Source organism: Salarias fasciatus, chromosome 7 (assembly GCF_902148845.1).
Source record: "Salarias fasciatus chromosome 7, fSalaFa1.1, whole genome shotgun sequence".
In the NCBI taxonomy this organism is placed as follows: Eukaryota; Metazoa; Chordata; class Actinopteri; order Blenniiformes; family Blenniidae; genus Salarias; species Salarias fasciatus.
Genome location: NC_043751.1, coordinates 17117026 through 17261204, shown reverse-complemented (window position 1 = coordinate 17261204; position 144179 = coordinate 17117026). Strand labels below are relative to the sequence as shown.

General features: G+C 42.3%; 3 protein-coding genes across 11 annotated transcripts; all 3 read left to right on the top strand.

Annotated features, from left to right (window-relative positions):
- The first annotated feature begins 8647 nt into the window (after positions 1 to 8647).
- sema3d (sema domain, immunoglobulin domain (Ig), short basic domain, secreted, (semaphorin) 3D) lies at positions 8648 to 38319 on the top strand. Of its 5 annotated transcripts, XM_030097324.1 has the most exons (20): positions 8838 to 8875; positions 9325 to 9376; positions 10881 to 11040; positions 15135 to 15386; positions 19205 to 19365; positions 21009 to 21071; positions 21205 to 21333; positions 21442 to 21535; positions 22037 to 22165; positions 23887 to 24023; positions 26277 to 26391; positions 27671 to 27740; positions 27828 to 27972; positions 28581 to 28803; positions 29193 to 29281; positions 29477 to 29518; positions 30264 to 30421; positions 31399 to 31463; positions 32465 to 32604; positions 36785 to 38319. In XM_030097324.1, exons 4-20 carry the CDS (start codon positions 15179 to 15181, stop codon positions 37247 to 37249), a joined length of 2433 nt encoding a protein of 810 aa, XP_029953184.1. In that variant the 5' UTR covers positions 8838 to 8875; positions 9325 to 9376; positions 10881 to 11040; positions 15135 to 15178; the 3' UTR covers positions 37250 to 38319. The 5 variants fall into 5 exon arrangements, with proteins under 5 accessions (XP_029953181.1, XP_029953182.1, XP_029953180.1 ...); XM_030097321.1 differs by lacking the exon at positions 10881 to 11040 and having other exon boundaries at positions 8648 to 8875; positions 9328 to 9376; XM_030097322.1 differs by lacking the exon at positions 10881 to 11040 and having other exon boundaries at positions 8648 to 8875; positions 21205 to 21324.
- A 22189-nt stretch (positions 38320 to 60508) lies between these two features.
- sema3ab (sema domain, immunoglobulin domain (Ig), short basic domain, secreted, (semaphorin) 3Ab) lies at positions 60509 to 99057 on the top strand. 4 transcript variants are annotated; one of them, XM_030097331.1, is made up of 19 exons: positions 71839 to 71849; positions 72806 to 72810; positions 76342 to 76672; positions 83918 to 84078; positions 84488 to 84550; positions 87108 to 87227; positions 88582 to 88672; positions 89449 to 89568; positions 90390 to 90532; positions 92264 to 92378; positions 92473 to 92542; positions 92657 to 92801; positions 92904 to 93123; positions 93247 to 93338; positions 93431 to 93472; positions 94001 to 94158; positions 95133 to 95200; positions 96099 to 96244; positions 96425 to 96958. In XM_030097331.1, exons 3-19 carry the CDS (start codon positions 76555 to 76557, stop codon positions 96956 to 96958), a joined length of 2406 nt encoding a protein of 801 aa, XP_029953191.1. In that variant the 5' UTR covers positions 71839 to 71849; positions 72806 to 72810; positions 76342 to 76554. The 4 variants fall into 4 exon arrangements, with proteins under 4 accessions (XP_029953189.1, XP_029953191.1, XP_029953188.1 ...); XM_030097329.1 differs by lacking the exons at positions 71839 to 71849; positions 72806 to 72810 and adding an exon at positions 60509 to 60524 and having other exon boundaries at positions 76286 to 76672; XM_030097328.1 differs by lacking the exons at positions 71839 to 71849; positions 72806 to 72810 and adding an exon at positions 75929 to 76094 and having other exon boundaries at positions 76286 to 76672.
- A 13412-nt stretch (positions 99058 to 112469) lies between these two features.
- Positions 112470 to 133815, top strand: sema3e (sema domain, immunoglobulin domain (Ig), short basic domain, secreted, (semaphorin) 3E). Of its 2 annotated transcripts, none has more exons than XM_030097333.1 (17): positions 112470 to 113658; positions 123517 to 123677; positions 123949 to 124008; positions 124151 to 124270; positions 125897 to 125990; positions 126190 to 126306; positions 127163 to 127305; positions 127397 to 127511; positions 128367 to 128436; positions 128516 to 128660; positions 128976 to 129201; positions 129380 to 129471; positions 129879 to 129920; positions 130075 to 130241; positions 130558 to 130625; positions 130871 to 131004; positions 131810 to 133815. In XM_030097333.1, the coding sequence occupies exons 1-17, from the start codon at positions 113526 to 113528 to the stop codon at positions 132308 to 132310; spliced, it is 2388 nt and encodes a 795-aa protein (XP_029953193.1). In that variant the 5' UTR covers positions 112470 to 113525; the 3' UTR covers positions 132311 to 133815. The 2 variants fall into 2 exon arrangements, with proteins under 2 accessions (XP_029953193.1, XP_029953192.1); XM_030097332.1 differs by having other exon boundaries at positions 130555 to 130625.
- The last annotated feature ends 10364 nt before the right edge of the window (positions 133816 to 144179 follow it).

Here is a 144179-nt window from a genome sequence, read left to right as displayed (position 1 = left end):
TTTCAGATAAGATACTGTACATCAAATTACATCTTCTTTTCTACAGCCATAGCAAATGCATAAAAGTCCCAGTGGTTGTGTTACGTGTCACTATCCAATGCCAAACTGTTCACCGTGAGGCACAGTTACTCCATGCCCACATGATTTACCTATACATACGGGTAATGCATGTCCTTCATGTTTTCACCACTTCTTTCAAATGGAACCCTGCAGAGCAGCTGCTTCACACTCATTTGGTGTGTTTTCTAGACCCCGTCAATGGGGCAGTCTTCATCTGTATTGTCTCATTGTATTTTACAGCCTGTTCAGGGGTGAAACAAGACCCTCTGCCACCCTGTCCAGTTGTGGAAAAAATAAAACTGACTAAGATATAATATTGTATGAAATATACTTGCAAACTGCAAGTGGAATATTGCAATATTGTATGAAACATTACAGAATATATACAGTACTCCAGCTCCTGGTGTTGGATTACAGTCCTGCCCTGTTGACCAAAGGTCTGAACATGATACAAGCAGTTAATAATGCAGGAAACAGCAGAGAATGGCACACAATCATTTGCATGCATGTACCAACGCATTTGCAACATCAACATTCTGTGGTCATTTTATTAGTCCTGACTTGACCTGAATGTGGACCCGGATCCTTAATGTGAGGGGAGAAACAGATGATCAACCAGGAGGGCTTCTAATTAAAAGCACATTTTTGAGAATTCCCTTTTCCCTCAGTTTTTGAATAGCTTTAATCTTTTCCCGTAACTATTTTAATTCCACATATTTGTGCATTTCTGAGAAAAGATTCACGTACATCACAGAGTTTCAACCTGTAATGAATTAAATATAAATAAAGGTACCGTATTGGCCCGAATATAAGACGATATTTTTTTTCCAGAAATGGTATTCTCAAATAAGGGGTCGTGCGGGGTTATGTGGGATCGAGGACTAGATGGAGCCAAAGTACCGGTGACCTGTACTGCCTCTGCTTGCATGCAGTGGCTCAGCCGCCTCGTTAGGGGGAGCTAGTGAGTTGGACAGAGCGTAAGCCTACAACAGTGTGTGAAGAAGACTGAGCAAGTTCGGCAGGTGTTTGTTTTTCTAGGGTTCATTTCAAACAGTGCATCGAAAATATATGCCTGTAAGTACTCGAATATACTTATTGATGTTCAGGATAGAAGTGAAACTGATACTTGTGAGTTTGTCAGTTTGTTTTGAAGTTTCAACGTAGATGCTAATTCCGTTAGCATGTTAATGGCGGTTCTATTAATGGTTAGCATTGAGCTAGCAGCTTTGATTTTAAATACTGACTTTGTTTGTTTTTAGACAGTGATCTTGTTTGTTTCAGTTTTACAGTGCCTTCAGGAGAAAGTAATAAAGGCTCAGACCAGCTGAAATCTCATGCTTTCTTTCAGAAGAACTGTTCTCTACATGCCAAACTGAATGTTACATTATTCATGTTCAAATTATTCATGTTCATGAAGTTGAATCAAACTTGAATTTGATGGTTATAAAGTTATTTACATCATTAATGCAGTTATTGAGTTATTGTAGAAAACATTTTTCTTTGAGATAAAAAATGATTTAGATTCACAGTTTATACTTGTTTTTCCAATGGTAATACTGCTAAAGTTAGATTAATAAAAAACAAAAACAAATAAATGTAATATTATTTTTTTTTCCGAAATAGAAAGATGTATTCTAACAAAGTTATTCTGGGCACAATTAAAACTACAAGACATATATATATATGTGTGTCCATGCTGTGTACAGTTCTCAGGGGAATGGGCAGGATTGGAATCAATATTTTACAGTGTGTACTCTGTTGCATATTTCTTGTCATCGCTGCTGCTGCTCATCGGTCATTTTAATGCTGTATGGGTGTGCAAGGGTTAAAGAGTTATCCTAAGGAAGTGTACACCCTGACACCAAGCCTCCCGAAGGGGAGGGAGGATACAGTTTTAACCTGTTAACCTATAACCTAATCCGCTTAGCTAACGCGGATCCAAACACATCTGTGAAGACACACGCCCAGAAAAGGAATTGCATTAGGTTAATTACCGCCACTGTGAAAAAATAAACACATCCCATCGTGTTTCGTGAGGACATATTTGCTCTCTCCTTTTCTGAATCCTGCATAATGACTGTGATTTGCAGTGGATATGACCTGCGTGCATACTGACTTCCAACTTTTACACAACCTTTTGCCAAAGTAAGTGCACATTTTTTTGATGGATGCACATCTGTGTTTTCACCTATGAGTCCAGTGAAATCCATGGTTACCAAGGAATTTTGTCCATTTATCACATACTCCTCTATGCGGAAATGCAGCCAATGAATCATCCCACCCTGACTAGATTTCAAGTAAAAAAAAGAAAAAGGGAAAAAAGAGATCTGCATAAGCTTTAACGAGACATGCATGCCCACATGTCACATCTTTGACAGTTATAGGATTATCCCTGGGGCACAAGACACACACTGTCATGATCAAATCCATATGAACCACTCCCAGTCACAAGAAAATCCAGCGCACACTCTCAATCTCCAGGCCATGCTGTATTCAGATGTTCTTATTCCATTATTTATCCATCTTCTACACATCTTTGTTCAGGTTAGTGTTGCCCCAGAGCTGATCCCAGCTGGTTCGGGGTAAAAGCAGGGTACAGCTTGTCCAGCATTGTCCATACATTATCCCTTACGTATATAATGCTCGTTTTACATGAAATATATGTTCATATGGCAGTGTTTCCTGCAAGGAAAGAAGTTTGGCCGGGGGGGGGCGGGGGCGTGTGGTGTCGCTGCTAACGCTGCTAACGGCTAACGCTGCTAACACTGCCAACACTGCCGTGTTCGACTGTCGGAGAGTTTTTTTTTTTTTTCTCTCTCTGGTGGAAACCCTGATACGTCTTCTCTTCAACGTCCCCTGATATTATTTACTGTTGTGTGTTAAAGTAATATGAGGAGAGGACTCTATTGGCGCATTTCCACCTCCCCTACTCTACTTGGCTCAACTCGGCTCTACCCCGCTTGCGGGCGTTTCCACCAGCCTGCTTTCACACAACCCGGGTAGGTTTTCGGCCCTGCTCGACAGCAGGGTCTACTCGGGCTGAGTCGGGCTGGAAATGTGACGTCAACACATACTGGTCGCTGATTGGTCAATCACTGATCAATCGGCGGACTAGCTGTGGCTGAAGCGAAACCTAAACTCTGCCATGTTGCTTTGCTCTGATGCGGAGGAGAAACAGAAGAGCAATAAACGGTAAATGAACAAAACAACAGTAATTAAAACAATTTCAGCGCAGCGGACAGTAACTCCATGGCCTGTTGGGAGGATTCAGATGCTCGTTTGTTTAGTGGGGGATGAAAAGATCCAGCGGGAGCTTGGTACCGCCCGACGTTTTTTCAAGACCACCTGGAGTTGGTGGCGGACCACGGAGCCCACCGAACCGCAACCCAGTGTCAAGAAAAACTGAAACAAGGACCAGAACTCAAAGAGCGGGGCTGGAAAGACCTGGGAATGGTTCCAACAGATGGACAATCTACGGCCACCGACTTGTAAACACCGGGACGTGACCACGACTCTGCCACGGCGCTGCTGGAGTCGCTGATGGAGGATAATGGTGAGATTCTGGTGATCACAGTTTGTTATAAGGTAGAAAAATGAGTTATCTGGATTGACAGTTTGTGTAAGAATGTGTTCAGACGCTGCTACTCTTAGGAGTTTACAGTCATTGTCCTCGAAGTCACGTAATCACACTCACAAAGCCAGCAGTAAAGCTGCTGATAGCACGCTTGATATTTAATATAACCACTGGATAAAGTTTTATTTTCTGAGGCACTTTCAATTTCAGCATATGTATAAAGATTCTGTATCTTATTCTTTTCCTTCATGTAGTGAAATGAAACGTGTTTTTCCCTTCATTATAATGTAAAAAACGACTTGAGACAGTCAATATTAAAGCCCTCATGTCGACTGAAAGCTCACGCATTTTTTTGAACAGTTTTTTGACAGCATTGCTCTACTAAAGTTATCACACACATTTTAAAGCCCCTCCTAAGGAGGAAGGTGGACTTTCGAAATGAGTAGAACATGTTCGGGTTGAGTTTGAACCACACTGACTTGACTTTATTGTTCTTTGTGTGTGTGTGTATTCTATTTCATTCAGTGAGGACAGTTTGGTCTCCCCATCTGAACTCCCAGACTCCCTGCCATGACAGCAGCTCCATCTCCTCCTCCTGCACAGGGACCGTCTCCTCCACCAGCTGCTCTGCACCGTAGGTTTCATTCCAACTGGTTCTACATACAGCTTTATAAATACACGGACATATATTTTCTAAATTGCACAGGGGGGAAATCCAGTTGCTGTTCAGCAACAAACACTGATATCAAGACAAAAGCCTCAATCAAAATGTGAATGCTCATCTGAATCTCTCTTTATATTTATATATTTTCAAAGTCACACACTCGTATAAATGCAGTAATGGGATATGTAGAAGAGTGTGCAATTTTAAGTAGTTACACAAAACCATCACAACTAGAAGATGATGAGAGATTGAACAACATTTAATATCAGTTCCCATCACTCTGTTTGTTTAGGCCACAGAACCAGGACCCTGTTCCAGCCAGACGTCTCTGCTGTCCTGCCAGAAATCCTTTGAGGATCTGGAGCATCAGAGGCAGAACCGGATCCAGCGAGACGAACATCTGAACTGGTCCTCAGCAAGGCTGGAGAATCCAGGGAGCAGGAGTGAAGAGAGTGACACCATGCTGCTTTCAGTCAGGCCATTCTGGGTTCTGACAGGACCTGCTCAACACGGAGGAGGCCGGGAACCATGAGCTCCATTAATAACACAACTGGATTTGTTTTTGTTGTGGAGTTGTAACTGATATTAACTATCAATAAAGTTTTTATTTAAGCTCAGTTTACTCTCTGCTGTTGTAAACAATATGACAAAATTGTTATGTGAAACATTCTGAATCATGTATGGAAACAACAGATCTGCAGAAGCACAACAAATTTATTGAACGACAGGTTGTAAAAACACAAAGGGCAATATTGAATGAACTTAGATCAGCAATCATTATTTTCAACATACTTTTATGCTGCAGTAAAAAGCAGTTTTTACGTCTTTACAATCGATCAGCACTGGTTTAACTGATTACAGTAACAATCTCTTCAAAACTCAGTTGTCCTTAATAGTGATTGATCAGATGGAGCATCAGAACATCCTGGATCCCATTTCCTGCTTCTACATATTTACCACTCCACCTGTGGCCTCCAGCGCTGCTGAATCAGGAACATCCCTCCACCGCTCAGCTGAGAAGCTGGAACCGTTTCATCCACCACTGCAGCTCAGATGTGGGTCCAGAGACAGGCCTGCGTCCAGCCGGTCCTGATAGGACAGAACCTCTGAAAGAAACACAGTATATGCAATGAAATTACATAAAAATAAAGATGGCATTTTGACTTTTCAATAGATATTAATATGAGTTATCATGACTACTACTGGTACTATTAATAATACAACTAATTCCACAAAGATCATCTATAATAATTAAATTTAAAATTATAATCACCTTAACATCTTAAAACATCACCAGGCAAGACATGACCAGTCACCCCAGTGGTTAATTTTTCTCATTTCTTTTTAAATATCAATTGTTACAAAGCTTTGTTTGTTCCAGCCTGCTTATAGTTTCATGAGGACTTGATGTAGGGAGCGGTGTTGAGAACCTGGATCCTCTAATGTCACAGCAATGCTAATCATTGAGGAGGGGCTATTAATTTAATTGTTGAATTCATTACTTTTCCTGGGTTTGTTCAGTGCACTAAATGCATGTTCAACCGTGCCTCTGAAATTTCATCTTAGCATTTAAAAGACTCCTCTGAGCTGCTGACAACAGACAGAACAGAAATGCTCTTTAATTGCTGAAGCTACTGCTAATTGCTAATAAGCTAATGCTAAACGCGACCTGGTGTTAGAATATTGCAAATAATTTAAAGCACAAACTTCTCTTAATAACTGCAGTTACATTAGTAACTCACCCGTAGCTGTCGTCTCCTCACGTCTCATCTTGGGCTTGATTCGGCTGCAGGGCCTTCCAGACTCTTCCCTACTTATCTTTCACATTATTTCTTGCTGTTTGTAACATTTTATGACTCTCTCCTTACAACAAAAACGGAAGAAAAAAAACAGCAAAAAGAAACATGACGGCCTCTGTGTCCTGCGTTCAGTGTGTTTACATCCACTGAAGGGCGGAGTGTTCACCGTCTGATTTCCCCGCCCATTGACGGGTTTCCAGGGAGACAAACAGGGCCGGTGGAGACACAATCAGACTGAGTAGAGTCAAGTCGAGTAAAGTGGGGTGGAGTCCAGCCGAGTAGAGTAGGGGAGGTGGAAACGCGCCATATGTTAGCAACAGTAACTTACGTTAGCTGCCATGCTAAAACCACTTTCAACAGGCTATAACACTAGGAAGGACGATATAGTAAAGCAACATAACACGGTAAAACTTACAGCTTCCACGTTTGTAGCTTGGTCACGGACAGTTGGAACTGATCCAGGCTTTAGCTTCAGCTTCTTGACGAATCCTGATGTAAACTAGCCCTCCTCGTGAAAGCAGACCGGAGTGAAATGGTGAGCACACACATACAACTTTTTAGGTGTTCTTGCAGGTGCATCTCCCTCAAAAATGAAATTAATCCACTGGGCCCTCAAACCCTCAGACAAAGGAGGCAAAAACAGACTGCGGTGCTGGCTAGTGTCGCCGACGACAGAGCAGCTGCCAGGCTTCGCATGTTCCTTCGCCATGTTTCTTCTTCTTCTTCTTCTTCCTTGGGACAATGGCGGGTGGCGGCCAACAACTTAGGTGCATACCGCCACCGACTGTATCTCTGGGTAGATGTACTTCCGGTTACATTCTAATCACCGTATTCGCGAGAAAAAAAAAAACAAAAAAAAAACAAGGAAACCAGACCCTTATATCTTGTGGAACAGCCCTGTTCCTTTTATAAACCCCATCAATGCCCTAACGCCTCTTCGCCATGTTTACTGAACCAGCAGCGTTTTCCGGGGTGCTGAATAAACATTAGTGTGGGCGGTGTTACCAACCCCGAGGAGGAGCGGTTTGGGTTTATGACGTCATAAACCAGGGAATTTCAAAACGGAGCGTTTGAGCACACATTTTCAGAAAGGTGGAGCAAGCAAGAGAAAGAGAGAATAGATTTTTCTCATTTTGGGGGGGGTTTGTGCACAGGCTCAGGACGCATATTACTGTTACAAAACCATTGTAAAGTGGATTTTGCATAATATGGGACCTTTTTAAGTTCAGTCAGTCAATAAGGTGATCTCACAGTCACAATAAACTAATATAATTTGAATCACAGGGTATTGCACATTCTGAGGGGCATGTGCTCACAAAACCGGTGCAACAATTTAAAGGTTCAAGTTACAAAAGAGCACATCATGTTGTCAATGTGGCCCTTTTCGCAGCCAGTTTCCTGGCTTTTTGCGGTACATTAGTGGTGCTTCACATCATGTTTTGACTGACAAAAACAAAAAAAGAAGTCACACTATGTGATAATATATTCATGAAGAGTACTGCAAAAATAGCAATGACGATTTCAGTTCACTTCTATAGTCATCTTCAATGCATGCGCTCCAAAAATGGAGCAGTTAGACGAATCCTGTAAATCCTCATTGTGATCAGACCAGACAGTGTGACTGCAGAAGATGTCAGCTTCATCTTCACTGAACATAACAAAGCACAGCTTCAGTGAGGGCCTGCACTGAGGCCAGAACATCATTTTCTGGCAGTAAAGTGCATGTCCAGACTTTTGCTTTTGCTCCAGCACAATGTACAATGCAGTCCTCCCTTTGACATGTGATTGTGATTATTTTTCACAAGTATTCAAGAACAGTTCTCCCTTCTGTGAAATCCTAATATCAGATGTGACTGTGAACACTGTTGACATGCAAGCACAGAAATATCATTCAGGAAGACCTGATCCTGAAGACACAGAGCTCATTGGTCCAAAAGTCCCCCTGAAGACCAAAACATGACTGATCTAGTGACATACAACACATACAGGGACCAAAATGACCATTTATGCCTGTTGGCTTGTTGGTTGGCAGGTTTAATCAGTCACATCTGTGCCTGAGGTTGCAATAAACACGGTCACTTCCTGTCTGTCATCAGTGGAGGCAGGTCAGGACGTGATGCTGCTCAGTGGGGATGCTCTTTTTGAATTGAAATACCAGCTTCAGCTCAGGTTTCATGTCATAAATCCACTACGCAGTGACAAAGAACAGACACTTTATTCGTACAGCTAAAACTTTCTCTCTTACCGTTATATTGACACACACAACAATCAAAACAAAGAGGCCACTTCAAAGACTCTTTTTGTATACACAGGGAGAACATGCAAACTTCACGCATGTGTATCAGTCTTATTCAGACATCAAACATGAGTACATGTAAATAAAATAAAAAAATGCGCTTTTAAGACATAGTTTTTAGGGGGTAAAGTTGAAAATACGCAGTAACCATAATTAGTCTGCACTGTCTACAGATGCTGCGGGCCCCTCCCCTCCAGCAGCAGCGGCAGCAGCAGCAGGAGAAACGGGAGTTTGCTTTCTGTCCTTCCCGGGGCGAACAGCCGCACATGAACCAGCCACTTACCCCCCCACACACGCGCGCGCACACATTAACAGAGTTCAAGAGCGGAAGTTTCCGTTTAGGAAACATTAGGGAGAGTGGAATTGTCTGTGGAAAGTTTGTCCGTAACGTGTCTGGCTGTTTGTCGGCGCACTGGGGGAAACTTCTGAGTCCACAGCATGTGGTGCACGTGAGAGCGGACGGAGCTGAGCGCGCTGTGCAGGTGAGTTCAGACGCGCTCAATTCACTGTAAAGTTGAAACCTGTAAGCTAATTGTCCAAATGTTGCACTGGACGCTTGATTTGAAGGGTAAGGAAACCTGAAACCTGAAGGTTTTTCCGCTAGTTTACTTTTAATCTGCATCATGTTTGACACGCGTGCGCGCGATTTGCTTTGAAGATTGTTTTCGTTCGTTAATTTGGCTTGCGTGTGTGTGTGTGTTTGATATTTGAATGTCGTGTGCCGACTCTCCGAAGTCTGTCTGTTTATATAAAATTAGTTTATAGCAATAATTACTTAAGGTGCATGAAACGCACACGCACACACTCAATGCAACATCGATTTTGATTTATCTGACTGTCATTAAAGTGACAGCAGCACAGCCAAGTTGGTACTAAAGGTGTTTGGTGTGTGTGTGTGTGTGTGTGTGTGTGTTTTCACTGTTTTTTGCAGCAGTTTTCTACAAAGTACTTGGGATTCACTGTGCAGTCACAACAAAAAGCAGGTAAAAAAGTTTTGTAATGATTTTTTTAGATTTACGTGCTTTCAGTGACCCTCTCTAACACTTACTGCACTTCTTAAGTTTCTTTTTTGATATATTTAAAAAAAAAAATCTCACTCCCTACAAGGAGCTCTGGGCTGTCGGTGGGTGAGGGTGTTGTTAGAAGAAGCTAATGAAGAGAGGCAGGCTGAGGGTGAGATGTGTGTGTATTGATTTCTCAGGCAGCATGTCAGTGTTCCAGGGTTTTCGATCAACATGACTGGGTGAATAAATGATTTCTGCTTCAGGCCATAGGAAGAGGACTCTGAAAATCTAGTAAGATTTTCTCCTCTAAACAGTGTCCAAGTGTTGCGTCACAGAGATGGTGCCCAGCATACTTATTACAGACTGCTTGTATACACAGTCAATCCCAGGTTTATTTGGCTGAGGATGTAGGTTAAAGACTGCCGCTGAAACCTCAGCCTGCAGAGTCCTCTCTTTGAGAGATCTCTGCCGTGAGTGGTTTCTTAAAAAAAAGAAAAATGTTGAGACCAGTCTACTTTCAGTTGAATTTGTGCCACTGTTCATTATGTCAGTGATGTGAAACCCACATGGGTCTAACCCTGTGCCTCTCCTGTGCTTGATTTCACTCCTGATCTGTGTGACTTGTCTGGACTGATCCAACATTCATGGCATCAATCTGTGTTAATGGCTCGTCTCACCATTGCTGTTCTCCGTGACGGTGTCGTGCTGTTGATGCCAAGGCTCTTTCCACAGTGCTTATGAAGGGTCAAAGCTGAGTTAGAGCCGCTGTCTCTGACCTCAACAGGTTTTTGGTTGGAAGCGTTATTAAAACATACTTTTAGCCACTTTGCTCGCAAGCCTTGCCTAATATGGTCACGTTTCCAGTATCCTTCAGTGCAACTGGGGCACTTTTACTGCGGCGATGTTAGTATGTTTGGAGAGACTACAGCAGCTAGGTGCCAACGGCCTGCAGACAGACAGCCCGGCTGGGTACGCCTGCCCTGCAGCTCTCTCCTGAATAATCGCCGTGTAGATGAGCTGTCCTGGGGCTGACGTGAAGTGAAAATGCACGTCACCTGATGTTACCACCACTCACACTGAACAATGGAGCTGCTTCACAAGTTGGTAGACAGCCGTAATGCTCTTGAGAGGAGCTCTTGCGCAGCACATGCGGATGTACCCCTGTCTCCTCAGGCCATCAGGAGACAAGTGAGGGCACTTACAATTGTCAGTCATTCTTTTCATGCCCTATTGCTCCCATCTCCTACCTCAGGAAGGTATTAGCTTACATGCACACATACGTGCACATACTCATTCAGAATTGCGCAGCGGGGTCACGCCAAGTTCAGCAAGTGTATTAAAAGTTTGTGGTTTTGTTTGTCTGTTACCAGTGAACCAGCTTGCATTTCTCTGTCTCAGTTACATGGTTCTTGTCTCTTGTTTTGAATGTCGATCGACTTTGTTTCCACCCTGTGCTTTCCTGTTTCCATCTTCCCTATTGAAGACTTAAACAACAGATCAGGTATCACGGCCCAGCCCTCCCTCTCTCCCACCTTCCCATTAACCCCTGTGTGTGACAGCAGACCGAAGCTGGCACCGCTCCAGTTGCCTGTGGACTGCCATTGTTGATGCACGGAGGATTAAACAGAAACATTTAACGTAACGTAAGTCTTTATTAAAGTGTGCGTACGCACAGTAATGTCTGGCTTTGGTGTATTGTGGAGACCTTTCTAGCAGTTTTTCTGCTGTGTTTTGTTCCCAGTGTTTTGAGATAGCGGCACAGGGACGGACGCAAAGTGGACAGATGACCTCAGGGTTGGAATTTTATCCATCTCCTTTGGTTTTCCCCACAGACGTACTCTTCTCATCCAAAACGGAAGGAATTCCTGTGGAATGTCCCCCCGTCTGGGCATTGCCATTCACAGATTTCATACATAGTGGTTTCCAGCCAAGTGTAATTGCTATGCAATGTTTGTTATATCTTAAAGTTGGCCTTTGAAGTTGTTTACACGGAGCAAAGTGTGGCATTTATAGAAATCCTCATATAAACTCTGACTTGGGACGATGGATAGAACTGTCTGGAGCCTACTGCTGTAGTTGCTGTGTGGGAGAGACGTTCTTTAAGCCGACATGTAATGATTTATTGGATTTATTTGAAGGTAAATGGATACAGGAAACACGAGGAATGAAATAATCTCTACTAGTCCACGGAGAGGTATTGGATATCTTTAGCTAAAACGTTTTGCACTATGAGTTCATTCATTATTTACAGCTAATTTACTGCAGTGTTTTCAACTTCAAAGCCCATCTATGTCTCCATCGCCATGTTTCGGAGATTATACTTTGCGTGTGTAGATTTTCTAGCAATTCATTTTGCATTTTTGAAGTGGTATGTAATTTCCCAAGGGATACACATGCTGTGATGACAGATACAGTGTTTCAGGCAGATAAGGTGGTGTTATTGTTTGTGGGTGAAATCGAAATTGAACCACCGCTTGCAGCTTTGATATTTACTTTGTAACCAGATTCAACATGCAGAGAAAAATAAGCAGGTTCTACTTTTATTATGAGGAGTTTTGATCTTATTCCAGTTTCACAGGCTTGAGTGAAATTACACGTGATCCTTGTTTTAACGTGAGTCATATAATTTTTTGTTCTTTACCGAGCTCATTCCCAGGATACAGGTAAACGGAGTGAGAACTGCACCGAGTGTGTCTGGTGTTGATATTGTTAAGGAAAACAGTTTAACTGAAGTCAGAGGGTATAAAGTTCGAACCCCTCAGAAAGGGTTTATGAAGGCCTTCAGGACGCGGCGCTGACAGTGATAATTTATATTGTTCCTGAAGTCTCCTCGCTCGCTATTGAAAGCGAAATAAATGGCCCTTTCTTTAAAGTAAATGGTACATTATATTACAGAGCCGAGACATAAAAAGGAAGAGTGGTTGTCCGTACTGGAACAATGTTTTGTTTCTTCCTTCGCCATCTATGACTGAAGTTGTAACTACGCAGACCCCTGTTAAAATTTAATGCTATGCTTTATAGTTTGTATTTTGTGAAAACACAAACAGTGTGGCCTGTTGGCGCTGCAAGTATTTTCCTTTTGAGACATGAACTCACGCAGACTCACGGGGGACTCGCATGCTTGCTTAAATGCAGGGCTAAAAAAAAAAAAAAAGATGATTGACTCGCCAAAAATAACAACTAATGTCTCGAGAGCTAGAAACAATTACCTATGTTGTTCTGCCAGGTCAGTGCCTGTGGTCAGGGAATAAAGACAAATAGCTGTGCTAATGCACTCTGTCCTGTGGAGATGGAGGGGTTTGATAATGGTGTGCTCTACAGGGCACCTGGGTGTTTCTAAATGCCTCATTAGGGGTGGTCTCGATGCAAGAATGCCCATGGCAGGAGCACTTCTTCGCCATCTGCTTCTTTCTGCTGGGAATAATGCTCCTTGGTTTGAGCTTTAAAAGTTCAGCTACTTTAAGTGTGTTATATTGTCTCTTAATTCCGATGTTCAGCGTTTTAATTAATGGGTGCTGATGAGTTAATGTTTCATGCCTCATAAACTCCACTGCGGAGCCCAAACTGGAGGAGTCAGTAAATTTAAAGTGGCGACGCTTAATAGATGGTATATATTGGTGTGAGATCAAAGGCCAGCACCACTTGGCTGCTAGCTTTAAATCTGTCACCATCTCTATCAGGATTGTTTCCCATCACCCCCTGCGCTGTGCGCGGGCCACGCTGCCAAAGACAACAGGGACTGCAGCCGGCAGGAAACAGTGGTGTTAGCTTAACCCACATGGCACTAGCTGTCTGTTTCTCCTCTCTCTCACCTCGCACTTGCTCTTTTTTCCCATCTCTATTATTCTCACTTTCTAAAGTAATGACAGACCGATGGCGCACTGAATGCCTGCTAACCTTTCCCTGCTTCGGTGCATACGCTATTGTCATCGATAGACGGGGTGGGTTTTTTTTTTTTTTTTGGTGCGTTCCCCTTTGTTTCGTGGCATTTTCTTGAGGGATGCTGCACAAGCATTTACCGCTGAGAGATGTGAGCACTCATGCCGTGAAGAGAGGGGTGCATTACTCAACTGCTTCTCGCTCGGGTGAAATCGCGTCGCCTCTCCTCTGATGATACTGTAGGGAGGATAAGCCCCACCATCAGCACTATCACAGTTGCTCACCAAGTGCACAGGCCGCATGGATTAAACTCTTCTCACTCTCGCCGTTGATTGCCCATCCATCATACAGCGCTCCCTATCTGTATTTCTAACCCTGAAGGTGTGAAGGTGTCTCAATTTGTCATCTTAAATAAACAGCGGTCTGTTTATCTCGGTCTAATTTTCCTCAGTTTAAAGCTACGGGGTGTTTGGATGTGTGACAGTCTGCCTTGATTCTCCTCTGCAAAGTCAAGTTTCAAACAGCAGATGACTTCATTAGACAGAAAAAAAAAAAAAAAACAAATGAGCTGTAGTTTTACTGCCTGTCGGTTTGCATTTTAATCTCGCAGTGAAAATCTATGTGCATAGGTGTAACAGTGTCACCATACATAAGTTCTCACATGCATAAATAAACAGCGTCATTGTCCAAACTGTAATTGTTTCTCCTCTTGGTAATATGTCTTAACAGACCACCTGGACTCAGTGTGTTTGGTTTCTGGCATAGTGTGTGTGACACATCTACAGTTGATCTATTAATTTAACCTGACATTGTTTACGCTGCCAGTTGACAGGCTGATATGTGTTATCTGTAATGTGGGGAGTGCGGAGCGGGGGAAGGACAGAAACAAGTTTTGCAATAAAGCCTGAGAGGGAGGCCTGCCATTGATGTATTCATTAATTTTTTTTCTTTTCAATTAACTGGTTAATTAATAACTCAGAGGCTGAGGAATTTGCTGGAATGCAGTTTCCAAAGTACCAGTGACACTCAACAGAGTCACAGACAGAGCATCAGTGTTGTTTTACTTGGATTGATAGGCGTAACTTAAAAAGACCCATGTTGACTGATACCAATAAATCATTACTGAATTCCTGGTTCTAGTCATGGATTTCTGGATCCAATTGTAAAAACTGAAATGCCATAAAGGACGAATCTGCCGAATCTGAAAATGTATTATTACGGGGGTTGTTTTATCTCCCTAATTGTGTCCAGTATCTAGTTGCACCATGTTTAAACTGTGTTTAGCATTTTAGTTCAATTAAAGTTAATTTTGCATACATTTGATTGAAGTTGTTTTCATGATGCTTCATGAACCACGACTAATATCTCACTCTTCACAGTGCCAACCATTGTGTGTGCTTCCGCCCTCTTTTATTGTCGGTGAAGTACTAATCAAGGCATGGCCCATTTTTTTACAAGGTATAAAGAAGGAAGTGACAGGGTCATCAGCCAACTTTAAAACTATTGGCAAGAATCATTAAGTGAAGAATTAAATAAGTTATCCACATGAAAAGGTGATGGAGGAGAGAGAGAGAGGAGCTAAAAGGGGCACGGCCAGCTGAAAGGGAGTAGAATGCCACTGTTTTGTCAGTCTGACCTTTGTTTTGGGCAAACAGATTTAAGGGCGACACAAAAGGAAAGTCGGTGACAGGCAACAGCTGACGGAGGATATGCAAAGGAAGGGGACATGCCTGGAGGGCTCCATGGTGAAACAGCTGAATAGTCACAACAGATACATATGTCTGAGGTTAAATGAGACTCCGCGCACTCTTATGATTGCTCCTCCCTAACGTGACTCTTCATCCTGGTCTTCCTCCAGGGCTGCAGGGAAGTGAAAACAGAAGAACAGTTACTCCACACACCATGAAGAAACCGGACTCTACTAATCAGAGCCTGAAAAAGGTTAAGGCTCTGCTCTGCCTGTCTGGCAGTAATTATGGCCGCAGAGAGAAGAGGATTACTCCACTGTCCCATCCAGGGGTCCCATTAGTGGGGCTGCTTTTGTTGGCCGTCTTCCCTTTTGGAGCAAGCATCAAACAAAGTGTCCCCAGGGTCAAACTCAGCCACAGAGGTAAGACTTGAAAACCTATTGATTGATTCTGTTTTGAATTATCATTTCAGGATTTCATTTGTCCTTTTCATGTTGTTTATCATCTGGGGCAGTCTAAGCAACATAATATCTTATGGCAAATATGTAGTTAAATGAAACTAACTGTCTGCACCGCTGCTTTGCTGGAGTCATGTGTTGTGCACCTTCTAAGGCCATGAATGAAATGTTTTGTCTTGGTTCTGTAACATTTTGTTCCCACTTGTCCCACTTTCATTAATTTTGTGCAAACACACAGTGGAAAGAAACTTCAGAATTCTGTCTGCGGATTTTTGTTCTACATTTTTTTTTTTACCCTCTAGATACTTTAATTGGCTTAAATTCCATTTAAATCAAAGCATGTTTCAATTTTTGTGATTTTAATGACAAAATGAAAACGTTTGTTTCTGATAAATTACATTGTCGTTGCAGTCCTGACGTGTGTATCTTCGCCACATGCAGACCCTAAATTAAATGTTGATGTTGGTCGCCTTGGCCCACAGGAGAGGCCTTCCAGTCTGCTGTGTGTGTATATATTTGGCCTCAGCAACACGTTACTGTGTCCATGTGTTTAGATTGCATTTTGCCATCAGGGGGAACCTGAATTATTGCACCCTTAAAATCCCATTCTGAACGTCTGCACAGACTTCACTTCAAAGCCTCTGTCTCTCATGCATCACAGCAGCTACAAGAAACCACAGAGAAATGGACTTCAGCCGTGCTCCATAAAAGTGAATCCCCTCTGTGATCTAAAAGTAAACTCTTGACTTCAGACTCCAAAAGCAACCCTTTTGGTCAAGGCTTCCACTCTCTAGAATAGATACACATGTGTGTCTTGAGTGTCCAACATAAATACATGCAAGTAGCTGCAGGAATAATGATTGCTGAGGACAGTGTTTACTCAGCAGTTAGGATAGCATTTAGGTCCACGGTTTGTCTTTTTTTAATATTTTTTTTCCAAACCAACTAGTCGATAAAACAAGACTGTTCATCATGATTGCGTTTTAATGGTGTCGTATATCTGACACTGCTTTTTCATTCTCCGTCAGGGTGTGCCTTGGCCTTGACTGTGAGCACAGCTGACCAAACTTCATTCAGCAAATAGTTTTTTTTTTTTTTTTTTTTTCCTCTTTTCCTGTGAACCTTACAGTAACAACAATGGAACAATGTCCATCTTTGGCTTGCAGTGAGAATGCTCGAGACCTGTCAGAAGCAAAGCCATGACCTAGGGCACACATCATGCACGCATCTTGTCATCATATCAACAGTGCGCTCAGTGCAAAAGCACCGCCACCCAGCAGTGATCACTCTTCAAACATCACATCACATCACATCACCCCCCTCAACCCTGAGAAAGCACAGCTCCACTGAGTGAAGGCTGAAATGATCAAAGCGAAATCATCACTGATTGAGTGAACACCTCCAAAACAACTGTTTCAACTGCGAACTTGTGAACTTCACTCTGAAACTCACATTATGGAGTTTAGGTTTCATCCAGAGGCTCCACTTGGATAACGTGGCCTTCTGCCAGTGAGAAGTGAAATCTTCTCCCCATGACGTAAATCAAGTCTTTTTGGGGCTCCAAAGTCAGATTCTTGGTATGCCTTTGTTCCTGAAGTGAAGTTCCACCGTGTGCATCTCCTCCCACATCGTGAGGCCTTAATTACTCGAGTGACGGTTACAGTAAAGAGATGACTCATTCGGGTTTGCGCAAACAGTTTCCCATTACATTCATTTGCTTTGTAAAATTAAAATTTAACCCACATTTCACCGAGTTACCCGAGGCCGTTCCCGATCTCATCCTGATTAGCTGACAATCAGGTTTATTGTGTGACCTGAAGTTCAACATAGAACGTCATGGTCATCCTACACTACAAAAAGAAAAGAAGATTGTGCAACCTTAAAGAAAAATGATTTGAGCATTTTTGGATGCGGAGCACAAAAAAGCTTCTTCTGTCTTCTGTCAGATATTATTCCCACTTGGCGGGGCCTCGTCTTCGGTTCCATACAACCTGTTTTTTTGTTGTGTGCAACTATGCAGTGGCAACCACCATAGTTTCCAGCCTTGGCTTCAAACGGTCATGGCGATATCTTGCGTAAATAAGCGTGGCTCTGCAGCACCTCTGACATCCAGCAGAGGGGCTAATCAAGAGATTTTTCAGAGTGTTGAGGGCTCTTCTCCTTTGAGGGAGGTGTGACCGCTACACTAAGCAGCGGCCGCTAAGCAGACTGTTTCAATGGGCTTATAGTGCTGCGTGTTTACAGAACAGATTACTGTTAGCCAAGGGCTAGCGGGCCTAATCTCTCTGTAAGGTTTAGTCTTCCAGGGGCATGATGTATGTGTAGGAGTGAGAGATATGAGTGTGTGGGGGTCCTGGCGTGTGTGAGCCTGTGTATAGGAGGAGGCATTAAGCTGGGCTAGGTGGTGTGGCGGGGTCCCAGAAGTTCAAATATTAAAGGTTGGTAACCTCTCCAATCCTTCACACCAAGAGGGTAATCACAATGTCAATCCTTTCAGAGTGACTCCCACAGGACTCCCCCACACCGGGCCTGTGTTGATTCAAGGCATGTTGCTCGACTGTTGCACTGAAAAGAGCCGGCTGATGGAGATTTCCTCAAATCGAGAAGATCCTGCACCAAATTCTGAGCTGAGAAGAGAGTTCGTCTTGACTCTGATAATTCTTTATCATTTTATGAAGTCCAGAGCCAATGAATGAAAACGGCTTACAGTATATAGTTCAAATTTTCACATGCAGTTTATAATCCAGTGTAATCGTGGAGGAGCAGGTGACCCATGTGCTCTCACAATCATCTGATCCAGTAATAGATAGCTTCTAGGCATCACAGTTAAAATCATCTGGGGGGCTAGAGGGTTTATTTTTCCCTGTATCTTTTTTTTTCCCTTAAAAAGACATGAAAACTAATAACTCTCTTATCGAGAAAATTTATTTTTAGAATTGAGTTCACTATAAGTGCAATGGAGATTAATTTAGATGATAAAAAATACACTTTAAAGCAAGATGGTTCCAAACCATATATAGATATACCAGATTGTATCTAACTAGCTGGAGAAGAGGTGTGATCATGTGATGAACCGGGCTGGAGATGGGCTGCAGGCCTGCATGTTTTCAGTCTTCCTCTGCTCCAGCACACCTGAATTTAATGACTACATCATGAAGAAGCTCTGCAGAGAGCTTGACCATGACTATAAGGTGTGTTGAAGTGACGGAACATTGGAGGCGTGCAGGAATGCAGCCCCCCCACCCACCCCTCCAGGACCAGGATTGCCCCCCACGTATGTCGTTGTGTTTTTTTTTTTTTGGTTTTTTTTTCCCTTAAACCCAGAGCAGTGGGGTAGAAGAAATAAGTTAAGATGTTCATCCATTTAAAAATGAATTTACCTGCTTTTTGAGTGCGTGTGTAAAAAATAAACCTGTAAAAAATCTCATGACAAAGATATCTGATGGTTCATCTATTGAGGGATGACACCGTTCAAAATTTTGCTACTGTATATCCTCTCTATCAACACAACAGCTCAGGTGTTGAACCGCAGAGGATTAGACAGTTTTCAAACAAGTCAAGACAGTTGTTTCCCAGGAAGAGGCAACCTGGTGCTTGTCTCTGGGATTAAACTGCAAAGAGCTGGTTAAGCCTGACAGCATAATCCTTTTGAAATATGTTTTCAAGTTCTGTAATTTGATGCGAGATGGTGCATTCTGCAAAGTAAGCTGTTGATTTACATGGTACTGCAGAGATTTGTTAATCTCTCGGTTTCTCTCTCTCTCTCCCTCCCTTTTGGCCAGAACTCCTGCAGGCTGGCAGTGTGTCTCTTTTTTTGGGCCCCTCAGATGGCCTCCACTCCCACTCGCTGCTGCTGGATGAGGAAAGGGGTCGTCTTCTGCTCGGAGCCCGGGACCATATCTACCTGCTTGACCCTGACAATCTGTCAAAAGCTCCTAAAAAGGTACATTTAGGATAGGAAAGTGAAGTTGATTTAAAAAAAATTATATAGAATATGCAAGGATCAAAAAGACATGTCGCTATGAATGAACTGAGCATCATGAATAAATCACAGCTCTTGTTTGTTGTTGTTTTGGACATTTGGTACTGTTGAGATTCTTTAAGTAAACTTCAGAGTGTTTCCAGCAGTTCTCAGGCCCTGCACCCTCTGACAGGTGGGTAATGTGGAAAGAAACTAAAGTTTCAGTCCTCTGTAAACACTAACAGATCTAATCCGAAGACATAAAGTCCTGCCTGGAGTCGCTTGAGACGTCACAACCCATAACAGAATGAATAATGACTTTGCCTCAGTTCATGACGAGAACCTTAAGTGGGTTTTTTTGACAAAGCTTTTTTAACTTGAATGCACTCAACTGTGTATTGTTATACTGAGGATCATTGACCTTCGAGTAAAAACAGTTTGAAGATGTGTGTCTGCTGGGGTCAGGGTCGCCGTGCTCGGCTCACACACTCGCATTCAACTGCATCAGCTACGTATACGCTAATGTATCATGTTCAATGGCCTTTACACATTCAGACAAACACACAAATGCATTTGGATTAGTGCCACATGCTGGAGTTTGTAGATGTGAGTGTGTGTTTATGCAGCTGAGGTCGATCCGCAAGTGTGTTTATTTGATCTCTGTCTGGTTGTTTTAGCTCACTTCTGCTCTCAAAAGGTTGCCAGTCGGGTCATCGATAGCAATGCTGGAGAAATACGCACCTGAAGAGTGTCTCTCCGAGCCTCTTGGGCTCAAACCCTCGATGGTTCAGATTAGCTGTTCATGCATGCTTGGGATTTATCAGTCAGTAAACTGGCATAAAATAGATGGACCAGGTGTTGCTACCTTGATTTTAGCTGCAGATAGCTGCTGTGCTGTAAACCTAATATTTTTGTTTTTTTAACAACTCCATTTACTTGGTTAAAACTAGGTCACTCATAATTTGAAATTGTGCGTTTTAGAATGTGTTAAAGCCCTCACACAGGCTCAAGGCACTGTGTCAACACATCACGCTGCAGCATTGCTTTTCTGCGTGAATTCCTGGGCTCTGAATGCATTTGGCGATGGCTCTCCTTGGTGGGGTTTAGGGGAGGTAACACGCTAAGCACATAAGCCTGTTATAACACATGTATGAACATGGCGAGGTACATTGAAGGGACACTGCGCATTGTGCTTGAAATTACTCCTCGTACCAGCACGTGGAGATGGGATAAGTCTATAAAAGGCATCAGCTATTTAGATAAGGATAGAGGGGATTAGCTAGGTGAAGCCTATTGTTATTAGCGGTTTCATTAGGCTCTTATGCCCTTCCAAAGTACATGTGGAATAATGTTTGAATTTTTAAAGCTACAAACTGCATTAGATTGCAAAACTCAGCTTGGAATCTAATGAAGATGGCTGCAACACATGCCTCTTTATTCTAACTTTGGGGATGACTGGATCTTACTTCAGATTTGACCTGGACTCTAACCCTTACCCTATCAGTGTGTGCCGAACACAGGGGAATTCACTGTGAGAAGACTGCTTATTCTGAAAGCCAATGACCCATATTTTGACTATTATATGTATAATTTATATGTATTATTATGTTTTGGTCTGTTATTAGATTCACTGGCCTGCTCCAAGGGACAGAGTTGAAATGTGTGAACTGGCTGGCAAAAATGCAAATGTGAGTGTTTCTGAAGTCTCTTCTTCTCTTTCCTCTCCATCCACACCTTAAATGTTGAAATACTCACAAATCCCGTTCAATCAAGCGTTCCTTTGTACTTCATCCCTGTTCTTTCTGTCTCTGCTTGTTCCAGTTGGAATGTGCTAATTTTATTAGGGTCCTCCACAATTTCAACCGAACGCATGTCTACGCCTGTGGGACGGGAGCCTTCAGCCCCACCTGTGCTTTCATTGAGATCTCTGGACACAGAGAGGTAAAGGAGGTGACTCACAGCAGGATTCTTTTTTTTTTTTTTTTTTTTTTTGTGTCAAGAGTAAACTCATATGATTGAACTGTGGAAGATAAACATTCTCTCTCTTTCCTGTCTCAGAGCGGTGTGTTTCAGCTGCGGTCTAATACTGAGGAGTCTGGCAGGTTGAAATGTCCCTTTGACCCCATGCAGCCTTTCACCTCAGTCCTCGCAGGTAAAATGGTTTTGGGATGATAAAAACGCTAAAGTAATTTGTATTCTTGTATTCCTCCTCCCTGGAACTTTCTACTAATTATTTCAGTCAAGTAAGAGAGAAACTAACATTTGTCACAGGCAGCAATAAATTTGGTCGGCAGATAATTGTAAACAAGTGTTTAATGACACACTCTTTCATATACTGTTTATAGAAATGGAAAGGTCTGTGTGGCTTCAACCTTCAGGTCAATAGGAACCGTCAGATTTATTTTCTGTCACGCTCCTTTCTGTGTGTAGCATTTCAGATGTAGACGGCTAACACTGAATTTATTTCAACTTTATGGCTATATAATCATCAGAAATGTGCAGTGACCAAATGATTCTGCTGTTCCATGATGACATCAACTTTCAATGCCTCGAAGTTCTTCAGTTTTTGCTGTGTCTTGGAGTTGAGGAGGAGTTATGATGCACACTAAATCCTCAGTGTGTCGGTGACTGATTTGTTTTGCATTTGCTGTAGATCAATTCCTGTACGTGGGCACGTCGTCAGACTTCCTGGGCAAAGACACGGCGTTCACTCGCTCCCTCGGCCCTCCACCTGACCAGCACTACATCCGTACAGACATCTCCGAAGACTACTGGATCAATGGTACACACACAAGCACCCCGAGTGCTCTCAGAACTTGTTATTGCTTTTTTCACCAAACTTCCAGCCTCTCTGCTGATACAAAGAGCCTCCCTGTGCCCTCAGGATGGTTATTGGCATTCCAACGTGAAGGAAACAGCCCACTTATTCAGTTAGCTGGAACTTTTATATGAATGCCAGAGCCGAGCGGGGACCACACCTACGGGGGAATTTACAGTGCGCCGCAAAGTTCATAGTCTTAGTCACACGGCCGCAGAGCCGCACAAATACGTGCACAGTCGCCACCGAGGACGGAGGCCTGCATCTCAGGCCCAGAGTGTTTTACAGCCGCTGATGGGTTGTCGTGTGTCAACAGTTGTCACCGAGATCTAAATCCTCGCACACGGTCTCCACATTTCACAACTACATGGCCGGAGAGGTTTGGAGTAACGCTCCCCTCTCCTTCTCTCCCTCGCGCCTCCAGTATGTAAACAATGTATTTGCGCATGTGGGTGTGTGTGTGTGTGTTGGGACAGGCAGACAGAAAGAGCACCTCGCTCCTCTGTTTTTGTTCCTGCGAGCCTGTGGAACATCTTTCCAGTGCTGCATGACTAACAATGACCTTCTGTCGAGCGTGTTTGCAGCCGTACATTAAGCTGTTCCAGTCGGGGAATCACCCTCTGGTGGTTGGCTCGGTTTCTCGGGGTTGAGCTAATGTTGATGTAATGTCACTGCAACTTTTAAGCGTTTTGGATTTGTTCCCTCCTGAACTGGGACACTGATGGCGACATGCTGCTGCTGTTTTAATTTTATTCACTGCTGGTTTCCGACATTCCCCTTCGTCAATGTCATGGAGTCATAATTACAACTAATTTCTGTTTTTAAACTTAATTCTTCAGAATCTTTAGATAGTATAAATATTAAAGCCTATTTCTCAGCAAATATGCTTTTGCATGATTTTAATCTTGCTGTTCCAGAACACCGGAATTTAATCAATGTCATCATGAAGCCTGAAAATAAGTAAACCATGACATATTTATTAGCTGTTAAAGTTCACCTTTAACAAGCTGAGCATCAGGTGGAGAGATGTACAGTATGTGCTTGCACTCTTTAAAGAAAGTCTATTGTTCTTTTTATTTTCGACAAGATGCCAAAATAATGGAGGACAAAACTCCAAAAGATTAATAAATTAATAGTTTTGAATTCTTCAGATGTGTATAAAGTGGTTTTAAGTAGCTTAATAAAATAATCAGCAGTTCCACATCTTTTTAAAATGGATATATGTATATATATATAGGTTTACAAAAAAATAGGATAAGAAACACCTTCATAATTTCAAAGTGAGGTATTTTTCATAAAATGGTTCATGTTCAAATGCATGAGCTGGTGATACTCACATTGTGTTTACACCTTGTTCTGCTGCCCCCAGGAGGCCAAAACTGTTTTAACTGTTGGAGGATAATAACTGCTGCATTATAGATATTTCAGGCTTGAAATTGAAAGAAAGTAAATCTTCCAGCTATACCCCCTCTTGCTATCTGTAAAGGTTTAAGATCTGTGTGCAGCCCAGGAGAGCTTTAGTTTAGTGAAAAACTGCAGCGATAAATCAGAGCAGACGCAAGAGGTACACTGCAAATAAACATGTGGTAAGTGCAGTGTTAATGTCACCTCAAGATATGGCAAAGCAATTATCTCTAATGTTTTAATGCTCTTCCCTCTCTCTCTCTTCCTCTCTGTGCCTTCAGAGGCCAGGTTTATATCCGCTCATCCCATTGCAGACACCTACAATCCAGATGATGATAAGATATATTTTTTCTTCCGCGAGGTGTCGTGGGAGGGCAACGACAAGAGCATCCTCTCCCGAGTGGCTCGTGTGTGCAAGGTGAGATATTACAGGAGCGAGGTGTGGAAAGTGGGCAGCACTCAGGCACAAGGGGGGGCCGTTTGATGAATGGGTGAACAGATACGTGAGGTGGAAGAAACCGCAGTAATATACATGGATGTGGAGGTCCAGGTAGGAAGAACAGAAATGGTGCTTTGAAGACTGTATTAAAACCCTTTACAGGGCTGTCGTCTTTATTTTCAATGCAACACTATTTACTATATGAAATGCATTTTAAAGATACGTAAATATACATATATATGCAAAGACAACATGTTCCCCTTTTTATAGAATAGTGTGTAAAGCACTAAAAAAAGCCTTTGAAGTTTATTTTCGCTAGTCTCTATCAATTTTATGAATTGCCTGCATGGCATTAAGTGAAACTGCTCTACTGTATAATGTAGTTTTAGAAAATTATACTAAATATATATGTTTGAAAACCTGCATCAATCAGGTGGGAAAAACTGAAAAAAACTAACGGCTGCGCCACCTATTTCAATATCAGCGAGACAATTTAATGTTTTATATGATTGCTATCCATGTACAATTATTAGTTGTGAAGAAACGGAAGGGAATGCTTCAGTCGCCCGATAAAGGTTTAACATGCACTAGTCATCAGATGATCAGACTACATGTAGGAGTTGGAAACTTTTTGAAGGGATACTGTAGGATTATTTTATGACCCCCAGGAGGAAGCATTCCCAATATATTCTTCCTTTGTAGTCGTCAGAGTTTGTCTGTGCAGTAAATAATAGATTTAAATCCCGTGTGCCCTGCTGAAAGGCCATCCGTAGTTTTACAGCCTGGACTGTCGCTTCGATCAGTGTCATTAAAAGATATGTGTGCTCTATCAATGTGCTATTTTGTTTTTCTTAAAAAGATTTGAATTTGCTTTCAGTTAAAACAGTCATACATGGTAAGTCTTTGTGATATTGTATAAATCCGACATTGAAAGAGATTTAACTTCCCTGATAGAACTTGTGCATGCTGTCAGCTTCAATGACACTTTCACCCAATCAGACTTCCAGCCTCCTTTTGACTAAAGACGTCATTCAATCGCATTATTTTTTTGCCACAAATACCTTCACAGACTTCAGATGCATGACCGAACGTGAAGCCTTTCAGTGGTGCTTTCTCTCTGGTCAGTTGTTGGATTTCGCCGGAGCTTTGATGATCATGTTTCATTGGCTGTAAAGTTCTGTTTGACAGCGTGTCAAAACAACAGCGAGCGGTGACGGGCACCGCGCAGCTGACCGAAGACGGAGGCGAGGCAGATTCACGATCGGCGAGCCTTCTGTAAACCGCGCAGTCTGCTATTAGTCATTTCAAATGGAACGAGCCGACACAGCAAGTTTGCGAGCATTCGGAGATCTATTGCTACATTCTTAGAGAAAAGCTTTTGCTGTGTTTATGACTTGGGAGTAAGCTGTAAGGCAGACTGGAAGGAGATTCCTCTGCTTTACAGCCCCTTTTTTTTTGTCCTGCTTACTCTCCCTCCATTCTCTCTCTCACTCTTACGCTCTCACACTTTCTATTTCTCCTTCACTTTCATTATCTAGAAGTGCGTTTTTCTCTCCAAGTAAAAGGAATAAGGGCACTTCACATCAATCCTCTTTTGAAGATTGTGAAACATCCTCATTTAGTGCTTACATTTTTTTTTCTTAAACACAAGTGTTTTGTGTGTGTGTGTGTGTGTGTGTTGAGCCATAACCGTCTCCTCTATAGCGCCCAGTTAGCGCCGCGGTCCAAGGGGTTCTCATAAGTTTTCCATGTATCACAATGGGATGCACTCCAACGCTTTTATCAAAGCTCAGTCAAAGGTCGCAATTTAAAACAGCAATTCATATGCTAAGATGAAACCTGCATTATTAATCAGCAGCCTCACTTGATTTTAGTGCTCTCATTCAACATGCACTACTTACACTTGTTTCTTTTCTTCCTTTATCATTTCCCCTCTTCTCCGAGTCCTTTGTGCGCTCGCTCTCCCCCCCTCTCTGCCGCTCTATCACTCTCCACTATAATTATTTTAACAAGAAGCTCCCCTTTGTGCGAGTTAAATAAGCAGCTCCACCAGAGGCATGAGGTTCACCTATTTATTTTCTTAATTAGTGAAAGAAATCTGAGTCGGGCCGTGGTGCGGTTTTGAGCCTATTGGATAGATTACAGCCGGGCTGTGGTTAAGTACAACATGTGTATTATTAATTGTGGCCGTCTGCTGGTCCTGACTGTATTTTTCTGTGGTTTGTGTTTCAGAATGATGTGGGTGGGCTGAGAAGTCTGACTAATAAATGGACAACCTTCCTGAAAGCCAGGCTGGTGTGCTCCATCCCCGGACCCGACGGTGTCGACACTCACTTCGATGAGCTCCGTAAGTCACTGTCGCTTTAAAAAGCAAAGACTCCAGCCTTTTACAGACAATCCCAGGAGAGAACTTCTTAAAAATAAAGCTAGTGTGTGTAATACATGTGATATTAGAGCTGCACTTCCAGATAAATATATTTGTTGATGAAGAGGGCAGCTACAAGCATCAAAAAAATAAATGATGAAATCTTAAAAAATACATTTTCAGCCTTTTAGTTTAGAAAATGTTTATCTGAATGAATTAATTTTAATTTGTTTTTTATTTTAATATCATCTTAAACCTACACTAAGGAACTTTTCAACCTTAATAAAACATTTTAATGTCTTTTGTGATGATACATCGACTTACAACTAGTTGAATGACCCTCTGTCACGGGCTGAGGCCGTCAGTATTGCTTTCAGTTGGACTAAGCAGCTGTGAGGAGGGTGGTAGGAACCCTGCACACTAAAAAAACTCCAAATGTGCGGACTGCTTTACGGCATGTGTCACATCATGATATAACATTGTTTAGCCATCATTAGATTCATTACCTCGTCGCTATCCGTCCTTCACACAGCCACTGGAGACAGATGAAGGCGAGTTCAGTCCGACAGCATGCCCACCGGGAGCAGCATTTTACAACGTCACGCGCTAGTCCTCATGGGAACTGTAGTATTCCTTCAGGCAAAACAATACCGCTTTTGTCCACTGGCGCCGCCAAAATCAACGAAAACTGAAAGTTCCTTAGTGTCGCTTTAATATATATGATACAGTATTGGTAAAAATAAAAATGTATTCAAAAATAGGTTTTGATCACATTTATGGCTTTACGTAACATAAAATGAATGCACAGAAGAGGAATTAGTTTTGTTTAACCACGATCTGCATCCAGAATCTGCTCAGCACAGATCCCCTGTGGATGTGGGCTGGATCTTACTTTTCTGTTTCTTCCTGTAATCCCAACCAGACTCCATGATGTTGAGATCACGGCTCCATAGATAGCATCATATTACGTCCAGAACTCCAAATTCTTCTTCAGACCCTAAGATAGTTCTAATGGCTCCATGACAAAGATCATAGGTCCTTGTTGCAGAGTGAATCTGGAACCATCCAGATGGGCTGCATGATGGAATAGTAGCAGTTTTCTTTCAGACATGATCCAAACTTTCATACAATGAAATTTCTCTCTGTTGTATGTTGATATTGCCACACATCAATATTTAGTGTTAATATCTACCAATCTATTTGGGCTACTCCTGGATCAATGCTTTGCAGGTTTTCATTGTTGTTTTCCTCTTTTTTGCAGAGGACGTCTTTCTGCTTCCAACCAGAGATGAGAAAAACCCCATAGTGTACGCCATCTTCACAACTTCCAGGTAAGTTCCCCACCATCATCATCATCACCACCACCTGTGTTCTTTTCCTCTTCCTATCCTTAACCTGACCGGCTCTTTCTGCTCCAGCTCTATTTTCCGTGGCTCTGCAGTATGTGTGTACAGCATGGCGGACATCAGGGCCGTGTTTAATGGACCTTATGCCCACAAGGAGGGTCCAGACCACCGGTGGGTGGAATACGAAGGGAGGATCCCGTATCCTCGTCCGGGAACGGTGAGTTATCAAAAAATCCATTCCATTGCCCCAAGCGACAGATGTTTCTGTTTCCACACTTTAAAGGTAATGCTCAACTTCTGTCCTAATGACAAAATAATAAACATGACCTCATTTAAAAGTGTGTCTTTGTTGATTCAATGCTCAAGGTGCTGTAGGGCTTCACATCTGCACATACAGCCTCATTATGCGTGACATAACCTTGAGTTTGATGGTTACCGGCATGTTAATTAGATTCTCATTTCACTTTGTTTAGAAAGATACAATCAAGGGAGGGAACCGGATGCACGGGGAATTTGATGCAAAGCTCACGTGTACGGCTGAGAAAGCTCTCTGTTTAAGCTATACTGTTACAGAAAACAGGGGAGAGGCAGATGTTCCACATGTGCTTCTCCTGGAGTTTTCCAGTTGACCACCAGGAGGAGACACACACCAGGAAACTGTGAGGAAGAAAGCAGATGGAAGTATTTTACATATAAAGAAGTAAAAAAAAAAAAAAAAAAAAAATCAGCAAACCAGATTTTTTTTGGATCACAATTAAGGAGCAAGAGCGTCTCATAATTTCAGAATATTTAATTAAGATCAACCATTTCCCTCTTATCTCCTAGTGCCCCAGCAAAACCTATGACCCGAGGATCAAGACCACCAAAGACTTCCCAGATGAAGTTGTGGGCTTCATTCGAGTCCACCCTCTGATGCATCGCTCCGTCTACCCCCTGACCGGCCGGCCGGTGTTCACTCGGGTCCGAGTGGACTACACCCTCACACACATCGTGGTGGACAGAGTCATGGCAGACGACGGACAGTATGAGGTTATGTTCCTGGGGACAGGTGAGATGCTGTCGGGAAGCGCTTGAAGGTTTCCCTCTGACCAGCAGAGGGCACTTGTTCCCTTTGTATTGTTCTCGGCCTGTGCTGAGGGAACTAATGGCCTTTTGGTGTTGCTTGCTGTTGGGAAGCGTTCAGAGTTGTCCTTTAATCTCACATCTTATCCTCTCTCTCTCATAAATCTCTTATACGGCATCTCTTAAGTGTTTTGTGTGATTTTCAAACCACAGTCTAAAAATGTTCAGATGATAACTTTAATTGGTGTTTTACAACAAAACGCACCCGAAATATAATCAGTTTGACCAACAGAGGTGTTGTTTTCTTGATTTCTTCTGAGTGACAGTTCTCCAGTCCTCACTGTTGCCTTCTCCTGCTGTGTTGGCTTGTTGTAGACGTCGGCTCGGTTTTAAAGGTGGTGAGCATCACGCAGGAGAACTGGTCGACTGAGGAAGTGGTGCTTGAAGAGCTTCAAGTGTTTCAGGTTTGAGTCAACACACACTCACACACACTTGCGTGCATTGATAAACATTTTGCCGTGAAATATTTGTCGCCATTAAATAAACTTAGCAACATTGATGGATTTTCTCAGTAATGAATCACCAAAAAATTGCCATCTTTCAGCGCATGTGTTGATTGAGGGTTTTCAAGCTGACAGCGTTTCTGTTACTTGTTGCAGAGTCAAACTCCCATCCTCAGTATGAAGATGTCTTCCAAACAGGTTTGTTCTCATTCAGCTGAGCACGTTCTCAGATGATTGTTGCGTGCCTCCCATGCATTCTGCCTTCACTCAAGCCTAACGTAACACACCGCATACAGCTTTTATTTAGACAGTGTGTCCCTCTCTGTCTTTTCTCGTACCTTTTTCAGTCTGCTGCCTCATTATCTCGGGGTCAGGGGTGTCAGTAGACACTTCAACCCTAATCACAGCTTCCATTAATCTCCTGCAGAGTTTAACCTGTGTGTGTGTGTGTGCGTGTGCGTGTCTGCTTGCTGCTGTTTTCCAGACAAGTCAGTGCAGAGTCTCAAACCTGCAATTTTGAAAATAGTTGCATTGGAAAACCTTAGAACTAGTTTGTTTCAGGTGACATTCTTACATTGTAATCAAATATCATGAATTGGTGAAATACTCAATATTGGTGGAACGTTGTTTAAACCAAAGCTACACTGTGACATAACTTAAGGCAAACATTTTATCAATGAATAATACAAATATTTTCTTCAAAAAAAGTCTTTCTAGAGTGATATTTTAACTTTGTCCAATCAGAGACAGTTCTATCTCAGGATGTTTCACAGTTCGTCTCTGCCTGATCCTATTATGCTTCCTATATGAACGTAGGATACTTTTACACTGTATATATATTTCCTCCTCTGACTAAATAAATGCTCAGCGTGGATAATAAACCTGAACTTGGAAGGGATTTGTGTGTTTGTCTCTTCTGAAGCGGTGTTGTGTTTGACTGTAGCAACAGCTCTACGTGGGTTCAAGCGACGGGCTCGCCCAGGTCTCCCTCAGCAGATGTCATCTGTACGGTCAGGCCTGCGCCGAATGCTGCCTGGCACGAGATCCCTACTGCGCCTGGGACGGGCTCACGTGCTCTCGATACATCCCTGCATCGAAGCGGTATGTCGTACATCCGATACTTGTTTCTCAAATGTCAATGTAAAATTATGAGTCTAAAATAAATCTTCGATTGCGGTGTAGCTTGATTTAAAGCAATAAACCTAAAAAGTGGAAGAAATCCAATGGAAAAACAAAAGGAAATATGGAAGCAGAAGTGGATTCCTGGTGAAGCCCATATTTCTTGCATGTTTTTAAACTCCTTTCCCAGAGCTGTCAGGAGGTCGGGTTTTTCGCTAAATATATTTGTGTTTCGGATTGCTTCAGTTTCGCAGTTTTTTTTCTTTCCACGCCGGAGGGTTTTAGCTCCTTTCAGGTAATGATTAGCGATACTGTTCTTCAGCTTATTAATGCATCTGTCATTCCACACCAGAAGAGTGTTGTCCTTGAGGTGCAAAAGGATATCCATGTTGTTTTTCCTCTGTTTTTGTTGTGCGCCTGCTCGCACGAATCCAAGCTCTACAGCATCCATACCCTACAGTTAGGGGTCAAACGGTCACATTATTGGCCGGTGGGGATGCTGTTACACTTTGTGCTGCGGCGGAGGCCCCCGCTTTTCAAAGCAGCCCTTTGAAAGCAGAGCTTCACGGTGTCACTGGATGTAGGCTACAGATGTTTCACCACACAGAACGAGCAAGAAGTGGAGGAAGAAATCAATACAAACTGGTGGAGCCCAAGCGAGCGCCATCAAATCAGAGGCCAAAGAACCTCAATTCTTTCAGATTTAATATATCTGTAGAGGAAAACAAGGATGTTTCTTAGTTTTGCCTTTTATCTTCACAAATCTTCTTATCTGTTTCTTTTTAGTAAAGATATCAATGTCACAAATTATTACACACTGATTTTGATCTGATAAACTGATTTGAATATGAATGAAATAGTGAATTTTGCATTGAAGTATTGATTAATGTATACCTTGTGTGTTATAGTGAAAGTTCTGAATGACATTTATTCTCCAACTGTGTGCTTTTGTATTTCAGACGAGCCAGAAGACAAGATATCAAGAATGGAGATCCTGCCAACCAGTGCTGGGACACAGAGGACAGTATGTACTCTTGGGAGATTTTTCCTGTTTTTGTCTCTGCTTTGCGAGCTGGAAACACACACCCAGTGAACAGATGCAGTGCACAAGTTACTTAAGATTTTGTCTTCATCATGATTCCATTAGCAAGTCATCTGATCAGCTCCAGATTGATTTCACGGTGTGGAAATGAGCGCATTTACTCGTAAAGGAGAATTATTAAAGGCAAGAAAAACAACAACTTCTGCATTCAATAGAACGTCTTCTGTTAAACATAAAACAAAAAAAAACATCCTAGCTGGTTTGGGATTGCATAAGAGAAAGTAATTGAGTCAGATGATATTCATAGAAGAAATGCAAGCAGGTTTTCCAGTATGCTTGCAGTTTATCTGCCAAGTACCAACGACCGACAACAGTATGCAACAACCGATTGCATCTAGGAGAGATGCTGTTATAATCCCAATTCCTAAAACAGAATAAAATGTTAACTGTCATAAAAAAAAGGTTCAGTGATTGATCCCCAAAGGAGCATAAATGGAGACATAATGGAACATTTTTATAAATTTTAAATGCAATATAAGCAAATCTCCAAAACGTAGAAACGGTGGTAACAAAAGACTGAAAAAAATATTTGGCACAACTGTATCGAGCAGCTGGACTCCTGCGTCAGACAAGAGGTAGACAGCATTCCTCTACCAAAACTGGTCCTGTCATTGCCAGATTTTTACAGATAGTTGCTAAAAGGGATTGTCCACAATGTTAAGTAAGCATGATCTGATGTGCTGCTGCCATCAAATTCAAAGTATTTTTTCATATTTTTCATAAAATGTTTAAGCATCTCAGTTTTATACTCTGTTTTTTTTTTTTTTTTTTTTTTTTAGATTGGGAACAAATGTGGGTTTATGACTTTAGCAACATCAGTGCATTATCATGATTTATGCAATAACTAGTGGAAGTCAGGCTTTGAGAAACAACACCACTTATTTTATTTTATTTTTTTTTTTACTTTCCTGTGTTATTTCCAGGTTTCGGTGTGGGACGTGTGGAAGAAAAAGTTCTGTTCGGGGTGCAGAGCAACTCCACATTCCTTGAGTGTATCCCCAAATCTCAGCAGGCTCAGATCCGTTGGTACTTGCAGAGACCTGGATCTGAACGGCGGGAGGAGGTCAGAAAACAAACTCATCTGCATAAATTTCCAGCCAAAAACTGATTTATCTTTCTCTGATGTCTGGAAGTGTTTTGGGCTTTATTTGAATAGTACCTGAAGGGCTGCATTTTTTTTCAAGCTAAGTTATTAAAAAAAAAAAAAAAAAAAAAAAAAAGAAATTGCAGAGCCAAACACTGTTGTTCCTCTCTGCAACAATTCATTATGTAAGACTTTTAAGAAGCATCCAAAGAACTTCATGCTTGGCTTTTGTCTCGCTGGCTCTGAGATCTGACTTTTGAAGCCTCGAGCAACTGATTTTGCACCATCAGTTAATGTCTTCTTTATATTTGTGTGTGTCTGGGGCTTTATAAAAAAAATTATTAAAATATATAAAAAAAAAACTCTTTGTCTTTAAAGGCAGTGGGGAATGACTTAACCTTTACCAGATCCTCCCAGTGCGAAGGGGATGGTCCATCATCATTCAAGTCATTTTTGTTTTATAGAGTATCCAGGAATTCATACTGGAATAACTCTGCCATTTTTGTGGCCATTTATTGTTTTCTTATCAAACACTTGATTTCTGAACTCTACTGACAGCAGTGGCTAAGAGAAGTCGGATATGAAGAATATTCCCTTTATGTATAGGTTTCATGGTGATGCTATTCTTCTGGCAATCGAAAAAGCATTTTAATTTATTCAGCACATTTCAAAGACAATGCAATTCAAAGTGCTTTTCATCTCCAACCTGAACAACAAAGAATGCCAAAAACTATCGAGTAGATAGGAAAAAACATTATTGCAAACATTAAATTGGATAGAACTGAATCAACAGTAAATCCAGTGATCTGCTGAGATATGTGCCGTATAAAGAAACGAGTGGTTGTTTTACTGAAAGGCAGCAGCGAAGGTGTTCAGCCTTGTTTTAAAAGAGTTGAAGCTGTTCTGCAGGTTTCTGAGAGCTTGTTCCAAATATTTGGTGCATAAAAACTAGAAGCAGCTTCAACATGTTTTGTTCTGACTGTTGAAACAGAAAGCGTGTTTGATCCACGTGAGCTGAAGTGCATATGATTCAAAGCTGAGCAAAAGATCAGAAAGGTATACTTTGTTTCTGATAAGGGAAAAAAAAAGACATTGAAGTTCTGCCAAAAACCAGAGAAACCAGAAGCGTGGTCACGGGGACGGAGAGGTTTTACGTGTGGAAAGGAGCTCCTTGATGGTGGCACTTGTCTCCCGAATGAGACGACAGACGCGCTTACTCAGCGCCTCGGTGTCCGCCCCTCCCCTATCAAAACATCCACTCTCTCTCCCGGGTCCACAGCCAGTGTCCCTCTCAGCCCACTCACTCCTCCTTTCACACTCGGGTCGTTTACTCCCACCTCTGCGCTCCGTCCGCTCTCTTTCGGGGGGGAGTTTGAGCGCGGCGACAGGTGCAGAGGCCGCTAAAGACCCATGCGTTCCTTTATGGGCTCGCACAGCAGAAAGTTTTGTTTGTGTCTGTGTGTTTCTTCATTCACCCCCCCCACAGCGGAAATCATAACAGCGCACTCCCTACGGACAGCCATGTGTTTGGGGGTAATGAACACAATGGGGTATTTTCTGTGTTTGTGTGTCCAGGCACACAGTGATATGTGACCTATTGTACTGCAGACAAAGTGATGAAGGAGTGAACGCAGGAGTTCTTCCTCTCTCAGGTTTGTTATGCGTTAGACACAGAAGCAAAATGAAAACAACAAAACGTGTTTAATGTGACGGATCAGCAGCAGATTGGCGAGTTTTTATTAGAAGTGAAATGGGAGAAACGCCATCTGGACGTAATAATTCCTGGTAGTTATTGTGATGTTGGTGTTAATGCTGGTTCGTTCTTTGAATGGATGTAATTATGACCAAACCTTTAAGAAACCAGATGGTTCATTAAGATTCAAACAATATCTTGGAGGGAAACAGTACAACAGACATTATGTAAATAAACGCCATTCTTCTGCATGTAAACAAGTCAGATACTCAAAGCACAAATACCCCAGACGTCAAACTAGAGCACCAATGCTTAGACATGGGTACGAACTGAGTAAAATCATAACTGTTTCAGACATCGTTTTGATTTTTATAAATTCCAAGTTTAAATTAGAAAGACTTAAAAAAAAAAAAGCCTAAAAACTTTGTGTAATATGTCTAAGAAATAGTTTTACCGTCTAGTTTGTCAGACAAATAAAGTGTAATCTAAATTTTACCTTGTGCGCATTAATAGGGTGCAACATCGACTGAATGTTCAAGAATGACACAAACTTCTTCAATCTGAAAGTTCAGGATCTCGAACATCTCTACCTAGTAATGTGTTTGGACTCCTCTGGTCCATCTTTTGGTTTTTCTACTTGGTGAAGTTTAGCCCGTCTCACAGCTGTACTGCCGGTGATCTTTGACATGCAGGTCTCGGTTCAGCCTCTCATTCATCTTTCTCTGTTTCCTTTTGTCTGTCTGAGCTCTTTCTTACCTGTCCTTCAACCTGCCCCATCAGTCTCACCCTTATCTTTCCTCACTTCCTGCCTTCATGCCGTTCGTGTTTCTATTTTGTTTCACCTTTTGTGATATCTAGAACTTCTCAGTTTTTTTCTCCCTCCCCTGTGTTCCTGGTTTGGGGTTTAGAAATCCTCATCCAGCTGCAGCCAACACCAAAACTCCCTCTCCTCATATGCACCTCATATCTTCTAATAAAAGTCAACTATTAAAGATATGAGCAGGAATAAATGCTGCTGTGTTTCTTTGAACATGTGTTAATCTGCACACGCGTCTGCGTGTGAGTTTGTATTTACCTCCTCGGGCCTGGAACGCTTTCCCAATCGAAATGCGCTAATCAGAAAAGCATGGATGATGTTGAAAATTACCCACAGGACCCATTTGAACAAAGCTCAACCTTACTAAAATCGTGGGAAATTTGCAAATTCTTAACTTTAAATTGCAGTTGCAGAGAGAAAACAAAACAATTATTTTATTTGGTTCCTGTAAACACATCCAGATCTGATTCTACAGGCACAGAAAACTCATTGCAGTGTGCCTAAAATTTCCATTGTATTCTTTCTCTATTTTTGTACATTTAATCACATTCCCAGATACACAGACACATGCACGCAGGCCATCTGTGTGCCTTTAAGTGTGTGGCATGGCTGTTTAGCCTCAGATTCCTTTTTGGAGTGGGGTGGCTTAAAAGACAAATAAGCACATCAATAGTGACTGCATGGATTTGACGTGAGCAGAGACTTGGAGAAGTGAGATTTTTATGCGTTTAATACCGATCCCACATGTTCAGCCGAGCCAGAGGAGTGTGTCAGGAAACGAGTACGTGATAGCAGACAGGGCGGTGAGTCTAATGTGAGCAAGGGTCAATATCCAGATCGATTCTGAGGCTGGCGGGTCTGCCTCTGGCTGGACGACACATCATCAGTGTCAGAAAGGGCTCCACGTGGAACACACACACACACACACACACACACACACACACACACACACACACACACGTAGAGGCAAATTTATGGTAATATTCTGCCCCTCTTATCAGCTACACCTCAGGGGGGGTCAACACGGGGCTGTGGGAGGTATGCTTTTGAAGCAGACACACACACACACTCTCTCGTAGCTTTTTGACTTTCCTCTCAACACAGCTGTGTTGTTTTAGGTTCTGACGGCGGCCACACCACCTGACGAACTCTGCTGGTTGGTAAATAAAAAGAGCACCATAAAGAAAAAAAAAAAAAACTCTCAGAACTCAATGACAAGCACACACTCACACACACACTTTCCCACCAGCACTTACCACTTATGCACCTAAAGATCTCTCCACACCATACATTGACCTCTGCCCCCCCTCCACACACACACACACTGTGAGTGATTCTCACCACACCCAGTTCAATACGCTTCCTTTTTCAGGGATCATTACCTTGTTTAAAATACCTTGAAGACAAATCTTGCATGAAAATATATGGGTGCCCTCATGTCGGGGGGGGGGGGGTCATGTGCAGGCAGGCACTGATTCCCCGGGAGCTTGGACTTAACCCCAAACTGTGTAGTTTGCATGTTGACCCTCAGTTAAAAAAAACATTTCTGAAGTGAGACGTAAACGGTGAATGATGGCTGATTGGACACGCAGGACGGCTGCTCTTCCTTTGTGCTTCTCTTCTGATTCTTTTCTGTTTTTGTCTCCAAGGTTCAGCCGGACGACCGAGTCGTTCCCACCGAGCGCGGCCTGCTGATTCGCTCCCTCCAGCCCTCTGATGTCGGGGTGTACGTCTGCGTCGCTCAAGAGCACACGCACTTCACGCACACCCTCCTGCGTCTCACCCTGCAGCTCGTCACACACGGGCAGCTGGACAGGAAGCCGAAGCCCAGCGAAAGCCCGGCGGCGGAAACGCACCACGCCGCCGAGGCACGGCAGCGCTACAAGGACTACCTGAGAGTGATGAGCTCCCCGTTCAGGTCTCTGGAAGAGTACTGCGATTCTCTGTGGCTGGATAGAAAGCATTCGAGGGTCCGGGGGCGGGGCTTAGGAGCCGGCAAATGGAAGCACATCCAGGAAATGAAGAAAAACAGGAACAGGAGACACCATAGAGAGAAGGAGGAAAAGAGGGGGAGAGAGGAGCGAGGGAGGGTGGTGAGGACCGCACAGCAGTGAGGAGATGCAGAGAAAACATCAGATATTAGCTGTATATGTTCACTGGTTCTAAAATTAAGCTGAAATGACGCAGAACTGTAAAATGGAAGTGTCAGAAGTGAAGTTTTGCTCGGAGTTGATGTAGCATGAACAACCTGGACCGTTGAAGAATTCAAAAGTCATTGCGAGCCTTTGTTGGTGTTGCAATACACGAGTGCAGGTCAGAAAACAGAAAATTTAATTGACATGCTGAAACCTAAACATATCTTAGATTCAGTTAACTTCACAGGAAATTTGAAGTATTTTAAATATTTTATTCTCTGCCATAACTATACAAAATACATCCTCTCAAAACATTGTAGTATTTCATCACATCAGATGATTTTTTTTTCCCAGTTTCCCTTAATGAAAACCACAAATATTGCTACTTAAATATAAAGAAATGCTGGAAAAAAATTGAGTTTTGTGTATTAATGACAGACAAATCGATGATATTCATATTCTTTAAGATACAGCTGACTCCACAACTCTGAAAATATTTTTGAATTTCCCACATTTTTCTTAACAAATGGGAAATGTCAAATGTTTGAAGTACTTAATGAACTGAAGTAACAATTTAAGTTGAAAACTGAGAAATACGCATGGGAATAACTTCTTGGTGTGCATCATGTAATTTTTAGTAAAGCTTTTGTCAGAGGATGACGACGTGGTGAGAAACTCAGATTGAACTTTTATTGCTTTGCTGAAAGTACCTTCACAGCTAGAAGTAATAAATTGGTTGAAGTAAAGGTAATGGCTCAAAGACAGAACGGTTTGCTCCTGATAACGACACTGTATTCATGTTGAATGACTGTAAATATTTATATGAACATGTACAGGAGACACGGCATGCTCAAGTTAGTCCTATTATTGATAATGCGTATATCTAATGATAATCACGGTATGTTTGGTTGACAAAGTTACATATTTTTGTACAATTCTTTCACTTGTATGAACTGTGGGTTTGATCGATGTTTTCATTATTACTGTTTCTTTTTCTTCTTTTTGTTCTTTGCAGATATTTAAATAAATGTGTTTTTGTGTTCTCCGAATGGCTTGTCGTTCGTACATGTGCTCATACTGTGCAGGGTTAATATCGGTATGCAGAACATCTCCTGCTGCAGAGACGCTGTCGCCCATGCAGCAGGCATGTTTGGAATGGGTTAGGGTTAGTTCAACTGAGCGTCTCCTGATATAGCAACACAAGTCCCTGTACACTGTATGCAGATGTCAGAATGATTCAGGACCAGCTGGTGTGTTTGTGTGTGTGTCTGTGTGTGTGTGTGTGTGAGAGAGAGAGAAACCTTGCATCTTTTGGAGGCGCCACGCAAAATATGAGCTTGTGATCCAGCAACTTTCCTGGAATCGAGTGATAGAGCTGAGATGGCATCTGTGTCCAAGACATGAGCCTGAAATTTGAGTTTTATGTAACTCGCCGTCTGACCCGGGCTGCGTATTATTACCTCGGTAATAATAACACAGATAACATCATACATGATGCTTGTGTGGCGGATTTCTGTGAAAAGGCTTTAATGACGTTGAACAGATTTTGTGGAAGCAGACTGAATTGTGTGAGCTGCAGAATTCCCAGTATAATGGAGGACGGAGTGGCTCCTGCATTTGGATCAGGATGTAGCGTGAATAAATACCATGTGGATTAGTACTGTGTCTAGGATGCCTACTTCCAATTTTCTTGTTTTTTGTCTGCCCTCTATATACATATGTATAAATAAACTGCATTCTAGTCTCCCCGTTGTGTTTTCCACAGTGATTTTTTTCATGTTTCTTGTAACAAAGACAATGAATATTTTAGACACTTCCTGCTTGTCTATAGTTTATTTATCAGTGAGCTGCAAAGAACAAACCACATATCCCCCAAAAAGGAAACTGCAAAAGGGACTTCAGGAAAAGACTAGTCAGGCTTCAAGAGAGCACTATTCTCCAAAAATAGATTTGAATAGCTTATTTGCACAATACAGGCTTGAAAGAATTTGCTGGAGAAAATCAGCAACAAATGTGACAACAGGAGAGCGAGTCCACTTTGGAGGCATATTTGAGGGGAAAGAATTGTGCTGTGTCATGGCCTGTTATTCAAATGACGATGCACCTTAATCATCTGGACTCTCATGTCTCTTAAAGGATCTGACTATTTATGATCTTTAGTTTACACGTTTTTTGAAGAATGAAGAAAATAAAATCACTATTCCAAGATGTTTGAGGGATTATGAAAAGTCACAGAGCAGCACTAAAATGCGTGAGAGGCGTCACATGGAGTCCGTATCACTGACCGCAGTCTGCTGACGCCGCCATTCATCGGCGTAAAGATCATATCAGACTCTACGCTGATCTGAGAGCGTCCAGAATCACATTGTTGTCCGTGTTCACTCCTGCCGTAACCAATGTTTGCACAAAAGAGCATCAGTTTATTCTTAAAACGTGTTTTTTTTTAATGTTGAGAATATAAATCACAGCCCATTCACTTGGAGCTTGAACCATATTGTGTCGCTCTAGCCCCTCTAACTCTACTTCAAAACTTGTTTTTCAATCACCTCAAGTGTTTTCAGGACGTCCTTTAGCTTTTCCCTCTATCAGATATTATAATTAATGACTGTTAGGAAACATTGGTATTCGAATTTTTAAGTTTTTGCTTGATTTTATGATAAATCCCCATTATGAAACCACTGTTATTCTTATTCAATAGAAAAATCAATAAAAGACACCTCTTAATCCCGATGAGGAAAGTCCGCCCTCTGACCTCCTGATTGTTCCTCCTGCTTTGAACTTTCTGGCACCTTCCAGAGGAAGCCCACCCAACATTTTCAAAAACACTGGCCTAAATGCTTTTGATGTGTCGACTGAGCATCTCTTAGATGTTACTTCACAAAGAGCTTTTGCATGGAATCTCCTCAGGTGTTTCTGCTCTTAAGAGCTAACTTGACCTTCACATTCGGTTGGAGAAGAACCGTTGAACGAGGATGACAGGCAGACTGAAGCGGCAGGGGTTCAACGAGGAAGCCGAATTCATGGAAGGAAACCAAGCTCTCCAGAAGGAAGTGGGTAATTTGATGTCATTGACATAATGAGCAAGCGAGCCCGCTCAGAAACTCCCGCGGCGGAGCCTTCGTATAGTATCACACAGACGCAGGCACATGCACACACTACAGCTCTGTTTTCCACTGTAAACTGTGGCTTCTCTGTGTCCCGTGATCCACACGAGCAACTACCATTAGGATTAAGCGCTGTGCTCGCAGATGGGGCGCTCCCAGTGGGGGGTGGGGGGGGGGGTGTGCAAAGTTGTAGAAGCTTCAGTGGAATGTTTTCGGATTGCAAGCAGTTGTTTGAGAAGCTTCTTCAGATATTTCATTCAATCTGCATCAAAAATCCATGAAATTCTAGTACTTGTGAATGTATAATGTTTGAATATATTATAGAGATTTACTTTCTCACAGTGAGGATAAGTTCTGCCATTTCAAGACTGATATCAGTGTTACTTAGGTAAAAATGTGTGCTGGTCCAGGTATCAGAGCTGGATTCTAATGCCTGCTGCCCTGATTCTGTCAGTCTGCCGCTTTTCATTATCTTAACACCAAAGATCACATCCTTACATCCATTTTTTTTTTTTTTTTTTTTTTTGGAAGCTTCGTCCAGGTGCACGAAATGAAAGCCGGAGTGTTTTCTCATAAACAGCGTCCCTCAGCAAACTTCCACAGCGTCATACCAATATGAAGATATCAAACGGCGTGACGGGAAGACCAGAGGAGAGCCAAATTAAGATGTCAGTCCGTGCGGAGATGTTCCTGGTTTTATATTATAGGGTATTTACAGCTGCACAGATGTGTGTTTTGCAGGCGTTGACAGTGAACTTCTGGGGCCTGGGCGGAGACGGCCGAGAGTTGTACGGGAGCTGTCGGGCTGGGCGGTATTGATGGGCGCCTCGGGGTATTGGGAGGCAAGAGGTATGTGCATATGAGCGGTGAAACAGTTGTTCCCTCGGAGTAATGACTACCTGTGCTCCCTCCACCAGATTTAAAGACATACGTGATCTCTCCGCACTCCAGGATTTGTGGCGGGGCAGGCAGGATATTCTAAACACACCCTGTGATGGATGCTTTCATTAGGTGTGCAGCGACCTGCTTCAGAAATGTATGGAAATGAAACATCTCGGGGCCGCCGCTCGCCCTGGCAGATGGAAATGCTCTGCAGATTGGACGGGATTCACAGCCATAGCTTTTTCCTTTGCTATTTGCTGTTGTGTAGCCATGCATGTGTTCCTTCACAAAGCCTTTGATCTGGTCCGTGTTCTCCCTAGTAGAGGTCAGAGGTCGCAAAAGATGCTAAAAGCTAAGACATTTCTTATTTTCTTTGTGGATTTCAGAGACTTTGCCTAGCCAGAATACGAGGCGCATCCTTCCTAGTGCACTACTATCAACATTCAGACAAAATATTAGTAGAAATACGACATCGCAGATTTTATTTTAGTGACAGAGTCATGCAGTTTGTCTGGCGTGCAGTAACATGTTCCTTTGACCTCATTTGAGGAATTCTGTCATTCCATACAACATAAAACTGTCAGTCACATAAACCTTGTGAGGTATTTTCAACATGAAATCATTTGTAACATAATGACTCAATACTTTGGCCAGTTTTTGTGAAAAAACCAGTTCTTTCATCAGCGTGCATGTGCCAATGATAACTCTGAATTCTCTGTGGGGTAGAGAAAACGGCCCTGGTTTCTTCACAGGAATTAAATTCATGATACAAAAAGGAATGGCATTACCTAAGATTGGATCAGAATTGTTTTAATGAGAACGTTTTCCTCCATAAAGTTTTTGATTTGTTGGTGACACAGATATGAAATGATGCTAAAGTCAAGGAATGAGTGACGAAATAATCAACGGCAAGAATCATTTACAACTGGCAGGAACAAAAGCAATGAGAAAAGTGTTTAAAAAAGCTTTAAAAAATAAGGGCGGAAAAGTGCAGGAGTTGAGGCGCAGCTCAACAGAAAAGGATTTTTTGCTTTTCTGTTAACTTAAAGGCAGCAGCAAGCGGGAAGGTCTTCAGCCTCTTTCTAGAAGAAGTCACAGTCGAAGCCCTCCTGCAGTTCTCAGATTCAGATAAAAACTGAGAGCGGCTTCTGCACGTTTGGTTCTGATTCTGAGAACAGAGAGCAGATTTGATCCAGATGACTGGGGAGGTCCGTACGGCAACATCTAAGATGTATTTTGGGCGTAAACCGTTCAGAGCTCTGGAGACCAGTAGTAATAACTATTCTTTGTGTGACAGGAAACGCGAAACTGAAATGCAGTCGCGTAGCAATTTATGCTAGTCACATTTGCACACACACACACACACACACTAATGGCTGCCTTGCAAGGTGCTCGACCTCCAGGAGTCAGTGAAGACTATCTCTGCCTCACATGTAACGCATTAATGCGAAAACAAACCCAAAACGCCATCCTCTGAAAGTAACCCAACCAGCTATGTTGCTACACCTGAATGTGATTTGGGAAACACCGGTTTTATTTTTTGGGCCTGGTGCAGAGTTATTGCCATGCACGCAAGATTATACTTTGTTTTTACATCACCTTGTGTGGCTTTGTGTTCTTAAGACGTCTGGTTCGTATGACTTCTGTTTGCTACCAACATTACACAGATGAACTTTGACCTCTCCTCACTGACTCGCTCCCCTCCCGTGCTTTTTCTCATATCCATTCACTTTGCACTTTTGATTGTGCCTGTAAAGTTTATTCTGTTTAGGGGGTCAGTGTCATATTTGAAAGTGAGAAAAAAAGGGGCATAATTAGCAACAGCCTGCAATGCGATCCGATATCTGCTCTTTATTGTGGAAACCTAACTCCATCACAGAGTTCCTTCAGTCACGAAGGTTAAATAGCTCAATAAACGTGGAAATCCTCCAGAACATTGCAGTCCATGGAGGATTTTCAGTTATTTTACATTCCTAAATGTTAAGAAAGCGCTCAAATTTCACGTTCGATTTTGGATATCAGCAAAACAAATTGGACCGCTTCGTTTTCTTTGAAATGCCCCTTTTGAGCTGCTCCCAGGCTTCCAGGTATCCTGTCAAAGCAATAAATTCACTCTTCGTCAAAATACAGACAGCGCTGGTTTCTAGGTAGGCATGCCGGGGCTACCTTGTAGTGCAGGTCAGCACTGTGAGGATAAACCACTCTGCAATAAGCCCCGAGGGGGAAAACCAAACTGAGCGCTGATTTCATTTACCGTCCTCAAAATATTGTGTTGTAACTCATCTGTGATACACAGAACTCACACTGAGGTGTGAAAATACATAGAAACATAGAAGACCAATTCGTTATTTCATTTTCAGTTTAAAAATAATCCAAAGGATTGTGTTTCCATTATGTTGAAAGTCAGATAATTGTGAGGATGTGAAGGAGTTCCCGAGGGAGGAAAGTCCATTTTTGGAATGGCGGCGTTATTTATCAGCTGAGACTTTAAGAAAATAATGATTGCAGTGAAGAAAAACAAGTTTTTGTAAATTCTAGACACTCATGCCCATTTGTCCGTACTTCTTCCACCACTTCATCGAGTGACTTTTTCAAATGTATATGAGTGAAACCTCAACAACTGATTCACACCAGTTAGCCTTGATTACTTGTTTTTAGACTTTAGATCAACCTGAGAATAACCACAGAATGAACATGCAACTAACTCCACATAGAAACCTTTCTACACAAAGAAACTAGACTTGCTCAGAAAACATTTTCATTTAATAGCAAGAGCGCAAACCACAGCACTACTGTTACTCTTAGTCGCCATCTCACCTTAAAGGAATGATTTTAATGTTGTTGGAAGAAACTAGATTGGCCAATAAAAAAACAAACCCATGCAACACACAGAAAGCAAACAGACCCTGCACTCAAACCAGTCAGAGTGGAATGTGAGTCTCGACAACACCGAGACATCGACTTTATTTTAAATTATTATCATTATAAACAACCTATGGATTCATTTTGATATTTGCACAATTGCTAGTTTAAAGCTTGAAGCTATGTTGACAAATGAAGGCCTGATTAAAAAAATAAATAAATAATTGAAAGGGATCTTCTGACTCACACAAGACAATGTTGACGTGAAAAAGTAAAGAGAGGCAGAATGATTGATGTGATCTGTTGAAAACCGTTCAGCTTCAAACTGTTGATTTTACACGCCTAACAAATTGGCACATGAAGTCAAATAACTGCATCCACACGAGGCTAATTGCATTTGGAATGACTTTGTGTGTGTGTGTGTGTGTGTGTGTGTGTGTGTGTGTGTGTGTGTGTGTGTGTGTGTGTGTGTGTCTCATATTGCCGCAGGAATTCACAGATCCCAGGGGCGAACACAGCGTGCACGTCCATGAAACTGATACGTCTTTCAGTACAGTTTGATGCTGCACCTCATTGACCTTTAGCCTTTTAATCTGGTTTTCCAATTGGTCACATATCTTTACCTTATCCTTGTTTTGCTCTCCTGTCACACAGACCACCCTAATCTCATTTGGAAAATATTCCCCTTCATTTATGTAACACATATCAAGTGAGCGGAAAAGATGCGCAAACCGATGATCACAGCTTCAGCCGATTGATATGGGCACATATTTGAAATTTCAAATCTTATTTTCAGCGTATCATATCGACAGTTGGACGCCGTTCGGAGTCCTGATGTTCAGCTACTGGAGAGGGATTAAACCAACGGAGTGTCCATCTGTCCCTCTACTTTTTAATCCTTTCAAAACAATTTAAAATGATTAACAGGTATTAAGTCAGAGGCTCAGTCAAATAGAGATAACATTGAAAGATTTTTTTTTTTTTTAACACTTTGGACACTTGATTAAGCAGAAACTTAGATCCTTGATTGGAATGAATATTTCTCCCGGATGGCATTTCCTCCTTCATCAGTTGTGCCGCATCACTTCATACCAAGCAGGATTTGGAAGCTGAAACCAAACACCGAGCAAAGCCAGTCCCGGTCTCCACTGCCGCCGCTCAGCTCTGAGGTGAGAAATCTGTCACTTTTGTTATTCACAGTAACTGTCAGCTTAAATAGTATGGCTATTTTTTGTTTGTTTTTCCCTGTTATTGTCTCATAGCTTTATTAATAGTGTTCAGAGATGATAAAGGATAGCTACATGAGTCTTCTAGGTTACATACTCACATTGTAACACAATTCAAGACATTCATTGAAAGGCTAAGTCCAAATTTGAAATATTTTAAAGGGAGTGGGGAAAAGAAAAAATGCTTTGGAGCAAGAGAGCAATACAGCATCACCTATATTAAAGTTTAGCTCAACAGTTGGTTCAGTTGGTTGATTCAGAAATTGAATTATAATATTACATGTTTAAAGCAACTGATAACACTGGAGCTGGATTAGAGCTGTGAAATTTTGCACATATGCGTATTGGAAAATCCAAATTCTGAAATGCATCGTCTTAATAAGTTCTATTAAAGACCTCTCCACCCAAAAATAATTACAGGAAGGTGTTTATACCTGTATAGCAGATCAGTTTCCAACTCTGGATTTATTTGCGTTGCAATAGAAGTGGTTCTAATATGCAGATTGTTGCACTTAATAAGATGCAAGAAAATAAAACGATCATAAATGCTTGTCAGGCTCCAAATGTTAGTGGTTGGTGCAGAGAAAAAAAAGAGGACAGCGTGAACTAGGACAAGTTTGATAGTCGTGTTTAACACATTAAAGCAACGAGGTATGTGTGTGGCTGTGTGTGTGCGTGCTCGGTATGCCCTAAGTATTTTTCGGAGGTGTGAATGGTGATGAGCTGCCAGCGTCAGGAGATCAAAAGCTTAAATGAAATGTTTGTCACCGTAACAGCTGCAGCACAGTGGATTTCCACTCGACGCTGATAAGCATATCCGATACTCCCGGTGGCTCTGATTACAGATCTCTGCTGAGTGGATAAAAATTCATTCACTATATTCACAACATTTGGAGCAGAAGTTTCTCTTCTGCATGTTTTTTTCCGGTTCATCGAGTTAAAGCTGTTTCCCAAACAAACTGTTGCTCTTTTGCAATAACACACACAATGTTCCTCTCTGTTTGGCGGTGGACACGTTCCAAACAGCGCCGCTTTATTGAGACCAAGGGGTGTTGGATTAAAGTCTCCAGGTGCCCAGCCAAATTCACAATCACATTGCATAATCCGAAATGAGACCAAAGTTTACTTCCAGACGAAGCAATGAAATAAATAAGTGCTCGTTAAATAATACCAAAAGTCGCACCGTCAGGCTTGTTAGACAGCATTGCAGTGACTTTAAGAGCTGCTAGCTTAACTGCATGGAGGGCTCAATATCATCACCAGACTCAGATATATTTAGCCACACATGTGCGGCATACCAACGCAAAAGCATTGTGGGTACTAATCAGATTTGACTTGTAGGAAAAACAGAGGGCAGTAGTCATGGTGAGGGAAATTCTCCTTTCTGATTTGAGGCCATTCAGATGGTCCCCGAATGGAAGCCAGCGAGGGGCAAAGTGGTCCGGTCTGCAGGGCCCATTGTTCAAAGCTTTCAGAGAAAAATGACATGTGGCTCTTCAACCCCATACATTACTCCATCATTCACAAAAACTGGCCTGGTGATCACAGCAGGGCTTCCTGCTTTTTCAAACAGATTTGTATGACGGATGATTTAGTGCTTTCATAAAGGAGAAGCTGCTGGTGCGTCTTTGACTGTGATAAGCCTCCGTCTTCTTGCACGTCTCTTAATGAGCTCATTCTACATTCATCGCTCGCTAATTACTTTCCTTAATCATCGCCAGGCACATGGTCCGCTATTATGATTCTTATTTATAACGGACGGTTAAAAAAAGGAATGTATTTCATATATTTATGTACTTATTCTCACTACTTCCTCTCCTTGCTGGCTTCTTGTGTCCCGTGGATCTGGCAACCCCATCCATATGGCTCGGTCTTTGATGTCTTTCCGAAATCCTCGTGCATGTCGGTTTGTCATGTTGCTTCGTGGCAGGAGCACTCCTGTTTTCCAGCGTGAGGGCTTTCCAGCGCTGAAATACACACATTCAGTGTGAGTGTTTTGTGGTGACAAATCAAATAAAATCTCGCCATGAAAGTTTAGAGTTCTCTGCAAATCGACCGTATGAATCATGCAGTAGCTTCTAAACAGCAGGAGCCAACCTCTGTCCAAGCGCCCAGCTCATTGCAGCAGGACAATACGAGATGTGTGTGTGTGTGTGTGTGTGTGTGTGTGTGTGTGTGTGCATAATAATAAAAGGCACCTGGGCGCCAGATTTGGCAAGCATGAAGGGCAACGGGCTCATCAGTGCCGCGCAGGTTCGGTAGCCTTCTGCACGAGACAGATGACTGCGCTCGGTGCTTTCTTTATGGCTCCGTCAGCCATGCTCAAAGTTGAAATATGTGAAAGAATAGGCAGAGAATATATTTCAAGCGAGAAATGGAGGTCACACTCAGCCCGCCATGAATTTTATAGAGGTTGAGATTCCTGCTCATCATACATGTGTGCGCGCCTGCGTGTGTTGGAGTTCCACCGAGAAAGAGAAAAAGGGGGAAAAGAGATGAAATAAAAGTCACAATCAAGTTGATAAATGGTTTAGCATTCTCAGTGGAAAGTGTCATTTCCCATGATTCATGAGCCTCAGTCTTCTCCCTGGATTCGAGGCTCTGCTGTCAGCGGCATCTGCGTTTGGTCTCTGGACTGATAAACAGTAAGACTGAGAATTAAGCTTCATTCGGTGGCACTTTTTACTCATTAATAGAATGAAATTGATTACTGTCGATGCTGTGATTGTATCACAGTCCCCACCATAAATGGAGACAAAATCCAAATGGTATAATTTTTTTGTCGTCATTATGCTGTTGAAATACTGTTGGGTAATCGCCCATAATATTAATGTCCTGTGTGAAATTCAAAGCATTCAACACCAGAGGGATAAATACAAGAAAATGGTTATTTGGCTCGATCATAAATTATGCGTCCAAATGTCCTTAATACCCTTTAAACTGGCTTTGTGTATGCAAAGTGTATGCTAATGGTCATTTGTTCCTGTGTGCAAAGGATTGAGTGCATGAGTGTGAATACATGTGCCAGGAGGAGATAAAGAGTGCGAGATTGATCACGGGGAGATTTTATTCTGCTGTGAGTGTTGTAAGAGCAGCGATATTATGCAGACGAGCGGCTTGAATGTAGTTGGACAACACGCGGCATGTCATTAAATCTAAAATGATGATGGGGCCTTAATGTTACGCCGCTCCTGTAATGCGCCGTCTTTTGTACGCTGAGCAACCCCGAGGCCCCATTAACCACCTGGCAAAGCATCTCAGCTGCTTTTGTATTTATATATAGATTCATATTTCTCATTCTGTTCATTACTTTCAGTTTATTGTCTCCTTTTCTATTTTCCTCTTCTGAATCCTTTTTATTTTGCCTCGGTCTCCCTCTGCTCTCTTTTCTCTTTTACTGTGCGTCTGCTTTCCAAAGCTGGGAAATTAAAACAGAGTCGGATGCTCTTACTTCCAGCTCATCCTTTTATGCCGCTGGACAGCGAGTGTAGACGGCACAGATATAGCGGTCCGTACCTGTTTGCCTCGGGGAGCACAGTGGAACCCATTACCCCAATTACCCAATTATCTCAAATGACGGGTGATTATCAGGCATCATCGCTGATATTGCTGTAGCGCCGCCTTCAGAGTAGCTGTTTTCCTGGCCTGAATATAGGCATTCATGTCTCAATTTTCATAATATCAACACAGATACACGTTCTAACCTGCACACGCGTGTGTATTTAGTTCTTTGCCCGTTGAGATGTGTTTATTTTTACTGCTCATTCAGAGCAGTGTTTCCTTTTCTGAACCTTTCAGGTATCCTGGATGGAGCGCCCGTATTTAATGGGAAAGGAAACAGAGCTGTCGGTGCAGGGTCGCAACCTCACCTGACATGTGAGAAGGCTGTGTGTGTGTGTGTCTGTGTGACATGCGAGCAGCGCGGATCACACCATTTGCCATCCACTGATGTGTTGTTTTTGTAGCTCCTCTGTGATTCTCTGTCCATCCATCTGTCCTCAGACAGAGACCCTGAAAACAGCAGGTAAACAGAGCTCCGTCAGGCTGTAATAGAGGAAGAAATGCCAGTGAAATGACGGCGGCAGCAGCCAGGTAGTAATACAGCCTCCATCCTGGTCCTTTAATCAGCGATAATAGCCCGAGGTCCTCATGAATCTAAACTTAAGGATGTGCCCAAAGCGCTCCGGCTGTCCTGCTTCCTGATGATTATCAGTCTCCTCCCACACGGCTCCCTCCTCACCGATCTCCACCCTCTCCCTGTCCTCTGCCGCTTCGTCTTCTCCACAATTGACGACGGACGTCTTAAGCATAGTTCACCGTTCACTCAGTGTGAAAACAGGAATTGAGTTTTCAAACGGCGCGTCTCGTATATGTCAGAGCTGTGAGGTGCAGGAGGAACCTGCGTTTGAGTGCATGTGCATTCCTGCCTCTGAAAGGGCAGCGGGGTCACTGGTTAGGTCATGGGTATATATCTATCCCAGGTGAAAGAGATGTCCGACGGAGGACGGAGGCTCCTGTGTCTACTTGTCATCTCCCATGAGGCATAGTGTCACTTGCCCTCTTGCCTCTTTGCCTGTCCTCCCCACTAACCCCCCGATCTCCCACCCAACTGCTGCTAATGCAGCCAGGACTATTCTTAGGTTTGGTGTCAAGCCCTGTCTCTGGGGAGCAGTCAAGGCAGCTCTATTACACTGCACGCACACGCACGCACATACACACGCACGCGCAAACATACAGCGCACTTCTATCTGATTGATCTTTATTAAGCTCTCCTACCCTGAAACCAATTTGAAGAACAGCCCGGTAACCAGAGGATCATGTTCCACAATGTAAGACTCAATTAATTGAGTGGTATGCAGATTGGGTTTCTCCAGCAGGAGGCCTGTAATTGACATGTTGGTGGTGACAGCTTCATCCCTGATACAGTCCACAAAGGAAGAAACACTTTTTTTTTTTTTTTAGTGTCAGGCGGTGGTCAGGAGGTAAACAGCTGTGTTTACCTGCATTTAGAGGGATGTTGTTATCATTATCCCTGTCGTCTGCACCAATCAGCTGAACCTCGGTTTTACATTTATGCTGCTGGCTGTAATTTTCATTTGTTGCAAAGCAGCATTTTTCAGGAACACGTGTTTCTCATTTCAGGCAGGAATGCAGACTTATAGATCTACCAGGTGAAAGCAAAATATCTGATTACTCTGTTGGTTCAAGCTTAAAAGTTTAAAAATAGTACATGTTTGCTGTGGAAGATCCGTCATTATATAAGCCATTGTGGTGGATTTTTCTCATTGAGTGTTGTGGTTTTCTGTGCAAGACTAAAAGGGAATCATGTGTTGAGTATGTTATAAAGAAAGTGTGCAACAATGATTCTGCCCTCGCTGGTCTTTCTATTATGGACAGGATGAACGAATATGAGCCGATGAAAGCTCTGTTCCACATTCTGCTTTTACAAGGGCAACGTTGCTCAGTTTTGCCTGAAATAATCATAAAATTTTAGGTTGCATTGAGCAATTTATTCTCTTATAATGCAAGATGTTTCCAATATGTTTTCCACCCCATTAACTAACATGAAAGACATTATTGAATCATTAAAAAAATTGCAGCACAACTCACTGCAACTGCAAACCATCGCCTCAAAATGACAAACGTGAAGTTAGATTAAAAACCTCTGACGCGAAAAATCTGTATGAAGAATCACGGACGCCCCTCTCGTGTAAATCCTGAGGTAAGTGTCGTGAGCATGTCGCACTTCATAACAAGGGCATTGCCTTGCAGACCACACGCATCCAGCTGAAGCCATGTGTGTGTGTGTGTGTGTGTGTGGGGGGGGGGGGGGGGGGGGGGACGACCAGAAAATCCCGTCAGTGTGTCTGTGTGTGTGTGGCTGAGGTAGAGACAAGTGGACAAAGGTCTGGTTTAGTCCACACTGCAGCTGTCCATCCAGGAGATTTCACACATAGAAACGCTGCACACTGTCCAACAGGTTCTGAAGACAGAAAAAGAATAAGATAGAACGAACTTCAGCTTTTTACTATCATTGATATTTACTGATAAACAATGTTGAAAAGATTAATTGATAAATCAATCAATAAAGCAAAAGCAATCAATAAACGATGGCAAGGATTTACAGAAATCATATAAGAGGTCGTGCAGCTTAAAGAACTAAAGATGTCATTCAGTTAATTAATAATAGTGTTGACAGAATGCGAGGACTCTTCACTGTGTTTGGCTGCAGGGTCACAAGTCACATTTGTCACACGTTGCTGGTCGACCATATTTGGTCGAGTGGTTGTGTAAAAGAGTTTGCAGTCGTTTGCTCTGCAGCTAGGGCTGTAATGCAGCGTTTCTCGCGGTTAATGGTCTCCCATGAGTCTGCTCCTGTTTTACTGCCCAGCCTGTGGGAGGGAGGAGGGGAAAAAGTGATGGCGCCTGAGGGAAAAAAGGAGTAGTGAAGCCCACAGGGAGATTAAAAAGAAAAGAAAAAAAAAAACAGGAAAGGATAAGGTGAAACCAGCAGTATAAGAGCAGGTAGGAATGAGAATAAAAAAGGAATTGGATAAAAAAGATGGAAGCGGAGAGGGACTGTGGTCTGAAACGTGGTGTAAGCTGACCCTGAGCTGTGCAGCCAGTCTGACTCCTGCTGATGGATGGCCCCATCGTCAGGAGACGTCTGCCATTTGACCAAAACGACACTGACATTTATCCATCCAACACCGGAATCATGCAAGGTGCATTTCTCCTGTGCCAAACCGTAGGAAGAAGTCAATACCAGATACCGAAGATAAACTGAGCATCAGTAATTTTTCCAGTGACATGGTCTGAATTTCTTCCGGAACGACATGCGAGGAGAAGTGGCGCTGTACACACTCACCACCCTCACACACAAGCTATTTATTTCTCATGGTTTCTGTGGGGTGTGCGTGCTTTTTTTTTTTCTTCTGGTTTCTGTATGTGGCCTCCAGTGTACAAAGATCAGCCATCAAGTTCAGGGTCACATTCACACCCATTAATCACCAGCAGGGCTCCGGCTGATCTACTGCCTCCACTTCTTTGCCATTATATTTCATCCGGGCAAGCTGGAGATGTGGACAGAAACAATATATTTTTACTTGCTGTGCCTCTTCAAACCTATGGACCATTTTATAGGTCCAACACAAACATTATTCCAAAGTTTCAAATGTTTTACAATTTATACCGCTTAGAATAACAGCGGCTCTAAAATAAGAGAAACAAGTGAATATTTCAATCACGGTTATTAATGAAGTCTCTGAACAAACAGTGAATCTGGGCCAAATTTTTAAAGGGGAGAGATTGTGTTTAATGTCTGTTAAGTTGCTAATTGACAATTATGTGATTCATGATTGGGTTTGTGAAAGAAAAGAGAGAGAAAAAGAAAGCACAACTTTCTGTCTCTGCTTTAATGAAAGCTGACGGGAAACTGCGGTTGCACTTTAGTACCTCTGCAGTTTATGGAGTTGGAGTCAGTTATAGGGCAGAGAGATGAGCAGCCACACCAAAGCTCCCTCACTGCAGTTATATATAGAGCCGCTTCACCCCACCCTGTTTTGGAGGTGAATGGGCTGTAAGCAAACACATTCTCCAGCTGAACTGACCTGTTTTCACACACACCTTCTCGGTTCTGCTTCCTGTTTTTTCGTCTTTTTTCAGGTCATTTCCACATCTCTTGCGTCGATTGTGTTCAGTCAGTAGCTTGGCTGAGCTGCACACCGAGACGAAAAGAAAAATAAAGCATTCTTGTGGAATAACTATTAGCGTTAGATTTCATTCATTTCCTTCTGAGACTCATGTTTTTCTTTCCTTGATTTGCAAAGTAAATTATAGGTCTGACAAGCGATTCTAAACATAGGCGACAGTACCAAAAATAATACTGTATTGATTTGGTTTCCAGCTATCTGGACAACACCTCAACACCTCCTGCATCGCTGCAACAGTAGATTCAGAGAGAAGAGAGTGCAGCAGCCGTGAGTTTGCTCATGGTCCTCATTAAAAACTGCTATGATGTTGATGTATGATGTTACTATTGTTATATTTGGAGCTTGACTGAGACTTTTTTTTTTTTTTTTTTGTTACCTCTGTGGGAATCTGCAAAGTATTTTGTTTCAGTGCTGGTATTTACTTTATTTGTATTGTTGGTTGTATTACTATGAGGTGAAAGTAGAAAGTGACAACACAACAACACTGTTTTAAAGTAAAGATGAAGGTTATTTTCATGATTGCTTGCTGTTTTTGTTGTTATCTGCAATAAATTAAAGAAAAGTAAGGGAAAGACGGAAGAAGACATAAAAAAAGGCAAGAAATAAAGAGAGAGAGCACTGACAGCAACAGGATGCATGGACAGTGTCACGGAGGCCAGCGTGGTGGCGGAGGCCTCCCACGGCGCCGTGGATGTTTTCGCCATGCCGGCCAGCCGCGTGTGAGAGGTCAGAGCAGAACGGACACTGTGGCTATTGTCCTCAGATGGCTGACCACTCATTTGCTCTCGAGCTAGATGGATGACCTGCTTGGAGTCTTGCGTGACCTTTGGGTGTGGGCCGAGGTTTAACCACAGTCCTGCAGCAGGAACGGTGTTAATACGGCATTAACAGACCGCCGGGGCTCAAATTACTCAGCGGGTCCCAATTTTAGTGGTTTTGCTTTTCACTGAATAGGAAAAAAAACAACACAGTTAAATGATAATATTCAAGTTCATATTGTAATAACTTTACACCAGCAGCTTAAACATAATATGATATGTGAGGAGCAGTATTGTGTGTGTGTGTGTTAAGTGTTCTCCTTCCCACTGAGTCCAAACCACCTCAAGTCCCGAGAAAATGTTTGCGCTAACTTTCTATCTTTATTGAGTTCACGGCTCTCCCTTTTCTCCTTCTTTTGCTTTCTGCTACAAGTTAACTCACGGGGTGTTATTTTTATTGCCCTTTTCTTGCGTGGTCCAAGCCGCCATGTGCTGCGCCTGCTGTGTGTATAAATCAACACCTTGTCAGACACACACCGTAGCCACCTGTGACAAACGCCCTCAGGAAAAGAAACCGGCGGAGTTAAAGAGAAAACCAGAAAGAAGGAGAGACGGAGTGAGACAACGAGAAGGAGATGCCAGGATTTATTCCTCTTGATCTTTCTTGTGATCGTTTACTCATCGTGTGACTCGCCGGTCACACACGCACACACTTGCCAGTCACACACCTTTGACAGCCTTGAGATGTGCTGACAAACGCAGTCCGTAACGCCACGAACAGCTGCTGCCCCACCGCCCCACACACAGGAGGAAGGCTGGGAAGTTAAAGAAACTTGAAGGAACACTCAGCTGCGCTCTGAGTTAAACTCGCTTATTCAAAATGCATGGCCACCAATTTCTGGGAGATTATTTTGATCACACAAATATAGCGACTCTAAATCATAATAAAATGAAATGAATATTGGTTTTCGTAAGTATAGTCGAAGAGTGGTCAACATCAGTAGTACGAGCTGCAGAGGTGTCGAAGGAACTCATTATTCCCAACGCTGACGGACCCAGACTTCACAGCTTCGGTGAAACACCTGCACGGCGGCCGGAGCGAGTACCTCTCAATGGGTCCATAATTGCTGCCAGCTCTCCTGGACACACCTACCCGAAGCATCTCGTCTTCTGCAGAGACATACAGTCAACACAGTTGCCAGTCCGGCGCAGATTTAGTTACCAAACATTTCCGTCTCGGGTTGAAATAATAAATAGTGAGGCCGGGCAGGTCAGATTCGAGGAACCGGTGTGTGTTTTCATACAGCTGAGGACAAGGACTGCATACTGAAGCTGTAATGCCCCACAGATGGTTCCACTCACTTTAGACAACTACAGGACGTACCCCCTCTATTCTGGCCATTCGATATGCTGAAGCCAGACCAGACCTCTGATTTAACTTGGTAGACAGGGCGGGCGGACACACTCCATACAAGAATTTGTGAGGGATTTACTCTAACAGATAATAATCTGCCTGTCATAGTTTGCAGAACACAGTCAGCATTTCACACCGATTCAGTCTGCTGGAAATTAAACAAGACAAAACTGGATGCGTACCATTTCAGGGAAAGTTGAAACAAAGTGTTTATATATACAGAATCTGATTTTAGGATATTTAAAACCAGCAGAAGTTACTTAAATAAACTTATTAAACAATTTCCAGACTGTAACAGTTGATTTCAGACACTAATGAATTCCATATTTGGCCTCTGAATCCAACTATAGGAAGGAATTGTTAAAGATGTTGAAAGTCATTTCAGAACCACAGCAAACAAATATATGGACAACATAACAAATAGAAGGTATTTAGACTAATCTTGAACTACTGGTTGAATATCTGTGGTTTTGTTTTTATTTGAACATGACGACCTGGAAAAGACTCCTGTTTCACTTTCTACTTCATCCCTGCCATCTGATACGCTGAGGCTGAGCCAGACTTGTGATAATGCCTGTGTAGACATTCCTGGAGGAGACACTTTATACAGCAATTTGTCAGGGATTTACTGTGTATGGCACACATCTCGTCACAGTGTTCGGTGTGCAAACACAAGAGGCCCCACCGGTTGAAACTGCTGCAAATAAATAAGTTAAAAAACTCACTAAATTTTAAATATATTTTCATTGTTTCAAAATTTTTCGATTGTTACTGTTTTTAATCATTTACTGTTATTGTTTGCATTTTTATCACTGCTCTCTGCTGCTACAACAATGAAAATGCCTGTGCTGTGGGACAAAAAGGGATAATCTTCTCCTATCTCATCTGATCTCATCTTATCTCCATCATTAATCCCAATTCAGCAACAGAAGAAATGACTGCAATGAACATGGTCATTAACCTGTATCTGCATTACCTGCATTGTATGAGCAGTTTCCAACAAATATGACCTTACTGTCATGAAATTTGTCAGCTTGTTGAGTAGAATTGTTTCTCCTGTTGATTTACTATAAGAATAGTAAATATTAAAGACTATACGATATATTCAAACTTAATACACTTTAACAGAACCCAGAACATAATCAGTTTGTTTGACTGAAATATTTCTTTGAGTTGTATATATGATTGTAATTCAAGAAACTTCAATTACTTGAATGTTTTATTCATATACAGTAGGTTTTATTACAATAACGCAATGATCAGAACCGGGTAAAACATGTAAACATAATTCGGTTGTATTTACCTACAGACTGTGTTTTTAAAGGACACATTTTGTGTATATTAATCTGATTCAGCCTGATGCCATTTTCTCTCTTTCCGTTTAAAGGGCAGCCTTTGTTTAAAGCCTACGTTTAGAATTTATGTCATCACAATTTTATTCCCTCATTTTCAGTGTCTGGTCACCTTCATTTCTCTCCTCACTTTCACATTACGACGGCAGTTAAAGGGCATCTGCAGCATCTCCATTGTGCCTGCGCTCTTCACAATGGAGGTCAAACTAATGGCACATGTCTGGAATGGCTGAACGTTAATATTTATGATTACTGATGAAAGCTCAGTTACGGGGAATGAATGCACAGACCTCAAAGTACAGAAAATGTTCACATCTATGCGATCACAGCGGACTCCACTCATCCTTTATTAAAAGTACTTATAGCTTTGATTGGTCAACAGTGTCCAATTTAGGTTACTATGTTTGATTTTATCCTCTCTTGTTGTTAAACTCATCACACTGGAGCCTTAAATAACTGTTGTTTATCAGGTTTATCAACAGCATGCTAATCTATTCACACACATCATTATCTGAGATGACTTACAGCATTCTTGGTGCTTTCTTTCTTCAATTTACTTCAACTCTTTAGGGGTCAGTCTGAATTGTCTGGTCATTTGGATTAATTTGATTTAAATGGGATTTTGCTGATGGAATGGGTCATGCTTTGCTTCATTCATTCATTCATTCATTCATCAAGGGTTTATTGTATTTTGATTAAAAAAAAAAGAGAGATGAATAATCACGCCATGTGTAATGTTCAGAGACAGGAGCAGTCTGCCTGGCTCTGTTCCCACTGCAGGAACACAGTAGAGACGGCCGAATACTTCATACAGAGGGGCTTTGTAAAGATAACCAGGAACACACGCATGCATGTGTTCTCTCTCACACACACACACGGTTCCCAGCACCATGTGCGAGCAGTCCTACTCCGTTAGGGGTAAAAACACTGAAATTAAACGCTGCGTGCTTGCGGTTTTTAATTTAGCACGCTGACAGCCATCCAATAGTCCTGCGGTGACACTGGATAACTTTATGACCCTGGCGAGCGCAGCCCGGGACAGGGACCAGGACAGACACCCAATTCACCTTCTTACCCCACTGTGCACACACACTTCATTGAAAATTTAATCAGAAAGGAGCGAGTTGCTTCCACGCGGTCAATCATTTCAATCTCTCATTGTGGAGACATAATAGAGCCATTGATCACACTGAGAAAACATTTTTGCGGTGGGATAATGATAACACTGTCAAAAATGGAAATTTAAACAGTAACTCACACGCGATATGCCAAGTCCGTATTGGCCGCTGTGGCCTTTGTAATTGCCTGTTTTAAGAGCAAATATCCAGTTTACTGAACAATATTAATACCAACCACGCATGAGTGCATGGCTGTGTACACACACTGGATTTCTCCATTGTGCTGACCGCCAGTCGGTAGTGCTGACAGAAACAGTAATGCTGTGTTCCACCACTTTTGATTCAAAGCCATATCTAGATATTGTAACTTTTCTACGTGTGAGAAAAGTGTAGGTGAAGAGGTCTTTTTTCATGAAAACATCTCGTGTACCGGATTAATCTGCTTCTGATGCTCTCTGTTGATAGCTGTAAACAGATCCCACTCTCTGTCTGCTTAATGGAAATTTTTGGCTTGTTTTTGTTAATTACCTCAGCTGTTAAAAGGTCTTTGCATTTTAAATGTACTTCACTGATATCACCTTGAATGACCTTTAATTTTGTGACCCTCACAAATTTATGCGCAAGATTAACTACAGAAATACACACACCAAAAAAATAATGTTTCCTTTTTATCTGTGATACGTACTGCAAGTGCAAACAGCTTCTAATAGTCAGTGCTGTACAGATACTTATTGCTGTTAGTAATTGCTTTAAAAAAAGGATTTATATCCCCACTTAAATGATTTCAACTAAAAAAATAAATCAACTCAAGTCAAGGCAATGTGTCCTTCATGAAGAGTCCCAGAGAGCGTGAAGTCAAAATATTCCATATCAGCTGATATTGATCATCTTTTATGCTTAAATTTCAGCACTTCCAATGTCCTGCTCATGAGGTTGTAAATATTTCTGTTACGCAAAGACTGCTTTACTACACACCTAATAGATTTTTATAGTTTACTTTGATGGAGATCAGCGAATTCCTTACAATGTTTGGAGTAGTTGTTGGGGACTTTAAAAACATGACATGGACCATTGGCTGCCATGTTTTTACTGTAACTCATTGAAACTATTTTCAAGTAATACGCTCCAACTTCAAAATATTATTGCATCGTCAGAGAGTGAAGTTTATGTCTACTTCATCAACCGGTAAGTGCAGCGAGGGTCATAACATGGTCAACAATTCAACAATTTGTGCTGATCACTTAAAAAAAAAAAAAAAAAACAATGATCATCATGTTTCACAAAACATTCCAATACCTCTCAGACAACAGAGCAGGTAACCAGGCTGGTTTTATCACCTCAGTCATTAAACATGTTCCTTTATACCTACAGTATTCTACAAATAAAATCCCAAAACATACCGACGTGTGTGTGTAAATGAGATTGTAAAGATTTGACCAATATTTTCTGATTCCATTTGATGTTGCTGAGATTTGTATCAGTTCATTTGGAAGTGCTTTGCTTTTTAGGTGTGGATGTGGGGCTATGCGGCTGCTCATTTGCCACACGGCGGCATGGAAGTGACAGTTTGTTGATGGAAACCACATGCAACACTGCAATTACACGGCTACGCTTCTTTGTTTATGCCTGTGTGTGTGTGTGTGTGTGTGTGCGCGAGTGTGTGTGGATAAATGGATTTCACTTTTTGCCACTGTTTCAGCAGTCCCTGAAGTGCTTTACACTGTTAATCACACTCACTTGCTCATGGACCCTTCAACATTGAGGAGATGGGAGATCAAACCTGCAACCTTCTGATTGAGAGACGATCAACTCAACCGAGTGAGCCGCAGCTGTGTCATTGTCCATCATGTAAATAATCTCTAAAGAGTGAACTGAGATAATTAGCAGTGATGACATGTTTCCAAATGAATACTCATTGATGCACTCATTGTACGTGTGTGTGTGTATGTGTGTGTGTGTTTCTGAATGAAGACTCTCAGGAAACGGGTCATATGAAGTCATGTGTTGGACTGTCGAAAAGGAAACATTTGCCGCTCTGCTGGAATATGCTGAATGGCTACCAGGCGTGCAGCAGTTTGGAAAGTTGTAAATCTTTGTCATTTGGGAACTGTAAGCCGAGCAGACTGCAGCCATCGACGTGTCTGTGGCATCTGGAACTCGCAGTTACTCACTGAGACTCCCATCAGTGATTCACGGATGAGTCTCTCTCCATTGGCTGGATCTCTGCGGCACCATGTTTGTATCCCAGCACATCTCTTTTCTCCTTCGGGAGGACATTTGCATCTGTGATCCCCTGCCTACGCTTCTCATTCACTCTCTCTCTCGCTCTCTCTCTCTCTCCCTCCTGCCAAATACTATAAACTCCCAGCTTCCCCACAGTGGCAGGCAGAGGCAGACATGCCCAATACCAGTCATGTCCTCCCCCGAGAGGGGCTGATGTCAGCTCTCCTCCCAGGTGTGTGAGACGCGTCGGCACTTTCACACACCGATATGCTTTCTCACATCAGATCAGTAACCAAGGCGGGAGCTGCGAGCGCACAAACAAAACCGTGTTTACGTTTGCCAGACAGACTGAGAGCGGCGGCGTGAGAGGGCTCGTCGTGATTAGTCGCTGGCAGATGGAGCGATGCTCCGAGGACCGATAACATTGCCCACTTGAACTCATCCGCCGTTACTCCAGCCTTTAACACAAGGCTGGGCTCAGTGTACACTCATCCACATGCTCTCTCGCTCACTCACCAACACGCCCGAAGGCAACTATTCACACTCACACTCTCTCAGATGACAGGACTTCATAAAAACGCCGGCCTTCCTGGATTTATAATTGTAAGTGAACACCCTTTTGTTTGCTTCTGCATTGTTCTCTCAGTGTGGCTAGAGACTTGATCGGTCTGTTTTGGGTAGCACAGGGGACAGTTGTTGGTTCTCCATGGAAAAGGTCTATTGTCGAGTCACTGCTGATATCATGCTGGCACAATAAGAGGTTCAGTGATCGCGTCTTTTGTCAGAGCAATAAAATAAGTGCCGTCCGCATATTGTAGGTGTTGTTCGGCTGAGTAACTGATATGAAAGCTGAGCTCGAGGGTTTCACCCTGGAGGGAAGAAAACATGACATGCGATCCCAAAACACAACCTGGTGTGTTTCTGATTGTGTGCATCACTTCCACCTGGTTACCTAGGAGACTCGCTCTGTTTGTGGTGGGAAATGGTTTGAAATACCACACTGCTGATGGGACCATGAAGTGTTTAACGTTCAGCAATAAACTAAAGGATATTACAAACATGAAACATCCCGTTTAAAATACCATAATAAATTGATTTTTAAATGAACTCAGAATGTTGGGACGTGCCTCAAAGGTGTTGAAATTGAAACTTTTTTCTCTGATTCTTGTTTTGAAAGGCAACTGGACTTGGACATCTGTGTTCTGAACTGATGAAATATAGCACTTGTTTGAGCCTTACTGAGCAGTAACAGCATGAATGATTGTGATCTACCATGCGTGAAGTGATCGACACTCAACTGTCCTCAAGACTCCATTAATATGAATCTCACAAAGTTTTTCCATATTTTTTTTAAATAGCAAATTTAGCTTTAATAATGACTCAGAAAAACATCTGGTTGAAGATACAGATAAATAGAGTTGATCAACTTGAGACAGCAGTTTGCTATGTTCAGTAGTGTGTCCACACAAGTGAGTGGCTGTACGGCATTAAGATTTATTTACTGCCACGCTGCACTCTGGGTAATAGTTAAACTTGCTGACAGCAGCTCAGGTTGGTCCAAATACCGTAACCCAAATGTATGTACTGTTCACGACTCACACAGCTGCCCTGTCCCAGGAGACAGCGAGAGGATGAGGAGAGGCAGGCTGCAGTCTCAACCAGACCACTAAGTATTACATGTTCACGCAGCTAAACGCAATTACAAACCGCAATGAAGAGTCGAAGATGAAAAGCAGAACCGAGACCTTGACAGATTTTCAGATTTCCTGTTACCTCACAAGACATAAGCAGGAATCGAACAAAGCAGACCATGTTTTGGAGTCCTCGCTCCTGCAGATTTCTGGGATCCACAAAGTGCTGAATCTCATAAAAAAAATTGGGCCAGCTTGAACTGGAAAAGCGTTGTCTCCTGGCATTTGGTCTAATTTTTTCCCTCTCACACGGTCAGCTGTTGCAAAGTCAGAACCGTGCGCATGGTTTGTGTTTCTTTGGGCAAACGGCAACGGAATACGTCTCTTTCGGTGTAGCTGACTGTTTCCACACGAGGTTAAGGGAGGTTAGGAAAACTTGTTTGCTGCTGCTCAGCAAGATCCCGTAAATTTACAATGTTTTCTAGAAAGGCGGAGACTGACATGATTAGGAAATCTGGAATAGATCCATCTGTTTTGAAGTTTTTGAACATAGAAAGTTCATCTGCAAACTGTCGCCGCCCTTTTGACAAACAGGAGGCATGGAGTCACTTATGCTATTTCCTCTCATTAAAGCCTCTTTACACACGGTGTGAGGGTCAGTGAGCAAAGGGCTAATTGAGCCTTAAGATAGCACAAACGAAAAGCGCTACTGGTTTACTCCCGCCACAGATTATCTCCAGCAGGAATGTCAAGTCCGAGGAGACTGCTGAGGTTTCATCATGAAGCAGGGAGTTTTTGAACGTCAGTTGGCAGTCTGACATTTTTTTTTTTCTTTTCAGCCGCAGCCTGTTTTGTTTTCCACTCAGAAATGTGTTAAATCTCCAGGATGTTTTGCCTTCAGAATGTAATGACACACGTTTGGAGACATGAGGCCTGTTTTCACATTCTTCTGCTGCAATGTGAAAAGCCGCTCAGCGCTCACCTCAAGTGTGAATCAGAGGCATTTATCTGCATGCAAAACTCATGACAAAGTCACTGTTTCTAGCCCAAATGTTATTTTATTCCATGAATATCTGATAAAACCAGTTTTAAAGTCTGAAACTGACCAAAGTCACATGTCAGTTGATGTCATTTTTCCTGTATGCTTGTGCTATTGAGTATCAATTTATATGTTTTATTTGGGCAAAAAAAATAATCCAGTGCTGATTTACAACGCATCTGGATTTCCTTCTCAATCCAAGTGCACCAAAGTAAATATTGTTTCATGTAACAGTGCTGAACAGAGACGCTTCAGGCAAAGAAAAGGAGGCAAAACACAGCAGTGTTTGTTTGATTATGAAAAATTCAAAGCAGAAGTACCATTTTCATAAATTCTCAAAACTCCTGAGTTGCATCCTGCTGTTTTTAATTTTGCAAGAAAGATGAAGGAATGAGGACGTTACCAAATATGGTCACTTTCCCAATTAAGGTATCAGGATAGTTCAGCTCAATCATACCTTTCTATTCACAGGTTACAATTTAATAAGTACGATGCATCATCTTGAAAATTCCCCAAATTTTATGATATAATATCGAGGCAAAGAAGTGTTTCTTTTTCTAATTAAAGCCATATAATTTTTTTTTTTAAATTGCTTGTTTTTTTCAGTCACAAACGAGACAAAGATCCATCCATCTCCAAAGTCTTAACACACTGGAAGCAATCTCAGCTGATCACACACTCACTCTCACTCTTCACGCCTCACATCTATGAGAAATTTCTGAGTCGCCAATTGAGGTCAAACACAATATCTTGGACTATGGGAGGAACAAGGAGTTCTCAGACAAAATCCATGCAGAGAAAGAGAGAACATGCAAACTCTGAACACAAAAACTTTAAAAAACAGAGAAAATCAGTCTCCTGGTTAGTTTTGAGAAGATGTGAATGGTGGACTGCTGAAATATTGTTTTGAAGCATCCCTTGCCGCCCATAGCTCGAGCTCAGCTCGACTCATATAATAGTTTTATTGTAACCGGAGAAGCACTTGAATGATTTCCAGGGAAATTAAAATCACCCAAAACGTGACCATATAATACCAGGGCTATGAAATATTTCTACAATAAATCACAGAGGATTAGTTACATGCTGTGTATTCAAATATTTAAAAATAAGTTTCATCAAACCATCAGATGAGAAAACTGCTCCATGAGTCGGTGCGGTGGGCAAAGACACAGGACGGATTTTGTTGTTGACAAGTTAATAGGAAAGGCTCCATTTTTGCATCACGATAATCCTGCATTTGACAGATGTAGCATGTGGCGATCCCGAAACATGAGCCTCCTTTTTAACGCAGATCATTGTAACAAATTATCCTAACTGTCGATGTCTCTGACCTACTGACAGTTAATATCTCCAAGGTCATCCTAAAAAAAGATCCTTAACCTCACAGCAGCTCAGATTTCCTTTAAGTCACTTCCCAACTAATGGATCTGCCACGAACTGTGTGCAACACAGCAGGGTTTTTTAAACTGCAGCCCTTTATCTTGAAGACAACCCCTGATTGATTTAGTAAAGACATACTTGTTCAATTTAGTGCTATGTATCTTCATGAAACCAGATTCCTCAGACTTCTCCTTTTTAACGTCAGCCTATTTCTCTTTTATGTCCCACATTAATTCAGCTCAACTCTGCCGTAAGATCGTTTTTTTTCGTCTTTTTTTTTCTTTTCCATCCCCTGGTTGTAAATTCCTTCATCCACCTCTTGGCCTCACTCTTTTTCGCCGTCGCCGTTCCCTCTCTCACCTCCACCATCCTCTCGGCGCTGACACAGACCCGAGCTCGCCGGCCCATTCGGTGAACTCCTCCGCTCCGCCGGATGCTTCTGTTTGCAAACTGTGACAAAAGTATCAGCTTTTGTGACCAGCACGGAGGAACATGGGATGCTTATTACCATATTACTGATTCCCCCTGCCCAAAGCAGCAGACCGTGCACGCACTGACTCCTGCAGACAGGCTCTGACATCCTATACATGCATTAAATAAACATCTCAGATTAAAAATCCATCCTGTTTTGACTGCTTGTCTAAATAAATGTAATGTCATCTTGAGATATTGAAGGACAAAGAGTTATTCAATTAACTTAAATTATTATTAGAAGTTGCTCTAAGGCACAGAATTCTGAGACAGAGTGTTCTTCAGTCGCACAAAGATCTCCTAATTAGCTAAATAAGGCATTAATTTTAGTGGAGCGTTATTAAGATAAAGTTAATGAAGTTTAGACTAATTAAGACGTGATGAATTGACATGTCGGTTACGCCCATTAACATGTTATCTACTGCTTCCGACTTATCTGCTTTTTACTGCAGAGCGCCGCCTGCAAATTAGACATTAAAGTGTCATCCAGCTGGTTTATCTCTGGAGATTGACATTAGCAGCCAGTCTGAGCGAAGTTAATTTTCTTTTGCGGAGCTCAGGAATTTCTGCAGATCGTAATCGGCAGAACTTTGAGTGACATTGCGTAACACGTTCCTGAGAGAGGAGGCGTGCCTGTAAAGCTTATTGCTTATCACAGTTTCAGAGCAATGACTAAGACCTCACGCAGGAAAAAGGCAGAAAGACAGAGAGTGGCACAGCTGATCTCTTTTTTGGGAGTGGGAGAAAATGAGCATCCGCTCGCGCAGAGGGAGAACATGCAAACTCCACGAAGAAACTCTCTGCAATCCCAACATTGAACTGTGGAGACCTCTGCTGTGATTCAACAATCCGACTGGATTAGATGTCAACCAGTGAAAAGACAGAAAGCGGCTTGCATAAAAGCAAGCTGCAATGAGAATGTTTTCATGCAAAACTTTATTACTGTCACATTACTGCATTTATAGTCTTTTATAAGCAACATCAGCAAGGAATTTACCCCATGCAGGTTTTTACCCTGGCTGGGACTCTTTCTTTGGCGTTTGCCTGCTCCCATGAGTTTTCAGTTAGTTGGATTAGGTTTTGAGCTATTTTTCAACAGTCTCTGTTGGCAGTTGAGGACTATTTTTCCTCCTTTCTGTCATACTGCGTCTAAATTTTCCAGCGGCAAGCTGAGCCCTCCTGCATCAGGTTTGATTTTTTACAATTCTAGTCAGTGTTAATAGAAGCAACAAATAAAGGTGACATCTGTCTTCTGACTGAGCAACACCGTGTGAAGAAATGCAGTTTCAGTGTCACTGTTGGCGCTATGTGGCTTAAATAAGAAAACACACATACCTCACTCAACTTGTCTCCCAAGTTAACGTGCTGTTACTTGGCAGTGCATCGTGTTGGCCAATGAAATGTGTACAAGCGCTTGAAGCCAACAGTTTGAACAGCAGCTATGGAATATATGATGGTGATTATTATTATTATTATTAAACCTTTATTTAGCTTGATAAGTGGAGGGAAACCCTGGCTAGGAGAGAAGCAGCACAGCACAACTACAAACAGAAAGAAATTTAAAAGGCTAAAACTTGATTTCATAAAAACTTCCGCTGAGTGTAACCACCTGAGAAACCTGACACCAAGGTAACAGTTATCAGCAAAGTGTGCAACAAAGCCAGAGGGAAGCCTTTCAAATCACAGGCTGCATGTCCTGAGGTGAGCATTTACTTTGTTTAGAAAACACTGCTTAAGTGAGCCCTTCGTTTTCTCTCCTCCTACTTATATTGTTCACCTGCTTCCTATTGAAGTGGAGAGTGGACGGGTGGGGACGACGGTGAGCGTGAGGGACAGCAGTCAAAGGTCAGCTGTGTCACGGAGAGCTCTGAAAATGACCGTTCAGTCAAACAGACTGGAATGGGCTCAATCGTCCGGCAATCGTGAGCTGGATAAAGGGACATATGAGGTGGATGGATGGACGTTCTCCAACTGTCTACGTAGCATTCTGAAGCTCATAACTCCAAATTCTATTTTGTACACAAGCTCTATTTAGGCTGATAATAGAACTTTTGTTTTTCTATAAATGTTGGTCTTATGTATCCCATAAGCTTCACTTTAGTTATTCTCATTGTTTTCTAGAGCAAATATACAACGCTGCAGCATGACACACACACACACACACACACACACACACACACACACACACACACACACACACACACACACACACACACACACACCACAGAGCCAAGGATTAAAACACACTGCTGTTGGTTAATTACACAGTTTAACAGTGTGGCTGACATTGTGCTCTCAGTTATGCTTTGTTGTGTATTCAGAATGTTTGCTGCGTCCTTTTCTCCACTCAACTCGAGTGTTTGAAACAAACAAAATCAAACGTTCAGCTGTGGGTCTTCCAAAAAAAAAAAAAAGAAAAAGAAAAAAGCACTTCATTCACACGCGAGATACATTCAGATTAACACAAAGTGGATTTTTTCCATGTACAATATCTACTCATATTCTTTACTGAAGTGGACATTTAAATTTATGGATGAGTCTAAATGCCGGAAGGTTTTTCATGCGTATCTTTAATTGAAATGTTTTAATGTGAATCAGGAAGTTCAAAATGCATCATTGCACACCAATTACAGAATAGCTGTAATACAACCATCAGCCAGCAGAGCAGAGCTACTCAGACCTCCAAGGGACCACCAAGCCTTCATTAGACAGTTGGACCCATGTTTACAACAAGAGAGCGGCTTCTAATCAACCGACCATGCTTGATCCCCTTGTACAACGTCTCCTCATTAGATGGACACATGAAAGATGTGGAACGCAGTCCTGATTGGAGACGGCAGCCAGGGCGCTGCCGCCCTGCGTGATCGGGGCCGGCGCTGCCGGGACACTGGATGTCAAGGCCCAGAGAGATAAAAGCAGGAGTTAGGAGTTTGCTGAGCGTGTTTGTTGGTGTCTGTATGCAGTCGGGATGTGTCTGCTCACTGTTGCAGTGGTTTCCCCCTCCTCTCTCCTCCCGTGGGTCACTTAAGATTGCACATCTATGTGAGCCACGATGAGGCACCCGAGCAGAACAACATGGGCCTTGGATGAGAATGAGATCAAGCGATTAGGGAAGGAAGGCAGGATAAATGAGATTTTTAGACTTGGAGAGTATACACTGTGTTGTGTTTGATGCTTTGGCGAACACTGGTGCCTGACTAATGTGGCGTGATTCACTGGGTACTGAAAGCAGGACCGAGGGTTTCTTCCTGGGCATACATATCTGGGTTGGAGCTTAATTGGACAGCTGAACCCTTTTCCTTGCTTATTTTCACTAAAGAGGATGCTGTACGCTTCACTCTCCTCCTCCATTGTCGGATCTAATGACTAGCAAATGCCTCTTTACTCCTCTCCGAGTATTGACTCTGCCTCGGTGTCGAGTGCTTGTTATCGGTGCTGTAATCAGAGATCAAGAGACGGATATGCGATGTTTCTCTGCTCCCTCCAGGTAACAGCGTTTCTCACTCAGCTGTGACAAGCTTCAGCAAAGGGGGTCAGACAATAATATCACTTTCTCTCCCTCTCTGAATGTTGTAGCGGCTCTCTAATGTGGAGCAGAAGCTCTCCACGCTCAGTGAGTGATTAACTTACTGGAATGCAGCCTGTCTAAGAAGTGAAACCACGCACAGTGCTCTTTCATGATGACTTGTTTTTTTTGTCTGCAGGGGGCTGGTTTCCATAAATGCTTTTCATCTGACATAAAATTTGATCTGCAGGAAACATGTTGCTGTGTATATGGTCATTAGAGATAAATCAAATGATGCGGTGTTTGAAGGTTTGATTGTGATACAGTATCATAGAATGGAATGCTATTTCGAAATGCCATCACACAAAACCTATTTATGAGGAGGATGTTTAAATATCTTGTTAAAATTTTACTGCTGCACCTGGAAGAGTGCAGTCAAAGCAGACATGTCCTGCAGGATACCTGTGGAGGCTTCCAGATAAAGACAAGAGCGGGTTAACCAACTCCACCAAAGGAGTTTTGGCCAATTCATTTGTTTTTATTCCCTTATTTGTGCATTTATTTCAATTACAAATGACAAATGCTGTTGAGAGGATTGTACGTGGGTTAATTTGGAGTCAACACCTGGACAGACGAAAGCCGTTCAGCAGCGGGCCGAAATGAGGCGTCATTTCCTCCCATGTAATTAGTGCAGAATTGGTGCTGTTTTATCGACCCGCCCGAGGCGTCACGGAAGTTCGCCACTGGTCTGAGTCGCAACAGGACCACAGACAGTCCGGGTGAAAGAATATAGAAAAGGTAGTGGAGGTAGAGGGATGGTGGCCTCGTAAACCAGCCCCGCCCACTCCTCATCCACATTCGGATTTTGGAGTTACTCCAAAATCCAAACGTGGATGAGGAGTGGGCGGGGCTGGTTTACGAGGCTAGAGGGATGGAGGACTGATGGAGAGAGTGCGAGGAAACAGATTGTTTTGTTGAAGAAGTGTAATAAGAGCCAGAGAAACGCTCACTGTGGAAACCCACTGCTGTTTTATAGTAACTCATTCAATGAAATGATTGAAAAGTCATGCTGGAGAATATAAGGGAGTCTTTTTGTGTTTATATTCCACCAAAAAGGCAGTTGACCCTGAAGCTACCATTTTTTTAAAATATTTTTTTGATTTCTTTTTTTCTTTTTTTTCCATTGATGAACTCTAGAAAGCATGATGTGATGTATTTCAGGACTTGCTCTGACAGCACAACTCTTCCCTCTGTTGTCTGTCCAACCTGAACCATCAGTGATTTAAAGCAAGTATATTTCACACCATAAAGCCAAACAAGTCCAAGGCTGGAGGAGAATCATGAGGTTTAAATCAGAGCCAAGGTTCTGATCGAAGGAATAAATCAGGCCAAAGCGACAGAGGCTCATGGATCCATTGAGTTTGACCTCCTCTCAACACTAAAAACCTCATTAGAAGAGACACCTGGGATGGATCTATCAAGGCCCTCCACGGCACAGACTCTATCGCTATTGACAAGGTCAGCTAATCTATTGCTAAATGTCACAACAGACAATGCTGATGATATCAAGCGATGCCGATGAAGCACAACTTCAGGGTTCAGTTGTTGAAAATAGTTGGACAACCGCAATGCACACAAGCATCAGCTGAAGGTAAGACATGTAAACCAAACAAGTCAATGCTTGCTGTAGAATACTTAGCATGGAAATGTATTAGAACACATTTTGGCGAAGAGATAATTCACTCACATCAGCAGATGCTGGTTTGTAATTACAATCAAGCTAATGTTTTAACATTTTTACTGAAGAACTGGCTCTGGGTTGATTTCCCACACTTTAATTTGCCAAAGCAACACATTTGATGATTGTAAAGTAGAGATTTAAGGGCTAATGGACCTTAATATGCATATTGAATTTGAAATGATCTCAGTGTAGAGAGAACTGACGGCACTTTCATGCAGCTGGGAACCCGGGATTTCACAAGATTTGGATAGGCAACAACACTTAAATAACTTGGCATGCACATAACATTCAGAAAATAAAAATGCTGTCAACACCCTTAATAGACAGCACATTGTTACATCGATCATTGTAAAGTTAATATTTTATGTTCTTTATGCATTTTGAATTGTTGCCATTTTCATAAGTGGACATATGAAGAGGGTTAGGAAAATTAATTCTCATAAAAGTTGGATTTTACAGAGGGCATAACTGTGTTGTTATGTCAAACATGTTTCTGAAAATTCTTCCCAACTCTCCGCTTTTCATGATGATCTTTTTTATTTCCATCAACAAAAGTTAAAACTCTGAAACTATCCAGTAATTCATTAATACATCAGTAAGAAAAACGCACTTTGGTGGATTACTGTAATAAGTTGTCAACATTTGATTTGAAATGATATAAGTTACACTGAATGCACATACACAGTACACATAAATACACATCTTCATTACTGCTTCATTCACGCAAGTATTCGAAGTTGCCTGCAGAAATAATTGCCTCGCAAGCTTAAACAATCAGTGTGTTTAGTACTGGATTAAAGAAATCAACCTTTCACCTCCCAAACCTCATTATTCTACGACAACAGAAGTGATAACTGAGCATGTCTTCGATTCATGTCCCTCATGGAGTCAAAAACCACGATGGAAACCTGAGTGTTGATTATTATTTCTACAGTGTATGATTTGGCTGAGCGGAGTGAATGGGGGAAGATGCCTCATTCCTACGAGTATCAGCAGGTTGGAACTTTCTGAAACCAGAGGAACAGAAGCTTCTGTGTGTTTCGCCAAGCACTTCGCTACTGGCACTACCCGCAATGAGGGGGGAAAAAGACGTTTGAGTCCACCAAATATTTGCCTAGAAGAAGTTATTGTTATGTCTACTTCCACAAGGTATACCATTACATGCTGGGCGACGGCTCAGTGCCTTATGCTGCTTTTTTTTCTGCCATTCTTTCCCAAATTTTTCCTATTCACACCTGGAGCGGCACAGAGTTTGCTGTGTTAACTACCACCGCTGTGACAGGAGACAAAAAAAAAAAACAAGAAAAAAAAAAGGGAAGCGTATGTTTCCGTCAGTTCAGTTTGAAGCGTGAAGGAAGTGAGTCCTGCGATGTCCAGACGGCTGTCAGTCTGAGAAAAATCAATAAACAGCATCGATGATGAGCATCAGCTCGTCTCTCTCCACCGTGCAAACACACACAGACACGCACACACATCATTAATCGCTCGTCAGTCTCTCGTCTCCATCTTTCTGTTTCATATTTGATGAAAAAACAGAAAGTGAGACTTTACTTTGACACATCAGCTTTGCTATCGTAGGTGTTATTATTCACAAGTGATTTATGGTGTTTGTTCAGTAAATCTGCAAAGTCAGTAGGTTTTCAAACCTTAATGTGTCATTTATCTGACAGAAGTTAACTTTACTGTTTCATTTAAACAGACCAGAAAACATCTGTCTTCGTTGCTGCAGGGTCACCAGGCGTCTTTCTTTTGTTCCTATTGGCTGAATATTGCATGTATGATTATTTAAATTCTGTTTGAAATGTCTACTGTGCGTGTTTTTCTTAGAAAGAGATTTTTGTGTTTGGATCAGTTCTGATAATCACCAGCCGGCTACTAAGTAAGCAGAAGAGTTTACAGTCTCCAAGCTGAGCGAAGCTAAATCTTACAGTAAAGTGATATTCTTTTCTTTTTTTTTTTCTGAAAAAGCAAATGCACTAATATTATTCTGTAGATAATGCAGTAATAGATGGCTGAGACAGAAATGGTGTGTTGCTTAAGCCACATTGTGCGTCTGGTTTGTATCTCCGAACCATCAGAGCTCATTTAGGGGTGAACGGGGTTGAGAACAGAAGCTGATTCTCAGTGATAGCACATTACGATACAGACGGGATCCCTGGAAGTCCAAGCACAGTAAAATCTGTCAAGGAAATGAAACGTGTCCGCCAAGCAGAGCTGCACAGTTTCAGCAAGTGTCTCGGTGAAAATGTTGTGGTGTTAAGCTCCTCTGCATGTCTTCGGTTCTAACATCTCTGTCAGAGAACGTTGTACTTCGAAGTAGTTTGGGATTTTTGTTCCTGCAATACTAGAAATTAATAAAATCCTCATAACTCTACGGTAAAGCCATCAAATGTTCTGCAAACAAAGTTAAGAGACTCACTACTAACTATACATCATCTGCTTTACTCTATTAGCCTATATTGCGTGCTATCGTACACACCATGTGGTGACATCCAGCAATGTGGTTTGTCAGAATTTTCTGCAGATCATATTTCCTGATGTGTTCATATATGTTTGAGCAGCGTGAGCAGTTTCTGCATCCTGAAGCCGTCTTCGCCCCAAACCTTCGTCATTCTTAATGTGAGCCGCGGGTATAGGTGCATGTAAGTCAACGGGAGGCCGTGTGTTTTTGTTTTACCCTCTGGACCCGAGATGCAGGTGGCCCGAAGGCTGAAATATTGATGGATGATGATAAATTTATGTTGCTGGTGAAGCAGTGAAGCCCATCCAAACAGACAGTGTATCTACTGATCCTAGTGTTAATGCCCAGCTGGCAAACCGCTATAACACTCTAGAAAAGCATTCTTGTGACTGAGCGGGAGTTTAAATTCTTATTATGTGATGGAATTCAGAAAAGAAAAAATGTTATTTGACTTTTGATCTTGACGAAACCTTTTTTCTTTTTTTTAAAATAGCAAAATTGGTTAAATGCACACGTTTAAATGCACCTTCTTCAACTGTGTTTGCTACATTTAAATTGTGGTTTCTTCAATTTTAAAGATGATACACTGCTACTAGTAATTTATTCATAGCCCAGAGTTTTTTTTCCCCTCAATTTTTCATCCATATTTCATCAAGAAAGAGTAAATCACCAACAGCATGTGGTTTATTCACTCATGAATAGTGCATTGCATGTCTATTTATGCCATGATGAGTCTGCTTACATGGGAGGGTTGAAGTGGAACGGAGCTATTCCACATTTTACATGCTGACTGACAAGTACGACCCAAGTGGCGATCTTAAAATCACCGCTGGTGATCAATATTGGTCAGATCGGACATGATGTTCCTGTATTTTGTCACCCAGATACTCCTCGGGTGAACTGGTGCAGGGCTTGAGCTGATCCCTCTCCCTCAGAAGCTCCTGCAATCAGACTTTCTTTTTCAGAACTAGACCGCCGGCTCACACAGCTGGCTTCCATCACGGCGTGTTTGCGTCTGTGTTTTATGCCTGTAATAACCACAACGTTAATACATCAGGCCCGTCAAACGGCGCAACCCAATATCCATGGCAGTGGGGCAAAGTGCGTCACCGTGTCTCCTCGTCTCATCTGGGGCATTAGCATATGAGGATATCACACCACATATCGTATTTCATAATTTGGGGAATTAAAATTAAATAGAATATTAATTAATTAATGAGTTTTTCTTTGGAGATGTAAGCATTTTTTTCCTGAACAGTACTTTTTCCATGTCCTTTTACCGTTCGCTGCCTGTTGTGAAGCTAATCTTAACTCCGGCATTGTGGGTGGAGACGGGGAGGACCGTGGCCGGCGTTGTAAAGAGGAGGTGGGTGGCGCATGTGGTTAATTTGCTTGTGTTGGACTTGTGGTTCATTTTGCTGAGCCAAATCCTTTCATTTGAGTGTCGGTTGGTGGCCAGAGGGACGAACCAGAAAAAGCAAAAAAAAAAAAAGAAAAAAAAAGTGGACCAACCATTGAGAAAAATGATGCGCAGATGTTTCTGTGGGCGTAGAGAGACAGGCGATGAGAAAGCAAATGGAGGTTAATGTATGTATTGAGGCAGAGTAGGGCGGGGGTCATCCTCCGAGGAAAGCAAAATAGGCTTCAGTGCGGTGAGATATGAGGGCTGGGGGTGTAATCTATCAGAGTGAGGTGTGCTGAGGCGGTGGGAGTATTATTTAAGTAAGTGAACATTGATGGGGGTGGGGGGGCTGTCCAGATTTTTGAGGGGGTATTGAGTGATCTCCTTTACTGCTGTCCCTACTTTACAGGCCTCATCAGTCCCACTTCCACACATACCATGCCTCTCCACAAGTTAAAGACACCCCCCCTCCCCTGCTCTGCTCACACACACATGTGAGTTGATGAGCTGAGAGATGGTCATAGCACTGTGGGCTCTCTGTCTCGGTGAATAGGAGAGTTTAGACCATGCTGAATTGGTGCTTCAGAGAGGGGCTTTCTCCTTGAACCCACAGCTCCTTTTGGCTTTGGAAAACGTATGCATAGTCAAGGACCGGACCCTCTTTCTGCTTTTTCAAAGATAGCCAGGTGGAGGGTAAACAATTTGACAGCCTAACTATCTAACTTACATAGATGTGACTGAATAAAATATTCAAATAAAAAAAAAAGATCAGAAAACACCTGAACATGTGATAAACAAACGCCCTCTTGACACTATCATCGCGCAAGAGAGCTGAATTGCCAAAAGAAGTGTGGAGTAACACTATTAAGGGGATCATTCACTCCTAATTCATCTCAAACAATCAGCCTTTCTAGTCTTAGATATGGCAGATTGGGTTACATGATCCTTGGAATAAAGAACTGGTACGTCAACATCGCCAATCCCTGCATGGCGAAGAAAAGGATCTTCCTGTTCCAGTTCCTAATCCTGTCTGTTTGTGAGGCACAGACTTTGGCGTGACACTTGTTCCCCATAGACTTCAGTGTTCTCACTGGAACGTCCAAGCGCCAGTTTACATTAGCATAACCGTGAGGCCCATCCCTCCACTACAGGATTAGTTCAGCTCTCCTCCCACTGTCTGATGGCTCTTTATCCAGATGGATACAGCCTGTTAGAGGTCTTAACCACACCATTGGCACTAAAGTCATTATCATTCACCACGAGAAGGAATCAGCTCACTGAGGGTCTGCTGTTTAGAGGGAGATTGACATCTCATTTGGGATGGCTAAAAGAGAAAAGACAGGGAACTCCCCTCCAGACTCCAGCCGAGCAAAATGCCCAATCAATCCATCATTGTGTTCAAGTGACTGTTAAAGACGGGCAACTCCATCTTTAACTTTGTAAATTACAAAATACTTTGTGAAAATGCACAAAGGTTTTCCTTTCTTTTTTTTCCCTCTTCAGTCTGGACACGGTGTGTGTTCTTAAATGTTCTCCGACATTCGGTACACTCTGCGTCTCATTCTGGGAATGATGATATCTACTGCTTATCACTAAAACTTTACACAGAATACGATTGGTCACACTTTTGCCTCGAATGCGGTTTCGCTTGGAAAATAAGCTTGAAAGTTAACTTCTAGGAAGATCTGTGTTCCCTCATGTGATTGATGAGGCCGAAGTGGCGCCATCACCCACTAGAATAGGCTGACCTGTGTCTGTCTGCCCATTGGAACCATGAGCTCCTGTGGCGGGATGACATCTTCATCCCTAATCACTTAGATCTGAGGAGAGATGAACTCCGGATGCTTTGCAGTTAAAGAATGTGCTGCAGTGTCGCAATGTGGGCTTTTTGGCCAATAAGACTGCGTCACTTTGCAGGGATATCGTTTACTTACAGTGAATTAAAAGAAGAGTATTTATCAGGAATCATCAACTAGTTTGTCCTCTGTGAAATAGGCAATAACAAACCATGGCAATAGAGATGTTTTTCTTTGTCTTTAAAAAAAAAAATTGAGAAAAAAAAATCAAGTGTAACTCAGAAAATCTCTTTGCCAACGGTTTTCCTTCAAACGCTCTGCTCTCATATTCGCTCATATTCAGCTGTGCTTTCCTGTTTCAACACTCTTCCTAACCTTTCGCCTTGCCCTAACCCTCTCTCCTATACAACTCACAGTTTTCTTTTCTCTCATGTTTTTTCTGCTCACTTTCACTTCTCCCGCCTACACTGCTCCCTCTCTCTCTCTCTCTCTCTCTCTCTCTCTCTCTCTTCCTCCCTCTCTCTCTCTCTCTCTCTGACTGTGCTGTCTGCCTCAGCTGTTCTCAGTTGCACTGTGTGCCTTGCGCTGTGGGGACAGGGCTGCGCTGAGTGGGGCTGAACTAGTTCCGAGGAGTGTTAAGTAGAGACAGAGAGGCAGATAGAGACACAGAGGGGAAGAGCGTGAGTGAAGGCAGTCTGGATTACCAGCTGAAACAAACTGGACCTGTTTTCCTTCTTTTAGCCAAAGGTAAAGATAATATAGAGCTGTTTACAAGCTGAATAGAAATTATGACAGCTCTACCAGGACTTTCTTAGACCTATTAGTATTTAGAGGCTCACTCTTCTATGTGCTTAGTTTGTTGAGTTTAGCACTGACTCACTGGTGTGGGAGGCTCTCTCGCAGTGACATTGACCCATAACCCCAACTCTGCTTTGCAGGTTCTGTCTCCCGTTGAGTTGGACTCTAATTTTGCCTTTTGACCCCCGGAGCTGAGAAGGGTTTTTTGATCTGACAGGAGACGGGACCTGCTGTGAACCACTTTGGACAGACCCAGCAGCATTTTCTTTTTCTTTTTCTTTTTTTATGAGCTTGGAAAACAGGAACATTTCTACTGCCAGTGTTTTTCTGTTGAACCAGATCTGAGACTATCCACACTGGAGTCGTATATTTAAAGGGATCTCTATAGCCCCCTTTTTGCTCCAGGACCATGGGCTTTCTTTGTGGTAGCGTTATGCTGCTGTGTGGGGTGGCTCTGCTCAGGACGGAGGGCAGCGGAGTTCAACAGACCAAGAACAACGTCCCCCGGCTAAAACTCTCCTATAAAGGTGCGTTTCTAAGTTTGAATTAAAGCTTTATCTCATTTTGAGTTTGCAGTGTTTGTCTAAGGATGCTCTTTCATTCACAAGCAGGATCAAGTGTCTCAACCATCATTTGTATACTGATGAAGTTATTGTTGGAAAAGCTGTTTATTTTGAAGTTTTAGTACTTGTGTGATTGTAAATGTTTCGGATGATCGTTTTGGTATGAGTATGTGGAAATCGCCACTGATGTGAATTGAGTTACAACAAGCAAATAAATTCTTTACAAGGCTGTTAAACTTTATGGCTTATCAAGTTTATATGGTGGAGGGCGCCAGGGAAATGCATCTTTGCGCTGTATGGTTTCTCTCAGGTTAGAACATAAATAGTCACTGATACCATACAGTTTCTTTCTTCAGAATATTCAGATTATTTTCATTTTGAATATTTACATAAACTTAATTCCTTTTCCAGAAAAAATAAAACTGGTATTGTAATATAATGGCAATATTAAAAGTATTTGTACATAAATTCATGAATCAGAAATTATTGGAAATAATTAATTTATGTGATAACAGCCTAAGAGGAATAGGGAACAGTTTAATGAAATTAGGTTAAACACTGTATTTTGGCCTCATGTTTTCAGTGCTGCAGTGTAATGTATCTCCGGGGCACAGCTGTAAAGATGTTTCTGATGTCTTTCCTCATCCTGTCACTTTCCTCCTTTTGTGAGGGACCGCTGTTGTCAGATTTGAATTTTAGAATCAGATACGGACTCCCAAGCAGCCTAAGCATCATTTATCCCTCTCTTGCTTTTTTTTTTTTTTTTTTTTTCCCCCCTTCTCCTCTGGATGTCATTTTTCCACTTGGTTCTCTCCTGCATGGTAATTATACTCAGGATGAATGGTGCAGGTCTGTTTCAGCAGATGGCTCTCCTAAAGAGAAATGCTTCCCGCTCAGCACTGGGGGATCCATAATTATACACACAAGTATGCACATATACACACACACACACACACACATAAATGCATGGCCATCTGTAGCAAATGATACCTGTGAGGATATCAGTCTTTTAAAACCTCATGCTGTCAGTTTTGGGAAACACGCCCATGCAGTGATATCTCCATCAGAAGTTCAGCCTCCAGGTAGCAGTTTAGACAGCCTGGTTATTTGGCTGCAATCACCACTTACAATATTTTCATTAGTTCTCATTTGGATAATGACTCATGGCAACATCGTTTGGAAATGTCAATTAATAAGTTATATCCCAAACATACAAGGGAGGTGTAATTTTTTTTATGCCTGCAGAGCGGTGGAAATATTATTCACATCATATTGCAGAATCTCAAACATTATCCACTGTAGGTCCCATTAGGCAATTGACAGGGGATTATTGCATTATGAATCATTTATATTGTCGTATAAATTATTTATTACCCCTGTGAAGGTGAAGCAGATTTAGTCATGAAGGAAATCAGATGATTAACTGTGGCGAGTTACGGAGCAACACCTGCACACTTCGAGGAGTCTTCCAGAGCCGATAAAACAATGTCTGATCAGTGACTCATGGGACGATGGGGTGAATGAACTATGACCAGTCGGGGTCACCGGAAATACTCAGACCTCACTGCTTGATGTGTCCACAGATTCCAGGACTCACGTTTTTTTTTTTTTTGTTTGTTTTTTTAACTCTCCTCCAGACTTCAATCCCATGAGCACAGCAGGGCAATGTTTATTTCAGAAGTGTTAACCTGTGCAGCAGCTTGCTCCAACACAGCGTGAACTCCCCAGAGAAAAGAGATAGACTCGTCACTGACCAACCCACACACACTGCAGGGGGACATTACATCGACTGACTAATTTCCTGCATATTTGCTTTTAAGTAGTTAGCCATTAATAATTGTTTGACCTTAAATCTAACCTTAGTTTGACCTTAAAACAAGGAATAATCTTGAAATGATCAAATTTTTGGTCCCCGTAATAATAAAATAGCACACACCCATGCACATGAACACACACACAGATTCTAACAGATCTTTGAAAGGTAATGCCAAGGAGCAATAGGGCAGTGGAGTAGGGGGAAAGACAACAGTGGAACCCCATGGCTACATAAACAACAGCTCAGTTCCAACTGTATCAACAACCGAGTGTCTGGCTGATGACGAGGAAAAAAAAGTGGACTTACAGCCTCACGGACGCTTTATATTTGTCATTTATTTGGTGTAAACTGGATGAGATCATCCCGCAATCGCTGAACAAATGGGTTCTCTCGGGAGTAAACACGGATCCATGTGGTTCTGGAGTTTATGGGCCTCAACAAGCAGAGCACGTGCTGTTGCTGACCAGAGGAGAAAAGAGAAGGTACTTGAGTTTTATAGGATGTGGATGTACTGCCAAAACTACTCCTTTTCTCTGACCTGTCCACCCCTTTCCTCAGCAAAGCCAAGACCTTACACAAAAGCACATACACATATTCCCAGAGACATACAGACATATTCACAGTGGCACAACCTAAACCAGACTTCTGAATACCAAGAAGGTAAAAGAAAAAAAAAAAAGTAAATTATAATATAAATCATTAGGTTTCACTGGCTACAAATTGCTTTTCAGCAATCATACTTCAAGCTTTGTTTTTCAGTTTCATTGTGGGGATGACTGGAGAGGTTCTCATGAAAACCTTCAATAATCCATGAGCACGTCAAGAATCTTCGGGGAGGAGTTGGGTTTCGGGGTGTGTGCAGTGTAAACTTTGAATGGTCACGGGAAGGTACCCTCTGCACTCGGGTAGATTTGACGGATTATCAAGTTCTGAATATTGTAGGCCTGTTCTTATTTTACATATTTCTCCAGAAACCTTCAAAATAATCACCGAGCCAGTGAACTTAAACATCATTATTGGCAGCAAAGCCAGTAGATAAATTTACATTGTTGTCTTTTAACATAACTATGTCTCGAGGCAGCCGGCCAACCATCACACACCTCATAATACAAAAAATGCCTCAACTAAACACACTTTATATAGAACTTTGAGCACCGATGGACTTCATTAAAAAACAGGGACCATTATCCATCCATTCATCATCAATCCAACATCAACATTTGGACCAAAGCATTAACTTTTCAATGATTCCACTCTTTGAGACGTACCTATATGTTTGACCATATATTTATCACATCCTGTCTGTTGATGTTTTTAAAGATTTTGACAAACTTTTTAATCTTAAATATGCAGACATATCTGGAGTGTCCCTGATATGAAGAGAAACACAAAACTCTGAGGTTGATTGGCGGCGCGGATGAGAGGTTAAGGAGGTGTGTTTGCTTCTATTTCTGCCTGACACCGAACAAATTACTTGACGGAGGCTTTGTGCTGTTTTCCCTCAGGCATGGCTGAATCAACAACTGCGCACCCTTTAAAAGATGCGGCGATATGTTCAGTTTTGTCAGTGTGCAATCACACACACAGCCCTGCGAACGGTGAAGGGCGGCTGAGCTATTGAACTGGAGCCAAACGTCAGCGTTCCCATATACTGTACCGCCACGCGTGGGTTATTATTACAAAGTGTATGTGCTTTTTCTCAGGAAGCACTTAGATAACACTCCCTGTGCCCTCCAGTTGAGAAAGAGAAAGAGAGAAAGATGGAGAAAATGTAGGGTAAAAGAGTTTATTTTTATCAGTCTCACATGGGACTGTTGATTCTTTGCATCCATTCCATCTGCCCCCTTATCGCTCTCCTCCTTCCTTTGTCTTTGTATGTTGCTTTCACTTCCTCTCTCTCTCTCGCTCGCTCTTCTCTCTACTGAGAACGACTGGTAAAATGTTCTTAGTCTGCATTTCCTGAACTGAGGCTCAGGAGGTTAGGGAATGTGAAGACGGTGTCGATAAAAAAAAAAAAGAGGCTGGTGGTTATAATCTGCTGATGAAATAAGAGGTTTGAGGGCTTTTTAGCAGGGTCAAGTCAACTGCAGGAGAGTGAAACTGAAAATTAATCAAAAATGACAGGGCAGCAGCTGAAACCTGTTACGGGCCACACATTTCCCCCTTACACCTGTTTCCCTGTCTGCCTCAGGAATCTATCTCCTGTTTGTTTGTCTGCAGGAAACAAATTCATCCGGCTTTAAATGGCTTGAAGGAAGTTCTCCACGCAGCTCACGATGTGTCAGAATCACAGTGGCTGTTTTGATTTCGAGTTGCATGATAAACAAGATTATGGCGTTACTTGACGTATGGATGCATCCAGCAGCTATATTTAGCCCGAGGGGACGCCAGTTCAGACATGTACAGGCCACTGCCTCTGGTGCTGTGTGGAAACATCCTGCTTCTTTCCAATAACACCAACACAGCCTGCTCCATAAATACACGCACGTACGCACGCACTCTTCCTGAAGGATCTACAAGGCAGTACTGTTGACCAATACATGTTTACTGGCCATATTTAGGAGATATCAGTGAGGGGATATGTGATATGAAAACACTGGTCACACAATGACTAGCTTTTACTCACTTAAATGTTAATAAAATAATATTTTCCACAACATTCAGCACCATACGTGTTTCTCTTTTATAATTTGGCTTTGTGAAAACAGGGCTTCTTTATTTTCATTGTTCACTCCCACACATACAAATCCAGCCTCGGTGCAGGTGAGAGGAGGTCAGGGGCGGCGGGCGCGTGCTATTGTACTGTCAGTGCTGAGCATGCCGTGGATCTACTCATGATTTATCACTGTAGTTACACAGGAAGCTCACCTTTACTTTACAAACTAAATTCTGATTCTCTTCCTGAAAGTGTATTATGAGACCTCCACTGCTCCAGTTATGAAATCAGTCCAGCAGACACTTAATACAATTTTAAGCTGAAAGACTCTGGAAGTATTTATTTTACCATTATTTTCAGTTGTGCCATTCATTCATGAATAAAACCACTCTGGTTAGCATGGCTGTTTTATGTCTTAGCCACCTTTCTGGTCTGGAAACAGTCCCATTATTCATATGAATGAATGTGTGAGCCCAGATCTGTTTTCTTCCTCAGTACATCAAGAATAACTCCACATCCTCGAGTCTTTAATGTTCCAGGTTTTCAGTTTTCAATAGACTTCTGATCTGGCCGAGGGATTCAGGATGGTGGACAGCTGGGTCACGCTGTGATCGTCGTTTTATATTTCAGGACCATTAAAATCTCTTTACATCCGCAATAAAGCTCAGGAAATCAACTAAATCACCGCGACAACAACAACGACAGAGCGTGCTTCCATTGTTTGTTTCCATCCTGTTTCTCCTGCATGTGCATCGATGACAAAAGAACATTTTCTGACTCAACATCAAATAACTTGGCCCTGCTTTTTTTTTTTCTCAGGAACTGCTGTTTCCACCACCACAATGAAATGAAATGATATATCACCATGTTTTTGTTTTGTTTTTTACTTCAGTTCATATTAACCAATCATGACAAGTGACTATATTTGACGACTGTTGCATATCATTATGTTTTCCTCTAAATTAGCTTTGGTAATGGTAGAAAATAATAGATTATAGAGCAAAATAATCCTGATAATTTAAGATAAGTGTTGCCCTAGTAGTATTTGCTGCTTTATGTCAATAACACATTATTTTGAGGATAGCAGGACTAAATAATGTGAGGGCTATTTTTCAGAAGGAATAGAAACCTATTTTGAAAGAACAAGAAATGGTGAAATACAATATTTGGTCAGTTTTCCTAAGATTCCATTGTATAACTGTCATGTTAGTGTGTTTTTATACTGACTTCAAGCCTTGAAGTATAGAAATATTATTCCAGAAGGTTGGATTTTCTGTGTTTCTATTTTTTTGAGTTACTTCCAAAGGTTAACATAATCTTCAATAAGCTGAAACAGTCCAAACAGTCCCTTTATTTAAATGCATGATTTACACCTATTATGCACTAAAATGAAACATGCAGAACTAGTAATTTTATTGAAAATAAACATTTGTGCAAAGTTAAAGTTAAATATTTCAAAAATATGATCCACTCATGACTTTCTTAGATGTTAAACTTTAGTATATGATATATTTGTGACAAAATACAACTTTTATAACAGCTCAAAACATGTTCTCACTTTAACTACCAAAGTTAAATTGCACATTGTTTGTGATTCAGAATGTAAACTGGATATTTTTTTAGAAAAATGGTAGAAGGTAGAAAGGCAGAAAAATGTTTTGTAAAAGTAACACACTGTCTTATTCTCTGCTGTTCTTTTCTCTTCATCCTCCTCTTGCTTGTGTCTTCTCACTCTCTCGGGTTCTGACATACTTGAGAGAGGGGCATTTTCCCTGCTAAAACATTCATGAGTGTTTTTTTTTTGTTGTTGTTTTTTTGTATTTTTTTTCCCTCACTGAGGAGGAAGAGAGAGAGAAAGAGAGAGAGAATCAAAGAAGCCGTTTCTCCTCCGTTCCACTGTTCCATAACTCTTGGCTCCTTTGTGTGGGTGGTCAATAGGAGGGGGTCATAGTGTGGTTAGACTTTGTTGGCGAGAACAAACTGTGAGAAGAGGAGAGAATTATTGTCCGTGCGTGTTTGTGTGTGTTTCCGCGCACGTTACACGAAAGGTGTTACGATGCCATGATGCCACCTTTAGAGGTCGTTACGGTAATTAGATCTCATTGTCTGTAACAAGTCGAGCTTTCTGCTGGGAAAGCAAATGTCACTCCGTTGCCAGACTTGGCAGCCATTTTATTAGGTTGCGTTGCGAGGACTGTAGCAGAAAAGTAACCTGATAGCTGATGTAGTTGAGAGTATTTCTGCAGTTTGGGATATGCAGTATTATCAGATTAGCAGATGTTCTAATCCCTTTCAAATTTCTACTTTAAAGTAAATTCTGCTTGATGTTTACTTCCAAGTAAGTGTTCTGATTGGTGACTTTCAGTTATGATTTTACTTTCCGATTGAAATTTCCAGAGATCAGCAATTTCAAGCTATAAGAGAAAGCAACAGTAAAATGGGAATTATTGCTTTTTATCCAGAAAAACAGTCATGTGGGCGATAAAAGTACATTTCGAGCCAAGATGTTATCCTTTATTCCATTTGGTGCGCTCCTCCAGGCACACAGCGGGATGTCTGACTCACTGCATGGATTGGAGAGGTGAACTCGTGGTCACAGAGGCGGTCCCTGAATATTTAATAAAACAATAGAAATTTTTTTTTTTACTTAATGGATGTTATTGAACTTGCATGCTGCATCTCTTCTGATAGGCGCACTGTGCTGATCGCTCTTCAACTTTCCGTCTTGCGTCTGCAGAAATGCTGGAGTCCAACAACCTGGTGACATTCGAAGGCCTTCCTAACAGCTCGGCTTACCACACCTTCCTGCTGGACGAGGAGAAAGGACGGCTGGTGGTGGGAGCGAAGGACCACATCTTCTCATTCAACCTCCTCAACATCAGCAAAGACTTTACACAGGTAAAGTAAGTGATCTGCAGCATGGATCCATCAAATTCAGACTCCAGGAGGTCCGTTTGCATGTTTGACCGACTTATCACCTGCCTCGTGTCTGTGCATCCCCTCCCAAACCGCCACGCGGCAGCTCAGGTATCTGGGGACTTTTCTTTCCGTTTCTTCAGAAAAGTGCCTCATGAATGTTTCAGACCAGGGCTGTCTCACATGATCACACGCTGTGCCAGGCATGTTAGACGCTCTCTGCACACCTGGATGAATTATGGAGTAAACTGAAACAAAGTGGAGAACAAATCGCAGTGTGAACCCTTCAACTCTCATGTATACGCGTCCAAACACACAAGCTGGAGTTCCATCGACGGAAAAATTCACTGATGCTTTTCTGACATCCGCCGGCCCTCTGACTGCGTTGCAGATCCCTTGGACAGCGTCTCCCACCAGAAGAGATGAATGCAAGTGGGCAGGAAAAGATATTTCGGTAAGAGCTAAAACCATAAACCTTTCAAGTGAATGTCACCATTTCACCCCTCTGCTCCAACATATAATGTTTTAAAATGTCTTTGTTCTCTTATGCAGTGAACAATCTGCAACTGCGCAGGTCTATGAACTAATCTCTCTTGTCGCTGCTCCAGGATTACACACGCTCTTCATATATAAGGCTTTTTAATCGTGGACAATACGAGTCTTTTTTCCCCCCATTTTCAGTTTGTTTATACTTTTGTGTTGAAAATGTGTCATATGGACAGCACATGGGTCTGATCATAATCTCAGGGCCATGATTGAGACCAACATTTGACCTTAATCACGTATGAAGCCTCCAGGCACTCTGCTTAATAGAGTGAAACCCAGAAAATCACGGGGCTTTCTTTCTGGCTTATTGCATTACATTACAGCATGAATAATAACTTATTCTACTGATTCAGCTGTATTATGATTTCTGCAGCAGTGCTTTGTCATTATCCTTCTGATTGCAGACCTTTTTTTTTTTTTTTTCACCAGACCTCTCAAATAAATTTTAAAGCTACTTGTTGTGAAGTGTGCAATGCTCTCAGTGGCTCTGCTGACTCCTACTTCCGTTTGGGATCCAAAGAAGAGTCTCTTAAGTTAATTGGATTTAAAATGGTAGTTTTCTGCATGAACTTCAGTCTGCACAAACCTATTCTGAATGGAAAGGCGTCTCAGTCAATGCAACGAAAGAGCGGTCACAATATTTGATAGGTTAAATTGATTCTTCAAAATAAAGGCGGCTACATTTGTCCTGATTCAGTTTTACCGTTTCAGCAGTCAAGGTGCTTCACATGGCCTCATTCACACATTTGATCACACACCCTGGGACACTTGGTCAGGGTGGAAGTGGTGATTGATCTGTTAACCTGGGATTGGAAGACAGCCAACTTTACAAACTGATCCAGAAGGACTGGCAAATGTACCTCTTTCAGATTAGACAGAATTGTACCTGTGAGGCTTGTGGCAGACTGCTGACTGCTTCACAGTTTAGAATGTGAACAGTTTTGTTCCATGCTGTATGGTTTAATGGTGTCACCAGGTCCTGGCACATTGCTGTGGTTTTAAAATCCTAATAGTTGAATAGTAGATGTTTTGAATTTAGTTCACCTGCAAAAGCTGAAATTTACCACACTTCATAAAAAAATGATTAACGTTCATGCCTAAAAGTACACCGTTTTAAATTGATATGAAAATGCAAGCAATTCATTATCGACTAATTTCAAACGTGCACCATATTAGTTTGCCTTGAATCAAACACATATTTGCATTTCAAAAGCTCTTTGTTATCTGAAACAAATGATGAATTGTGACACTGACATTTGCAGCTTTTTTCAGACTCCTTACCTCATTCAACCCTCGCATGACAAGCCAAGCGTCACTTCCCTCTGTCTCTGGCCAAGCGCACTTTTAAAGCATCTTGTGTGATGTCGTGAAATTGTGTAAACACACTGAGAGGTTGTCTCTGCTCCCTGAAAGCCGTGTTATGAATTCTAGCTTCAATGCGGCCTGAGGGCAAAGTGCTGGAATGTGAAGTCACAGTGATGCTCTTTGTGGCTCCAGCCACTGGCCAGAATGGGGCAAGCGTCCCGTGCCTTTAACCCCTCGGTGTACATGATTCCAACGAAGCCTTTCGCGTATTGTCTGTAAACATCATGGCGTGGAAGAGTGAGGTTCCCCGAGGGGCGGTCGTTCTGCTGCGGTTTTCAAGAGAGTGAGAATTAAAGGGAGGCCCTGAGATAAGGAGAGTCAGTTGACTGATGCCCCATGATGCACTTCAAGCAAGCAATTCTGAAGGATGAAATGAAAAACGAAAATAAAGACGTCGCTGAGCGTTAAAGGTGTGACAGAACACCCAAGAGAAAGGAAAAAAAGACTGAAAGCTGTGGCATAACTACACACACACCAGCCATATGGCTGTCACTGTACCAAACTCCCCCCTTAAGAGGTCCAGCAGACTCCATGCTTCACACGGCAGCTCAGATCAGTTTTGATCATGAAGGGGCGCCGACGGAACATTAGACAGGTGGGCATAACATTAACGCTGATTTGTGTATAACGCTCATAAAAATAACTCCCATATAAATCCACAGGATGACAACAAAAGCCTATAAAAACTGGGACCGCTGCCAGTAAAGCCAGATAAACTAAGTCATGCATAGTTTTATGGTCATAACACTTATTGGACTTTTTGTGTGTGTGTGTGTGTGTGTGTGTGTGTGTGTGTGTGTGTGTGTGTGTGTGTGTGTGTGTGTGTGTGTGTGTGTGTGTGTGTGTCTGAATGTGATGATACATGAAGTTATGTTTGAGGTCAATCTGGCTCAGGCACGTGCTGCTAAAACATGAGGAAACACGGCATATGGCCTCTTTCTCTGTGACCTGTCCTCTTTAGTGGTGACTGACCTGTTTACTTGTAAAGCAGTTTAACCAGGTTTTTCACTGATCCACCTCTCCGGGTGCGACTGTGACCGGCCTTAATATATATTCATCCTCTTCAGTGCTTAATGTCTTGTCCCTTTTCTCCACCCCAGAGAGAGTGCTCCAATTTCATAAAGGTGCTGCAGCCCTTCAACCAGACCCACATCTATGCGTGCGGGACGGGAGCCTTCCACCCGGTGTGCTCCTACCTGGAAGTTGGGAAGAAACTGGAGGTACGGAGACGTATGCTACATTTCCAGCACTGTCTACACTGGCTGTCAAAGGCAATAATGCATGTGTGGTTTGGGATTTAAATGCTACACCGGGCTCCATGAAAAATGAAGTTCGAGTATATAAAGTTTTGAATTGCCGTCTGAAGTAGAGGGGGAGCGAATTTTCTTCCTTATAAATGATTTGATAAGTGCATAAAACATGATTTCATTCAGCAAAGTGAGGTGGAAAATTAAACAGAGGGTTTCATAGTCTGCAGGATTTCCAATGCATCACCTTAATGTGGAACTGCTGGGTGTGTGTATGTGTGTGTGTGTACTATTTACACATTCACATTATGGAAGGTGTCCTCATTACAGGTACAATAAGCCAACCACACAACATTACCTGTGAAAACACGCTGTAAGGTTATGGCAAGGTTATGTTTAACAAGTCTCCAGGAAATGAAACCCATTGTAATGTCCTCTGCAGTCACAGAGACATTACTGCGTGTGTGTGTGTCCGTGTGTGTGCGTCTGGCATTTATTTGACTATAAGAGAGTGAAATTGCTCTCTTCTCCTCCAAATGTCACTGAGTCAGACTTATAAATGTGAGTTTCCTACTCATTAAACGGCTATTTGCAGATGGTTAGAGGCAGAATATATCTCTGAGAAAATCTATCGTCTATGTACAGATCATTACCGAGTGATGTCATTCATTTGATGGGTTTTCTATGAGTTCTAAGGTCAAAGAGTCACAGAGTGATACAATTTATTATCTTTTCCACTCTTCCATTACAATATATACTTGCCAGCTACTTCATTAGGCACATTTGTACAGTTTAGAGTGACCCAGAACAACAGCTCTGCCATAAAATCAGCCTTTTAAAGTTGTTTTTTTTTTTTTAAGTACCTTTTAAAAGGTACTACATTTGTTATTGTAAATAATGTGTTCACCAAGATACTTGTGTTCCTTCACACATTTCATGACCGGTTGAAGTAGTTTATTTACATTTGAATAAATGTCACTAAAATCATCCATGAGTTCATGGATTCTGCTCACTTTAACATGAATGGATTACACTTTTTTTTTTTTTTTTTGTAATCCATTGTGTGTTGTTAACAGCACACAGCATAGTAGTGGTTCACATTATTCCTGATTAGCTAATATTTTTGGAAACATCTTGATTCGGGCTGAAATTGCGATGTTATTCTATGGGCTGCTGCTGACAAGAATTAAAAAAACAGAGAAGGAAGAAAAAAAGCAAAGAAAAGGAGGAAAGATTTGTCCCCTGTCTCCCCCTCTTCACGCCAGAAAATAACATGATTTACTGTTTTCATAAAGTGTGTAAAAGTGTCTGTGTCTTTGCGTTACAGGATAATGTGTTCAGACTGGAGCCTCATGTAGAGAACGGCCGTGGGAAGAGTCCCTACGATCCCAAGCTGCTCACTGCGTCCATGCTAATTGGTGAGTTTAAGTCCGGATACGCTGCGCTGCTCTTCTGTGCGGTAGAGCGGCTTCATATAAATCTGTGTGAACCCAGAAACACCCTCTCACTCTGTCATTGCAGCAGATATATAGCATGTGAAGCCCGAGTGGATAACAGTGAGGGAGCCTTCCTGTCACTCATTAAATGTGGACCTGCTCTGGGAACCTTTAATTGGCAGGATTGTAAAACTCTATTTCAATCCGACTGCACCTAATCTAAGTGGTGGGTGTGCGCGGCCGTGTACGTTTATTTCTTTTTATTAAATCACAATATTTTGGGAAATAGAGTGGGTCTATATGAGCCAGTCTTTTCTCTCGACCCCCAATTATTGCCAGTCACATTGTGTTATATCACACCGTTTAACCCAGCAGATGGCCATTTTCCAGCCCGTCGCCCCTCATCTCCTCTCTCTTGTCTTTCTCCTTTCTCACAAGCATTATTATGTACTCCCCCCTGTCTCACACCTCTGCGCTGTCCCTCCTCATCTGATCCACCACCCGTTCATCTTTCCCGTGCCCCCCGGCCTAGCGGTGCCAACTATGCTAATGTCAATTTCACACTCCTGATGTTCATCGCATCTGCCGCTGTCTGCGTTCGCCCATGACTCCGGGTATACCTGCACTGTTAAGCCCCGGATCAAATCCCTCTGGCTTTCACACTTACGCTTCATCACCAAGAGAGAGAATAAACTGCCAACATGGCCTTCCCTTCTGGTGTTACTAAAGCTAACGCAATATATTCCCTGTATTCTCAGACGGTGAGCTGTACGCCGGGACGTCCGCTGACTTCATGGGGCGGGACTTTGCCATCTTCCGCACTCTGGGAAAGCATCATCCTATCAGAACGGAGCAGCATGACTCCAGGTGGCTGAATGGTAAGAGAGGAAATAGAAAGGCACTCTGTTCTGACCATGCAGTGATTTCTGGGAGCTTATCGTGTTGTGAAAGTTGTGCCTTAAACAATGAATATGTATTAATCATTCAGATTGGAGGAGTCTCACTCTGGACTGTCGGTTTATTTGTTATCTCCATGGGACTGTTTGCTCTTGCATCAGTTATTTTATTGCAGCCATCCATGTACACAGCTGTGTAAATCTGTCAGCTTTTCCTAACGCAAATGGTCCTACAGATCCAGCCACACTTTATGATAAATGCTGCAGATTCATTAAGGAAAAATCAGAGGTTATTAATCCAAATAGATTGTGTCAGTAATTTAGAGCTCAAATAAAGCAAAGTCCAGAAATTGATATTTTCAGGCAGTTTTAATGTGGTAATTTTTCCCAAAGATGAACCAACATTTTCTTGCCACTGTGTATTGTTGGAATTTATGAGACAGCTGCTTCAGCCAAACACCTGGAGCTTGACTGCACGTAGCTGGAAGTATTGCTGTCTAAACACTGTGCAAGAAACACATTATTCATTTGCTGACTTCCCTCCAGTGGAATTTAGAATTCAATATAAAACTTCTGTTATTACCTAAGAGGGTCCACGTAGTGAGGCCCCAGAGTGTGTCTGTGGTCTTGTTGTCTTTTTATGATAACTTCAAAGTTTCACAGATTTTGTGATATACTTTCAGCTGTTTCCAGTGCTTGGATGAACTAAGGAGTTGAAAATGCACATGTGCAAATGCTAACGCTAGAAAAGATCATTTGATTCACGTCAAATACGTGCGTCTGTGTTTGTGTGCATCTTGCAGATCCTAGATTTTTGGGTGTTCATCTGATCCCGGAGAGCGACAACCCGGAAGACGATAAGATCTACCTGTTCTTCCGAGAGAACGCCATTGACGGAGAGCACGCTGGAAAGGCCACGCATGCTCGCATCGGGCAGCTCTGCAAAGTATGCATGTGCACGTATGCAGGGACAAACCCTGTGTCGGCAGCCACAAAGGAAAATTCAGACGAGCACAATAGAAGAGGGACAGAGAAAGACACACACACACACACACACACACACACACACACATGCTCTCTCCCCAGCATTATGTGAAATAGCTTCTGTATCTGGAAAAACACTTGACGGGCGTCTGAGTGGCTTTCATAATGGCAGCTTTCAGGAGCTGTTATCTGCGATTATTTTTAGCCCGGAGAGGAGGGTGGGCTTTGTTGTGTGTGGCGGAATTGCCCCTAAAGACAGAAACCTGAGAGAAATGTTAAATGTCGTCGGAACCTGAGAGGCACAAACACTGTCAATGGCGGCTCTGTTATTCTAATGCCAGACTCTGGCACTTACTGGGCCTGCTGCACATGCAGCTCCGTGGGACGGTTCTGTTAAAATCGCTGTCAGTTTCACATTCCTGGTCCTGGTCATGTTCATTAGGTAGATATTCACTGAGCTGCGGCAGGTGAGGTGAGGATGTTCAGATTCAACCTGGAATTCTGCAGTGTTTGACTTCTACACAACACTGTAATAAAACAGCGTATCAGGAATCTGCTAGACATGAGCTCCCAGTTTGGACAATGTAGTATTGATTTGGGCCTGTGCGTATTTAGATATATTTTCATTTACTGTCATTTATCAACATTTATTGAAAGGCTTTCTTGTGAGCTAGCACTTTGTGCCTCTCTATTTGTGAGATGTGTTCTGGGGGAAAAAAAAAAAACACACAAAAAACCCACAATCCTTTGAGGCACAGAAACATGTGCTTTCACGATGTGTCCTGGAACTCACAGTACGTTCACACAGTTCTTTCAACAACATCTAAAAAAGCAACAATTAAAAGGTCTTTTTCACAGATGAATCTTCACATTGATTGGAAGTTGTGATAAACATGAAAATACACTTTCCAACACTAAATCATGAAATCAGGATAAAGCAAATGTGTTTTAAGAATAGTTAGTAGTTACAGTCCACACAGGGAGGGAGGTGAACTCTATCATTAATCATTTAAATGGGTAAGTTTCTAAAATGTTTAGTCTAAAGAAAACCTTTTAATACAGTTTGGATTTGACAGTTGAAATATTAACATAAATTATTTACCGCTGCACACTATTCAGCCATAACATTAGGACCGCCTGCCTGACATTGTGTGGATCCTCCCTTTGCTTCCCTGTATTTAACATACTGTGGTAACGCAGTGTAAACTGGAACCTTTCTGTCAGAACGAGCATGAATTCCTGCAGCAGTTAGAGCTTACTGAGCAGGTTTGGACAGCCTTCACTCCCCCTCATGTAGCGATGACGTTTGGCCACTGACCACTGCAGACCCCACAGCTGCAGTTTAACCAAACTCAAAAAGTCACTCTTGTCCATTGTTCCTGCTTCTAACGCTACAACTTTAAAGACAACATTTTACTTTATTTCCCACCACATATACTCACATGTGCAATGATAAATATATAATCGATGTTATTCATAACATCATGGCTCATTGGTTTATGTGTGAATCATCATTAGAGAGATATTATCTCCTGTTTGAATGCTTCATCTGTTTTCTTTTGATTGCAATTCACCTCCGCCTTTGTGAATGGAATAATGATCCATTTTAATGAAGGGATTTGCTCAGTGTTCAGGACATTTTCAAATGAATGACTGTCAGTGTGATGAACTCCGCATGTCTGCTGCTCAACAGAATGACATGGGAGGCCACAGGAGTCTGGTGAACAAGTGGACCACCTTCCTGAAAGCTCGACTCGTTTGCTCCGTGCCCGGCGGCAATGGAATAGACACACACTTTGATGAACTCCGTGAGTAACTAAAGACATTATTTCGTAACGTTGGCGTGCTACGTTCACCGTAGAGAAAGTCTTTAACATATCCCACCTTCCCTGTGGTTTTCAGAGGATGTTTTCCTCATGAGCACAAAGGATCCCAAGAGCCCGATTATCTACGCAGTTTTTACCACTTCCAGGTATTGTGACATTAGAAAAGTTTTTTTTTTTTTTTTTTACAACTACAGATTGTACAATTTGCAATTTAAACAACAACAAAGCATCTCACTCTGAATTTTTTTTTTCCTCATTAGCAACATCTTTAAAGGCTCAGCCGTGTGCATGTACAGCATGACGGACATCAGAAGAGTGTTCCTGGGTCCGTACGCTCACAGAGACGGTCCTAATTATCAGTGGGTGCCCTTCCAGGGCCGAGTCCCCTACCCAAGGCCTGGCACGGTGAGTAATATCCTCCCTTCACAGCAGTGTATGCTGGGAGCTTAGATATGCCTTAGGGATGGATCCTGGAAGTTTTTACAGTTACCTTTTTTCTGTGCACAGTGTCCAGGCAAGACGTTCGGTGGATTTGATACGACCAAAGATCTTCCAGACGAAGTTGTAACCTTTGCCAGAAGCCATCCGGCCATGTTCAACCCCGTCTACCCCATCAACAATCGGCCCATCATAGTGAAAACGGACGTGGACTACCAGTTCACACAGATAGTGGTGGACAAGGTGGAGGCAGAAGACGGCCAATATGATGTGATGTTCATCGGCACAGGTAATAAAAATAAAACACCGCATCAATTCTGTATATTGTTAACCAAAACACAGCCTCGGTAAATAATTGATTGAATTACTGAAAATAAGCTCAAAATGTGTGTTTTTTGTAATTGTGTCCTAGACATGGGGACGATTTTGAAAGTGGTGTCCATCCCCAGAGGCTCCTGGCACGACTTGGAAGAAGTTCTGTTGGAGGAAATGACCGTGTTCAGAGTGAGACATGATCCCATCATCTGCACGACTGGCTGGACACACCCGCAAAATCTGACCGCTTATCAGAATCTTTCCATGTTGTATTGTTTCAGGAGCCAACAGCCATTACTGCCATGGAACTTTCAACAAAACAGGTAATATAATATATTCAAATTTGCACCAAAGTGACCAGTTACAAGCAAAAAGAATAAAAAATTGCATTTAGTGTAATTTCAAAGTGAAACTAGAGGAGAAAAAAGGCTGATACATTTTCATGCAGAGAAACACGAGCGTTGATAACTGCATGATAAAAAAAAAAAAAAAAATCAGATGGCTCCTCTTCAAACACATGTCCCTGAGAAACCTGCCTGAAAAAAACTTTTCTCGACGGGTGACACACCTTCCTCGAGGGGAGAAAGACAGAACAAAAGCGCGTTTGTCTGCTCTACGTACACACCGGCGGCCCAACGTCTTATCGCACAAAGATCTTAATTGTTAGTGTTTCAGCAACAGTTCGCTTGTCAGCTCAAACGACAGGCGGAGACATAATGAGCCTGTTAAGTGACAGGTAGGAGGTTACCGAGCGCTCGGTCGGTCTACATACCGGACGTACACGACTCTCTGAAGCACAGACACCCCTCCAGATTCAAACCTCAAGGAAACTTTTTTTTTTTCTTTTACAGCAACAACTGTACCTCGGCTCAGACATGGGCGTTTCCCAGATGCCCCTGCATCGCTGTGAGGTTTATGGGAAGGCCTGTGCTGAATGTTGCCTGGCAAGGGACCCGTACTGTGCGTGGGATGGCACCGAGTGCTCCAGATACTTCCCCATGGCTAAAAGGTAGTGAATATAGTAAATGAATGCACCTAAATCAAGCTTGTAAGTTTATTTAACACACTGTCAACAGCAAAGTGATACCTTATGATACTATAAAGGATGCTTTATACATACATGTGCTGTCAGGCTACAATTCAAGACACGCTCATAGAGCAGGCTTTGTATGTTTGGCAACCTCCCCTAAAGGTACAGTATCCTATTTCTACCAGAAAACGTAGCTGGCCTCGTGTGTTTATTGTAAATGAGAAGCACTGTCAGTGAAGTCTGGAGGCTGCCTGGGTGAACCGCGGGTGAGGGAGGTGCTACAGGTTCAGCGGTAGCGTGTTTATAGTAGTGGATGGATTTCTATGTGTTTGTGTGTGTGTGTGTGTGTGTGTGTGTGTGTGTGCTTTGTTTTCTTTGAGTTGCAGCCTCCCACTCAGAGCTTCATGGGACTTATTGATTGAAATGTGAGAAACGCGGCACCCTGTTCTCACTAGTAGTTGAACTCCCGATTCCCGCGTTCCAAACTCAGCCAGCCTGAGCAAACTCTCACCTCCTGCTCGTAACGCGCAAGGTCTGCGGTTCCAACAATGAAAAGCAAAAGGGGACAAATTATCTGTTTGCTTTCGTGTCTCCATAGCTGCTTCGAATACTGTTGCTTCAAAATATCCTGAGGGAAGTGCTTGATACCAAGCATGAAACCATCTCCTCTGCAGGTGGTGTTACTGTTAGAATAACCCAGACAGATAACAGGCTGGAGTGAATGATTAATTCTCAGGGATTTTTTTTTTTTTTTTTATTATTATTCATTTGCACACCCTATAATTAAAATGTTTCTGCCGGATTTGAAATGGTTGACTGCAACTCGTCTGTTTGTGTTGGATTCCGGTATTTCTGAACATCATTCCAACACACACACCTACACATCTATCTTTCTCCTGTCACCTCTCTTCCCTTGTAGACTCCTGAATGTGTTTATCTTTGTTTCTCTGCAGGCGAACGAGGAGGCAAGATATCAGGAACGGAGACCCGCTCACACAGTGCTCGGACCTGCAACAGCACGGTACACGAGCCATTAAACAAAACACAACATATAACACACAAATGCAGACGGCACATGTGCAAAAGTGCGGTATCATCATAGTGAAAGGATCTTTGTTCTGAGAATTTAATTAAAACAGAATTGCCCAAAAGCAGTTGCTGGCCTTTCCTGATGCGATCAAAAGAGTGAAGAAGTGTGTGTTCACTGTGTGTGGTGTTGTTTCTGTGTGTTTTATGTGTTTTCTGGTGGTGTTAAGATTAGGGTCGGTCCATGTGAAGCTTATAATTAACATGGTCAGAATTCCTCCGAGCCTCCTCTCTGTCGCCAAGCCCTCCGGTCTGAAACTCTGCTAGTGCCCTCAGACCAAAAACAGGAATCCCGTTGTGGTTTAATGCAATCCCTTTTTTCATTTACATTTGCAATATAAAGTAGTAAACAACACTTTTATATACAGATCAGGGAAAAATACCTCAGATAAATGTAACCAAAAATATTTAAAGATTTTTTAATCTAGTATGAGTATCTTACAGGCTTTCTGGAGTTTAGATTTAGGAGATAAGTGTCACAGTGCAAAATCAGATAAAACAGTGATCACATGGAAAATCCAGATTTCAGCTCGGATCCAGTTTTGCATATTACTACCGCTGGATTCTGCCAATTCAGTACACAATTGAGTGTGATGAAGAGGAAGGCATGGTGTTTTTGACAGAATAATGTAAAATACAGTCCCAAAACGCAGGCAGTAAGTTTTGTTGTCGCAGAGAAAAGTACTTAAACAGAGAGGGCTGTAAAAGTCGGAGAAGCTGGTTCTCATATGATGCCTGGAAAACTATTCACTCCATGTTCAGAAAATACAGAAAACATTTGCTTTGATAAGCTGGAGTCATGAGATTTTTTTTTGTCGTATTTTTGGTTTCAGATGAACTGAATGGACAAGCAACACTCCAGGACAAAACGGTGTATGGTGTGGAGAACAGCAGCACTTTCCTGGAGTGTAGTCCCAAATCCCAGAGAGCCCTGACTTACTGGCAGTACCAGCGATCCACTGACGACCGCAAGCAAGAGGTTGGCTTTATTTCCACACACTCAATCTGATTTGCTGACATAAACTGAATTATGTTCTGTCTTAAAAAAATAAACACAACAAACTTACTAAAAACATGCTGCACTTGTAAATCCTGTGTCATCGTAAGAATACTTTTCTCAGTTTTTAACTGAATCTCTTCTGATTTCCTCATTCCCCAGATCAAGTCAGAAGACCGTTTCATCCGTACGGAGCAAGGCCTCCTGATCCGAACTCTCAGCCAGAAGGACTCAGGCATCTATCTGTGCCACGCGGTGGAGCACGGCTTCATGCAGACCGTTCTGAAGGTTAACTTAGAGGTCATTGACACGGAGCGGCTGGAGGATCTCCTGCACCGCGATGAAAACGCTGCAGCCGGTATTCCCTCCCAGGATGTTTCCCCAGCCAGGGAATCTCCCAATCAAAAACTCTGGTACAGAGACTTCCTGTCTTTGGTCAATCACCCGACGCTGAACAGCGTGGACGAGTTCTGCGAGCAGGTCTGGAAGAGGGAGCGGAAGCACCGGAAGCAGAAAGCTCAGCTGGTGCAGCAAGTACAATTACACCAGCAGCAGCAGCAGCAGAAGGTTGTGATCAACCCTCACAATCACATGCATGCGCAGGGGCTGGCGGCCAAGTGGAAACACCTGCAAGAGCGGCAGAAGGGACGCAACCGCAGGACCCATGAACTGGAGAGGGCCCCCCGCAGCGTCTGAGCTATAAACCCTGACTTTTTAGCACTGAGACTTGAAAACCGCAGCCAGTTCTCATAATGTAAACCTGATTAACTTATCGTGCTTCTCTCCTTCATTCTGAGATTTCTTCCACAGAGACTGGACCGAAAAGTGGAACTTCATTAAAAAAAACAAAACAAAATGTAACCCTGACTTAACCAGCTGGTGCGTTCTGCGCGTGGGCAGCCATGTTTACCGTACGGAGGACTGCAGGAACCAGGATGTTGTATCACGCCAGACCAATGGGGCATATTATCTCAGCTGGCCTCTGTGGCCTGAACTCTGCAGAGGGACGGCGTCCGCCGGCACTCAGACTGGACGCACAAACCCACCCCGAAGACACGAGTGACTCTGAAGGGCGAGACGGCGACGGCGACGGCGTTCTGTCACTCTAGACTAGTTCAGCGTCTTTGTCAATGTGAAACTGAGTAGATGATTATCTGATAAGTTGTTTTTCTACTACATATATATGAATGAAAACTATAGTGAGGTTGTATTAAAACAATAAAGAGGACTTACTGTGGAACGACAGGGACAAAATGGATAAAGTTCATCTTAAGGATTACATGAAATATTTGGTAATTTAAGGAGATAAGTGAGTCCGCATGAGAACAGAAAGTTGCCCAAGCACTGCAAGAAGGACAGACTGTCACCATATGTTCAATAAATCTAATATTGTAACTAAGATGTGTAAATAATGTACTCTATGAAGTCTGTTCATACTAAAGGGAATGGCTCACAGTCATCTATTTGCTTCATGCTGTTTTTTTCCAGATCAAAATTTATTTAAGAGTCTGCCAGAAACTGTTGGAAACAGGGAGCGTTTGTACTAATCTGTGTGTGTCTATGCCCTAGATAAGCTTCCCAAACTGTCTTTTTTAAAACTTCTGTTCAATATTTTTAATCATCAGACTATTTTTTACTCATCTATGAAAATTAATTTCTCTTTATAAGGATGCGAATCAGTGCGCGACTTGTTATTCTGCGTTCTTCCAAGTTTATTTAATGACATTTTGTATCCACCTTGTTTCTACCACTAGTGTATTTATTGATATACAGTTGTGTGCATTGTTAAAGAAAATAATTTACAATTTTCTTGAGTTTATCAATGAGTGTGATTGATTGATTTTTCAGGACCAATCTCATAAAAAAAAAGACAAAACAAAACAATTATATAATCACAAATACTATACGGAGACTTCTTGGTCAATAACACATTATATTTCAAATGCACTGAGGAATAAGCCAGTATCTAGACTGTATTTTCTTCCACATTCGTTGCCTCATGTCATTGCTTCTGGTGGTGCGGTGAGAGACTGAATTTCACTGCATGTAACATAACAGCACAAAATCTGAGAACATGAAACAACACACAAACACAACCCTGGAATGTAGCTGTGAACATTGTGTAAATAAGAATACTGCGGTCTGTGTTCGACAAATATGACACTACGTACTAGTGCATGTGAATACTAGTGTTGTGTTTTTGCAATAGCAATGATATACTACTCCAATGTTGTCACTGTTGAGTTGTTTGTGTATTCCGTACACAATAGGTCTTTTTCAGAGATGTATATACGTCTGTTAGAATATCGTCTACTTGATATAAACAAGAGCTGTACAGGAATTCTCCACCAAGCAGTTATCAGCAATGAACACTTGAGCTTTGCGACGTTACAGGATGCTCGATAACCTCGTGTAATGACTGTTTCCAGGCTTCATCTGCATTGAGAATAATGACAGAGGAGGATGAGAAACAGCTGCGGTCGACCTCATGAGAATTCAGGCTCAAAAGACAAGCTCAGCTCTGGAGCTGGATGTCAATATAAGATCACCACGGATAAGAATAAACGTATGGGACCTGTCTTGGACATGGACTGGAAGTTAGGAAATGAAGTGCTGCTGTTGCTGCTTTTTGCATAAAGATGATGATGATGATGATGATGATGATGATGGTGATGTATTCTACTGATCTAATAAATGTCTCTTCATAAAGTGCTGGTTTTATTAAATCTTTTCCAGTCCTGCCGGCATCATGGTAAAACGTGATTTCCTGTTGCGTACATTATGAGATTAGATTCTGGATTTGTGTTTCCACGAGTTAATGATGAAGGTTACTTATTCACCGCTATAACTTTTCTTTAACTTTGGTCTTTTCTGGGTTCAGATGAGAGCTGTAATCCCATGTAGGAAAGTGGCTCATTAAATATTTAATTGACTGAGGTGAATAAATTAACCAATGACATATTAAAAAAACTGAGTGATTGGAAAGGACTTCATCCAAGTGACTGTTATATTGGATCCTGATGTGCTTCAGGCAGGAGAGGAATTACTGTAAGGTGATATTAAGACCTTGATGCATGATGTGACGTGAATAATAGATGGGACGCCTACAGTTCTGAACCGAGGCCTTGCTGTTGCATTTGCATATGGGCCGGTGGTTAAAGGTACAGCATGTATTAATGTTGTTTTTAGCTTTAAAAGAGGACAATGGAGGACAAAAGACCCTGTTTCCACACTACAGCACCAGACAACTCGCTTTAAAGTCTAAATAAAAAGTCTGAAAACCAACCGTGGAAAATTTCAGTTCTAGTTTTATTTGATCTTAATGGCACATTTGACATGGCTGATCAGAACATATCGACTGGAACACTGCCGTCTTTCTCTGACACGGTACTAAAATACGGTACTAGATTAAATCTCATCTTAAAGACACACACTTCTTTGTTTCATTGAGTAACCTTAAAGTATGAGCTGAAAAGAAAGACATGTTGGAGTTTCACAAGGCTCTGTCTTCAGCCTGATAACATTTATATGAATTCATCGGCTCATAAATAGTTACAAAATACACTATCGTGTCTTTGCTGATGATCCACAGATTTACAGCACACAAGACGAGCGTCCAGTCCAAAGACTGGGTCAGTTTTTGAATGCGTCAGAATTTTCTTTGGTTTAATAAAGATAAAACTGAAGCAGTGTTTTTTTTCCCGTTAAAAAGGAAATATTGAAAGTGAGTGGTTGCCTTCAGTCTGCTTGGCTAAGTTGTAAAAAAGTGATGAACTTTAGTATGTTCATGGACCCTGACCTGAGTCTGACCAGTCATTTAAGATAACATCAGAGACTCTCTAAAACTCTCTTATTAATGTATTCATTTTTACACAAGTTGCTAAAGCCCACAACAAATGCCTAAAAGTGACTTACTACTGCCACCTCGTGCACGGAAGTGGGATGGCATTCAGGTGAGAATGCATCTCTGAAGCTGTTGACTTTGAATTGTCTGAAAGTAAAGAGGGGGAAAAAAAAGGCCTAATTAAAGAATAAAATATTAGGCAGAGGTTTATCACGCCACAGGCTGCAACAAAATATGAACTGTGCTCTGCTACTGCCCTCTGGTGGTTAATTTAATAAAAGAAAGATTCATTCATAAATGATTTTACATTCTTCGGTCTGTTGCTGCACCTGAGACATCTTTGCAGAAGCATGTAGGTCCTGAAGCCTTGGTTCAAACAACATAGACTTGTTTGGCCAGAATTGGGCGTGTTTTGACACCTTTGGTGGAAGGTCAAAGGTCAGTCAGAGCATGTCTCACCTGGGCTCTGACCTTGACCTCTGTAGTTAATTCAACTGTTGCTGTGGGACCTCATCAGTTTCAGTCCAAACAGCCCCAGCACCTTCAAAAGGAACTTTATTAAGGCTTTTGTGTGTTTTTGGTGTCAGCAGGGAGAACGTGCATGCTTTCATCAGATGAGCGATGAGATGTTTATTAGAGACAAAGACAGACGTCCAGCTGCATGATTGTTATGTGAGGGTGGAGAAATTACTGTGAGCATTAGATGTCTTGCTTGTTATTTGAAATGAGCCGCTGGGCCGCAGCTGTTTTAAGAGCCGGCTGATATATTGTACATGAGTTGAGTGCATTTGTGAGCGCGCCTGTGTGGCTCGGACAGAAATACTGCATGAGAGACAACTCGAGTTACACGTGGCTGAGTATAATGATCTGGCTGCACAATCCTTTCTTTGACCCTGATCTCATACTTTTAAGCTTCGGCATGTAAGGGTGAAGCCACCTTTATGTATAAAAGCACACTACATCATGCAAGAAATGTGTAGCGCAGCACAGGATTATTAGATTAGTGGAATATTAGATTATATAGTGGTAGCTGCAGCCAACCGCAGACCTACATAAATAGCATACATTTTAATGTATTTAGTCAGGTTATATGGCCCATGCCGCTTCATAATGCAACGCTTTCACTAACGCTCAGAGGTCTTTGGTGGGATTTGCTCTCAGCATTGCTGCCATTCCTTTTACATAGTACATGACTGCCCTCCGGTGGCTGGAGAGTCCTCTTTCAGAACGGTTCAGCTCCACTTTTCCACTCTGCTTAATGGAAAATAGCAACTCCCTTTGACTCCCAGCCAAGGCCACGGCCGGGTGAGAAGGACTGCACCGACACACACACAAAGGAGCTTCAGACTAAATGGAAAATCTGACACTCTGTGAACGCAGAGACAGAGAGAATTAGTTTAAAATAGAAGTTAATAACCATATTCATGCTGCTGCTGATGTGCTCTGGGACTGTCTGGATGGGGCACAGACAGTACCAAGAATAAAACTCAACACTTAAACCTCAAAAGTGATAAAATGTGTCTTTTAAATGGAGATGAAAGTAATTTTTTTAATTCTTGAACTTTTAATGGTTAAGTGACTTGTTTCTCTTTGTGCAGAGGTTACATATGACTTATTCTTTTTAATTCCTAGTACTAAGGTCAGTTTATTTCACAGACAGAGAAGAACGAGCGAGTCCCAACAAATGGAAAAAAACTGAAGGGAGAGTGAGCTCGCTGACCCCGTCGAGTCGCTCGCAGGAGAGAAGTCTAGATGAGAGGTCATCAGGGATGCGCGAGTGAATATGTAAGAGCACATGTCAGCATGCGGACACAAAACATTCAACTCTTTTCCTCGGACGGCAATCATCTTTTACTGCCGCTGCATCGTTTTACTGCAGCTGCGGGGATGAGGCACCGTGGTATTCTCTCCTATCTGGAGTCATGGGAGAAGTGAAACGGAGCAGAGATAGTCATTTATTTTACACTAGTGATAATACGCTGGCGCGATGCTTCACTGGGCCCGGTGGGGTTCTGCTGAAGACATGTACACACACGCATGGATCATCGCTGCACTCCGGCTGCTCTGCTCTGGGTCACCGTGAGTCGCAGCGCTTTGGTTTATCTGGAAAACTAATGAGAAATTTTCAAAAGCTAAACGTCCAGAAGGCTTTAAACAAATGTGGCATTAAGTTGACACACGTAAACAAATAGTAGTCAGTCGGTTGATTTGGATCGTCACTCCGAATCAAAGGGGCGCTGCAAATGTTTTAGCTGTTTCCATGAAGGAGGACATGGCGCTCAGCTGGAAGCTGTGGAAAAAGCTACAGAACCCACCGAGCGCCAGCGTAGCCAAATACAACCCACTCAGCCACAACATGTCTGACATTTACTCAACCAAAGAATGACCCCTGACAGCATTGAGCCAATTAGGCAGGCTGTCATATCGCACTATGTTTAAAGAGGGCCAGCCACCACATTCGCTGCTTTCTGAGTGAGGTAATAATCTTTTCTTTTCTCTCCAGCTGTCACCTACCGAGGATTTGCAGGTTTCAGAAAAGACCCCCTGCGCTGTTCGCAGTACCGATACTTCAGGGGGAGCTGGACAGACAGTGATGGGATATTAGCTTCATGTTAGCATGCAGCAGAATATCCCTGGCCGGGGGTAAAACAAGGGGCAGGGCATTTAGCAGTGGCAGCTGCAGCAATTTGGCAGCAATAAGGCTTTTGGTTCGCAGTGCGGCTGGCAGCAGTTTTGAGAGCCTCTCTGTTCTGACTGACAGTGCGGCACAGAAGCTTCAGACTGGAGACATGACAAAACCTTTAGCTCATTTCCTATGTGGAAAAGATGTCATTTATGTGTTTGTTTTTTTCTTTTTAAAATGGCTGTCTCAGACTAAAGTGTTTCTACTCTTGTGGAACTTGTGATCAAATGGACAAAAAAAGCATGAAACTGCACAAAACTACATTTGGTGGATAAAGATAGCTCATGGACATGGAACTGGTATTCTCCAGGGTGTGATGGAGAGAATCAATCCGTCTGTTCAATAAGTAAAGGTCAGGAGTTGGAGCTGATCCCAGCTGACTGAGGGCGAATGAAGGCAAAGTACACAGAGAGACAGATAATCACACACATACACACTTTTGGGAAATTTTACTGTCACCTATTAGCATCAAATGCATAATTTTCCACTGCCCAAACCAGAGTCACACCAAGTACATTCTAGCTAAACTGTGTGGGCTCCAACAATGTGTTTTTTTTATAATATAATTAAAATATTACAGTTAAAATCATTTCCATCCTCAGAAACATTCACTGTCTGTTTTGGGGTTTTTTGACAGCACTGTCCTCTGCCGGCTGCAGCAAAGCAAAAACAGTCTGCGTTATTTGAGATATAAGATTTTCACTTGGATTCCTAATTCCCAAGATCTCAGCTATAGTGAGAATCAGTGAGATACGCCTGAAACGCCAATCTGATCTGTGGAGGCTCCACTTCACAACTTCCAGAACTTAAAGGATCGGCTGCAAACACATTGGCTGCAGATAGAGCGTACCTTTTCAGATTAAGCTTAGCCCTTGCTTTAAAGATCTGAGCTGTTCTGACGGCAAACGGAGGGCCAACAGAATATCAGAGAGACGGTAATCCTTAATGTCAAGGCTGATCTATGTATGATACAGGTGCTTATGACACAGAAATTCCTGGCTGTATCTTCACATAGCTGTGATAACTGTGTAATTTCACTACGTGCTGCCCATACAGAAAAACTGCGACTGAATCAGGAAGTGAGTAGTTTCCCCCCAGATTGCCGTTTACAAACAAAGTAAACAAGAGAAGAGTGACGGTGTGTTAACAGCTTGACTCATGGACATCAGCGTTAAGCCTGCAATTACACTGGAACGAACATCACCCTGAATGATAAATTACGCTAACTGTGTTTGTAAACTACTTCAATGGTTTATCCAACACCAATTATGTATCTGCACATTAAATCAGTGTATGCGTACAGCCATAGACGGCCCAGAATGATCACTGGCAAAGAGCATGAGGATGGGTGAGTCCAAATGGGTTGGGCGAGAGTGAGTGGTTAATCTGGAATACACTAACAAAGGAGTTCACAACACAAACAACGCACCAACAAAACCTTGTTTCTCACTAAAATCCAACAGAGAATGAAAATATGAGATGTCAAAATATCTGCATATATACTGAAAGGTATAGGAATTAAGGCTGCTGAAAGGGGCGGATGAGATAGAATCAGACATTGTTGGAGTGAAGCCTCTGGCTTGACCCCAGCTGACCTCAGACTGGGTCAAAGGTGCACTGGAGAGTGAAGGTTAATTTATCTTGAGGAATATGTCTTGGTAGCCTGCCATGTGTCTGGCCGTGGCCTGACTGCTCCCTTCCACACTTCTAATCTGTAACTGATTGAGGTCTGCTTAAACCAGGCTTAGCTGGGACTCCTGGAACACATCAGCGTGTGGGGGGCTTAGTTCTGTGGCATTATGGGTGGAAACCAGGCGCTGCTTCATCAATATGACACGGATGATCAAAAAAAAAAAAAAAACTCCTCCAGTGACAGCGATAGTGGCAAATGGGGGATGAATTAATGAGCCTGGTGTCCATTTCCGTTGTGTTAATATTCTCACAAGTAGTTTCTAGATGGTGACCCCGTTTCTCAAACTATCTCCAACTTTTTGGAAGAATACACAAATAAATCCCCCGCTATCTTGATTAAGTGAAATCATGCATGTGAAAATATGCTGAGTCGATATAAGATAAGTTGAAAAAGCATGGTAACATAAACATTCAGCAACAAAATCCATCTTCGTCAACAGCGATAGTTGTAAAAGTCACTTGTGATCCTCATGAGAACACGTGAGACCGTTCAGGTCGGCTCGGCTTTTTTCACCTTTACAGGATTTATCTCAGCTGTGCATGAACCATGAAGCGGAAACACAACTTTAAAGACATTGTGCATTAAGCTATTGCCCATATATGTTGTTAAGTTATGATGTGATGAAAGGATTTACAAAGTTTATTCACTGAGCGCCATCCAGACACAACCCAGCTAAAACTGCCTTATTTGGAAATACACTGAAATAAGACATTAAAGTAGTATTAAATACTTTAGATGGCTCTGATTAAAATACATGCAGTTTTCCATAAAATATTTCAGCAATATTTTGTTTTTGAAGGATATTTAAAATAATAGATTATTTTGAAGGTGTTTATTTATTTATTTTTTTGTATATTATGTTATTCAAGTAAGTCATATCCTGAAATTTCACGCAACTGTCAAATCAAGCACGCTGTCATCCAGAATTTTATTTAAGAATTTGGAATCAATTATTTGAAGTTAATCCTTGATTGTTAGAATGTCCAACACAAAATTCAAAGACTAAAATGATTCAAAACATTACAGAAATTACATTAAAAAGTGAAACAGACGATTCCATTCACGTCTATGTAAAGAACTCAATGATAAGTTACTGCTTCATACTGTTGGATATTGGTAAATTAATTGATGGATTTGTGTACATTTCTCCCCACAGCAGCAGAGAGAAAAGGAAGAGTCATAAAGAAAGCTGACACACTGCCCCGCCCCGCTCCGACTGGCTGTTAAAACACAGCTGGTATGAAAGGTTTACTTGTCTCTCAGTTACTAATCTGATTACTTTGATTTATTGATCACTGTCATGACAAGAAGATTACTTGTCACAAATGAGCTCTGGATGCAGGTGTGAGCTCCGGGATGTTTTCTTGTCTAAATTTAACCATCAACTCACCCTTTCATGTGGGGAACATGTGAAAATGACACATCTGTTTTGTGCCGTTGCCACACTGTCCAATTAGTGGTTGAGGAAAGAAATTCTCCGAGTGACCACATAATCTTCTCTTCAGCGTTTGAGCTGTTTTGTGTGAGACCGTGCTGATGAGTAGACATCGGCGGCTCAAAACGTGGCCCCAAAAAACAAGTGTGTTTTGTTCCAGGAAGGGTGATGAGTTTATGGACTGTGAAAACCTCAGTGTTTACTTCCTGTCGCCTCGGTTCACTCGGAGCGGATCTTTGCTGGTTTTTGTGGAATTGTAAGTCCAGAATTTATGGACGCTTGAGGTGACAATCAGAGCGGGACAAGTGGGATAAAACAGGCGGATAATGCAGACGCAAGCTTTACTGGCTTCACTGCCGCCCTGGCGTCAGTCTGACACTGTAACACATTAATGTGGGCTTTGTTTTTTATTCCTGAGAATTCATTGATGTGGAACTTTATTAGACTGTGTTTTTTAGTGAAAAAGGGCGATTAATGAATTTTAAAGGACTGGCCTGATATTTTGGAAAAAGCACAAAACACAGCTTTCATTAGTACATGACAAAATCCCCTAAATGTGTTATTTTCATGTTTTAGTTAAGGCATGGGCTAAACAAAAAAAGGAGTGTTTATTTTTTGGGAGGATTGTTTATAAATATTTGTTTAGTGATTGATTTTTAGTCATAATACAAAAATAGAGTTTTTGATTACCAGTGCGTTACTTATATTTATTAATGCCAGCCCAAACCAAAGCATTGGTGGCCTAGGCTAATTTGCCCTATATTGCCATATATCCAGCTGTTTATATGACAATGTTGCATGCTGGGTGACTGTTTAGACAACAACGGTGCTTGAAGTCATTGAAAATGCAACTTTTTTAAAACAGCTCCCAAGGTGAAACTTTTTGAAAGTGTTCTGAATCGGTCTCCATTTAAACAAGGGGAAAATGCAACTTTTTAGAAACTCTACTTCTGCACATGTGCACCACAGTGAATGTTTATTCTGCACATGGGCGAGAACCTCCATAATAACAATCAGACTGCCAGTTGATAGTCTTCTGAGAGTTGGTAGTTTTATAGAATGCCTGTGTATTTGCAATTATTAATGAAGATAGCGTATGTGTGTGTGGTTTAATCACAAAAACAACCAACAGCACCCACTGGTGGCCCAACGTGAAAACGACATCAGTTTCAGTGTTTGTGCTGTTTCCGTATAAACGGACATGAAAAAAAAAATGCAAAAACAATCTGTTTTCAATGAATTGTTGTGTAAACAGGTCCTGAGATACAATCAACAACTGCAAACACACAAGTAACAATGCAAAGAATTTAAAATTTACGACAATAAACTGTAAAGCATCAGGGCTCGACATTAACAGCTGACATTTCGGGTGGAAAACCACTACAGTGTTCTGACCAGGCAATAACTATATATGTATAAATGAATAAGTCGTCTTTGCTCCGTGAATGTTATCAGCTACATTCTAGTTTGCATTTGTGGCTCGTATCACTTTGCCTTCATTTAGAAATCTCTGAAAAATGTTTCACACTCCTGAGGAGGACCACTGAAGGATATAAATCAGAGTTTGAGAGAAATGTAAACTCCGTGACATCTACAGATGGATCAACAGGAGATCCTGACAGAGGGCACAGATAGCGTCATTCCAGGCAATCAGAATGATGTAGTGTAGGTTAACAGGTTAACTAATTGCTCTGTTTTGAATGAGCAACACTGACCCCGTACCGTCCACTAAATCCTCATCTTCCCACTCACGCTCCTGCTCCTGTTTTCCAGTGACAGACACACACTCCTTGTCAGTGAGTGCTGAAGCAAAGCAATACTTGTTAGCAATGAAGGGTCGTCTCACACGTCTGCCTCTTTGATAAAGCCAGGCTGGAATTTAGACAAGGCTGAGGTGTTGATTTGAAGGGCGTCTGGTATTTGTAGATGGCAAAAAAATGCAGGAAACAAGCAAGACGGTTATTTACAAAAAAGACAACTTTCAAGATACACCCACACTGTGACTCATTCTATTCATCCCGGGATGTGGATGCAGAACTTCGTAAAGCATCTGGCTTCAATGATTCAATTTGGTTTCTGCATCAGACGTGACTCTTTTTTTTTTTTTTTTTAATATGGGTGATTTTTCTTTCTTTTGTCAGATGGGTTTAACAATTAGTGTCAGAGCTTTGCCTTTTATTGGCCGACAGTTGTTTCATACGCTGAGAAAAGAGGCAGAATACGCCACAGGATTGTTCCCTATAGCTGCAGCGCATGGTGGTCGTGCCCAGGAGCGGGATGGGAGTACTGATTCCATTTACGTGTCACTATTCATATTTCATTTAATGCACATGCACATGCACATGCACAGTGTCTTTTGCACACAGAGATCCTGCAGTCGCTCAGCGTGAAGGACACCACATGTACACATTGTTTGGTTCGTTTCGTGCAGATTTTCCACCACTGACACCAAAATATGTCTGTTTTGTTGCATCCCCTTGGAAATCCAACTTCTGGTGCCTTTAAATGTATAAAATCTGAATAAAATGTGTCTGACATTTCTGTTTAAGGTAAACAAAAAGACAAAATATTAAAAAAAAAAAAGGGAAGATATGCTGAGGGCAGATGTTTAGTCTGCTCTCCTGATCTCCTATCATCTTTTCTACGTCTATTTTGTCTGCCCACAGTAATTACAGTTCAGTGTGTCTCAGACAAATGGTCAAAACTACACACAAGAGGACTTTAAACAAGGCTTTTTAAGTGGTCTGCTCTTTCAATCGGTATCATTTCAGCATAAATACAGTCGTGTTGCTTTGCAAAGCATGAAAAATGACAATTCGCTGGAGGATGAATACACACACCAGCATGTGTGTTTGCGTCTCATCTTGCTTACATGTGCCAGTACCTGCCTATGTCCATCTGGAAGCACAAACACAGACACGAGGATACACCCCAAACCCACCTCAACCTGTGGCTGACGAGACGGTTGCCATGATGATGGATAAGAATATACACATGAGGCCAGATGGTCACTTCCACATATCACTCCAGAGGCATAACCCATTCCTCCTCTTCACCATCTGTGACTGCGGAGCGCCGGGCCTGGGCTGGGTTTCCCATTACTAACCCTATAACTAAGAAATATGTCCTGAAAACTGAATCACAGGAAGCAAGGGAAGCCAGAGTCGTGGCCTCATGGCTTCTTTGATAGCGGTTCTGAAACTATCTAGGCCGTGGATGAGGAGGCTTTCTATTTGGCAAGCATATTTACGACACTCTGGTGCCACTGACGCTCAGCCGAGGCCCGGGCTCTCCCAGGGGTTGGCAGCACTCAGCTGGAAGGATTTTAGGAAGCAAGGCGCTGCGGTGGAATATGTATTATTGACATATTTCCACTTATCTGAAGACATATGTTAAAAGTGGTAACAGGAGAAAAGTCAAATGCATGAAGGTGTTCACAATGGATTTCATACTGTAATGTTAGCACTCAGCAGATACCGCTAAGCCAAGCATAACACACCTGGCTTTCCAGTCAGAGTGGGCGACTGCCTACCGCTCTCTCCCTGCATGGGATCACACACACTGCAACACGAGCCCTGTGGCACAACCTGAAAACCAGCATAAACATTTGTGCGCCTTGGCGAGGTTATTTAACCTACCCATTTAAATTATATCATGGAGCGTAATCAGCGCCGCGCTGCAAGGACTGTGACCTGCCTTCGCGTCCTGACAGATGTCTCTGCGGCGCGGCCGAGCACTTACTGGCCATATGATAGCCACCTGTGTAAACGGCTGGGCTGTATCACGGCTCGGGAACACTGGATCTTCAGAGTGCTGCTGTGGGAGAGCAGAGACGTGACCTCTCTTTAGCAGAGGGGAGCCCAGCAGGGGGCCGACAGCAGACACACAGTGGCAAACCCACTCAGTCTATCGTGCTTTTAATCTGCAAATTTCTTCTGTGTCTCACCGTCATTCATTGTGTTACGCTGCAGTTTAATGCAATAGTAAGGTGTGTGTGTATTTCTGTGTGTGTGTTGGGAGCAAAGGAGGGGTGTTTGTGTCTGTTCATGCAGGTCAAACAGAAGCCGAGAGAGGCTCCTGTTGAACAGGGGGAATATTGACACAGCATTACCATGAATGAAAATATTTTCTGTGTTCAGAGAGCATGAAAGGAGCGACACCAGACATTTGGACATGACTTATTCAAACAAACAGTGGACATCAGCACTCAATCAAACACACTTTCACACACTCGGGTTACTAAAAAAGAGCAGCTGGAGAAAAAAACAAAAATAGAGGATATCTAGAGACCGGCAAAGATACAGGTAAAAATCTTGTGAACGTGGATTTCACCATGTCTGTAATTTGAAGCATCTGTGAAGCAGAGACATCGGAGCGCCACAGTCTCTGCAGTGAAGTACACACGGAATAAAAATTGCAAGTATCGGAGGAATCCCAGGGACGCGAGTAAGAGGACAGAATTTTAATGGTGGTGGTAAGAAAGTGAGCGTGTGGCTGCTGTGGTCTGGAATGCTGCATGGGAGGACCCGCCCAACAAGCTCCTAACTCAACCAGAATCAGGCTAATGGAAACATCAAGGGTTGAAAATACACACACAAATCAAAAAAGAAGAGAGAGAAAAAAAAGGGGACGAGTTTGAAGAATGCTGCGACACGAGTGGTGAGGTGGAGAACTGAGCCGCTTCTGTCTCTGCTCTGAGGCTTATTTCTGACTGATTGCTGCTGTTAGTTGGGCGAAGGAATTAAACAGCAAGTCAGTTTGGGCAAGGGAATGCGGCGCTCGTGCATTAGTCTCTTAAAACGGCTATTAATCTGGGGTGGTGGCTTAAGAGATCGGAAACGAAGATCTCCCGGAGAAGCTTTCATCGGGACGCGGAGTTGAAATATGCTCGCACGCGAACGCCTGGGTCGAAACTGATGAAACTGTGTGTCACCGCCATCCCGATAGTGTCAGCTTCAGGGAAGCTGAGGCTGAACAGTTGTCTCGCTCTCAACAACAGATGAAAGTCTATAATTGCACCAAGCAATGGAATAGCGGAGATAGTGTATGTTATAAGACCTCCACACACAAAGTCCTTCTGTTCTGGCAGCAAACAGGTGCAATGTGGGAGTTGCAGTCATCAGATCCAAAGGGTGTTGCAGAGGCATGGGGGTGGAGGCGCAGCTGCTACAGCCTGAATCTATCATTTCATTTTCCAGTTCTATATTACTATACTGTTGTATTTTAAAGCTTGCAATGCACTGATGGGAGCACAGCGACTCTGAGTGCATGTCTCTCCTGTTTACTCTCCACTGCTCGCCTCCCACGGCTCACAGCTCTGTCTATCCAGCTTTGTTTGCTTTGTCTTCAGTTCTGTTTGTTTTTTTCCTAATAATAAGATGCAGAGTTCTCAATTATGAATGATGATTACCATGGGGGAAATGTTCTCAATAAATCCCTGTTTTGCAAAAAAAAAAAAAAAAAAAAAAACTAATTATTTCACGATGTGAACCAGATTTGAGACAATAAAAAAAAAAAAACTTTGGGAGTTTTTTTATTCTGTATGGACTTCTGGACCGTGTTCATGTTCAGCAGAGATCAGCAATCTTTAAATGTTGAAATAGACTAAAACAGACATGCAGAGAAAGAGAGAAAGAGCCTTGAGACACACACACATGACTCTGGAGATGTAAACAGAGATATGAGAGACCTTTGTCATTGAATATGTGCAAAATAGATAATAACTCTAGTTATATTTTAAACTTTTCAATGCATGTGTTTTGATCAGATTCAGAAATCAATTAAAAATCAAAACAAGGCCTTTTATCATTACTGCTTAATGTTGCAGATAGCTCTTATTAAAAACACAAACACAATGAATGAGAAATTACTCAGGAAGCCCTGGTGTGGGACAGAGGCTGTATCACGTGCTATCTTTCTGTTTATTGATTGATTTTCAGTCGTAGCACATGAGACCGAGATGAGATTACATTCATACTTCACTTGAATTTCAAAATCCAGTCATATAATGTTTATAGTCTGCTCTGCTGGTGATCTGTCTGGAGCATAAGGGGGGAGCAGGGGATGAGGGTGGGATGGGGGGGTTAACCAGACGACATTAGATCCCCCCCCAACATCCTCCTCGCAAAGCATATATAAAAGAAAACAGACACACACTGACACACAAAGAGACAAAAGCATGGGATTGTAAATCTCAGCGTAATGCGCAGGACAACTAATAACTAGGTTTCAGTCGACTGACAAGTGTGAGAGATGGGTTATAAACAGAGGGAGAGCCTCACAGGCACGGAGACAAAAACCTCAATGAATGAAACCTTGTAAGATGAAAATCCATGGTAACAGTGATAATAACTATCCACATGGAAACGAGCACAAAGAGGGAAATCACTGAAATTGAAAGAAGTGCCGGTTAGCCTTGGCTGAGCTCTGCGTTAATGCAGCAGGGGTGGGAGCAAGAGGAAGGTGAAAGAAGGAGAGCGGAGAGGCAGGGGGTGGTCTGCCGAGCGACACGAGAGGCAGTGTTTCTGAGAGGAGGGGAAAGTCTGACAGAGTCTGCCTGGGAGACACGGCACGCTCAATCCAGCTGCCTGGGAGGGAGAAAGAGATCTCGAGACAATCTAGAGGAAGCGGCGAGCAATTTTCAGCCCTTCTGACTGATACCCACATTTACCAACCACACACTCGGGCTTTTACTCACTCACAGCACACACACACACACACACACACACCGTGGCAGGTGGCCTCTGCCCAGATCAGTAGCTGTGGTGGAAGCAGTCGCAAGTGACTGACAGAGGGTTTAAGCTGAGGTCTGGATCCTCCCTGGCTGCTGGAGCGTGAGCAGAGTTTGGAGAGCTTCACTTTCTTCCCCCAGTGCGGAGAGAGAGCGCACGCCAGGCACGAGGCTCCCCACTCCTCCCCTCTTCCACTCTGCCTTTTCTCTGGGCTCTCGTCCAGAGAATGACTGGCTCCAGTGGACCCAAGAGGAGCAACGCTGACTGAAGATACAGTACAGCAGCTCGACTCTGCCCGCCGCCCGCCGCCCGCCCGCCTGCCTGCCTGCTGGGACAGACTTAAAGCATTGAGGTTTTACAAATTAGCAGCTCCACTACCTTTGTGGGATTCACAGATCTGATTTTTTTTTCTTCTTTTTGTGTTATTTATGCGATCAGAAATTGAGAACTGAAGAGCTGTCTATACAGACAGATAAACAGACGGACAGACATATGGACTCAGAGCAGTGAGCACTGCGGCGTGAATGTAGCAACTGGACTTCTTCTCCCTGGTTACTAAGACCAAACAGGGATAATAGCCAAAGCACTATCCTGTCCACCGAGGTGGTGGGTGGATGCAGCTTTCAGCAGACCGCTATAGAGGGAAGTATAGACCGTATACAGGCTGCAGAGACACATTTATTCAATCCATGCTGTGGTGATCATTAGAAAATGGACTCTTGCCTTAAAGGAGACTCCTGCTGGACTGGTATACTGAAGACTGTCTCAGATTAAACATTGTTTGCAAGAAGTTACCGAGCAAACCGGCGGACTTTTTCTTCTTTTTGGAGGACTTGCTGAGTGGACTTACAAGATTTCCTAACTCGATGCAGATCAAATGTGCGTCTCACTGACGATGGCTGAATGCTTGAAGACTGTGTCTCTGTCACTGATGCTGCTGTATCTTGTTCTGCTGGGCTTGGCTCATTCAGCACACAGCATCTACCCGAGGATACGGCTCTCCCACAAAGGTAAGACATACCACGAGTGTGTTCCTTACAGATTCGGCTGTTCTGTTCTGCTGCTTGAATGTCGAGTGTGTTCAGAATAGTCAATCGTCCTAAATAGTGAGAGCAGTTCCAGTCGAAACTAGCTTTTCTCCGCTTCGGGCGTTCATTGAATATTGAGAATGAGACAGGTGTAACAAAGCGGTTTCACACTATGTCAGGCTTGTGCTCTTAATAAAAGGCAGAATTGGCATTTCTAATCTTAAATCCAACAGAGAGTTTCGTTATCTGTTGAAACACCACGAAACTACAACATCTGTGCAGCATGTATGATGGACTACAAGAAAGTGTGGTCGCAGACACTGTACGCTCTGTTAATGAAAGAAAGTTCTCATCATCACATAATGAGATGGTCATCGAACATTTATGCCTATAGCCTGGGAGGAAAAGTCGCCACGCAGTGTGCTGGATGCGTGCAGGCAAACTGCTTCTCCACCGTGAAGTGAAGTGCATGTTTTTTTTTTTTGTTTTTTTTCGGAGCCCCTTTTGATTTGTTTTGATCCTTCAGTCATGGTGGTTGCAAATCCACAATGTGGCTTTCTCTCATGCAATAGTGGCAGGGCGATGGAGTGGGCTTTTTCTCTGTGTGTTTGGCATGGGAATGCGCTCGAGAAGGAGAGAGAGAGAGAGAGAAAGGGAGAGAGAGAGAGAGAGAGAGAGAGAGAGAGAGAGAGAGAGAGAGTAAAGTGTTTGTATGTGTGCGCCTGTTTACGTGCGTGTGGGAGTGTGCGATATGGATGTGCACGCGGACTGGTATGTGGACTGATTGTGGTCTATCTCTTGGACAATAATGAGGGTTTTATCTTTACAGATAAAAAGTCTTGAGTAAACATCGGCTTTTTCTCACAGTTTCTTTGATCTCTATAGCAACTGAAGGTGATGATTCCACATAAGCCTGTTAGTCATGGTCGGAAATAGGTGTGGAATTTGGATGGTCGATAACTCATAAATATGTGCTTAGGGTCTGTTATGAGAGGTGACAAGCATGGCTCATCAGCGACAGTGTTCGCTGTCTCCCGTCATGTTTTATCTGCCTTGTCTCTCCCTTTCTTTACCAGGTGGAAATTAAATAAGGAGAACACATTTAGTTGAAACTGTGAAGTTATACTGTATAGGTGGAACTGAGTGTTCCACTGCTGATTTGTTCAGTCATATAAGTGCTGGCTACTGTGATCCCTTTCATATATCTTCTAATTTATTGACTACCTGAGGGGGAGAGCTGCTGAAGTGATTGACAACCCACCTATTTCTATCTTCCTCCCTGATGTCTCTCTCTCTCTCTCTCTTTCTCTCTCTCTCTCTCTCTCTCTCTCACTTTCACTCCTCTCACACATGTTCTGACTGGCACAGAGCACGAGGATAAAGGCTGCACTTGGATCCTATCATTATGGAATGAGAAACATCTAAGTCCTAATATATGCCTCATGGCCTCTGCCGGTGATTTTACACACACTCTACTCCTGCACATGCGGAATAGTGTGAATTCTTCGAACACCGATGACTTGGATGCGGTTCAGGGAGACGGAGGGAGAGATGTGGTTTTACTATTCACCCTCAGGACTATGAAAATATTACCATAACATCTGGAGTCAAAGCAGCGGGCCAAAACACAATTCTCCACTTTGAGATAAAGAACGAAAAAAGTTAATAAATCATTGGTGAAATATTTTTAACCCACTTCTGGATACAGACGATGGGATCAGTTGGGTGTTCAATAAAACACCGGATCGGCTTTCTCCTGGTTTCTGAGGGTGAACTGAACTCCTTGGGGCACATTATCATGTGTTTCGTGGATGACCTGACCGCCATACTGTATGGATTTCTGCGGGCTTTGATGTGAGCCATGCTTTGCACATGTTGTGAGAGTATTATTCAGTGTTTCTTTTTCATCTCTTCCCCGTGCTCTCGTCTAGACTTATGAACCACTGAAGAATTTTTTTTTTCCCTTCAAATATACCTAATTCACTTTCATCCTAGTCATCCTTTCATTTTCTTACACCCCCAGTTAGCTCTAAGCTGTTACCCAAATCACACGGAGTATTAGATTACAGACACTGACTCTGGGCCGCCTTCAGAAAGAATTGACCCTAATCTCTGGCTGCACAGCATCGCCGAGCTTTAAACACATGCTAAAGACATTAATACTATGCATTTGCTTGAACTTTTGGCCAATCAGCCCTTCTAAATCCAGGATTATATTGGCATTCCCCAGCACTGAGACATGCTTAGAACAGGAGTAAAATCAAATTCACTGTTTTTTACTATTGGTGGCCTTTTAACACACATTGCCTTCTTTCATATTATAAGATATAGACAACATGCATTCATTATTGGCTGCATTAATATCTAAATATGTACTAATGACACCTTAATGACTTTTTCTTCTTAAAATATGTGTGCAGCTTCTTAACTTGAACTATATTAATTTAATCAGCCCAAAATAATCCATTTGTTTTCCAACGTAATGGCTGCCGGCAGCAGTTTCTTTCAAATCTACAGTTTTACAGAGTCAAATGTTTTCGTATTCCTTCAGACAACCATCACTTTTGCTCCTAATGAAGCTCTTATGTGTCACAATGTCAGCAAGCTCCACGCAAGTGGCCTGGCTGAGACCTATTTTGCGTTTTCTGCTGCTCCGTCATCATGGTCGGCTTAAGCTGCAAAGCGTGCGATCCAGCAGTTTTCATAATGATCATGACCTAATGTGGTCGGACACTTTTTCAAAAAAAACCCTCCACTTTGGGACACGTTGGTATATTGGCTCATTTACTCAGCTGAGACGTTTTGTTAAAAAAGCAAATTCATCATGACACGTCTTCAGTTCTTGCTGATTCGCTGTGAAACACTGAAGATAGAAAATGCATTCATGCCTTAATGAAGTTTTAAAAATGCCTCCAGCCAGATAATAGCTACCTGTCCAGGTTTACTTAAAAGCCAGCATGTGCAACTGAAGAAATGTTGCTGTTTGTAGGAAAAAAAAAGAGAAAAAGTCTCCATAATGCAACTTAAAAATGTAATTTGCGAGATCACTTTGATTTATCAAACAAATACTAGTAAAAATAAACATGATGAGATTCACAATGGAAAACACCTGGAATTAAACTAGACTGTTTTAATATAATCAGACCAGGCGGCCCCTCCGCGGTCTGCATTAAAGGACATTTCCCCTCAGAAGACACAATCATTTAGTAACGTAAATATTTTTTCCGCAACAGGTCTGCGAAGGTGAATAAAGCTACACGATGATGTTAAGTTTCCCTGGCAGGATTAAGATCACACAGTACAGTTCTCCTACATAAATAAACACGTGCACTTTCTAAGTTTCGGGCTAACTTTTCCCTCATGGAGAATTCAAACAAAAGAGGCCTGAAGCCCCGGAGGTCATGTGATGTGTTTATAGAGTACGACTGAGAGAGGCAAATACTCACAAATCGAACAAATGATGGATTAGTAAATGCAATGGCGTGGAAACAAATAGAACTTGTTTGGGCATTTTCCTCTTTCATCGCGGCGCGGCTGTGCGAGTGGAGCGCGAGGGCAACGGAGATCCACGCGTGTGTGAACACAGAAATTACTCAGGTAGCAATTACTGATGTATGAAACCCCGCTTTGAACTGTAATTTTATACCTTCCTCTCCAGACAAGAAAAAGCCCTCTCTATGTATTTTACAACCTTATAAGTGATGAGGCTGGAGGTGGATGTCTGCTGAGGGTAAGATGGGAAATACCAGCGTGACCCGAGGTTGAGTCTGCCTGAAACGAAGGGGGAATTTCAGTTCTTTTTTTCTACCTTGAGCTAATACGTTAAGTGAGGAGTCTCGTTAACTCTCTTCCGTCTACATGTGAAGAGGCCTGTAATGAAGATTTACCGCGCTGGATCGTGGCCATAGGGCAGTCGCACTGTAGAGCTTAAATCAAGCCACAGGAAAATGGAGGGTATACGCTGGTGTTTAGATAAATCACACCTTTTAGGTCAGAAAAGTAGAGGGGGCAATTTTTCATTTTCTCCCCCCCATAATCCTCTCTCTCACCTTTTCTCGCATTCGGTCTGTGTGCATCTCAGTGTCATTTTCTCTCCCATTGTGTTATGTGTGTGCTCTACAGTTCATTAATGAGATGTCCAGAGGGGAAGGCAGCTGGTGAAACTCTAATATCCTTTCTGACCTTTTCGCTGTACGGGGACCGGAGAGAGGAGATGAGTTAAGTTTGCAGCGGGGGACGGAGATGGTCTGAGTCTTCAGAGACGAGCTGCAATAATATCACACGAGAAAAAGATGGAAAAAAAAAAAGAGGATGAAAGATGGCAAGAAGGAGTACTTTAACACACAAAGCTGTGGAGTGGAGACTGTGTGTTGAAGGCTGGTGAATGTGAGAGCAAACAAAGCAGAAGGTCTTCTTTTTCCCTCTCTCTTCCAGTTCGTGCAGGACAGGGAAAGTTAATTTTCTTGGGAATATAATCACAGAAGTTTTTGGTTGAGTTTTGTAACCATGTGTTTCACTGAAATTCTGAATATTTCATGCAAATGAAAGTTCATATGAATGTCAGCTTCGAGTATAAGAGGCTTTGATGCAGTTATGGGCAAAAAAAAAAAAAAAACATACAGTGAGCCAAGTAAATCATAGTGATTCCAAGACCATACACATGTGGAGCAGCATGGAGAACGAAACAGAATCTAATTAAATGTCAATCGAATCCCAAACTGTCATTTATCTAGAAAGTATAATAGCAAGTGACATAATGTTTGTGAACGATTGAATTATATGAATGAAAATACCACATTCAGCTCTTATATGTTAAAAGAAGAGCGCTCTCTCTCTCTCTATCTCTCGCTCGTCCTCCTCGGACACCCCGTGTGGATTTCATTTCCCTCTGTGACATCGCTCCTCTTCAGACACCGGGGATACGGGAACACATGGCCGTATATCGATATGGCGCACACACCCAGACCTCCAGCTCGCCGCCCCGCCCCCCCCCCACCAGGAGCTCCACGGTCCCTCTCAGGCCTCGGGAGCACGAGGAGAACAGACCATCCCCTCATCTGTGTCGCCTCCTATTCGCTCCAATAACTCTTCAAGTTCCTATACTGAGAATGTAAACATATGCTTATTTTGCTGGAAATATGAGACTTCCAGCCAAGCCTTTAATTTATAGCATAAAACTTGCGTTTGCTCCTGGCAATAGATCAACTTATGATTGCAAAGTTAATTTGTGTTTACAAGTTTCCTGTGGAATGACTTATTATGATCTCCAGAGTGCATTAACTGAGGTTTTTTTTTTCTTTTCAGCCTAAACATGAAATGCCACTAAAGGACCTATAAAACCGAAATAACCCGCTACTGCACACACTCGGAGAAACACACTCAGTTATTGTGCTCTCTAGTGCAATAAAAGAGCGTTTCCATACATAAAGATAAAGAGGAGATCCCATGGTTTATTTTGATTTCACTTCAGCAAATCTTCTTAGGCATCTCTCAGCACTCCTCAGACAGCTGATGAAAGTGTCTGTCTTGAGGGAGTCCTTTTTCTCTCTGTGTTTTTCATTTGAAGTGGGATCACAGTGGGGCCATGTGTCTCCCCTGGCCCAGATGCTGGTGGAGAAACACCCTCCTCCTCCTCCTCCTCCACCTCCTCCTCGTTCCAGCTCCTTAGCTGAATGTTAAGGAGCCTCTCGCTGGCAGCAAACGGCGAGAGACAGCAAGAGGAATGGGGAAATGTGGAAATCCCCTCTTTCTCTCGTTCTGTCTGAGCAGTGGCTGGCACACATAATGACAGAGGAAGAACCACTAAAACACCACTCTGGGGAGGCTTTCGGTGTGTCCGTGTAATCAGGAGATTCACCAATTGTTTTTCAGTAACTTTAATTACCTGTAATTATTATAATCGACACTCTTTTTTTGTAAATTCTACTGAAGTCTGTTGTCACTTGTATTTGGGGGGTTCACTCGTGTCTTTCTTTCTTTCTAGTTTGTAAGATTTAATGAATTTTGAGGGGATGTTGAGCTCAGCACCACCCAGACTGTCAGCAGCTTGATGGTTTTGTTTTTTGTTTTTCAATAACTGCCTGTTGTGGAATTAAAATCTTTGAAGCGAGCAGTGAAATGATTGAAAACAGTGGAAAGTACCAAGGTCTCCACATTGCAAATGTGTTACAGTTAATTTTTTTAAGACAGACTATCTCAAGCGGTTTTACAGAAAATTGGCTTCAGTCAAATCTCACATTCAGACTGTTTGATTTTAAGAGTGTAAAGTTTATTAAATTTTGAGATGCAGATTCCGTATGCTTGCCTGTACAATGTCAATATCCACTAAATCAACTCCCAAGAATAATAATGCTACCCATCGGTGCCTTCAGAAGGAAAACAAATAAAGCCAACAAAGAAATCCAGACAACATTATTGAATTAAAGTTGAGAAAGAGCCTGGGTGTAATGTTGTGTTTCAAATCCTTTGGAAGTCTCAACTTAATGCAACACTAGTGTTGCATTGATCTTGTTATTTTGAACATATAATGGTTTTTAGTGGTTCCATAGCAGCAGTCCCGCTTTGTGATTTGGAGATTCGGTCATTAAATTTCTGCCTACATGACATAATGATGTGTGGTCGGAACTAGTCACAAATTTCAGTAACAGCTGTGATCATATTGACTGCTTTGAAGATCCATTTTGAATTGTTCAAACGAGGGCAGTTTGTTTCTTATATAATTTCTGAGTTGAGGCTAGCTGAGCGAGCTGGCCAGCTTTTCAGACTGATTTGCACATCATATCAACAAACAGCTGAATAAGGCGGATAGCGGCTATCTGTGATAGAGAAGCGCAGAATAACACCATCAGTGACATTTACTGTTTCACTGCACTGTGAACAAAACATGACTATACAAATAATTCATCTCATCCAAAACTCTTCCAAAAGCCAAATATGGTCTATTACCAGAGCCTGATTGATGGTGATAGCAGCCTCTTGAGATCCGGCACTACTGTTTCCAGCTTGGTTTAATGAATCTTCAACATTAACTGGGAGTTTAGAAATGTTCCGCTTTCCAGAGGGAAAAAAATGCATCTGAATTCCATCAAACTGGGAGCTTGTCACTGGGAAAGTAGGAGCTCCAGGAAGAAATTCTAGTATAATTCAAGGTAACAGTGGTTTTAGTGGTTTTGGTTAAACCAAGGGAATGTAGTCACTACTCATACAAATGAGTTATTTTACTCATACTCATAAATCATGGTTAAATGGTTATAACTATTGAAAAATACCTTTTAGCAGTAAGTCTACACAATTAAGAGTGAAAATAAGTCATACCTCCAGAGCTTTATTTGATCCTCCTCTTTGCTGACTCGAGTGAAAACATGCTTGTCTCTTTTCAAGGCTCTGATTGTAACAATAGAGCAGCACTGCTTGTTACTGTCATTTGAACTCTGTAAACTGGGAGGTTAAAGAGAAGAAAAGGTCCAAGCTGCATGAGCGCAGCGTAGTCACTACAGATCAGAGCCCCACTCACATTTCTTTTCTTGTTGAACCAAGAAGCGAGCAGAAAGTTTCTCCTTCCGGTACGAAGTCTCTTGTGAAGTTACATCCAACTGCTTTTGACTTGATGACTTTCTCCAGCAGTTATTTTGGCTGTGTATATGATAAGTATGTGTTGTTGTCTTCACATTCCATTGATTGCTTAATGTCATTTTAGGTTATTTGTTAATATTCTACAATTAAAAATTGATTCTATCTCAACATATTTCTTTGAAACGTGTGGCAGAATTCAGTATGTCGTTGTCTCAACATGACCTGACATCAGCTTCACAAGGTAACTTTTCCCTTTTCCATTACTTCACACTAGTTGTGTGTGCATCTGTTTCTGGTTTTCCATGGGACACCAACAATGCCCCCCCCCCCCCCCCCCCCCCCCCGTTTTTTTTTCTTATTTTGCTTCCATCTATTTACCACCACCGGGGGTTTCTTCGTTTCCTTTACATGTCCTGTTGAACAGAACTGATGACTTCTGACTGCTGTACATTTCGCCCCGTTAAAGTCATAATTGGGTTTCAGTTTGTTTATATATCTCCAAAGAAACACACCACAATTAACCTGTTTGCACGAGTGTCGATTGCAAATAGGCTGTCATTCAGTTTAACCGACCAAGACAAGAAGGGAAAAAATGGTTTGACTGACGCTTGTTTGCTCCGTCACTTCAAATGCTCTTTAAAGTGTCGCCTAAATAAGTGTTAGCAAATTTACCTTCACATATAGAAGGCGCCGATTGTTCGAGAGCCAGCGCTGGAGGACGTCCCTTGATCCCAGTTCAGCTCGGCTTGGAGAGAACTTGAAGACCGAGACATCTGTGCATGAGAAAGGCCGAGAAATTGAAAGCATTCCAAGTGTGTGTGTCTATGTGTGTGTGTGTGTGGATTAGATAATTACAGGAAGTGTGTCTGTGCCCTGGCAGAACACCACTGCCACATCCCTTCAGCTTCTACTACCTAACCACCCCAGATATAATGCAACTCAAACAAACAGTCGCCCGTCTCCAATGCAGAACTGCTAATGGCGATGTAATGTACACAGCCACCTCGTCCTTCGTGGATACCTAATCCCATTTCAAACAAATAAAACTTCCTGCAGAGAAGAGTGCTGTTACTATGACTGATGTGCAAAAAGAGGATAAACACTCTGCCTTTGTCTTCGAGATCAGGTATCACAGAAAACCTATAAATGCTTGAAAAACAAACCACATAATTATCGTCTGCAAGAGCATGGAGAGACAAGAACACCGGCAGGTTGGTTATTGTGATACCATCAAGTGTGCAACACTGATGGCTCTTCACGTCTTGTGTGAGATTACATTAATGGACAGATTTAACCACTGACACGAGTTTGATCACACCCTGGCTTGTCTGCTTGAATTTTCCCAGGATTCAAAGGCCAACAAATACCAGATCTCTACTTCTTACATAGCAGCGGCTCCCATTTCAACATGTGTTAATCAAAGGCTTTTCAGGCCAGTGCAACCTGAAGGAAGCGCACGCCGCTAGAGGTTCAAATGCTTCACACTCCATCATCTTCAGGAGCTTACAGAAGACAAGTATGGAAAAGAAAACTGTCAGGTTCAATCAGGCAGATGACACAAAGTGTGCATGTGTGTGGTGGGAGTGACTGCAAAGTATCTGTGTTTGCTTAATGTTGAGGTTATCCTGATTAGTGTGCATTTATGCTTGATGACTTATCAGCTGTGGTCCGCTGCCTGCTTTTCAAATACAGCATTCCAATCAAATCAAGCAAGACTTAACAGGGAATGGAACACTCATCATCATCTATTAAAAAAAAAAAAAAAAAAAAACATTGTTCAGTTTCCTGTCTGATAAAACTGCTTCCTCTCAGTAAAAAATATCTCAGTGAAAAACTTTACACTTTACAAAGTCTCTTTTCATGGTTGAGTGGTGACAAGGGTTAGTCTTCATCTTCCCAGAAATCTATTCACTCTTAACTGATTCATTTCATGTGCGCTCTTAGAGATGATAATCCCTGCTGAATTGGGACATAAAAGTCAAAGGTGCCACACTGAAGGGAGCGATGAGACGGTAAGATAACCCCGAAGTTGCTGTCTGACAGTCTCTTGAGAACAGTCGGGAATCAGAAACACATGCTGCAATGTGCCCTTGGCCACTGGAGCAAATGGGAGTCAGGAACTGGTTACCGGAGCGGCTTGAAATCTCTAGAGGGAGGCTTCTGGGCAAATTTCGTTTTCAGCCCGCAAGAGGCAGGATGAGAGTTGACGAGTGTCGCATTGCTATAATTCCTTTGTCTCATCCTATCCACGCCTTGTTGTCCACACAGACCTTTGGCAGCTGAACAGAACGTGGGTGTTCCAGGGACATGGAGCGTCTCTTCAACCCCAAACCATGCTGCTGGACGAGGGCCACGAGAGGCTTTACGTCGGAGCCAAGAATACTCTGTTTTCTCTGAGCCTGGACCGGGTTAGCACACACCACAGAGAGGTAGGCCTGGCTTCATCACCGCCTGCCTGTCAGGAAGTGAGACATTTGAACTTCAGGGGCCACAGGTTAGCCAAACCGGGTTCGCATATGAGCAACTTTAGAGGTCTGTGCTCAGTAACGTGAGTAGTTCAATAGGAATGGGATCACAGGCAAAATACTGTGTTCTTATGTACTGTGTGCTCATCTGTATCTCACTGACTTCACTACATTTATACATGATTTAAAAATGTTTCACAAAAATGTTTGGATCCACAAAACTGCTTCCTTTCAGATCGAGTGGGCCAGCACAGAGTCCCAGATAGAGGAGTGTATGATGAAGGGGAGGGAAAAGGTAAGATATCAACATTTTGTTACGTAGGTTCCTGTTTTAAAAATGTGGGTTTGGGTGTTGCTGATGAGGTGCTTCACTTTTTTTCCCCCCATCCATGCTTCTCCACCTAAAACCTGCTTCATATCTGTGTCTCGTCCAAAAGCCGGAGTGTGCTAACTACATCAAGGTTCTGCAGCAGTACAACCAGACCCATCTGCTGGCCTGCGGCACGGGAGCGTTTAACCCCGTCTGCGCTCTGCTCAGAGTGGGACACAACGGGCAGGTGAGCCACGAATATCGAAGCAACATTCAGCGTCTGAGAAGATCAATATTACATCTGTCATAGTCGAACAAGGCAGGAGTGTTTTTCTGTGTTGGATATTTTAATTTTCCCTCTTCTGTTTACCACTTTTGTAAACTACCGTCGATTTTCTCTGCAAAGATCTGGCAGCAAAACAGAAAACTCTTTTGTTATTGCTGTCACAATTTTCCCTACCCTTCCCTATTCCTCTCTCTCTGTCAGATGTAGATAGCCAAAATCTTCTTCACATTTTTGTTAATGCTGCAGCCAGGAACTGTTGGTACAGCTTGGAACGGCGAGGTTAAACCTCCATCTATTGATACCACCAACAGACACGGACTGATGTGTGAAAGAGATGGAACTGGCAGATTAGGGAGTTTTGTTTGCTCCAGAGGGAGAGAAGCATTTGGCAGCTACTTTGTTTCTAATTTATATTCCATATAAAGTTGGCACCACCGCCGCCGAGACCCAAACCATGAGGTCAGGTTAAAGTCTTAATTAGGGGGTCTGCTCTGAAGCGTGTGCATCATCAGCAGCAGCGTGCACAGCACAATACATATCTCCCAGATGTCAAACACACAACAGCTCTGTATGTATGTGTGTGTCTGGGGTGTTTCCAACCAGAGGAGAAAGGTTTCCACCCTGCATTCCAGCAGTGGACCTGCGGGTCAATCAGCCCAGTCACAGCCTCCAAGCAGGAAAGCGCTCAGCGATCACTCACACCGTCGGAATGCTCACAGCTGAACCAAACTGATTTACTTTAATACAGACAACCACTTCACCAAAGTACCGCAAACAAATCATGCATGTTTTGGGCAACATTATATTTAAGCTACAGTTACCGCTGAGCTGAACTGAGTTCATATTTACTCTTAAATAAACTGTTATTAAATAATACTTTTACCGTTCATCATGCCATCCACAGGTTCATACAGATGTTTCAATAAACTCACTATAACACAATCCTTCTCAACTATTGATTTGGTTCAATTTTACCTACTTCCCATTAGATTTTTGATGCATCGCTTTATGTGATGAATGACTTTCACCCGCAAACTGACTCCTGTTACAGTCATACGAAGAGCGGTAGTCACAGCACAGTAGGACTCTGCGGTTCCTCATAAATCAGCGCAGCACATGACATCCCCTCTGAACTGCCAGTGACTGTCAGGAGAGACTCCGGTGGCCCGCAGCATATGAGCTGTGGTTCTGCTGAGAGTTCAGGTTTGTGTATGTAGGTGTGAGTGGATGTGTTGTGTGTTGTGTAAGTGTGTGTGTGTGTGTGCATATTTTTTTAGACTCCCACCGTGCAGGGCAGCAACATCAGACGAGCAGTGGTAGTGATCTCACAACGATATAAGAGCAAAGCGAAGTTGGTTTTACGCGCCCAGACAGCAGCCCTTCACTTGGTCATCCATCACTCCTTGTCTCATCTATCTCCTCTCTCCCTTCTCATCCATCACTCTCTGATTTTTCCTCTTGCTAATTCATTTTTTCACACGCCACCTCCGGGGGTCTGTCTGGATGTGGTTACAGGTTCTCCACGGGCACAGTAGCAGGTCAGTGTTTATGCATGTTGAACCTGTGTGTTTACACCTCGTTTTGCAGGACAAGCTCTTCTCTTTCGAAGAGGAGAGCGTGATGAGCGGAAGAGGACGCTGTCCGTATGACCCCAACAGTCCCTGCACATCCACACTCTCCAGTAAGATTCCTACTTCACCCTCAGAGCATTTTAAGACCTCTATGTATGTTTAAATACATGTTTCAGCAGGTTAAAAGTGGTTGCACCCAGGAGCTTTGACTTCATGTCAGTCAACAGTGCCATCTTGTGGTCTTTTCTCTCCTGTCCGCTGTTTTGACCTGCTGTTAATAATCTGCTTTCATGTTTGTGTTCACATTAGGAGGAGAACTCTATGTTGGATTGTACACTGACTACTGGGAGAACGACGGCGCCTTGTGCCGACTGAACAACCAGACCTACACCCGAACCGAAAGAAATGATCGACAACAGCTCAATGGTGAGTGTACATCCCTGCACGAAGAATCAAATCTATATATGGATCTCTTTATAAATTAAAGGAAGTGCTTATAAATACTTTTGAGTATTTTACAGCAAACACAGATTCACATTTTTTTGCTGTATTTATTCCTTTCATTTGCTTGTTTTATGGGTGATTTCTTTCACTTTGTAAAGAGAGGGCACGTAACTTCTACATGTTCCCATTGTCTACATGAATATTAAGCTGAAATGTCTTCTAGGTTGCATTGTCCTCTTCTTCATTTTTTTTGCAAATATTTAACACATTTCTGAGCACGGTGTAACATTTATTTCAGTGTTTCAAGTGAAAAGCATAAAGGCTTATTCTCAGAGTGAGATAAGGGACATATTGAGTTCTAATGTGCACTTTCGTTTTAATTTACATCTAGGTATGAATTTATTTCCTTTTTATGATATAATGAGTGGAAATTTTACACCATGGTTGATGCCAACTAGAACTATTCAAAAAATTACAATTTCTTTTTTTAATGTCTCACAGCCATGTGAACTTATTAAATGTGAAAACACTGGGCAACATAAGGTGTGGCTTAATTTCAGGATTCTGGTGTTATTCAACTTTATTGAGGAAAAAATGATATTTGGCTACATGCTATTTTTGTCAGGTTCTGCTTGAAAAATGTTATAGAATAAAAGAATTATATAAATACAATTATTTCCCAATAAAACAAAATGTATTCAAAAAGGCAAAACAATATTTAAAATATCGAAACTGAATTTTTTTCCTGTTTATTCCAGGAAATAAATCACCACCAACAACCATTACCTGACCTGCATTCTGTTCTACTACTTATATTCCTTATTTTTTCTTCCCACAGAGCCTAAATTTGTGGGCTCTGCTGTCATTCCTGACAATGACGACAGAGACGATGACAAAGTTTACTTCTTCTTCACCGAGCAAGAAGTGGATGCTGAGGGAGCGAACAAGGCCGTCTACACTCGCATCGGCAGAGTCTGTGCGGTGAGAAGACCGAGGCTGTGGAGAGTTTTCTTTTCGGCAAAGTTCAGCCGCTGAAAGTGCCGTAAAAACCGTCCCTGCCTTCGTCTCTCAGAATGACCAGGGAGGGCAGCGGATGCTGGTCAACAGATGGAGCTCCTTCCTGAAGACTCGGCTCATCTGCTCTGTGGCAGGTCCAAACGGCATCGACACACACTTCGATGATCTTGGTAGGTCAACAGGAACATACGGCATGTAATCTCTGATACTGTTTAGTAAATTGTTGTTGTTTAGTAAAGTGTTAATCTATGTATGCAATGTGCCTCTTTTTACATGCATAGTCTGTGTCCGACTTTCAGTACTGATCGCTACATTACACTTCTCTCATTGTTATTATTGCTTGTAGTCATAGCACAATTATTTAATATCATTATTATTATTATTAATATTGAGTTATGGAGAAATACAATAATTACAAATTGAATTAAAAAAAGAAATAAGACAATAATTTGAAAAATATTGATTTTTTTTGAAAAATAATCACAAAAACATCTCACTCAAACAATAGCAATAGCATTGTGCTTTAAAATTCTATGTTCAAAGTTCTGGGACACTTTCAGAAAGTGGTGCTGAAGTCAGACGGACATTAAGGGGATAAAATATTTTATCATGTCGGGTGTGTGACTTCAGAGCAGAAAAATAACCAATCGAAACAATAAGCAACCTGAAGACTCCATGACGAGATAGACGATATATGATCACAGTGACAGAGTCATTAATGTCATTAATCATACGTACTGTTTTTCGGTGGTTTTACTCACACCCATTTTGGATCTGTATTGAATTCTCTGTTTTCACAAGAGATAAAGAAAACACCTGTCGAAACAAGGTCACACTTTATTACTGGGAGGAAACTGCACCTAACAGTGAAGCACAATGTGGTTAGGCCTCAGCTCTTATGTTCTGCCATAAACGTAAAGCTCTGCTGATTCACCTGGGAGGTTGAAAGCTATGTTTTACACTGACTGACGTCAAACGTTTATAGTTAAATCAGCTTTGACCAAACTCTGCTTTCTGCGTTTCAGAGGATGTGTTTGTGCTCAACAGCAAGGATGCGAAAAACCCAGAAATCTTTGGCCTGTTCAGCACGACGAGGTGAGCGGAGGGCGACGTTAGCATTTCACTGCAGAACCCTGCTATCCGTCAAACCACTAATGAGCCCCTTGTTTTGCAGCGCGGTGTTTAAAGGCTACGCCGTGTGTGTCTATCACATGGATGAGATCAGAGCGGCCTTCAATGGCGCGTTTGCATACAGAGAGAGACCTGAGCACCACTGGACACCTCACGAGGACAGAGTCCCCTACCCCCGACCTGGATCCGTACGTCTTCAACTATAAATAAATAATGTTTGAAGGGATTTAATTACCAGGTTGCCCAACACTATTTATCTTTCAGGGCGTGAAAGATATCCTGTGAAAGGGACATGGTTTTGAGAATGTAGGGCAGTTTTCGGTGGGTGTCAGCACTGTTGTAGCTACCTCAGCAGGTCATGCGGGGACAAGCGTAGCGTAGCTAATGCATGTCAGCTTTTTTTTTTTCTCTCCTGCGCTCACACTCCTAGTGCAATTACTTGGCTTCTTTTGTCTGCGTCCCATCAACTAATTGCACTCTCTTCGCCTCCATCTCTTTAACAGTGCGCGAGTAAAGTGAATGGCGGCGGTTTCTCAAGCTCCAAGGAGTTTCCTGATGAGGTTCTGCGGTTCGTGCGGTCTCATCCCGTGATGTATCGCCCAGTCCTCCCACAGCACCACAGGCCCGTCCTCCTGCAGACCGAGCAGGGCAGAAGAAAGCTCACGCAGATCGCAGTAGACAGAGTTCAAGCCCAGGATGGACACTACCATGTTCTCTACATCGGCACCGGTATTTACACTGCACAATGCCGACTTGTAATTGAGAATTGAATAAACATGCAACAAACATTTTCCCTTATATTTGGCCATTTCTTTGATTGTTGTCCTATGAATCCATCCATGAACAGGATTTTTTTCTTTTTTATTTAATCTAATGTAAGAATGTCTGGCTTCTTCATCTCTTCTAGATGACTCATTTGTGCTGAAAGTCATTACCATCTACAACAAAGACACAGACACCATGGAGGAGGTGCTGCTGGAGGAGCTGCAAGTCTTCAAGGTACTCTATTTTTAACCTCCAATGTGAAGCCAAAGCAGACTTGGTATTCAACTGAATTTTGCACTTTATTGCAGGCAGATCAATTACTTGCCGCAGTCACACCATAAGAGGGCTCTTTTGGAAAATGCTTGTAATTAATTTCAATCATCGTGCGGCCATAGAAATTATCGTGCAGCCACTCTTCTGAGAGAGCTACAGAAAGATGTGAATGCATCAGAGCTGCTTGGATTGGTCACATTTCAACAGTAGTCTGCAAATGGTTGCTGTCATTTTAATGAAAAGAAGAATATATATATAAAAGGAGATTGGCGAGCTTATATCTGGATAGAAACAGGGATGCAGCACTATTAATGTTTTCATTTTTCATCCTATGTGCTTGAGTTTGATATCATGGTGTCCATTTGCAGGTACCAGTTCCTATAAAAGAGATCATAATATCACCTAAGAGGGTAAGATTGCAAGAATGTATTTATCCTTGCAGTTCTTCTGTTTAGCCACAAGATGATAACATTGCAACACTTTTCATGTTGCTGCACTGTCACAGTTTGAGAATAACTCAACCCTGTGAGCAACACCAACAGCAAATGCTTTCTGGGTTCACAGCAACAGCTGTATGTGGGGTCAGAGGTCGGCGTGGCCCAGGTCAGGCTGCACCAGTGTGACCTCTACGGCTCAGAATGCGCCGATTGTTGTCTGGCGAGAGACCCCTACTGCGCCTGGGATGGTCTGACCTGCTCCAGATTCTACCCTGCTGGAGTCTACACCAAGAGGTAACAGAAAACACACGTCAGGACGGGGCCTGTTTTTTTAACCCTTGAGTGTGATATCAGCTGTTTACACCTCTGCCGCAAACCTCCCCGTCTCATGGAAGTCTCATCGCTCCGAGGCTTGTTTACCAAGTCATTATCACTGACGCTGGAAGACATGACAGCCAGGTGTTATGTAATGCCTATCAGTGCAACACTCCAGCACGCCATTCCTGCTTCTGTCATGCCCTCTCGCCCTCTCTCACCCTTCGACTGTCTTCTTCTCTTCTCTTTCATCCTTGCCTTCATCACTTCTCTGTTTTTCTCTCTCGCTCAGCAGACGATTTCGGCGGCAAGATGTTCGCCATGGCAACGCCGTCCAGCTGTGCAATGGGCTGCAAATTGATGGTTAGTGCATAAAATGACCCTGGAATGTGTGCGCGTGTGTGTGTGATGAGGGGGGTTCTTTGCTAGAAATACACTATTTACACAGAAGAAATAATAAGCTACTGCACAGTTGCAGAATAATCAACTTTATGTTTGTGAAGAAGTAAACTAGTGGAATGCTATTGTTCATTTGTCATTTTTCATGCCTCACTGTCTTTTCTGGTGTGTGTGTGCATGCATGCATTTGTGTATGTGTGTGTGTGTAGATGAACAATGGATGAAAGCTGAGGAGAAGCTGGTGTATGGTGTAGAGAACAACAGCACTTTGCTGCAGTGTGTTCCTCGATCACTTCAAGCAAAGGTCCTCTGGTTCTTACAGAAAGACGGGGACAAACATGAGGTGAGAGCGATCTTTCTTTCTTTCTTTCTTTCTTTTTTAACAGCAGCTTCTTCCAACTTGAAGTGAAAGAAGTGAATATAACAAATACATCTATTGACATGCATGACATATTCTCCTGGGTCCCACGGGGAAAAGGGTTTTTGAAGCAGGCATCAGACTAATGCAGCGTCATGCTGTGGTCAGGATTGTACCGTGAGAATTCCATGCACACCTCTTCAAAAGCAGTCATAGCTCGCACCCTTTCACAATGAGGGGGGCTGCAACACAATATTAAAATGCAAGACCACTATTGCATGAAGGCAATAACTACCCAAACACAAGAGGTGATGTAGATATCGCGCTAAACCTGAAACGCCTCGATTCACCAAACAAAATCAGTTTATTATATATTATGTAGTACATATTACATATTATTTGGGTGCAGAGACACTAACAAAACAGAAATGGATGCTTTACACTATAAACATGAATGGAATTCTAAGTAGTATGACTGTATTTTCAAGCAACCATTCAAATGAACACAAACAAACTATTCAGGTAACTAAGTTATTATTTCAGTTGACATTAGAATGGATTTACAGCTCATAGAAACTCACTGAACGTGTTGTTTTAATTAAACTTTGCAAGTACTGTCGTCCGTTAATCTGTGTCTTACTGTACTGTAGGTTTTTTCAATTAAAATCACTCTCAAGGGAAGGAGAAATGCAGGAGCAGTGCTTGAGCTGCCTGACTTATTGTCAATCAATGGTTTGGAATTAAAAGCAACAAAAAAAAAGAAAACCTCTTGATCCTTTCTCCCGCTCAGGTTCGAGGAGATGAGCGGGTTATCATGACCTCCCACGGGCTGCTGTTCCTACGCGTGAGGAGCTCAGACGCCGGTGTGTATGTGTGCCAGACTGTGGAGCACGGATACGTACACACGTTACTGCGAATCACTCTACACGTGCTCCGAGGAGAGAGAGTGGCGTCGGCGGTCCGTGTGGCTAACGACGGAGGGTCGGAGAGAGCTGCCGCTCCCTGCCTCTCCTCCGCGGGCCTCCCGCCCGGCCCCAGCATCAGCCCCCGGGCTCTGGCGCCGTCGTCGGTCCCGGGGCCTCACTCCAGGCTGTGGTACAAGGAGTTCCTCCAGCTCATCGGCTACGGGGACGCGCAGAGGGTGGAGGAGTACTGCGAGAGGGTGTGGTGCTCTGACAAGAAACGCAAAAAGACCAAAAGGAGGTACGCTCCTCTGGGCGGCGAGAAGAGGGGGAAAGGGAGGGGAGAGGAGAACTCCCACCGAGCTCCCAGGCACACCTTGGACACCTGAGGAGAGCAGGCTACGCATGTAAACACACACATACACACACACATACACACACACACACACACCTACACACATACACATATTGTAAAGGTCAGACTCGCTCAGTGTATGCTCCATGTAAAAGGCTTTTAACTAGAGCAGTAACAGGAAAAAGAAAAAAAAAAAAAACAACAGTAGCAGGCTACCTCGCTATTGTAGCTACATTATTTATCACTCAGTAGTTCAACTGTGCAGTTTCCATTGAAAACACATTTTCTACTTTAATGTGCAGTGGAAACTTATTATTGGGTGTGATCTTGGTAAACACACACACACACACAAAAACATCAGCCTCGGTTCCGAGCAGAGACCCTGGGGGCGGATGGACAACAAATTTTTCCCAGCGTTGCCTCTGATCTGACACGACAGACCATAATATATCAGCCCCGGACTGACCCACCTCAACCCAGCTGTCAATCAAAACGCACACAGAGACTGCTTCACTGGATCCCTGCTTCAGAGATTCAAAAGCGAACAATCGTCACTGCATCTATTTTGAGAGAAACCACCTATGTTAAAGGCTTCTTATCATCTTCGGTACTATGGTAACTTATTCTCTTTGTTTCTATTTTGACTTATTTAGTTGTTCAGATGTCATAAACTGGAAAATGCGGTGTTGTTTTTTTTTTTTTTTTGTACAGTGAAAAATACTTATGATTCAGCTGATTTGGTTAGATTGTGCCCATAGCTTTGTGGGGTAAAGACATTACTATCATGGCTACTTAAATCATATTTTAATTATGATTAAACCCTCAGATATAACTACTATTAAAGCACTTCTGAAAGCTGTTACAGTAGAGGAAAAGTCCTGTAAGTGGATGTTATTGTCAGTGTAAATGTCTGCATTTACATCTATAATTGTGATCAAAAGTACCAACAGTATTGTGTGTATTGTATACCGTGTTTATCGAAAATTCAGGTTGGTGTTTATGTGCACATCTGATAAACTGTATTCAATCCGCCTCTTTCTCCTTCCTTCCCTCTTTCCTCGTGTCCTTTCTTTTCTCTCGCCCATTTGTGCTCCCCTGCAATAATACTGCAGATGGGATTCGTAATTACCACGTCAAAGAGGGAAATACAATTCGACATTCCCTCAGAATAGAAAAATAAGCCAACAAATGTCAGGCTGACCAACCAAGCATGTCATTAGCAAAAACTGATGAGTCAGTCTCATGAATAGTCAGTTAATACTGAAATGCCTTGATGCTACAATGAAATACACTGCAGGTTTTTTTTTCTTCTTCATTTTGTGCATTATTTATTTCATAATTTTGTCACTTTATTGTTTTGACCCTGTTGTCTATATGCTATTCGTGATGTGGTTTGAACCACCACTTTGTCTTCGTTAAGGCCTGTTATTGCCACTTATCATTATCCTTGAATATTGTTGAGCTACGACTTCAAAATGAAACTGTTGTGTCTGCTACGCCCATTATACAGGCCTGTCATTAAAAAAAAGATGGACCATCCTCCCTCCGTGTCACCTCTGTGGTTAAGCTGTCAATAATGACAAAGCACCAATCTGAGCGTGTGCAAGAGGACACACACAAACACACACAAACACACACATCAGTTTTCTACACACTGACTTGAAGTCAACAATGCTGTAATATTGTGTCATTTTGCTTTAATTCCTACAATCTATGTGGGAAACAATAGATTTTTTTTGTATCAAATAGATATGTGGGGAATATTTAAGCTGATAATATTTATAGTTTATCTATATCTATATCTATCTATATATATATATATATATATATATATATATATATATATATATATATATATATATATATATATATATATATATATATATATATATCTATATATCTATATATACATATATATATATATATAAGTTTAAAGTTCAGAGTCATGTGCTTCTTATTCTCCAGTTATTTTGTAATACTCAACAAATATCATGTAGATATTTTTTTAGGCACAGCTAGTTAAAGAACCATGAGGTTGAAAAAGAAATCTCAAATCAGCACGGAAGTAGTAAAAACAAACAAAACAAAGACTGAATCAATTCAATACAATTATCAGTGTGTTGTTTCAGTTTTAGCCATAGTTTTACTCATGTGTGTTCATAACTTTGAGCTCTGTCAATAGTTTTCATCGTAATGTATCTTAAAGGACGGTGCCTATCATAAAGATGGACGACCATCCAGAATGTTGTTTGCTTGCCAGTTGGGCGTTTTTTTCTTTTCTTTTTTTTTTAGAACAAGGTTTTGACATGCATGACTTTTGGTTTTAGTTTTCCTTCAGCATGATATGCTTGGTAGAAATGTCTGACATTCACAATAAGTCAGTAATACAAAACAGATCACATATATTGTGAGAAATGTTGGGCTGTATAGGGTATCGCAGCATAAAATGACAAGATACCAAAGTGTTGGAGGGCCCTGTAACATCAGCATTTTCCCCCCTTCTCGCAGTGAGCGTCTCACTGGGACGCCGGGCTCATTCAAATTCTGTCTAGGTTTACCTGAGTCGGTGGGGTGCTGAAGGCATTTCAGAGTGAAATTCATGCTGCTGATTTATTCCACATGGGTGCCATAGCAACAGGCTCTGAACCAGTTCAGCTCCCTTCCTCATCAAAGCTCCCTCTTTTCTGTCTGTCAAGATTTAGCAGCGTTGCTCCGGTCCGCGGGCCCCTCCGGCCAGGAGTCCCTGTAGTCGCTCACTCAGCGTACGATGAGCTATGAGGCGGCACCTCAAAGGTGAGTTCTTTTCATCAGGGACTAAAAGTTGGCATTTGCCTCGTGGCTGGAGCTCGTGATCCCGCACACAAATAAGGAGCTTTGGGAACAGTCACAGAAGCTGGAGCTGCACATGTTCCTCAGCGTTTACACGTTTCAAGATCCAAAACAACGCGAGGAGAAAACATTTCCGTTTATCTACAAAGGAGCGGAGATGTGAAGCGTTAGAGGCGACGGAACCTGTGTGGAGGATTGTGTAAACATTAAGGCGGTTGCCTCCTCTCCGGTGTTTGCGCCCTCTATCTTTTCCATTTTGTTGCTGTGTGTCTTTTGTTGTCCCCACAGAGGGCTATTTCCATCAGGAGGCAGTGCACCAGAACACTTTATTACGAGTGAAAATGTCACAGAGGGAGGGAGAGGTGATGAAGCAACGGAAAATAAACAAACAGCGAACGATCCTTTACAGCTATTGACCCTTTATGGTTCTGATAACGTACAGTGTGCGTCGGGCCTATATGTGTTTGTGTTTACTCTGAAGAATGCAGCTCGACACATATTAGCTAAGCTCTCTCACTTTTTCTCAATATAACCTCATAAGCGATGTGCAAACATGTGATGCAGCCCAATGGCAAAATAAAATGCCACCTACATTCACACTGTGTACTTCAAATCTGCCTCAGAATCCGTGTCTGTTTATTTCTTCTTTCATCTTCTTTCTTTCTACTCTGTATGCACCACATTAAAGCCTCTGAGGAAAAAAAAAATGCTGTTTGTATTCTGGATGTAATTCCTTCCCCACCATTTAAAATGTCATTATAATAAAGTGTTGTACTGCTGTGATTTTAACATTAGCAGAACACGAGTCTTGTCAGACTGTGTCCAGGCAGTGTTTTGTATTTGTTGTTTATGTGTTTCAGTGGTGGTAACCTTCATTTTTATCTGCAAAATTTCCAACACATGCTGCAGGTGTGACTGGAGAAGGTTAAATATCAAACGGTCTGCTCTCCACACCGATAAGTGAACTGATAAACAAAAGGGAAGCATTATCAGGTGACGCACAGATGGCGGCTTGTCCTCCGTATCTGGCTCCACCAAAGGGGACACCGATTTTTATCCATCCTATTTTTTGTAACCAGTAAACATGATTGAGAAAAAAAAAACAAAAACAAAACAAAACAAAAAAACAGATGCCATAAACAGTGAGGCATAAGCAGAACATTCAAAGTGACTGTGAAACAATATAGACATCAAAACACTGAGCGCACAGAGGCACGTCAACATGCACTGTGTGTTATCTCATTGGCACAGCTGTCACTGAGGTACAATATTTCCCTTCTGCAGCCAGCTCATTAAATAACTAACACCAGGAGAGGGTGGACCGTCCCCTGCAAAATGCATTTATTCATCTGCCGTATTATTGCTGTTGCGGTCATGCATATTGATTCATTCAAAAGTGATTCTCCAGGACACATGCGCTCATGCTTCCCACTGTGACCCCTGGGACAAACGCCGTGCTTATAAATGACGCCAGCAACCCAGCCCATCATCTGAAGATGTTTCCCACAGCGCTCATACCTCACGAGACACAAGAGGCTTCGAGGGGACGGCCAAAGGGGAGGCGTGGATCATCCGGCTTTTTTGAACCGCTGATAGCAGAGAGAGAGAGAGAGAGAGAGAGAGAGAGAGAGAGAGGGAGGGAGGGAGGGAGGGGTGTCACAGTGGGGAGCAGGAAGGAAAATATAAGGCAGAATGTGTTTTCCTTGCATTGGTTTCGGCCTCCTTTGGGACCAACAAACTGTTGCTGCTTAATCTAGAAACATTAAGTCTGTCAGGAGATCTGACTGACGCCAGTAAAAATCCATCCATCCGTTTTCGATACGGCTTCCCACAGCTTGTTTGGCGGGGATTGAGACAATCCCACATGACAATGAGCGAAATGAGTTGACATAATGAATAGTTCACCACTTCCACACACACACACACACACACACACACACACACACACACACACACGAGCATTTTGAAATGCTGATTCGTCAAGAAAAGCCCTTCCTGATGTCTGAAAATACAAACATGTTTGTGAATCTTTATTTAACGTCATTGATTGCATGTATCAAAGTACAATATGTTCAGTGACGATAATGTCCACGAACGTGAGTGTGTGTGTGTGTGTCCATGATGTAATAAACGCTGTGTCATTAATCTGCTTGTAATCACTACATTTGTGTCCCCGTGAGGGTTGTTCTCCCCGCTAATCCGTCTCTTCATCCCTCCTTCTTTCTCATTACGTCATTCTGACCTTTTGCTCCGTTTTAGCTCCAACAGCTGGTCCAGGCAAATTGCACTCACTTTCAAGCAACATTACTGCGTCAGAAAGTGCAATATCATACAAAGGAGCTCATTTCATATTGTGGTTTCAGGATTACTTTAAAAGCTTTAAATACCGGGATGTGAACGTGAAGCTCTCCTCTGTCAGAGAAACAGATCAGTGGCTCAAACGCCTTCAAATCTGCTGCTGGAGGTCCAAAAAGATTGAAATTGCTGCACGTATTCGAGATTTTAAGGTTCATTAAGTAAGGTTATACAGGCAACAGTACGACTGACTGCTCCATTGTGATCTAGGTGTTCAATAAGTTGCTCTGTTTATCGAACCAGTGTGCTTTCATTCGAATATGAATGCATGATAAAACTGTAATAGTTATTGAATTTTCACATGGAAAGTCATATTTAGAGGGAAGAGACAGAGGTTTCAAGAGCAGACTTTGTCTGTTCAGCACGTAGAATACACCTCTGAGAATACAGAGATTTTATTTATTTGTGTGTTTACAAGTTTCTACATGTGTGTGTTTGATAAGAGGGAGTGTTTCAGCCAGGATTTGGCTTCACAGTAACGCTTCGGAAGATCAGTGGTTGGAAATGAGCCGACTGCCACGAAGAGAGACGACTGCTTTGACCATTATACAGAAAATATTGGAACTCTCAATATAATTTACTAGAAACATTTCACCAGAACTTATTTTTTTCTCCTTTTTATGACATAAATCCAGATTCCTGCTTTGAACTCGTCAGTGGGCTTAGTCACAAAAACGAAACAAAACCAGCGGTGATGTTTCGATGAAGATGAAACACAGACTGTCTCCCCTCACTGCACAGAGGAGATAAGAGACGACAAAAACAAAGTGGCAGGAAGTATTTTACACATTGCTGAATCAGCCATGAGCTCTGGACTGAAAAAAACGAGACACTTCTTAAGGCTTCAAGGCTCCAAGCAGATGCTGCAACTGCAGGCAGGATTTCATCCACGGAGAAAGTGAGGATTTAAATGAGTGATCTAATTAAAAGTCTTAAGCAGATTGTTCACCCTTTATGACATTTGCAGAAACACTCGCCAAAGCGCCATGTTGTACACTAATACGCTGCTTGTGAATAAATTAAAACAAATTAGATTCGTCCCGAATGTAATACATCCTGATGACTGCTCGTCTCCAACTTTACCTCCCAGAAGTCTCGAAATCGAAAAACAAGAGACAACCAGATGTTGTTCAGTTGAACTATGATGGAGTCTGTCAAAAGGGGCGTCCCGACTTGATAAAAGACGTTGAAAACGGACTGCTCAAACATTTTATGAGGTACTTCTTTTTTCCCCGTGAAGACATCAGGCACCAATAACACGTCAGTGTGTGTGCATTATAGCAGCAGGCAGCTGGGAGCCTGCGGTCGCTGGTGAATATTTGATGAGAGAATGGATCCTCTCCCTGGACAGGTTGAGTACAGTGTGCATACTCAAACACACACTCGCGCACACACACACACACACACACACACACAGAATGAACAGTTTCTTGGACGTTCAAAAGTCTTCTGGTGAGCGGATGCCAGTGAAGGTCGTATTAGAGGATACTACATCGCTCCCCGATGAAAAGCACACCAGAAAGCGATGCCTCCCGCTCTCCCCGGTCTCCATCTTAAAAACTCTCGGAGCACAGAGTGGCGCTCACACGCAAGGTCGTCTTTCAATAGAGGCTTTCAGATGACTTGAGAGGAACACTCAGCGAGTCCAAGGCAAACGTGGCTAAAAGTAAACGTTCATCAGCACACTTATCCTTTCATTTATATTCAACCCTCCTACTTATTGTATTACACATAGGAAGACCGGAGTAACACTTTTACTTTTCAACTCATTTGCCATGCCCTTCATGATGCTTACCTTTAAAAAAAAAAAAAAAAAGTGGAACATCAGTGTAGATATTTTCTAAATTGCTGTGCACTTACAGCGCAGCACAAATCTTCACTATACAAAAAAAAAGAGAAAAAAAACAACAACAATGGGACATGTTAAGTGCTTCTTGACATCTATTTGAAAGGTTATAGGATTTCATTAATATACTAATGTATAGTATTAGCATAACTACTGCATGTAAAGTGAACAAAGCTTCCCCCTGACACTGTACACGGGCAAGGCAGGGCTCTTCAGGTAGTCTAAAACCCCATCTTCTTTTACACCTCTTCAATTATATACAGCGCTCTGTCTAGACCTCGGCACGGTGCCGCTGCAAACATTATGGCCATGCACAACATTAAAATTAGCTTTTGTCGGTATTACAAAGAGTGCATTGTCACGTTACAGTTTAACTGGGACTTCAGAGCATCTTGTACGTTGTGGTATTGAAGTGAAAACACTGCAGGGAACACAATGCTCTCCCTTTTAGCTCTCGTTCCAAAATAGACATCAAGATATTAGTGATGGAAGGAAGACAGCAAGAGCTTCTCAGGACATTTGCCAGTATCAATAATTGCTTACATTATAGTATCAAAGAAAATGCAGCTGTGTGCCATCTGCTGTGGTTTTCTCCTGATAATCACAAGTGAAATAACTTTTCCACTCCGTCGCTTTTCCGTTGATTTATTGTTCTTATCTTTATATTTATCTATTTTCTGCCTCCTATTCCCAGTCAGTCTGTGAATTTTGCTCACTCCCATGTTCTTTTTTTCCTTCAGCAAACCTGACCAGGATTAGCTGTGATTTCCTGCGCTCTGATTTGCAGGATTTGGGGGCGTGAACTGTGTTATCCACAGAATTCTCCCATGGCACGGCAGCGAGGGGGAGGAGCTGGTGCGAAAAGCAAGATAAGAATAGGGGGATCTTCTGATAAGGCTGAGCCGATGCCCTGTTGATGCTGTTTCTTTAAGAGTATTTTTAGTATGGGAGATAGCAGTGGTCACTCAACAGGAAAAAGGACTGTGTGGCTTGAGAGACCCGAGCAGGGTTTCTGCAAGACGCCGATGGAGGAAGGGTGGAAGAAAAGCACAGGCCATTCTTCCCAGTGACACGCAGCCAGTGCTTGGTAACTCTACCTGCATACCATGGGCTCCAACACAATCCAGTTATCAGTCAGCGACTTAGCAGGAGCGCACCAACGGGTTAAATAAAATGTCTGGGAACAGCGGTGCAACCGAGAGCAATGAAAATCCGTGACAAATTATGCGTAACATCATTCCCCCCCCTCTCATTCTCTGAGCTGTTCACTCATATCGTGCAACATAGGGAAAATTCACAAGCTGAGAACAACAATGACTTTCAAATGAGCATATCACACATGTTACCCCTTGCATTTATGTCAAATTACTATTAATTTCATATTATAAATATTTTATAACATCATAAATTCATCTACAGGTGAATTCCTGGAAGTGACCTGAACACATACCAGCCATGCTTTGGTTCCGCCTGCAGCGTAGAATTGTGCGTCCATATTTTTCCCCTCCTCGGGGCAAGTATGTAAATTTAATGACACTGGCAAAGTGTGAGCGATCAGGTTTCTGTATAGATTACACGGTGACCCTGCCGAATACTCAGGCACAGAAACCCAGAGACCTAGAGAGGACAGCAAAACATCTCCATGCAGGTGACTGCTCCACACTGCTCCGGCTCTGCTCCAGAGAAAACCATGCCGGGAAAAAACTGCTTCGCCTTTCTCAAGGCTCAACGTCAGAGGTGTGTCTAATTTTGCAAGCTAGTTTCTTCCTTTACCTAGATATCTTATGCTTGAGGTAAAAAAATGTGAATGGGTGTTGTTGTTGTGGAATTTTCAGCCCCGTTTCATGAGAACTGCGGTGTTGGAAACTGCAGGGCTCCAGCGCGTCAGCTTAATTAAAATGAGAGCAAGATAAGTGCTGCCTCTCAGTTTTGTGCGTTTTGGTTTTGTTTGCGTTTGAGGGCGCCAGAGAAAGAGAGAGGGAAAATGAGGAAAAGGAGGACGGAGGGATTGTTGCTTGGATCAAGCTCAACTGCACAGAGAACAACACAAATACTGTATAAATGTGATGCATTCTCAACAATACATGCCTGAGTGAACAGAATCCTGCAGAGAAAAATAAAACTCACAGAGGCGTGTGGTCAGCTGTGTCATGGGAAATTCTCTCATGCTTAAATTCATGTTTAGAAATGGAAAACAAGTGTGAGGACATTATGAATTTGCCTTTACAGGCACTCTGTTGGGCCCAGCCAGGTCACCTGTCTGGACCTATTATTAAGCAGATCCTTTGCTTAAACGACACAATTCCTGCAATAAAATTCAGACTGTACAGTGATCATTTGTGCAATTTTTACAGTGACCTGTTTACCTCACCCTCAGGCCTTCCAGGACCTTGACCTCAATGAGGAAAGAGTTTTCCCCCCACTGAGATCAGCCTTCAGCTTAGCATGAGTATAACAACTGGATTTCATTGTTGCACACTCAGAAACACAAGACGTCTTTAAATCTGCGATGAAAAACACACTATTCTTTGTTTTTGACAACAATAGATGCAGTTTATACATGATTCAATTTGAAAACATAAAAAAAAAATCAGGTTTGAAAGTCATGAAATGAGTTCAGCTGAATCGTACCACAGTGTCTGAGTTTGTTCCTTTCTTGAATTTTTTTCTCATTTCTGTTTCTTTTGGAAAGTGACATGGTGGATTAGTATTTTATCCTGAACCATGAAGTGGATTAAGTAGTGTAGAAGATGGATGGATCTGGTTCGGGGGACCTCTCTGTGTGGAATTCACATTCTCTCTCCATGTGCTCAGGTTTTCCATCTTTTTATTTTTCATCCATTTTCTACAAACAGCCTTTCACGGTTAGCTGGTGATTTTAAAATGTTATGAAGCTGTGGGTGTTTGTGGGTTGTTCTTCTGTGATGGACAGGTATCATATCCAGGATGTTCTCCTCATACTTAGCCAATATTGTCTCTGTGCTCCAGCATTTACTTTTGACTTTCATTTCGTGTCAGTTTTTGAAGGCTGGAGTTCATAATAGCTCAAAACAGGCCTTGAGAGGAAGTTCATCTGGGTCCTCTGTGGGAATTGTCTCTCCACACACCCATACAGAGAAACCTGCAGGCGGAACATGTTTTAATATGCAAGTTTTTCAAGTGGTATCCCATCAGCGGCTTAAAATATTTTCACTCCTCAATACTCTGCTGCACCCAATTCATTTCTGGGTCCTGGCGCCGAGGAATAAGAAGTGTACTGAAGGCCTGTGATTTCTCAACTGTGTGGCAGCAAAACTTTATTCCGATCCGTCATTATCAGAAAGTACGTGGGAGAGAAGAGGATGGTGACAGGGGAGATTGTAGCCATTGTATTTAAACTGACAAGCAGGGAGAGATCAAAAAAGAAAACAACATGATGGTACCACATCTGGTGATTGCCTGCTGTCTTACATAATATTGTTGACTGACAAACACGGCTCCCTCGCGAAAAACAATGTAAACAGTTTAACAACAGTAAAAACACTGATGGTGAGCTGTGATTTATTTTTTAACAGTTTGCTCACTGTCATGTGCTACAAAATGACACATTAAATAATCAGAGTGTTGCAGCTTCCTCGTGGGACAACGGTCCACGGCTCAGACGCAACAATCAAAGATTAGAAAATGATTTCGGTCTGGATCGACTAAACGGTTGTTGTGATTCTCTACAGAAACAGGAAGAAGAACATCAGCTATAACAGGAACCGAAAAGATATTTAAGCACCAGATCGTGAGGATGAAGTGGATATAAGCAGTCTAAGATTACTTAATGGATTTCCGGCCCATGCAGGAGTCCATCACAAAGTTACAGCCTATATCCCCAGATGGAGCCTGCATGCTGATGAATGTTTCCTGTGTGTGTGTGCGCGCGCGCACGCGTGTGTGTGTGTGCGCGTCTGCAACAAAGCCAAATCCCGCAGCTTTCCAAAGAGAGATCATCGCGATTCTGCCGCTCACACATCACACATGACGTAACTCTTCCACACGCCCACACAACACTTGCTCTCCATCCTTCCCACACATCTCGCTCACGCGTTCCACACACTGTGTAGGAATCCATCCACTGTACAGTATGCTGGCTGTAAATCTGCCAGGAGAGGATGGGGACATGTGACAGCTTTTAAATGGGAAAGAAATCCTCTTCTTTTTTTTTTTTATGGAAATAACCAATCTTTGGTGTTCTTTTTTATTTTTTTTAGTTAAAAAGGAGTGACCTATCAAGGTGAGATTTTATATATTAAATTTTATTTTCCCTATTCATGATGCTGTCAAAAAGCTTGTGATAGTCAAAAAAAAAAAGATTTTTCATAATGTTCTTTGGAAATTTGGATATTATGGTATCTGGTTTGAAGAAGTGCATTTGTTTTATTATTACTATTATTTTTTATGTGACAGGAATACAGGGTATGATTGGCCATATTGCCTATTCAAATCACATCTACTCTGTGGGGGGGGAAAAAACTGTTGAAGGAGAAATGTCAGAACTAGAGGTCCAGTAGAGGAGAAAGAGAGATTAGAGATCCTCTTTGTCTCAGAGAGAAAGAGAGAGAGAGAGAGAGAAACAGTTCCTGGTTCCATTTTCTTGTCTATATCCTATTTTCATGATGATTAAAATATGGAATAATTGCTGATTGGTTGATAAAATGTGGGTTGAGTCTCCCTGGAAGGTCCTGCAGAGATTCAGAAGGATTCTGGGGGGTCAAGACAATTTTATCCTTTAAATTTTGAGATGAAAATCATCACAAAGTGAAATTCTTCCTACACAACAAGACCCAGAACCTCAACCTCAAACTAGGGAGTAGAAAGTGTTGCCAGCGTCATCACCTTATATATT

Coding starts and splice junctions, on each gene's coding strand:
- sema3d (XM_030097320.1), top strand. CDS start 8,660: ATGAACCAGCCACTTACCCCCCCACACACGCGCGCGCACACATTAACA. Junction 9,377..15,134: donor GCAGTCACAACAAAAAGCAG/GTAAAAAAGTTT, acceptor GTCTTCCTCCAG/GGCTGCAGGGAAGTGAAAAC. Junction 29,282..29,476: donor AAGAGCTTCAAGTGTTTCAG/GTTTGAGTCAAC, acceptor TACTTGTTGCAG/AGTCAAACTCCCATCCTCAG.
- sema3e (XM_030097332.1), top strand. CDS start 113,526: ATGTGCGTCTCACTGACGATGGCTGAATGCTTGAAGACTGTGTCTCTG. Junction 123,678..123,948: donor TTAGCACACACCACAGAGAG/GTAGGCCTGGCT, acceptor GCTTCCTTTCAG/ATCGAGTGGGCCAGCACAGA. Junction 126,307..127,162: donor TGATCGACAACAGCTCAATG/GTGAGTGTACAT, acceptor TTCTTCCCACAG/AGCCTAAATTTGTGGGCTCT.
- sema3ab (XM_030097330.1), top strand. CDS start 76,555: ATGGGCTTTCTTTGTGGTAGCGTTATGCTGCTGTGTGGGGTGGCTCTG. Junction 84,079..84,487: donor TCAGCAAAGACTTTACACAG/GTAAAGTAAGTG, acceptor ACTGCGTTGCAG/ATCCCTTGGACAGCGTCTCC. Junction 94,159..95,132: donor TACTTCCCCATGGCTAAAAG/GTAGTGAATATA, acceptor GTTTCTCTGCAG/GCGAACGAGGAGGCAAGATA.